The following is a 144,179-nucleotide window of genomic DNA, read 5'->3' as shown; positions in this document are numbered from 1 at the left end:
GTTGAGTGACTACTAGTGTACTTTACCCAAATAAATATTCGAATAACATATTTTCAAAATAATGTTTTCAAAACTGGACCGATGATCGAATCAGTCAAATAAATATTTTTCATTTCGACTTGTTTGTCTAGTTTGATTAAATAAATTATTTAATAATTTAAATAAATATAAAAATATTTTTTAAGAAATAAAGAAAACCATTTCAACTAGTCTCCATTGGTTCGTGGGTCAACCAATCTAACCCTTCAAATTATATTGGTATCCAGATCAATTTCCAAATCCAACCAATCCAATACGGTTCAAACAAAATCTAGATCATTGTGTAGTTCTTTTAGCACATATGTAACATGAATCAAGACAATAAAGGTAAATAATAGCAAATGACCAGTATCATTCCAAAAAAAAAGGACACAAGTACATTATAGTCGAAATTATGAGTAAAAAAATAGTTTTCAAATAAAATTTTATTTATTGAGATGCCAGGTTATCCCAGCCAGAGATAGTCAAATGAAACCAAATGGGATTCTAGCAGGTGGAAGAATATGAAACTCCACACAATTTAGCCATTTTCGCAATCTCAACTCTGTCAAAAACACGTTTGACATCTTCTATCTTCATGTACTCACAATAGCATGGTGCTTGTTCCTTCATTTTCTGGCAACAACCAGCTGATGGAGGTGGCTTCTTATACGCGTTCAAGCATGAGCTATACTCCAAGGGGTTATCACATTTTGGCGCTGGCGTTGTCTCTGCACCCGAAAATAACACCACCACTAAAGTCACCACGCACAAAACAATAAGGGAAAACCTCTTCATGTTTTTTTAAATAAAAAGTTTGCTAGCTAGGCGACTAATAATGGTAATTTGTGTTGATGTGTTTTTTCCAATGAAATTTGGCACAATTTATAGCAGTTGGATTATTAGTTGCCGAGAGTTTTGGACAATACGTGTAAATGTGTAAATTTGGTAAAAGGATGTTGTTAGGTTTACCATTTTTGAAAGAGAGATAATTTGTGGTAAAAAAATTGAAACAGGACTACAAAGCCAAGAAAATAGCTTAATCTTTAAACAATTTAAATTTAAAATTGAAATTAAAATATATGGTTTTTCTATAATATTAAAATTTAAATTTTAGTTGTTATGGTTTATTTTTAATGGTTTTAATTATTTAAAGAGTCACTAGAAAAGTAAAATAGAAAATGAAAATTACTAATAAAATCAATTAAAATGATGGTATGAGTAAAATTTTTTAGATCACTGTTTATAATTTATTATCCTCTTATTCATTTTCCTTCAGGTGAGTTTGTTTCACAGAAAATGACTTACTAGTCATCGAAAAATAAGCTAATTTTCTTGAAATTTTCTGAAGTAACAATCTACTTCGAAGTTTAAAATTGTTGATGTAGATTTTCTCAAGAAAATTAGCATAAGTCGAAACCTTAACCGTTAGGTATTTTGGGTTATAAAATTATCCACCCTTACTCCATTTTGGACATCCAACAAACATGCACAATTCTATCTGTGCTTCCAACTTTTTTGCATCTTTAGCCGACACATAGGTTGGGCATCCCCAATTCCTAAAATGATTTAGACCTGGCTTCATGTCGTGCCAAATTTCGTATGGATCCTAAGGTGCTACCTTAGTTTGTATGTAATTTAGAATATAGGAAGTCATTAGTAATGCTTACCCCCAGAATGATATCAATAGTTTTGAATAACTTAACGTTGAATAAATCATATCAAGCAAGGTTTTGTTCCATCTTTGTGCCACGCTATTCTATTGTGGAGTACCTTACACAGTTAATTGGGATAATATCTCATTCTCTATGAGGTATCCTATGAACTCATCTGATAAGTATTCCCCACGTCAGTCAAACAGAAGTGTCTTAATGGGTAAACCTAATTGTTTCTACACTTTCACACTAAACTCTTAAAATTTTTTAAAAGTTTCACTCTTGTGGTGCATTAGGTACATATACCAGTATCTGGAATAAATATCTAAAAAGTTTACATAATAATTGTAACCAAATCTCACACTAACGTTCATGGGACCACATACGTCGGTATGTACAAGTTTTAATGATTGAACAACCCTTGTACCTTTTGCATTAGAAGATTGCTTGGTCATTTTACCTTTGCAGCAAGATTCACATGGTGGAAGATGTATCTCTTTAAGTGAGCTTAAAGTTCCATCTTTAAAAAGTTTATTCATTCTTTATTGTTTAACGCGACTAAGTCTTAAATATCTTAAGTATTAGAGTGAGATGTTTTAAGTTTCTTATTCACAAGTTTGGTTTCAAGCAGTGAGTAGCTCTTTTGTGTAATAAAATAAATATTATTTTGCACTCATCCATTACGGATAAGAACATGATTTTTATGAATTGCAATCCTTTTATTAGAAGTCATAGAAAAACTTTCTTTAAATAAACATGCAACAAAAATTAAATTTCTCCTAAAACTATGTACATAAAAAATATCATTTAAAATAAATTTCCTAAAATTATCAAAATACAAATGTGCTTCTCCCACTAATTTTGCCGCTACATTTCTCCCATCCCCAATTCGCAACGGGAGATCCTTATCACGAAGGCTTCTCGTTTACTTGAACCCCAGCAATAAACACAAATATTATTAATGACTTCAGAATTAATGACCTAATACTAAATAAGTTTCATCAACTGAGTGTTTCATACCACATTAAAAATTCTTTAAAAAACGCTACCATAAATATGATAAATGTTTTATTGTATTAAATAAAAAAATTTATATTTTATATTTTTAGTTCTGACGAGAATAATATTCTATGACAAGCAATCCATTTATTTTCAAACCAACCCATTATCCATCTATTATTTAATTGACTAATCCTTTATATAGTAATGTGTGAAGGGTCAAATGTTTTGGTAATTCCTCATTGGTGGATGAATCAAGATAATTTTGAATCAGAGTTCTAGAATTTTGTTCATCCCTCGTTGAAATAATACCTCGAGGCTTACAATGATAACTTGGCATATCTACTGTAAGCCATTAACTAAAATATGTCTATGGTTAACTAATTGACGAGCTTTAGGAATAGCTGAAGCCAATTATTTAGTTGGCTAAGTTTTTTTTAGGTTTTGGGTAATGGGTTTAGTTATTATTGGGTTAGTAATTCAATATATATAAATATATAATTATTATTTAACATATATAATTAATATAATTATTTTTAAAACATAATATATTCGGGTCAGATTGTGCTCGGGTGAAAAATATTTGCACAGATCACGACTCATATAGAAAATAGGCCTTAACTTTTACCCAAGCCCATTTTTCGGCATCGTGTATTTGTCCAAACCCTTTCATTTTTCAAGCGGGCCGTCGGACTTGGGCAAGTAATCCGGCCAATTAACAAGTCTAGCTGCCACCATTAGCTAACTAGAGATCAAAAAATAGAAAATTGAATAGTTGGGTGATCATTTTGTAATTTTTCATAATTCGATGAGAAAAAAAGAAATTTACTAAAAGTTGAGTGACTACTAGTGTACTTTACCCAAATAAATATTCGAATAACATATATTTTTTATAATATAATAATTTGATTTACCCTACCCATTTTTTTTAAACTATAACAATGTTTTCAGAACTGGATCGATGGTCAAATCAATCAAATAACTATTTTTCATTTCGACCTACTCGTCTAGTTTAATTAAATAAATTATTTAATAATTTAAATAAATATAAAAATATTTTTAAAGAAATAGAGAAAATCGTTTCAACTAGCCTTTATTGGTTCGTGGGTCAATCAATCTAACCCCTCTAATTATATTGGTATCTAGATCAGTTTCCAATCAAACCAATCTAGTACGATTCAAACTAAATCTAGATCATTGTGTAGTTCTTTTAGCACATATGTAACATGAATCAAGATAATAAAGGTAAATGATAGCAAACCACCAGTATCATTCCCGAAAAAAAAAAGAACACAAGTACATTATAGTCGAAATTATGAGTAAAAAAATAGCTTTCAAATAAAATTATCATTTATTGAGATGCCAAGTTATCCTGGCCAGAAATAGTCTAATGAAACCAAATGGGATTCTAGCAGGTGAAAGAATATGAAACTCCACACAATTTAGCCATTCTGCAATCTCAAATCTATCAAAAACACGTTTGGCATCTTCTATCTTCATGTACTCACAATAGCATGGTGCTTGTTCCTTCATTTTTTGGCAACAATCGACTGATCAAGGTGGCTTCTTATACGCATTCAAAAATGAGCTATACTCCAAGGGGTTATCATGTAACACCCCTAACCCGTATTCGACGTCAAAACAGGGTTACGGAGCATTACCGAACTTATAACTCAAACAATTATACTTTTTATATTCATTTTTTTCATTCCAATCAAAAGCCATTCAAATTCTTTCATATAGTCCCTAATAAGAGCCCTCAAGGCCTTAAATAAACATTAAAAGTGGTTCAGGACTAAACCGAGTACTCAAGGAATTTTTAGGAAAACATTGAAATGTTCAATGTGCAGGGGACACATGCCCGTGTGGCTAAGCTGTGTGTCTCACACGGCCAAGAGACACGCCCGTGTGGGCATTCGAAATGGGATCACACGGTCGTGTCTCTGCCTGTGTCCAACCCCGTGTAACTCACTGACTTGGGTCACACAGTCAACCACACACCTGTGTGCCAAGCCGTGTACCATTCGAAATGACCTCACACGCCCGTGTGCCAAGCCGTGTGAAAACTGGAGAGTATACTGACTTGTGCCACACGGCCAAGCCACACGCCCGTGTGCTAGGCTGTGTGAAGCTACTGACTTGATTTGTATAGAAGTATCACGGGACACACGGTCGTGTCTCCTGACCGTGTGTCACAAACAGCTGAGACACACGCCCGTGTCTCTGCCCGTGTGGACAAAAATAAGCCATTTTCCAAGCCATATTCCTCACCCACATTGATACCAACCTATACACATCAATTTGTATAGAACCAAGGCATAAGTAGACACTTAAAACCAACCAATATCAAGTTTATAATATGTAATTTCACACATACAACGTGATATCCATAAACACATTCAAATGATCACTTTAAAACATACCAAATATACTTCCAAAGTATACCTAAATGGTCAACCTCACCTATGAGATCTAGTGCCTAAATTGAACATGATACCACATTTTAACTTCAACCATTTGGTACCCTAATACCAATTCACAAACAAAGCATTACATGACAACCGTATATCATATACAATAAGGCCATTTACATATTTACATAACAAAATATACCAAATTCAAGACAAATCAAATGGCTAAATACACAATAAAACATAAAGGCTACCATTAGCCAAAATGACCTATACATGCCATTTAACCCAAAATATAAAGTCAAAAGTACCAAAATAAAGTTTGATAGTGTAATGCGGTCTCTGACAACTTCCAATCCGAACGAGCTTTCGAATCTCTATAAAACATGAGAAAATAAATAGAGTAAGCAATTAAGCTTAGTAAGTTCGTATAATACAGAATTAAACTTACCATTTAACCACAAATTTAGGTAAATAACTCAAAGCATAACATAATTCAATTTGGCCAAAGCCTATCACATAACCATTAACCAAGTTAGCCATGTATTCATATAAAACCGAGAATCATGTATGAATTCAACAATTATTAAATTTAATGTACATGTACCATCTATACCGTGTATCCGTATATCATATATAACCCATTTTCATGTAAATACCTGTACTAGTTCGTATTAAACTTGTGTAATCTCGTAATATCACTATACCCGTTGAGCCACTTAGAATATCGTTAGATATGAGGGTAGCACGCGCGAGATGTACTAAACTGTAAATCCGTCAATTCTTGTAAATGTATGCTCATACAAGTGATAAACGGTAAGCTCCTCCGAGCTATGAATCGGTAAGCTCTCACGAGTTGAAATCGATAAGCTCATACGAGTTGTGGTGTGTCCGCAACACATGCATGACCACAACCAAATCGGTAACCCTAATGACATGTCATTTGTATCCTACGAATTCCTAAGGTTCAAACGGGACTCTATATTCTTCGTACTACCTCGGTTATAAGTTCGATAATTATACATCATGATTACACAATCCAAAAACATATATTTCAATTAAAGTATATAAATACACAATGCAATTACACGAACTTACCTTGAACTCGTACGATGAAAAATGATTGTTTAAACGATAACTTTATATTTCCCTCAATCTAATTCCGTACGTCGCTTTTCTTGATCTATATAATCAAATTTAACAAATTTAATCATTATTCTATTCAATTCAATCCAAATTTCAAGTTATGGCAAAATTACCATTTTGCCCCTAAATATTTAACTTCTTTACAAATTAGTCCTTCGTAAAATGAAATTTATGCAATTTTATCCCTATATAAGCCTAGTCGAATTTCATATGTGCATACAGCAGCTCAGAAAATTAACAATTTCACACATTTAACACACAATTTTCCCATTTCTTAATTTAGTCTCTATTTGACAATTTTATCAAAACTCACTGAACAAAAAGTGTTTATCTCACAACAATGATTAATTTTATTTCATTAAATTTCAAAATCCTAACATATTAATCAATGGTAAAACCCTAAACCTTCAACTATTTTGCAAATTAGTCCCCGGGCTAGCTAGGTTAAGCTACAACGATCCCGGAAACATAAAAACCAATAAAAACGAAACAAAAATCACTCACCATGCAAGGGAGAGCTTGTAACACCCGTTACCCGAGACCGTCGCCAAAATCGAGTACGAGATGTTATCCAATTTAACTTACCAATTCGGAGTATAAAAATTTGCTTTTAAAATTAAATTCACTGTTTACAACAAAACTGTCCACCTGCGCGACTGTCACTAATTTAATTATAACTTAAGTTAAAAAACTAAAAATTTAAATCCGTAAATTTTATCTGAAACTAGACTCATGTTCCTACTTATCATAAAATTTTCAGAATTTTTGACTTAGCCAATTAGTACAGTTTATTCATTAAAGTATCCCCTGTTTCACAGCTCAACAGATCTGACCTCTTGGCACTAAAAATCAATTATCTCTTTGTACAGAATTCATATAAGGTTATCGTTTGTTTCTTTTGAAAATAGACTCACTAAGAAATCTACACATATAAATTATGACCCATAATTCTTTCTGTACAATTTATAATTATTTTTCAAAGTCAGAATAGGGGACTTCAAAAACCATTCTGACCCTATCTCACTAAAATTCAAATATCTCAAAATACAGAATTCCTTTGCCTACACCGTTTATTTCATATAAAAATAGACTTGATAAGATTTAATTCCATATATAATTCACTCTCTAATTCCATTTCTACTATTTATGGTGATTTTTCACATTCACGCCACTGCTGCTGTCAAAGAAACTGCTTCTTTGAATTAGTTACCATTTTAACATACATAACACCAAAACATATTCTTTAATAGCTACTTCAATAGCTAATATTAGCCATATCATTTGAACATGCTCAAAATGATTAAGACCCTATACATGCCATAGTTTAAACATTTTGAAAATCACATAATACCGAGATGATTATGATAGTGTGATACGAGCTCCGACGATCCCCAATTCGATCAAGTTCAAATCACTATAAAACAAAGGAAAAGAAAGAAAGGTGTAAGCTATAAATAGCTTAGTAAGTTACATGTAAATAATAATTACTCATTTAATAATTAACACTTTTAACATATAACTAATCAAAACATTTCTTAGCAATTTCAATCACTTACACATGCACAATCTTACCAATTCACTTGCATATACATTTTCACACTTAACATTTATCACATATGCTCAATTCTTTCAATTGTTCCTGCATACACACTTCATTTCATATTCACTTTAACCCATCATTAATCCCGTTGAACACTGGAATATACACAGATCGTAGAGATTTAGCACATAAGTGCAACAACGATATGTAGCCGGCTACCATTGTTATGTAGCCGGTTACCATCTGAAATGTAGCCGAAACTACCATTTGTTATGTAGTGAAGCTACCATCAAACGTAGCCGAAGCTACCAGCGATCAATAACACTGAAATGTCCACGGGCCTGCTCACACAAGCTGTCAGGTGTCTGCAACACATGCTAGATCACCCAGCACCCGGGACTCACTGTAACACTGTAACACTGATCTCTAGTGACATGTCACTTGTATCCACTTCTATTCCTAAGTTCAACCGGAATTTACACTTAACACTTTATTTTAAACACTTTATCACTTGAATAATTCATGAACAATTTTCCTTCCACATTCAATATTGATTCACATATCAAATAAAATTCACAATTTATAAAATATATTACTATTATTTACACATAACTTACCTCGGATGCAAAACGACTATTTTTGTAATTTAGTCGATAACTTTCTCTTTCCCGATCACTTGCACTATTTCTTCTTTCTTGATCTATATTAACACAATTTAATACATTTTATCAACATTTCATTCAAATACAATTCATACACAACATTTTGGAAAATTTACATTTTCCCCAAAACTTTTCAAAATTCCACTTTTGTCCCTAAGCTCGTAAAAATAAAATTCACTAAATTCTTAAATTTCAAACTTCACTAAATCATATTTCATGCTCATAACAGCCCTCAATTTCACAAAATCACAACTTTATGCACACTTTACCATCTTTCACAATTTAGCCCTTTTCAACTTTTTCATTGAAATTCATCTAGTAAAACTTGTAATTAACACTTCAAACATTCATTATCTAACATCACTAATCAATTTACAATTATATCATGAATGGGTTAATTTTAAACTTCAATTTCATTTAAATTAAATGGTAGAAACATGAAATTCAAGCTTCAATAAGCATAAAAATACGAAAATAATTAAAAACGGGGCAAGAAATCACTTACAATTGAGCTTAGGAAGATCAAGAACCCTAGCTATGGTGACATGAATTTTTTTGGCAGCAAACGTCTGATTTTGAAGAAGATGGACACTTATTTTCACTTTATTTTGTCTTTTATTCAATTTGGACAAAAATACCCTTGACCCATTACTTAGATATTTTTCTAGAAATATCCTTTTGTGTCCATAACACTAATTAATGGTCTAATTTCCACATAAACACTTCCAATTTTATACAATAATTCAATTAAGTCATTTAATCACTAATTAGACACACTTTGCATTTTTCTCGATTTAGTCCTAAAAATTCAATTAGGCACTAAATCATTAAAATTTTCTATCCATATTTTTACACAATATTTCAATCAATCAGTAACTAATAAAAATTTATAAAATAAAACTATTTCACTTCGGATTTGTGGTTACGAAACCACTATTCCGATTAGGCCCTATTTCGGGCTATCACAGAGCTTAGCTGAATTTCAAAGCTTCAAAACCCCAATGTTTGATGAAATTTTTGGTAGGTTGAAGAAGAAAGATGATTACTATTTTGTTATATTAAATTTTTAACCTTTAATTTCCTAATTACCTATTCACTCTTACCAAACTTTAAAATTTTCAAAAATACCATGCCATGCACATCCAATAACTCAATTAGTAGTCTAGATATCATATAAGGACCTCCACTTTAAAGTTATATAGCTATTTAACACTTTTAGCTAATAGAACACAACTTTTACACTTTACGCGATTTAGTCCTTTTTCACAAATTAAGCATACAAACGATAAAATTTCTTAACGAAATTTTTATACTATCATATTATCTGCACTCGAAAACACCACCACCACTAGAGTCACCATGCACAAAACAATAAGGGAAAACCTTTTCATGTTTTTTCAAAAAAAAAAAAGCTAGTTGGCTGACTAATAATGGTAATTTGTGATGATGTGTTTTTTCCAATGAACTTTTGCACAATTTATAGCAATTGGATTTTTAGTTGTCGAGAGTTTTGGACAATACGTGTAAATGTGTAAATTTTGTAAAAGGATATTGTTAGGTTTACTATTTTTGTGAGGAGATAATTTGTGGTAAAAAAATTGAAACATGCTTACAAAGCCGAGAAAATAGCTTAATCTTTTAACAATTTAAATTTAAAATTTAAATTAAAATATATGGTTTTTTAGAATATTAAATTTTTAATTTTAGTTGTTATGGTTTTTTATTGGTCTCAATTATTTAAAGAGTCGCTAAAAAAGTAGAATAGAAAATAAAATCACTAATAAAATCAATCAAAATGATGGTATGAGTAAAATATTTTAGATCGTTGTTTATAAAATTATTATCCTCTTATTCATTTTCCTTTAGCTGCGTTTATTTCACGAAAAATGACTTACAAGTCATCAAAAAATAAGCTCATTTTCCTGAAATTTTTTGAAGTAACAATCTACTTCGAGGTTTAAAATTTTTAATGTAGATTTCCTCAAGGAAAGTAGCATAAGTCGAAACCTTAACCTTTTTGTCTTTTGGATTATAAATTTATCCACCCTTACTCCGTTTTGGACAACCAACAAGCATGCAAAATTCTATTCGTGCTTCCAACTTTTTTGCATCTTTAGCCAACACGTAAGTTGGGCATCCCCGATTCCTAAAATGATTTAGGCTTGGCTTCATGTCATGCCACATTTCGTATGGATTCTGAGGTGCTTCCTTGGTTTTTATGTAATTTAAAATATCTCAAGTTGGTAGTAATGTTTACTCCGAGAATGATATTGGAAGTTTTGAATAACTTAACATTGAATAAATCATATCAAGCAAGGTTTTGTTCCATCTCACTGTCATGACATTCTGTTGTGGAGTACCCTACACAGTTAATTGGGATAGTATCTCATTCTCTATGAGGTATCTTATGAACTCGTCCGATAAGTATTCCCCACGTCGGTCAAACCGAAGTGCCTTAATGGGTAAACCTAATTGTTTCTCCACTTTCACACTAAACTCTTGAAATTTTTTTAAAAGTTTCACTCTTGTGATGCATTAGGTACACATACTAGCTAGTATCTGGAATAAATATCTAAAAAGTTTACATAATAATTGTAGCCAAATCTTACACTAACGTTCATAGGACCACATACGTCGGTATGCAAAAGTTTGAATGATTGAACAATCCTTGTACCTTTTGCATTAGAAGATTGCTTGGTTATTTTACGTTTCAAGCAAGATTCACATTGTGGAAGATGTATCACTTTAAGTAAACCTAAAATCTCATCTTTAAAAATTTTATTCAATCTTTCTTGTTTAACACGGTTAAGTATTAAATATCATAAGAATCAGAGTGTGAAGTTTCAAGTTTTTTATTCACAAGTTTGGTTTCAAGCAGTGAGTAGCTCTTTTGTGTAAGAAAATAAATATTATTTTGCACCCATCCATTACGGATAAGAACATGATTTTATGAATTGCAATCCCTTTATTAAAAGCCACAGAAAAACTTTCTTTAAATAAACATGCAACAGAAATTAAATTTCTCCTAAAACTAGGTACATAAAAAATGCCATTTAAAATAATTTTCCTAAAATTATCAAAATACAAATGTACTTCTCCCACTACTTTTGTTGCTACATTTGTCCCATCTCCAATTCGCAATGAGAGATCCTTACCACGAAGGCTTCTCATTTACTTGAACCCTACAATAAACACAAATATGATTAATGGCTTCAGAATTAATGATTTAATAGTCTATTGAACCTAACAAGTTTCATCAACTAAGAGTTTAATACCACATTAAAAATTCATTAAAAAATACTAGCATAAATACAATGTATGTTTTATTGTATTAAATATAATTTTTAAAATTATATATTTTGAGTTCTGACGAGAATAATATTCTACGACAAACAATCCATTTATTTTCAAACCAACCCATTTCCTATCTATTATTTGATTGACTAATCACTTATATAGTAATGTGTGAAGGGTCAAATGTTTTGGTAATTCCTCATTGGTGGATGAATCAAGATAATTTTGAATCAGAGTTCTAGAATTTTGTTCATCCCTCACTAAAATAATATTGCCGGGCTTGCAACGATAACTTGGTAAATCTATTGTATGCCATTAACTAAAATATGTCTATGGTTAAATAATTGATGGGCTTTAGGTATAGTTGAAGCAAATGATTTACTTGGGTAAGTTTTTTTTTTTTAGGTTTTGGGTAATGGGTTTTGTTGTTATTGCATTAGTAATTTAATATAAATATAAAAAATATATAATTATTAGTTAACATATATAATTAATATAATTATTTGTTATAACATAATATATTCAGGTCGGATTGGGCTCGGGTCAAAAAAATTTATTACAGCTCCTGACCCATATAGAAAATAGGCATTAAATTTTACCCAAGCCCATTTTTTAGCATCATATATTTGTCCAAATCCTTCCATTTTTCGAGTAGACCATCGGGCCTAGGCAGGTAACTCGGCCAATTAATAAGTCTAGTTGTCACCATTAGCTATCTGGAGCTAAAAAAAGAAATTTACCAAAAGTTGAGTCACTACTAGTGTATTTTACCCAAATAAATATTCAAATAACATATATTTTTATAATATAATAATTTGATCTACACAACTCATTTCTCTTGTTTTTTTTTAACTATAACAATGTTTTCAGAACTGGACCGATAGCTAAATCAGCTAAATAACTATTTTTTATTTCGACCTGTTCATCTAGTTTGATTAAATAAATTACTTAAAGATTAAAATAAATATAAAAATATTTTTTAAGAAATAGAGAAAATCGATTCAAATACTCCCTATTGGTCTGTGGGTCAACCAATCTAACCCCTCTAATTATACCACTATCCAGATCAGTTTCCAATCCAACCAATCCAGTACGGTTCAAATAAAATCTAGATCATTCTGTAGTTCTTTTTGCACATATGTAACATGAATCAAGACAATAAAGGTAAATAATAGCAAACCACCAGTATCATTCTAAAAAAAAAAAAAGAACACAAGTACATTATAGTCGAAATTATGAGTAAAAAAATAGTTTTCAAATAAAATTTCATTTATTGAGATGCTAGGTTATCCCAGCCAGAGATAGTCAAATGAAACCAAACGGGATTCTAGCAGGTGGAAGAATATGAAACTCCACACAATTTAGCCATTTTCGCAATCTCAACTCTGTCAAAAACACGTTTGACATCTTCTATCTTCATGTACTCGCAATAGCATGGTGCTTGTTCCTTCATCTTCTGGCAACAACCGGCTGATGGAGGTGGCTTCTTGTACGCATTCAAGCATGAGCTATACTCCAAGGGGTTATCACATTTCGGCGTTGGAGCTGCCTCTGCACCTAAAAACAACACCACCACTAGAGTCACCACGCACAAAACAATAACGGAAAACCTCTTCATGTTTTTTTAAATAAAAATTTAGCTAGCTGGGTGGCTAATACTGGTAATTTGTGATGGTGTATTTTTTCCAATGAACTTTGGCACAATTTATAACAATTGGATTGGTAATTGTCGAGAGTGTTGGACAAAACGTGTAAATGTGTAAATTTGGTAAAAGGATGTTGTTAGGTTTACTATTTTTGAGAGAGATAATTTGTGGTAAAAAATTTTCAAACCTGCCTATTAAGCGGAGAAAATAGCTTAATCTTTGAACAATTTAATTTTAAAATTTAAATTAAAATATATGGTTTTTTATAATATTAAAATTTAAATTTTAGTTGTTATGGTTTATTTTAATGGTTTCAATTATTTAAAGAGTCGCTCAAAAAGTAAAATAGAAAATGAAAATCACTAATAAAATAAATCAAAATGATGGTATGAGTAAAATTTTTTGGATCACTGTTTATAAAATTATTACCCTCTTATTTATTTTCCTTCGGATGCGTTTGTTTCACGGAAAATGACTTACAAGTTATCAAAAATAAGCTCATTTTCCTGAAATTCTCTGAAGTTATAATCTACTTTGAGGTTTAAAATTTTTAATGTAGATTTCCCCAAGGAAAGTAGCATAATTCAAAACCGTAACCGTTTGGTCTTTTGGGTTATAAAATCACCCACCCTTAGTTCGTTTTGGACAACCAACAAACATGCATAATTCTATCTGTGCTTCCAACTTTTTTGCATCTTTAGCCAACACGTAAGTTGGGCATCCCCAATTCCTAAAATAATTTCGGCTTGGCTTCATGTCGTGCCACATTTTGTATGGATCCTAAGGTGCTGCCTTAGTTTGTATGTAATTTATAATGTAGCTAGTCATTAGTAATTCTTACCCCTAGAATGATATTGATAGTTGTGAATAACTTAACATTGAATAAACCATATCAAGCAAGGTTTTGTTCCATCTTTTTGTCATGCCATTTTGTTGTGGAGTACCTCGCACAGTTAATTGGAATTGTATCTCATTCTGTAACACCCCTTACCCGAGACCATTGCCGGAGTCGAGCATGAGGCGTTACTTGACTTAACTTAAAAGTTCCAGGCATAAAAATTTACTTTTAAAAGTTATTTCACTGTTAATAATAAGGCTGTCCACCTGCGCAGCAGTCACTAAATGAATCATAACTCAAGCTACAAAACTCAAAATTTAGATCTGTAAATTTTCCCTGAAACTAGACTTTTTACTATAAATATTTTAGAATTTTTTGTTTAGCCAATTAGTACAGTTTATTAGTTACAGTCTCCCCTATTTCACTGATTGACTATCCTGACCTCTCATTACTAAAATTCAATTATCTCATTGTACAGACTTCATATGGTGCTTCCACTTATTTCTACTTAAAATAGACTCATTAAGAAATCTATACATATGAATTATAACTCATAATTCCTTCTGTACAATTTTAATGAATTTCTAAAGTTAGAATAGGGACTTCAAAACCATTCTTACCATGTCTCACTAAAATTCAAATATCTAAAATATATAACTCTTTTGCTTACTCTATTTCTTTAATGTGAAATAGACTCATTCAGCTTTAATTTCATCTCTCACTCAGCTTCTAATTCAATTTACACTATTTTTGGTGATTTTTCAAATTTACATCAATCTTTGTTGTCCAAAAACTGTTCCATATCAATTTTATTTTATTTTATTTAAAAAATTCAATATAACCCTTTATAATTATCTAACCTTCCCTGCAAATTTCAATTCACAACCAATTTCAGTATTTCAACTGCTTCATTTAAATACTAATAAAGTTCAACCAATCAACCATTTCAAGCTAAAAACATGTATATTTCAATGTCTAACACAACCATCACATTCAGATTTACCTTGCCTACTTAGTCATTCATTCTGTTACTTTTTACTTCAATTCCCTATACATGCCATATAAATCAAAAAGTTGTTTAACAAAATCTACCGGAGTAAATCTGGATAGTGTGATCGTTGATGTAGATCCGATCCTCCGAACATATATATATCAATCTACAAGAAATAATAAACACACACAAGTAAGCTTGCAGAAAGCTTAGTAAGTTCATAGGCTCATAATAAAATCTTACCAAAATTTCACTAACAACATTAATAAACAAATAAAAATTCAACATTTCTTGCCAACCACAATCTCAAACAATGAATCTATCCAATCGAGCTCAATATCAGATGTTAACTTCAATTCCGACATTTAGCTTCAATTGCACTTACAAATACCTGTCAAATTAAGGATCGTCTTACTGATTTGAGTACATCGTTTGCCCGGTGCCACAATTTGCTTGAATATTTCACATTGCTATAACTCAATATGGTTTTCTTCACAGAAATACCATACCTACTTTTCACAACTCAGTATGGTTTTCTTCACTGAAACACCATACCTACTTTTCACAACTCAGTATGGTTTTCTTCACTGAAATACCATACCTACGTTTCACACTTTGCCATGGATCCACCATGGAATTATCCGTCAATTCATCACTGGTTACCGAACATATGTACTCAATCCTGCGTATCCCTTAATTTGAACTAACAATCTCATCTTATTCTCATTTTTACCATAATCATAATTTAACAACAATATACGAATTGATACATTATATCATTCCCACATTAACAATTAATTATAAAACTTCAGCCATATGAACTTACCTGGGCAATTCGTAGAAGTTGTAAAAGTTCAGAAACTAGTTTGATACTTTCTCTTTTCTGCGTTTATCTTCGAATTCACGATCTATAATATAAATTTTTCCATTTATTAGCATCTAATTCAATACTAATTTACTTCACAATTTATGCCTTTAAATTTTAGAAATTACACTTTTACCCCCAAAATTAACAATTTTTACAATTTGGTCCCTACTCAATTAACCCTTCAATTGATCTAATTTCTCAATTAACACCTTATACAACCATTTTAGACTACTAAACAGCCTTTGATATTCATAATTTCAGTACAAAACCCCAATTCCTAACTTTTTCACAATTAGGTCCTAAAATCATTTTCTACTAAAATCACTTAATAAGATCATAATATAATGAAATTAAAAATTCAAATCTATAATAATTCATCATAAAATTCCAGACCTTATTCATGGTAACTTACAAAATCACCCATGGAATCAAAAACTAATGAATTCAATAGTTGGACCTAGTTGTAAAAGTCACAAAACATAAAAATTTCAAGGAAAAAGAAAGAATTGAACTCACATGGTGTAAAAATATGAGAAGCCAGCTTGTTTCAGACCTCCTATGGCGTTTTTGCTGATAAATTATGAAGAGATCTCTAGATTTTTCACTTTTATCTTTGTTTTATATATTCAATTTGTAAAATTTCCAATTTTGCCCTTGTTTCTCCTTACTTTATTGCTGATTTTTCTTGCCCAACCGTCCAGCCCATATAATTTGGGCCTAATTGCCTTTTAAATCCCTTCTTATTAGTCACTTAAGCTATTTAATCACAATTTAACAAATTTTGCACTATTTTCAATTTAGTCTTTTTTAATTAATTGACTATCCAAACGTTAAAATTTTCTAACGAAACTTTTATACTAACTCAATGACACTCCATAAATATTTATAAAAATATTTATGGCTTGGTTTATGAACTCGAGGTCTCGATACCTCATTTTAGACCCAATTTACCTATTAAATTCTTTTTAAATCACAAAATTCAATAAATCACAAAATTCACTAATTCAAAAGTTCTTCTAACTTCACACTTGACCCATAATTCTTAGTTTATTAAATTTTAACTCATTGGTCAGATTTAGTGATCTCGAATCATTGTTTCCGACACCACTGAAAATTAGGCTGTTACACATTCTCTATGAGGTATCCTATAAACTCATCCTATAGGTATTCCCCACGTTGTCAAACTGGAGTTTCTTAATGGGTAAACGTAATTGTTTCTCCAATTTTACACTAAACTCTTGAGACTTTTTAAAAGTTTCACTCTTGTGGTGCATTAGGTACACATACCAATATCTGGAATAAATGTCTATAAAGTTTATATAATAATTGTAACCAAATCTCACACTAACGTTCATGGGATCACATACGTCAGTATGCACAAGTTTTAATGATTGAACAACCCTTGTGCCTTTTTCACGAGAAGATTGCTTTGTCATTTTACCTTTCAAGCAAGATTTACATTGTGGAAGATGTACCTTTTTAAGTGAGCTTAAAGTCCCATATTTAAAAAGTTTATTCATTTTTTCTTGTTTAACGCGACTAAGTCTTAAATATCATAAGTATTAGAGTGAGAAGTTTTAAGTTTATTATTCACAAGCTCGGTTTCAAGAAGTGAGCAGCTCTTTTGTTTAATAAAATAAATATTATTTTGCATCCATCCATTGCGGATAAGAACATGATTTTTATGAATTGCAATCCCTTTATTAAAAGTCAAAAAAAATTGTTTTGAAATAAACATGCAACAGAAATTAAATTTCTCCTAAAACTAGGTAGATAAAAAATGTTTTTTAAAATGATTTTCCTAAAATTATCAAAATACAAATGTACTTCTCCCACTACTTTTGCCTCTACATTTCGCCCATCTCTAGTTTGCAACGAGAGATCCTTCTCACGAAGGCTTCTCATTTACTTGAACCCCTGCAATAAACACAAATATGATTAATGGCTTCAGAATTAATGATCTAATAGGCTATTCAATCTACCACTAAACAAGTTTCATCAACTAAGAGTTTCATACCACATTAAAAAATACTACCATAAATATAATAAATGTTTTATTGTATTAAATATAATTTTTAAAATTTTATATTTTGAGTTCTGCCGAGAATAATATTCTACGACAAGCAATCCATTTATTTTCAAACCAACCCATTTCCTATTGATAAATGCCAAAAGTAACATGTTTTAGCCTTATTCTTAATGCATTTTTGGATCATTATTCGATTTAAAATGGTGAATTTTATGCCCCTAATCCTATATATTCATGTTTTTATACTTAGGAGAGCATTTGGAAGCAAAAGGAGGGAAAATCAAAAAATTGGAGGAATCTTTCGGAGCCACACAAGCTGGGCCATTCCACATTGGCTAGACACACGTCCTCTACCGTCGATCATGTCATTTCCTTTCCTTCCCGTGCTTCTCTTTTTCCATTTCCTTCCCCCACCGTCGATCATGCCATTTCCTCTATCGTCTGGTTTTTTCCCTCTGTTCTAACCCTCTTCACCTGTGCATTACCATCATCAGCCCTCTCCCACGTCCTCACTCGCTTCTACCACCGCGCCTCCATTCACCATTGCCACCAACCACCACCGTTACCACCGTTTGGCTCAACCCTATTCTTTCATTTCATTTTATTTAATTTTTATTATTTTTGTTTTTATTTATTTTCTTATTATTTTAATTATTATTACTCCTACTATTATTAATATGTTTATTTTGTTTAGTATTAGTATTATTGTTATTATTTTATTATTCTATTATTATTAGTTTTAGTTGGTTAGTTTAATTTTTTTTTGCCTCAATAGTATTAGTATTAGCTCTAGTTTTGTATTCGAAGTAGATTTTGGTTAGACTCGTTGTGATTTGACTTTCATCGTGAGGTAGTTCGCTTACCGATATGTTTTATTTCGTATGTTGATTTGTCTATTTGCTAGATTTATTTTTTGTGGTTTTGATTTTTGGTTATCTGATATTTGGTTATTATATTTTATTTCAGATACAAAATGCAAAACCCACGAGGAAAAAGTGGGGTCCCCACTCATTCTAATAAAAGAAAAGCCACATGGACCTCATCTTCATCCTCTCCGATAACAACCACTCGTTACCAATACCTCACCTTCGACCATCCACCCCATGTGGAGAGGTGCCAGAATCTTAAGGATAAAGCATTGGGCGTGGGTAGACGTGTAGATTGGGATGCCTTCCATATTGTGGACTTATTCACACCGATTCATTCTCTTTTAATCGCAACCCCGTGGGATCGATTCTTCACGATCGTGGAGTCGACATATGTTGAGCTTACATTCAAGTTTTTCTCCACATTCCTCCTACCGACTGTATTATTCTCGGGGGATGACCCACGAGCTATATCATTCTGTCTTGAGGGTATCACTCAACACTTTAGTATTGCAATTTTTGGTGTCACTCTCAGCCTATATTCTAAGGATTTCTTAGTAGTGACCGAGCTCTCATCCGTCCCACAACACATCCATTAATCGATCTTTCTATGTTCGTCAGAAATCTCTGAGGTTGTCATTCCGTGCAACCCGAGCCAGTCTAAGGCTAAGTGCCTCCCTCCAACCTTGTAATATATTCATGTCATTCTAGTTCATACTTTAACTAGACGAAAGAAGAGTACAAGCATTGAAACACCCCTAACTCGTCTCCGTCGCTAGATTAGGGTTACAGAGCATTACCTTTCAACCGAAAATCATTTAACACTATAATATAAAATAAATTAAATTTATTGTAAACCAATCATTCATATGCATTTTATCCCTAAATCGAGCCTTCGAGGCCCTAAAAATAGCTTAGAAACAATTCAAGACTGAATCAAAACAAAATAGAAGTTTTAAGAAAAAGATGCAAAAATATGAAAACGGGGGTCACACAGTCGTGTGGCCAAGCCGTGTAACATTCTAACAAAGGACACACGACGGTGTCCTAGCACGTTTCCTCACCCGTGTAACTCACTGAGAAGGGTCACATGGTCGTATAACTCTCTGAGTTGCCACACACGCCTGTGTGTCAGGCCGTGTAACTCACTAACTTGAATCACTAAAAAATTTGAAATGACACACGACCGTGTCGCCAGGCTGTGTGTGTCACACGGCCATGTGACAGCCCATGTCCCAGGCCATGTGAACCCAAAATTTAACCTAAAATCAAGCCATTTCAAGTCCAATTCATACCTAACCATTCAAACCATTTGGGCATACATTCAAGGAATTTAAACTTCATTCAAATACACAAAAACATGGCTTTTCAAACACCCTAATTCATCTAACCAATATGCCACTCAAAGGCACCACAAATATATCAAAACATCACTTACCAAAACAAGTCAATATTGTATATTCCCAAGCATAATAACCTAGTTCAATTAACTACCACATATGACCATTTTCAAGCCATCAAAACATACCAAAAGAACTTTATTTACAAGCACTTAAGTGACCAATATGACATAACTTGGTAAGATATCAAAGTGCACCAAACCAACATAACTGCAAAAGCTTAAACATACCAAAACTTACATTACAAAGATCTTATACATGTCATTATTAACCTTGGCCAAAATACACACACACAAAAAAACTACTGAAATGATTGTTGGATAGTGTGATAGGTCTTCGGTGAACTTCCAACCGATCGAGCTTTCAATAATCTATAAAACAAAGGAAAGTAACTATGTAAGCAACGAGTGCTTAGTAAGCTCGTAAAAACTTAGCATAACTTACCATTTCATTTATACAATTCATAGATTAAGCATAAATCATTACCAATGCCATAAGCTTAGTAAAAGCCTATACAACATCATCAAACTAACAAGTTAGTGCACTTGTTCATGATACAAATGAAATCAACCATAAGATATGTAGTTTACCATATATAAACACATCATTTAACTCATCAATGTCATTATAAAATCATGATTCATTCTATTTGCATACTTACCATTTCATTTCCTTTTCTTATCCATTGAACCATCTAAAATTACATCAGATACTCAAGAATGCTCACACGTAGTGTGCCTTTCCATATAACCATAACATTTCCTTTACATTAATGCTCACACGAGCTATGAAATAGGTCTGCTCACATGAGTTATGGGTCAGAATGTTAGCTACACGATGCTGCCCACACGAGCTATGAAGAATTCGCAACAAATGCAGGACCTCGGTCATCGATAGGACATTCAAAACCAACACCCGAAACATGAAATCCCTAATGACATGTCATTTGTATCCTAAGAATTCTTAAGGTTCAAACAAGACTCGTTATCCGTCAAATCATCATAACTTAGATACATTTATACATAGATTCATTTATATTAAAACAACACATCAAATAGTCAATTTAACTAACATTAAAACGATCATAGTTCATACGAACTTACCTCGATAACTAGGGCGTAAAAGTATAATCGAACACTAATCCGAAGCTTTAGCTTTTCTTCAATTTAAGTATGATTGTGGTTTATCTTGATCTAAATAAATAATTTCATTCAATTAAGTACTTCTAGAATTAAATTTAATCCATAATTAATATTTATGAAGAATTACAAAATTTACCCTAATACTTTGACTTTTCACAATTTTGTCCTCAAGCTCATAACTTAAACTCTAATCATTTTAACCTAAATCCAACTTAACCAATGTTCAAAGAGACCTTGAAACAACCCATTATTACCAACACTTCACAACAAAACCCATGGCTTTATACTTTTAACAATCTAATCCATATTTCTAAAATTCAATAAAAATCACTTAACAAACATGTTTATTTTACAACAAAGATAAATAATCAATCAAAAAATGTCAAAACACATTCAAAAATATCCATGACAAGTCTTTCAACCATTAATAGTTTTGCAAATTAACCCCCGGGCTAGCTAGATTAAGCTAAAATGAACTAAAAACACAAAAATTATTAAAAACAGAGCTTGAATTCGCTTACATACAAGTAGAAACTTGATCGAATTCTCAACCCTATCCTAATCATGTTTTTCTCTTCAAATTTTGGTGGAGATAGCCAAGGATAAAGATGATACCATTTTTAATTTCTTTTGTTTTTAAGTTAATTATTCAATTGTCATTTTAACCTTTAAAAACTATCAAAATTTCATTAAAACCTTGTCCATGCACATCCATTGACACTTTAAATGGTATATTTACCAATCAATCCTTTTATTTTTTGATTTCATAGTCATTGGACCACTTTAACTAATAGAACTCTCAACTTTTACACTTTTTACGGTTTAGTCCTTTTCACCTAATTAACCATTTAAACATCAAAATTTCTTAACAAAATTTTAATACGACCTTAATATAATCCGATAAACATTAAATAAATGATAAAATAATAATTCACTCGTCAGAATTGTGGTCCCAAAATCACTATTTCTAACACCACTGAAAACGGGTCGTTACAAGCGTCATGGGCACTTTAGATGCATATTTCTTATAGAGCATGCACGGACAACATCTGATTGATCTATCCCACTTCGTAGCTCAGTGTTGTTGTAATCAGAGTGAGCGGTCACGGAGAGGACCTCTTTGTATGGGTCTATATATCACACTCTTGACTAGTCTCTTCAGTCTCATCGAGACTCTCGAACAGATTAGTACTCTTACTTTGGTTGGGGACATGACACCACAAGGTTTAAATATTATGAAACACATGAGGATGATCGCTCGTTAGTCTGGGCCTTTCGGTGATCAGTATGTGTTGCTACGAGTGACTTAATAGCACAAGGATAATGAGCACCTTAACAATGATCTCCCCCCAGCACTGCGACCCATTCCCACTTCTCCGAGCCCTTCTACTACCGCACCTGCACATTCAGTCACACTCGACGATATTTCACATCGGCTAAATCACCTCGAGCGGTTACATTATGAGTACGTCGAGTAACCGTAAGCACTGTTCAACAAACATTTACGCGGCTTTGCATCGATTCACCAGCACCTCCATATCACTCATTCTGCTTATGTTCCGTACGATCCTGACGCCTCTCACGACGACGATCACTGATTTTTTCATTTTATTTGCTTTATTTATTTTATTTTCAATTGTGCTTTTATTTTTAATTGTTGTATTTTTTTGTGATACTAATTTATTTTATTTCTATTTTAAACTATGTTGTTATTTTTATTATTTTGATGGTTTTTTTGTTCGAGTTTATAATCTCTTTACCTTCTTATTTATTTTTGTTCATTTTCTTATTAGTTTGCTCAGAAACATGCATTTCATTTAAACTCGTTTACGATTCCAGTTTTCACTATTATGGTGAATTCATCCATATTCAGGGCAATTTCAGTTCTCCCTCTCTTTTGATATTATCTTATTCTGTGCTTACATCTATTTGTCCATTAAGGACAATGTACATCTTAAGTCTGAGAAGGTTATCCATTAGAGTGAATTTTTTATTTGAAATTTTTATTGATATTGTTTTGGATTAATTTGTGTGTCTTTAAGGCACGAGAGAGTCAAGCATGATAAGTTATTTTTTAAGAAATAAATATTTTAGGTTGCCTCCCTGAATTGAATTATTATCTTCAAACTCTGAAATTGCAAGTTTGACATCAAAACCTTAATTTTTTGTGAGCCTTTGAGCCTATAGAGCATATATTTATTCGTGATCATTTTATTTTTGGTTGAAAGTATGTCAACTTCATTTGTTATTCTAGAACTTTCTTATATTATACATATCTAGACCATATTATTGATTTAATATATTGACATTATAGAGACACTTAGGATTTAACCCATTTAACCACCTTAATTGTTGTGTTAACCCCCAGTAAACCTCATTGATCCTAACATTTTTTTAACCTATTAATGTTAACCCTTAACCCAAATCTATTTTGTAAATGTATCCTTTTTATTGACTCCTCTTTTTGTCAAGATTTGATTTGGTTAGTTGCCTAACTATTTCTCAAAAAAAAAAAAGAAATCGAAAAGAAAAAAAAGAACAAAAACATATTTTTTTTATTGAGCTTGAATAATTAGTTTCATATTCTGTCGAAAAGCTCGTTTCCATTTGTGATTATTCTTGTTGATGTAAGTTCTTTTAATTCAGCAACGCCTAGCCATTTGTGTCTGCTGCCTCTGGCAAGATTTTAGGTTTTTTGTTCTTCTGTCTTTCTTTTTGGCTTACGGCATTGTGTCCCTAAAAATTATGGAGAATGAATTAGCCCAATTATCGATCAACGAAGAGGAAGATGTTGTTATTAAAATTCAAAAAAAAATCTAGGTACGGAAAGAAGTGAGGAGTTTTTTCAATTAGTGGGGTGTTTTCTTACGAGTATAATTCACTTTCCAGCCATGAAAAGTACTATGTCAAATCTATGGCATCCTGTTCGAGGAGTTTGCATTCGGGATTTGGGGGGAAAAAGGTTTTTGTTCCAATTTTTTCATTCTATGGATATGGAGAGGGTTTTGAAAGGCTCCTCATGGACCTTCAATAATCATCTATTGATATTTTATAGACTGTGGTGGGGGGAGGATTCGTTGCAGGTCCCTTTAGTGCTAACCCCTTTCTGGGTTCAGATACATGAAGTGCCCATTGGTTTGTTTTCTAAAAATTTAGCAGTGAATCTAAGGAATTTTTTGGGGTATTTTATGGAATATGATGTGTCAAATTTATGGAAAGAAAATAGAAACTTTATGAGGGTTAGGGTCTAAGTTGATCGAATTCTGTGGGAGACGATCATATGTCTGTTTTAAATATGAAAGATTGACTCTTTTCTGCTTCTATTGTGGAAAACTAGGCCATAATGACTCGTTTTGTGAGGCAAAAACGATGACTGGAGTGGAAATAGCTGAAATGGGGTGGGATTTATCAATAAAAGCACAATCCCGAAGAGCTCTGACTATGAGTAGTGTCTGGCTACGAGAGGAAGGGGAGGGGAGTTCAGACGGGATTCAGGAGCCAAACATGAGATTTATGTAATACCCCCTACCCGTATTCGTCGCCGAAATAGAGTATGAGGCATTAACAGATTTTACCGAATTTTTTTTTAAGATAGATTTATCATATTCATAAGATAATTTCATCACATACCAAAACCAAAATTTGTTAGCCATACCAATGGCTAACCATACATTCATTCCACATTAACATCTACTTTCTTAGCTTATACATGCCATTGATTTCCAAAATAAAGTTTCTTTATGTACCGAGATCTTGAGATTGATAGTGTGATGCGTCTCCGACCAAATCCGACCTCCAAGCTCTCAACTCTACAAACAGGGGGAAAAAGAAACAGGGTAAGCACTTTGTGCTTAGTAAGCTCATGTAACAGGAATTATACTTACCTAATATTTTTAACACAATGCAATAAACATTCATACATCCATTCAATACATTATTCCCCTATCATACACAAACTCAACATTCAAGTTAGTCTAATAATTTCCATGTATCAATAATATATATATCGTGATTGATGAGCTCATCAATTCCATGATTTCCATTCCCATATTATATTTCCATATTTATCCCGTTGAACTACTTGGAATTTCGATGGATTTTCAGGGGTACACCTAAGTGCACAAATCCGGGTCCGTCAATTCATATTCATGTGCGCACATTTCCATTTCAGAGAGCACACTCCATGAACCTCATCCTTACAGTGGATTACCAGTCGAGCTAAATCACATAATATAAACTCACGAATATTGTCGGGATTACGGTCCGAGCTAAATCCTCAAACGACAATTACTCTAATGAGCTTGGATCGAATTACAGTCGAGGCTAAATTGAGACCTAATTCGGATTACCCGTCCGGCTAAATCCATTTTCCACATATTCTTGGAGGCTATATCAGATAGGATCACCCGTCCGGGCTAGATCCTGTTACAGTCAATTCCTTTTCGAGATCCATCGAATTTTCCTTTCATTCAACAGGATTTATTTCCTCTTTTCATCAAGAATATAATACTTCATCAGTTATCATACAATAAACATCCAAATCATATTCACATCAATAACAAACATTTCAAGCATTTAAGAATATAATTCAAGTTACACGAACTTACCTCGACACTTGTTCGTAAACAAAAATCTACTAATCCCGAACTTTTTCTTTTCCTCGATCTTGCTTCGTATTTGAATTTTCCGGATTTGGTGCAAAAATTATGAAAAACCAGCTTGAAGAAACCCGTAGGACATTTTTTGGCTGATGAGAGTGCAGAAAAATAAAGAGAAATCTAGATAATTCCACTTTAGTCCTAACTTTTAAAGCAAATTTTGTAATATTCCAATTTTACCCTTATTTCTTCAATTCTCCTGATTTTTCTCAACGTATGCCGCCCAAAATATCTCATTTTGGGGTTATTTGCAATTTATGTCCCTCCTCATTTCATAATTGAGCTATTTAATCCCTCTAGTAACTTTTACACCTTTTTCAATTTAGTCCTTTTTACTTAATTGACTACCCAAACATTAAAATTTTCTAACGAAATTTTAATACCATATTACTAACACTTCATAAATATTTATAAAAATATTTTTGACTCGGTTTTATGAGATCGAAGTCTCGATATCTTATTTTTACCTAATTTCTTCAATAATTTCTTTTTCTAACTAACCGCTTAATCAGTAAAATTTTTCTATCGATATTTTCATACAATTTTCCTATCATATCAATATTCATGCAAAAATATTAAAATAAATTTCTCTTTAAATCAGATTTGTGGTTACGAAACCACTATTCCGATAGAATTGAATTTGGGCCATTACAATTTATGAATGGACCACAGAGAATGGGGCACATGAAGAGTTTTGGGAAGGCTATTGAACCAGTTCTCAGCATTAATCTGGAAGGTGGCTTACTATTTGATTATGCAAAGCAGGTTAGCTCACTGACAGACAATGGTCAACATGCGATGGATCATGACTTGGAGGATGTAGCCTTAGTAGGAGAAGAAGGTAAAAAAAGATCTAGAAGGGAGAGTGACGACTTATCAAAGACTGGGGAGTTAAATTCCCCGGCAAGAAATAGGAGATTAATGGATCTTAATCATTTGTCATCGGCGGCTGCCAAGAGGCAAGCCGACCAGGCGTTATGAAAATAATAAGTTGGAATTTCCGTAGATTGGGGAGTCCACGGACAGTTAGAAGACTTCGGCACTCGCTGAAGACTTGTGATCCCCACATAGTCTTCTTTATGGAGACTAAACTTTACGGAAAACAGATGGAAAGAGTTTGACAGAGATGTGGTTTTGTGAATGGCATTGAGGTGGACGCAGAGGGAACTAGAGAAGGGCTATGTTTGGCATGGAAGAATGGCGTTAATATTTCTTTAAAAAATTTCTCTAAAAGGCATATTGACGCGATAGTCCATGACGATGAGAGGGAGGTTATGTGGCTTTTTACAGGTTTCTATGGTACCCCGTACGCACAAGATAAAGAAGATTCATGGGCTGTTCTCAAAAATCTCTCTAATGGAGATAATATACCATGGTTAGTATGTGGAGATTTCAATGAAGTCATGTATGGTTTTGAGAAGAAGGGAGGCTTGCCCCGTGATGAAAGACGGATGGAAATGTTTCGGAAAGCGCTGGAGTTTTGTCAATTGAATGATGTGGGTTATTCGGGCAAATGGTTCACATGGGAAAGAGGTAATCTCCCAAAAAAAATATACGAGAACGGTTGGATAGGGGGTGGCAAATAAGGAATGGATTTCATTATTTTCTTACGTTAAAGCTCAACATTTGGTTCATTCTTTTTCTGATCATTGTCCCATTTTAATTGATACTAAAAAAGAAACAAGACGACAAAATGGGAATATATTCAGAATTGAAAACTGGTGGTTTTTGGAGGACTCGTTTGTTGCTTAAGCTGAGCAGCTGTGGAAGATGACACCAGGTAATTTTTTGTAGAAAATGAAAATCCTAAATAAGGGGCTTGAAAATTGGGCTGGGAAAATACGAAACAAGAAAAATGAAAAAAAGAAATTTTTAACAACAAAGCTATCTGGGCTGCTCAATGCTGACAGGGACGACATTAACATGGCGGAGATGATCGATACGAAGATTCAACTAAATATGGAGTTTGAGAAGGAGGAAAGATATGAGGAGGAAAGGGCTCGATTGACTTGGTTAAAATTACGTGACAAAAATACAGCTTTTTTCCATAGCCAGGCAACCCAAAGACAGAGGAAAAACAAGATCAGGAGGTTACAAAATGCACATGGAAGGGATACGGGAGATCCCCAGGAAATGAAAGAAATAGCAAGGTCCTACTTCCAGAATTTATTTGCTTCAGAGAATCAAGAGAATCTCGACTATTTACTCTCGGGTATTGGTTGATGTATCTATAAAGAGGAAAATAAAAAGCTGACTGTGCAATATACATGAGAAGAAATCCGCGAGGCTTTGTTCGAGATGGCACCCACTAAGGCACCAGGCGAAGATGGATTCCCAGCTTTATTTTATCAGAAGTATTAGCATTTTATTGGAGATGATGTAGTTTCCTTCTGTCTACAACTCTTGAATGAAGATATGGAGGTTAGTTCAATTAATACAACTCATATTGTGCTCATTCAAAGAATTAATAACCCGGCTAATATGACACATTATAGGCCTTTTAGTTTATGCAATGTCATTTATAAAATAATGGCAAAAGTTATAGCGAACAGATTTAGAGGAGTGATTGATAAATGCATTGATAGTGCACAAAGTGCCTTTGTGCCAGGATGATTAATCTCGGATAATGTTTTGCTTGCTTACGAGATATTGCATTCCCTAAAATAGAAAAGAGTGGGGAAAAAAGGCTATATGGCTGTAAAATTGGACATGAGTAAAGCTTATGATAGAGTTGAATAGAATTTTATTAAAGAAATAATGTGTCGAATGGGTTTCGCTCGAAGTTGGATTGATACTATTATGAATTGCATGACTATTGTTTCTTACAAGGTTGTGGTAAATGGAAATGTCGGGGTGACATTCAGTCCATCGAGGGGACTTCGACAGGGTGATCCTTTGAGTCCATTTCTTTTCTTAATATGTGGGGAAGGCCTTTCCAGTCTTATGAGAAAAGCAACAAATGAAGGTTTTTTGAAGGGTGTCAAAGTAAGCAGAAGAGGACCACAGGTATCACATTTATTATTTGCAGATGATTGCATTCTTTTTGGGGAGGCAACATGTAGTGGGGATAATACAATCAAGGAAATCTTAAGTGAGGATAAAAGAGGTTCGGGACAGTGTGTGAATATGGACAAATCAACTATTTTTCCAGCAAAAATACGACGGCAGAAGAAAGAAGTCAGGTGGTAAACTTGCTGGGAATCCGAAGCTCAAATGAACCAGAATGTTATCTAGGTTTGCCGACCATGTAATGGCCCAAATTTAAGGTTATCGGAATAGTGGTTTCATAACCACAAATCCAATATAAAGGAAAATTATTATTAATTTTTATTATTTATCGAGTAATTAGATATAAGTACTAGAGTATTGATAAGAAATTTTATTGATTGCATGCCTAAATTGCCTATTTGGACTTAATTGCAAAAGTGGGTAAATATGAGTTTTAGATGATAAAGGATTTATTTGAAGTGCATAATCAAAGTAGAGGTCCTTAAATAGCAATTAGACCATAAAATTTCCATGGACAAAAATAGACATGCATAGATAAAAATAATTAAAGTTTTAATGAAGGGTATTTTAGTCATTGAATAATAAAAAGAATAAAAAGGGAAAAAGATGGCAAAAATATCATCTTCTCCAAAAAAGCTTGCTGCCAAAATTTGAAGGACACCATAGCTAGGGTTTTCACACTTTCTCAAGCTCATAGTAAGTGATTCCAAGCCCTGTTTTTAATGTTCTTTACATTTTTGCGATCCCGGTAGCTTAATTTAGTTTATTCTAGCAATAATTTAACCTAGGGTTTATATTTGGAAAAATACCCATAGGTGAAAAGTGTTTATTTTGATGTTTTAATATATAATATGAAGTTAGAAATTATGTTAAACAACTTTTGCTAGTCGATTTTAAGCAAAAACGAGTAAAACTCCATAATCGATAAAATACCTAATGTTCATAAGTAGATGTTAGAGTGAGAATTTGATGTTGTCATAGAAGAGAAAAATGTTCAGCATGTTGTAAAACATAAGAATAAGAGATGAAGTTTAATTTCCGAGCTTTGGGGAAAAAGTGTAATTATGTAAAAGTTTAGGGGAAAAATTGTAATTTTTCCAAAGTTAGAGTCGAGGGATGTTTTAATGAATGTGAGTATTAAATAATTTAAATTTTCTATTATAGATCAAAAAGAATGGAATTTGAGGTTAGATCAAGGAAAGAATAAGATTGAAGACTAAGTGGTAGATTTGGCTATATTTGGTACCGAGGTAAGTTTACGGTAAATAAATGCAATATTTTGATAATTATTATTAATATTGTTATTTTTCAGCAATTATGTATTTATTTCATGAAAATATCTAATGTTAACTCAAGTATGAGATGACAGAGAATCAGTGTTAAAAGGCCCCGTTGAAACATGAGGAACGTATTGGATGCAAATGTCATGACATTTGGGTAAAGAGATCCCATGTAAGACCATGTATATGACATGGCATTGGCATCCTTGAGATCATGAGAGGTCTCATGTAAGACCATGTCTGGGACATGGCGTTGGCACCAAGACGAGAGGTCCCATGTAATACCATGTCTGGGACATGGCGTTGGCACCGAGATGAGAGGTCCCCCGTAAGACCATGTCTGGGACATGGCGTTGGCACCGAGATGAGAGGTCCCCCGTAAGACCATGTCTGGGACATGGCATTGGTAGTACATGAAACATCCCATGTAAGACTATGTCTGGGACATGGCTTTGGCATGTTATTATCAGAAAGAGACCCAAGTATCATTATTGTTTCAATGTGGCTCAACAGGCTAGTAAATAACTTATGTTCATGAAAATTTAGTTAAAAGCATAAATGGCAAGTTCAAGTGAGTTATAAGAGTTAAGAGTATATTATGTTACCCATTGAGAATCAACGTTTCAGCAAGAGAAAAGTAAGTCATAATTATGAGCTAACTAAGTAAACAAGCAAGAGAACGAGTAAGGAAGTAAGTACAGAGGAAATTAAAGATTATGTCACTTGAGTATTATTAATTGTGTTAAATGTTGCTATTTATTTACTTGTAAACTTACTAAGCATTATTCTTACTTTGCTTATTTTCTTTTTATATAGCATTATTAATCAAAGTCGAGGATCCTAAAGACGTCGGAGATCGTCCACACTATCAACCACAACGACTCGGTATTTTATGATGAACTATGTTTGAACTATGGCATGTATATGGACTTACTTATTTTGAATGTTGTATTATGATTTTGCTAAATAATGATGTGTAAATATCTAAAGATGAATTGTTGTCAAAATGGTTAAGTATGAAGGTGTTTGTTGTTATACATGTCTATGTGATAAATTATGCATAGAAATCATGAAAGAGTAATAATTTGCAAAGAAACAGATTTCAAACAGTAGCAATGACGTGATTTTGAAAAATCACTTAGGATAGTATAAAATGAATTAGAGGGTGTATGATATATATACTGAAATTTTGTTGAGTCTATTTTCATGGAAAAATAACGGTTTAGCAAAAGGAATTTTATATTTTGAGATATGCGAATTTTGGTGAGACAGGGTCAGAACCGTTTTTGGAGTCCCCTGTTCAGAGTTTAGAAAATCACTAAAAATTGTAAAAAATGAGTTGTAATTTGTATGTCTAGATTCCTTATTGAGTCTATTTTTTGTAGAAACAAGTGAGAACACCATACGAAATTCCTAAAATGAGAAAACTTATTTTTAGTGGCAAGAGGCTAGGACAATTGAGTGGTGAAACAGGGGAGACTTTAACTAATAAACTGTACTAATTGGCTAAACCAAAAATTCTAAAAAATTAATGGTAAGAATATATATGAGTCTAGTTTCAAGGAAAATTTACGGATTTAAATTTCGAGTTCCGTAGCTCGAGTTATAAATGATTTAGTGACTGCTGCGCGAGTGGACAGCTTTATCATAGATAGTGAGATAAATTTTAAAAGCAAACTTTTATGCCCCGAACTAATAAGTTAAATAAAGTAATGCCTTGAGCTCGACTCCGGAAACGGTCTCGAGTAAGGGGTGTTACAGACCATGGTAGGATAAAAAAAAAAGGCTTCTTTTCAGGCTTTGAAAGATAGACTAAGGCAGCGTATTGACAACTGGAGCACTAGATTTTTATCGCAGGGCGGGAAAGAAGTTTTCATCAAAGCTGTATTACAGGCCCTCCCGACATATTCAATGGTTTGCTTCTTACTCCCAAAAACTTTATGCGAAGAAATGGAAGCAATTATCGCAAAATTTTGTGGGAAAAGGGTCATGGTACAAGGGGAATTCATTGGTGCTCTTAGAATAAACTTTGCAGTTTAAAAGAAAATGGAGGTTTGGGTTTTCGTAATCTCAGTCAGCTTAATATTGTGTTATTAGCCAAACAGGGGTGGTGTAATACCCCCTACACGTATTCACCGCCGAAATAGAGTATGAGGCATTACCAGATTTTACCGAATTTTTTTCTTTTTCAAGATAGATTTATCATATTCATAAGATAATTTCATCACATACCAAAACCAAAATTTGTTAGCCATACCAATGGCTAACCATACATTCATTTCACATTAACATCTAATTTACTAGCTTATACATGCCATTGATTTCCAAAATAAAGTTCCTTTATGTACCGAGATCTCGAGATTGATAGTGTGATGTGTCTCCGACCAAATCCGACCTCCGAACTCTTAACTCTACAAACAGGGGAAAAAGAAACAGGGTAAGCACTTTGTGCTTAGTAAGTTCATGCAACAGGAATTACACTTACCATACTTATACATCCATCATTTAATAACACAAGCACACATCCAATTCACGTAAACATATACCTATCACATACAAACTCAACCTCATACAAATTCATTACAAAGATAAATGATTGATGAGCTCATCAATTCCATGATTTCCATTTCCTTGTTATTTTTCCATATTTATCCCGTTGAACTACTTGGAATTTCGATGGATATTCAGGGGTACACCTAAGTGTACAAATCCGGGTCCGTCAATTCATATTCATGTGCGCACATTTCCATTTCAGAGAGCACACTCCCGCGAACCTCATCCTTACAATGGATTACCGTCCGAGCTAAATCCTATAATATAAACTCACGAGTATTGTCGGGATTACCGGTCGAGGCTAAATCCTGCAACGACAATTACTCTAATGAGCTTGGATCTGAATTACAGTCGAGGCTAAATTGAGACCCTAATTGATTACTCGTCCGGGCTAAATCCATTTTCCACATATTCTTGGAGGGCTATATCGAGATAGGATCACCGTCCAGGGCTAGATCCTTTTACCGTCAATTCCTTTTCGAGAGATCCATCGAATTTTCCTTTCATTCAACCGGATTTATTTCCTCTTTTCATCCGAATATCAATACTTCATCGGTTATCATACAATAAACATCCAAATCATATTCACATCAATAACAAACATTTCAAGCATTTATGAATATAATTCAAGTTACACGAACTTACCTCGACAATTGTTCGTAAACAAAAATCTACTAATCCCGAACTTTTTCTTTTCCTCGATCTTGCTTCGTATTTGAATTTTCTGGATCTAAATAAATAAATTTAATCATTAATCTAATACATTTCATGTTCATATGTAACTTTCTCTACAATTACATTATTATTTATAGTGCATTCAAAGCTGCCTCACTGAGTCACAGTCATTAAATTATTTATATCTTGAGCTACAGAACTCCAAATTAAGATCCGTTAATTTTACCTGAAACTAGACTCACATATATTCTTACCATAAAAATTTCAGAATTTTAGTTTAGCCAATAAGTACATTTTATTCTTTAAAGTTTCCCTGTTTCACTATATGACAGTTCTGACCCTCTTCACTAAAAATAAATTATCTCACTGTACAGAATTAGGATGATGCTTAACTTTATTTCTTCAGAAAATAGACTCATTAAGGATTCTAATAATATAAATTATAACTCATAATAATTTTTTTACAATTTTTAATGATTTTCCAAAGTCAGAACAGGGGAACCCGAATTCATTCTGACCTTGTCTCACAAAATCTATTATATCTCATGATTTAGAATTCCATTGCTTACATCGTTTCTTTTATAAGAAACTAGACTCAATAATCTTTAATTTCATATTTTATTCATCCTCTAATTCGATCTCTACAATTTTTGGTGATTTTTCAAAGTCAGAGTACTGCTGCTGTCCAAAACTGTTTTAGTGCATGGTGTTAATTACCATTTTTCCCTTAAACTTTCAACAATGATAATTTCGTCCCTGCTCAATTAACCTCTCAATTGAGCTGATTTTTCTCAATCAACACTTTATTATATCACTTTAAACTACCTTATAACCTTTGGAAATCATAATTTCAGCACTAAACTTTAATTCCAAACTTTTTCACAATTAGGTCCTACAAATCAATTTCTATTGGAATTACCTAATAAAATCATCTCATAAACAAATTAAAGCATCAATTTAATCCTATTTCCTCATAAAATTCCAGCACATATTCATATCAACTTTCAATATCATTCATAAAATCAAAAACTAATGAATTTAGTAATAGGACCTAGTTGTAAAAGTCTTAGAAACACAAAAATTACAAGAAAAAGGCAAGAATTAGCTCACTTGGTGCAAAAATTATGAAAAACCAGCTTGAAGAAACCCTTAGGACGTTTTTGGCTGATGAGAATGCAGAAAAATAAAGAGAAATCTAGATAATTCCACTTTAGTTCTAACTTTTAAAGCAAATTTTGTAATATTCCAATTTTACCCTTATTTCTTCAATTCTCCTGATTTTTCTCAGAGTATGCCGCCCAAAATATCTCCTTTTGGGGTTATTTGCAATTTATGTCTCTCCTCATTTCACAACTGAGCTATTTAATCCCTCTAGTAACTTTTACACCTTTTTTAATTTAGTCCTTTTTACTTAATTGACTACCCAAACATTAAAATTTTCTAACGAAATTTTAATACCATATTACTAACACTTCATAAATATTTATAAAAATATTTTTGACTCGGTTTCTGAGATCGAAGTCTCGATATCTTATTTTACCTAATTTCTTCAATAATTTCTTTTTCTAACTAACCGCTTAATCAAGTAAAATTTTCTATCGATATTTTCATACGATTTTTCCTATCATATCAATATTCATGCAAAAATATTAAAATAAATTTCTCTTTAAATTGGATTTGTGGTTACGAAACCACTATTCCGATAATTTTGAATTTGGGCCATTACAGGTGGCATCTTTTTAATTATCCAAATTCACTTTTAGCTAGAGTCCTTAAAGCAAAGTATTATCCACAATCTGATTTTTTAAGTGCAAAGTTAGGGAATTTACCTTCTCTTACCTGGAAGAGCATCTGGGCAACAAAGAGACTCCTCCTTCCAGGGCTAAGTTGGAGAGTTGGAGAGGAAACAATGTTTCCTTCTGGACAAATCGGTGGATTCCAAGGATTGAACCTAGTACATGGCAGAACGGAGATGAAAATAGGGAACTAAAAATAGTATCAGATTTAATTGATGGAACAAATAAGAAGTGGAAAACGGAGGTCATTATTAGTACCTTTCAATCAGATATAGCTCAAAAATTTTTGGAGATACCACTTGCAGAAACGAACAGTGAAGACTTACACGTTTGGAAAGGTGAACCGACCGGAGAGTTCTCTGTACGGAGTGCCTATAAACTATTACAAGAAGTTGATTCGATTTTTAATAACTTATTATAGACAGATTTTAAAGAATTCTACAGAAAGTTATGGGATTTACAACTTCCATCAAAAACTCTACTGTTTGTCTAGCGGATATCCTGGAATTATATTCCTACACTAGCCAACCTACGATACAAGCGAATAACCACAAACGTGAGATGCCCTCGTTGTGGCTCCGGGGAAGAGGACAGCTTCCATGTATTCCAGCAATGCCCTACAATTACTGAAGTTTGGCAGAATATTAACATGGATTGGGTTACATCATATTCAGATCAAAATACCAAAACATGGCTTACATGGGTATTTGCAAAAGGAACTAAGGAACAGTGTCAGATGTTTTGTTGCGCTTTATGGATCATATGGAGCTCACGAAATCAAATGGTACATGAGAAAAAACACATCAGGAAGGAACCTTACACAGAAAGTAGAGAGCTATATAGCAGAACTTGAAGGAGTGGGTAAGGAAAGACGTACCTTGAAGACTGCCAAAATACAGAGACGGAGGAGAAAATGGAGGACACAATACAATTTGATGCAGCTTTTGATGCAAACAGGTCCAGATCAGCGTCGGGGGTCATTGTACGAAACTGGAAGGGAGAGATAAGAGTCTTAAAAACAACCCTTCATTCCAATGTCTCATCCCCATTTCTTGCAGAGGCATTCGCTTGTTTACAAGCAATCAAGCTGGGTATTTCACTGGGCCTTCGATCAGTCACAATAAGGGGAGATTCGAAAACAGTCATTAAAAAATGTCAATCGACAGAGATGGATAAATCGATCATTGGAGTAGTTATCAAAGATATCAAGAGTCATAGTTCGCTATTTCAAGAAATAGATTTTCAGTTTATTCAAAAATCAGAGAACTTCCAAGCCCACAAAATAGCAAAAGAAACATTAGCAAATGGGGAAAAGAGGTACCTGGTTAGAGATGAGTCGATCTACAACGAAGAACCCATGGAAGAGGAATGGTCAAGAAACCCGGATTGAAGAAAATTTCAAAAAGAAAGAGAATTGAAAATGGTAACAGGATTGAAGAAAGAACGTTTTGGAAATTTTTTTCTGCCAAACAGATGTGATGATTCAGCATGAAAAAGAGAGATTTTAATGTGTCCAGGCTGTCTGATTTGACTGGGTAATAATGTTAGGTTTTGTGTTTTTTTTTCATTTTTTCGTTTCTATTTTGTTAGGCTAAAATTCTGATAGGTAAACTTTGTAGCCCACCTATTGCTTTAGGGTGTTTTCAGCAAACTCCAAACCTAATTATATTAGGTATTATTGTGTTTTGTTTCCCTTATTTATACTAGCCCAGTTATATCTTTTAAAAAAAAGTTCTTTTAATTCAGCAACTGATTATTTTTCTAGTTTGGTAACTTATCAATTCGATCTCGATTATAATCGACTTTTCTGACATTTTCCATACCCTTAACCTAAGGCCTATTACAACCTTGAAAATACCTCTTGATTGGTGTGTCATCTCATTCTATAGTGGTGAAGATTTTATTTTTAAGCAAGCTTATGGTAATGGCAGTTCTCGTTCGAATGTTGAGTGCGCAATATTTGAACCTTAAGATAATTGTTTAGATAATGTGAGATAACTTTATGGTAATGGCTTGGATTGCTTGAATCTTTAGTATCCTTTTGGTTGAATTTTCAATCCATGATTGTTTGCGAATTATCTTAAAACATTATTGATGAAAATGATAAATTGAGAACAATTAATTTGAATGCGGGTTGAGGATTTTGCTTGAGGACAAGCAAACGTTTAAGTGTGGGGATATTTGATAAATGCCAAAAGTAACATGTTTTAGCCTAATTCTTAAAGTGTTTTTTGGATGATTATTCGATTTAAAATGGTGAATTTTATGTTCATAATCCTTTAAATTCATGTTTTTACACTTAGGAGAGTATTTGGGAGCAAAAGGACTAAACAACGAGAGAAAATAGAAAAATAGGAACAAGTTTCAGGAGCCACACTGGCTGAGCGATTCCACATGAGCTAGACACACAGCCGTGTGAGCCATACGGGCGTGTGCCAGACTGTGTAGAAATCGTAAAATGCACTCCAGAAATGCAGAAAAACGTAATTTTTAGGTTTTTCGGGCATTCTAAAACCTATACATACCAAATATAAAGAGAAGGGAGTGAGCCATCATATAATACTCAAGAAAACAACTCAAAAAACACCATTGAAGCCGACTCTAAAGTAGATTTCCATCAATATTGAAAACCTTTATCGGTTTTCTTATTTCTTGTGGTTATACTGTCTTCTAGATACTTTTATTTGCGATTATGAACTAATTTTCTAAATACCTAGGGGAGATAAACCATATGATGAATTAGGTTGTTTAACTTCTATTTTACGCAATAAATACTTACATCTTGTTATCAATTATTTGTGCTTAATCCTTGGTTTAATATTTTTAAATTATCAATCCATGCTTGATGTGCTTAAATCAGATGAGGAAAAGTTTCTGTTTAAGAGTAGCTCTAGCATAATTGAGCATGCAATCCTAGAAATAAGACAATATAAATCTACTACATTAGAGTCAAATCTAATAGGGGGATCCATAGATCGAGTTAATGAGATATTAGGGGCTTTTATTGGAAAGAAATTTTAATTAATCAACCTAAAGTCAGTTGCTTTTACTGTCGAAATAAATATTAGCCTAATTTAGAGATTTCTACAAATCAAGATGCAAAGTGAAGAAATTGTTTAATTCAGATTGATAATGACAGATAAAATCTAGGTGGATTCTTTCCTGGATATTGTTTCGCTTCTTGGTTGTTAATCATTTGTCTTCCTGATTCGTTCTTTGTCGTGTTCTTTAGTTAATTAATTTAGTTAATTTTATTTTTAATCAATCTCTCCAATTTTTCGGTTAATAGAATCTTCATCCGTTTTACTTCTGAAGTCTTCATCACTATACTGCTTAATTATTTACACAAGAGTCGTCGAACTATTTCAGTCGGTTGAAGACTCAAAGTTACCACATGATGCTCGACAAGGGGTAGAAATTATAGAGCCTCCGAATTGGCTCACGTTATTTCTGTGAACTACTAACTCATTAAGTTGAAAGGAAATTTTGACTTCACTATTTGACATTTACAAAATCGATAAACTATAATTTACCTCTTATTTATAAGTTGGAATATTACCATTTACCTCATCAAGGTCAGTATGGTCAGATTTTATTAGCATTCATTAAATCTGTAAGAAAATATTCTTAACCTCATTTTCAGTCATTTGTGGAACTTGTATACTATGACTTGCACCAGAATCAGTAGTCAGAATGTTACTATTAACTTCATTAGTTTCGTCACGATCAGATTCAAATGACATCTTTATAATTTACAATAAAATAGGGGTTAGATCGGATCGATCCATATCACACTATCACCGATTTATATGGCATGTAATTTCTAGACTTCGAACACGTAACGGTCAATCCAAGAATCGACTAAACTGTGACTCTAATACCACTAAATGTAATACCCATAACCTGTTTTCGTCATCAGAATAGGGTTACAGAGTATTATCGTACAATTCGGAACATCTCATAACAATTAACATCTAATAATCATATCAATTTCACAAATACAAATATAATTCAGAATGAAATAAAAATATTTTACGGAGCCTAAATCGAGCCTACGAGACCTTAAAAATATATTAGGAACAATTAGGGACCAATTCGAATCAAATCAAGAAGTTTAGAGAAAAATTGAAAAATTTTCAAAACAAGGGTTACACGGCTATATGTCCAAGACGTGTGACAGAGTCCAGACCGTGTGCCTCCAGACATAGCCGTGTAGCTATCCCACAGGCCCGTGTGGCTACTCCACATGCTCGTGTTCTCACCGTGTGTCCACCCGTGTAACTCACTGACTTGGCTCACATGCCCGTGTCTCCGCCCATGTGCCAGCCCGTGTGAACCCTACACCTAACACACTCGGAGCACACACCCGTATGGGTTGCTCATGTGTGACACACGACCATGTGAAAGCCTGTGTCCCAGGCCGTGTGTGCCTAAAAATGACTCAAAACATGCACTTTTCACATCTAAATGATTAGGTACCTAAACCATTTTATAACACATGATCATAAGACTTCAAAACACATTCGAGAACATTCAAAACATGCTAAATCATTTAGCCAAGACCCTAATCCAATGTGTCAACAAAGACACCACAAGTCTAACCCTACGATCTCATTACCTTAGCAAATATACACAAACCACAAACACACTCAAATTCAGTCCCAACTTACCATATCTAATTCATGCCAACTTATCATTCCATGTTCATCCATTATGCTTAAGTTTAGAATTAAGGATGCATATCTAACAAAGTTATTCAAACCACAACCTTATATACACAACAACTATACAATGTAAGTAGTTAGGAGCCATTACAAAACATAATCAAATTCTCCTATTACATGCCATATAAGCCAAGTTGAATTCAAAATCTACCAAAGAGGTCCTCGAGTAGTGTGATTCTATGAGTTGATTCGATCTCCTGATTTCCACAAAACGTAATCTACAAAAAAAAAAGACAAGAAAACGAGTAAGCTTACATAAAGCTTAGTAAGTTCGTCGATTAAACAATAAAGCTTACTAAATTAAACATAATAATTAAAATAACAAGATAAATGAACAGAGTTCCTGTCAATAAGGTTATTATCAGAATTCTTGACAATCATAGCTCACAATAAGTGAGTAATGCTCAAACATTAGTTCAAATCAAATTTCCACATTTCAACAACATTCGCATTTCTTACTATCACAATGCATAATCTCTTGAACATATAATGATAATACAACATTTACCACATTTACACGTATATACTATTACGAACCACTTACCGTTTCGCATATCAAATCACATTTAGATCCTCATTTATTTCCATTCGATGAATATTGTAAAGACGATTGAAACCCCAGTACACGTTTCATATTGTGCCATCGTCCAAATATGGTCTTACATGTGCATTGTCATGGCCTTGCGTTCATAGTTCCATAACTCGGTTATGGTCTTATCATCAGAATGCCATAGCCCAGCTATGGTCTTACATATATACATTGCCATGGTCCAACCATGGTCTTTCGTATAAATAACTACCATAGCCTCGCTATGGTCTTACGTATACATTGCCATGGTCCAACCATGGTCTTATATCCGAACAACGGCCATAGTCTCACTATGGTCTTACGTTTATAATTTCCATAGCCTTGTTATGGTCTTACGTACGAATGCAGTCTGTCTCCATTGATATAAAAAAATACCATTTTCGTAACTTTTTACAGTTTCAGTTCTATCAATAAATCAATTTAAATGTTAGTAATTTTATATCATTTAAGCTCTAACATTCATAAACAATTAGAAATATAATTGAGTTCATATTAGATGAACTTGCCAGAGCTAAACTACAGAAATGACAAAAGTTCAATGACTATTCAGCAACTTTCTCTTTTCCTCAATTTTCAACTCGTTCACAATCTAAATAATAATTTTAGCCAATTATCAATTTCCAGAAACATAATTAACTATTTTGTGCAATTAAGTCATTTTTATATTTTTACAAAATTACCCCAACATTTTACTTTTATACAATTTAGTCTCTAAGCTTCAAACTTGTAATTTAACCAATTTTAACTAAATCAAAATTCAACCGAATTGTATCCTATTCCATTATAGCTCATACTTGCTATTATTTTACATCAGGTCCTTGTAATTTTATCACTTTAACATTTTGGTCCTTTAACATTAAAATTGCAAAAAAATTACTTTCTGAAATAGTATTATTTAACAACCAAGCTTAATAATCTATCATTGAACTTCAAGAACACACTAAAATCATCAATGGTATAATCCAAAACGTTTAACAGTTTTACAAATTAGACCCCGGGTTAGCTAGATCAAGCTAAAATGAACTTAAAAACATAAAAATTACTAAAAATGAGCAAGGTTTAGCTCTTAAATGGAAGAACCCTAGTTGGACGAACTTGTTTCTCCTCTAAAAATGGTGTTTTCGGTTTTCTTGAATGGATAAAGAAGATGATAGCTTTTTAAATTTTGTTATCTTTTATTTTTCATTAACCTATTTACTTATTTACAAAATTAACCTTTAAATTACACTTATAATATCTCTAACACATGTTCATAATTGTCCATCACATATATATATGGCATAATTACCATCTAGGTCCATTTAATTTACCTTTCCAATTAATAAAACTAAACTTTTTCATTCTTTACGATTTAGTCTTTTTAATACATTACTAAATGATAAGAATCTAATAGCAATTAATCACAAAACTAGAGAATTTCATATCCTTCCTACCGTTTGACCATTTAAGAAAAGTCCAATTACACAATTGGTCCTTCAATTATATTAAATCAAATCAAACAACTTTATTTCAATTTAACCTTAAACTAATTAGGACCTAATGAATAAATATCCCAAAGGTCAGTGGAAAGTCAAAATTACCGAACCAAACTTAAATTCACCTATAATAAGACTCCATATATATTTAATAAAAATATTTACGATCTTAAATTATGGAAATGAGGTCCCAACGTCTCATTTTCAATAACCACTTGACTTGGGATTGAACCACTTTTACTTATCTATTCGTTCAATTTATAAAAATTATTAATCACGAATTCAATATAATATTGAAACTGACTCATAAATATTAAATAATAAATATATAGACTTACTTATCGGATTTGTGGTTCTGAAACCATTGTTTCTGACACCACCGAAAAATGGGTTGTTACTTGCTTGGGAAGGTAACTCGGCCAATTAACAAGTCTAGCTACCATCATTAGCTAACAAGAGATCAAAAAAGAGAAAATTGAATAATTGAGTGATCATTTTGTAATTTTTCATAATTCAGTGCGCAAAAGAGAAATTTACTAATAGTTGAGTGACTACTAGTGTACTTTACCCAAATAAATATTCGAATAACATATATGTTTATAATTTAATAATTTGATCTACCCTACCCATTTCTTTTTTTTTTAACTATAACACTGTTTTCAGAATTGGACTGATGGTCGAATCAGTCAAATAACTATTTTTCATTTCGACCAACTCGTCTAGTTTTATTAAATAAATTATTTAAAAATTCAAATAAATATAAAAATATTTTTAAGAAATAGAGAAAATCGATTCAACTAGTCCCTATTGGTTCATGGGTCAACCAATCTAACCCCTGTAATTATACTAGTATCTAGACCAGTTTCCAATCCAACCAATCCAGTACGGTTCAATCAAAATCTAGATCATTGTGTAGTTCTTTTAGCACATATGTAACATGAATCAGGACAATAAAGGTAAATAATAGAAAATCACCAGTATCATTCCAAAAAAAAAAAAAAAGAACACAAGTATATTATAGTCGAAATTATGAGAAAATTAGTTTTCAAATAAAATTTTCATTTATTGAGATACCACATTATCCCAGCCAGAGATAGTCATATGAAACCAAACGGGATTCTAGCAGGTGGAAGAATATGAAACTCCACACAATTTAGCCATTTTCGCAATCTCAACTCTGTCAAAAACACGTTTGACATCTTCTATCTTCATGTACTCGCAATAGCATGATGCTTGTTCCTTCATCTTCTGGCAACAACTGGCTGATGGAGGTGGCTTCTTATACGCGTTCAAGCATGAGCTGTACTCCAAGGGGTTATCACATTTTGGCGCTGGCACTGCCTCTGAACCTGAAAACAACACCACCACTAGAGTCACCACGCACAAAACAATAAGGGAAAATCTCTTCATGTTTTTTTTAAATAAAAAGTTAGCTAGCTAGGCGACTAATACTGGTAATTTGTGATGGTGTATTTTTTCCAATGAACTTTGGCACAATTTATAACAGTTGGATTGGTAATTTCCGAGAGTGTTGGAGAAAACGTGTAAATTTGGTAAAAGGATGTTGTTAGGTTTACTATTTTTGAGAGAGAGATAATTTGTGGTAAAAAAAATTGAAACATGCCTACTAAGCCTGGAAAATGGATTAATTTTTTAGATTACTGCTTATAAAATTATTATCCTTTTATTAATTTTCCCTCGGCTGCACTTGTTTCATGGAAAATGACTTACAAGTCATTTTCCTAAAATTTTTTGAAGTAATAATCTACTTCGAGGTTTAAAATTGTTAATATAGATTTCCTCGAGGAAAGTAACATAAGTTGAAACCTTAACCGTTTGGTCTTTTGGGTTATGAAATTATCCACTCTTACTCCGTTTTGGACTGCCAACAAACATGCACAATTCTATCTATGCTTCCAACTTTTTTGCATCTTTAGCCAACACGTAGGTTGGGTATCCCCAATTCCTAAAATGATTTAGGCCTAGCTTCATGTCGTGCCACATTTTTTATGGATCCTAAGGTGCTTCCTTAGTTTGTAAGTAATTTAGAATATAGCAAGTCGTTAGTAATGCTTACCCCTAGAATGATATTGACAATTGTGAATAACTTAACATTGAATAAACTGTATCAAGTAAGGTTTTGTTCCATCTCTCTGCCAAGCCATTTGGTTGTATAGTATGTAACACCCCTAACTATCCGGTCATTACACGATGGATGTGGCTTGTATTCTGAAAGTGTCGATTGCTCAGTATAAACTGAACAAACTTATTTGGCATTTCAATAGGGATGGTGTGTATACGGTTCACTCCGGGTACCAGTTAGCGCTGTCCTTGAACACTGATATTGAATCTCTTTTTCTTGAGGGACCATGGTTGAAATTATGGGGATGTCGTGTACTGCCGATGGTGAAGCACTTTCTTTGGCGTTGTTTATGTCATTCCATTCCCACGAAAGAAAGGTTGCTTGAGAAAGGGGTTTCTATCGCTGTTGAGTGTGCCTTGCTGTTTGAGTGAATACTTGGATCATGTTTTACTTAACCGCAGTAGAGCACGAACGGCATGGCAGCTTGCAAGGTTTCAATCCGCACCTACAGTTGTGATTTTATTATTTTTCTTCTAAAATTGCCTCATGATCGGCTGCAACAGAGAGGTATCACAAGTTTATGGTCCTTGTGGTTTCATCGTAACCTTTTGTGCTAGAAGGGTGTGTAGGTACAACAGGTTGGTATTGTGGCTTTTGTAGACAGGTATTTTCCTCCTATTATTCGATTTCTCTTGGTTTTTCGGTTAATGAATTTGATTATGTTTTCCTTTAAAAAAACTATTAATTAAGGTTAAAAGATTTTTGTTAAATTCTAAATTATTTTTATAAGTAAACTTTTATACTTTCATAGTTATTAATGCGATAAAATAAAGTTATAACTTAAATAGAAGTTTAAGTGTATAAATAGAGATTAATTTTATCTTTTAATTATCATCTAATTAGTGTTAGAGTTATATTAATACCAGAGAAATGTAAGATTATTTTAATTGATAAGTTAAAATAATATTTTATTTTTTGAAGTTGTCTATATCGTGTAAAGCAAGTATTATTTTATACTTTTTATCTTATTATTTATGATATAATATTTCAATAATCATTTTTAATCATCATTATTAAATGCATTTATTAATTTAATGTAAATATCTTTTATATTTAACCAATTTAATGCAATTATTTTTGCACTTATCGATAATATTACTATGATTGATGCATGTTGTTTTGCCTATTTTATTTTAATTTAACATTATTATTTATTTTATAATATAGTTCTAAATTTTTATATTATTTTCAATAATTTTATGCATTAATTCAAAGATAATATTGAGAAGAAAAACTTAGACATAGTAAAAAAAAATCTTTTGATAGGTTTATTAATGTTGATAATAAATTTGAATGGTCGTTTACTTCTTATATTTAAGTTAAAAGAAACAAGTTCAACAATTTATAAAATGTTCTATTTTATGAGTTTTTTCTTTTTATGATTTGAAAGAGCACGTGAATAAATAATCCCGTATAATTTTATTATTAATTCTATATTTGGTATTAGTTGTTTTTCGTATTTTATTTATTATTAATTTAAAGTATGATAGTAAATTCTTTTATTCATAAAATATTATTTACATTAAATGTGTTATATTTTATATATTATTTTTTAATTTATAAAAGAATATGTCTATTACCTACAACTCATATGAGAAAGAAAATTAGTACATATAACAGCGTAAGTTTAGAAAAATTTTGCACTGGTGAATTTAGTTTTTATTGTTCATTATATTATCGAAATTGTTGTTTAAAATTTTTATTATTTATAAGATTTATTTTTTTAGTAAACTTATATATTAATCATCAACAAAGTAAGAATAATTATCTCCAATCCTATGTCTCTTCAACATACGGAAATCAAAAGCACTATGATTCGACTCTATAATAAAATAGATGATACAACCGGCATTGGACAAAGCTTTATCTAAGCAAGCTCATGAGCCACTTTGTTAGTAAATCGTCTAGCCCATTGGAAGGACAAAGGGTGCAACCATCAAGAATCATACCAAGCTCAGAAATGTTGAAAGAAGATTTAGTAAGAGCCATTGTCCCATCATTACAGTATATGATTTAATCCTAATTCCTCAAGCCATGAAGTTTTGCCATCCGCACACAAACAAACCATCATGATTTCGAATAAAGGAGGAACTTGATAAAAAAAATATAAGAAAGAAATTAAAGCTTTGATTGTTAGTTGATATAAAAAAAATCCCCCTGCCTTACCTTTATTATTTCCATAAAAAAAATCCTTTATTTTTACATATTCATTTTCAAAGTCATTATTCTTTAACTAATAACATAACAAAATACACATTTTGTTGGCACAACAACAAACTATCTTATTTCTTTTCTAAAGAAAAACAGTATTCAATGGATAAGGATTAAAGTTTCTATTAAACGACATAAGTCCCATTTCCAATTCCAAGCCTCGGTTTCCGTACAAAGTCCACCTGGATCTCTTCCACGGCTGCCACATTTCCATCTTCATTACCTCAACCCTCCTATCACCTCCTCTCCAACTTTCCATTTCTCCCTTCCTTAACTTACCCCATCCAAGCCTTTTCTCTCACTCTCCTCTGCACTGTAACTTTTCCAGGAAAAATCTTCATACAATATTTCTTTCACTTTCTTTCTTTGCTAGAGGAAAGATAAACAAACCTGCTACTATTCGTCATCACATCTGAGAAAGAAAAAAAGATGTCAGGAGGGGTTGGTACAACCTGCAATGATATAAGCCTACCAAATGAAGGAATTCAAGGCCATGAAAAATCATCCCACCCCAATCCTCTTAAACCGACTCGATTTCTCACCCTCAGGCAACTCAATTGTCTCGCCGTTATGATCATCGTGGCGGCGAGCGGCATGGTCAGCCTCGAAGACTTCGCCTTTGTGGTATTTTCTATCTTCTACATGTACTTGCTTCTCAAAGTTGCCTTCCCTCGGAAAATCTCTCCACAAAATTCCTTGGTTTTCGATCCAAGGAACAAGATCCTTGGGTTGTACGTGACGGTGGGTGCCATTATTGGGCTTTATCTCCCGGTGGCGTACATCTTTCACGGCATCCTGGAGGGCGATAAACAAGGGATAAAGGCAGCGGCGCCGCATGTATTTCTGTTGGCAAGTCAAGTTTTCATGGAAGGAGTGGCGTTTTCAGACAGGTTTTCGATTCCGGTTCGGGTTTATGTTCCGGTATTTTACAATACGAGGAGGATTTTCAGCCTGGTAGACTGGTTGAGGTGTGAGTTTACAAAGTTGGATAACGAGTATGCGGGATCTGGTAAGAGAGTGTACGTAGGAAGAGTGCTGGCTTTGGCTAATATGGGGTTTTGGTGCTTCAATCTGTTTGGGTTCTTGTTGCCTGTTTATCTACCTAAAGCTTTTAAGATGTATTACTCTGAAACTAAGGTCAAAGACTGAATACAATAGTAGAGTAGTTGAAATGAAATGTTCTCATTTCATATCTTCCCACTAAAGTTAAAGTGGTGTGGTTTGGTTTATGTAATTTTAATCCTTCTATATAATGTGTCTCTGTAATTTTGATCTTATGGTTGAGGTTTCTAACATTTATGCATACATGTGCAATCTAACATTTGAAGCCACTCCATGTCCCAAGGTGTTAAACTCTAGTCCAACAGATGGTAGAATGAGTGATGCCCTTGTCACGATTCTTGGATGGATCATATTCCCTAGCCTGCCCTAAGTAGTGAGTTAGAAGTAGGTTGGGTCCATTCTGTCTACTCTACGTTCTTGCATCATTTCGGCCTAATCCACTCATGCTAACAGCATCAAACTCCTAATTAACAGTGACAGAAGGGCAGATATTAACCCACCATCTCTCTCTCTTTGATAATAAAACTATAATCAAGACACTGTGTTCGGCTGTTTGGACAGAAGTTCGAGTCTAAAAAATCTATATTTAGATAAGATTTTGGGTCGGTTTGAGAATATACTTATTATATTTTATTTAAATTTATAGTTATATTTGTAAATTAATAAATAAAACTCTTAATTTAAAAATCAACCTAGCACCGTGAACAACAGAAGAATAAGCAAATGCTACATGGTAAGCCCAAATCTCACTTACAAACCATTAACTCAAAAAGTCTAAAACCAAAAATAAAAATGCACGTAGATGGTGTACAAGGGAGCTCGAGTTAAAAATCATATGGATGCAAATACAATCGCTATGGGCGTTGTTTTTTTAGTATTTGAATTTTACAAAGTAAATATTATTTCATATGGTAATAATTAACATGTAACAGCATCAAGTACATCATGATTATGCATACTCTCGTACTGTCAATTACGTAACACTACAAGACAAGGAATGATCCCTTATATATACTGTAAAGTATGAAAAATTAAAGATCTCCTTTTCTCTCTTTGTTTTTTCTTCTCCCACTTTTACCACTTGAACTCCGACTCTTCACTTGTTATGGTGAACCGGCACTCTTATTTTCACCACCTTCTTCTCCTTGTTGAAATTCATGATTATGAGAGCATCCAGTGGTATTGACACTGAAACACACGAGTTCTAGCTCTGCGTGGTGTTCATGTAATAATGGGGGTCAGAAACATTGTTGCCGCTAGAGATATCAAAGAAGCAATTGTCAAGGAAATTCCCCATAGCTAAAGTTGATGCAATGGAGCTGGACCTTAGTTCAATGGCATCCGTGAGAAAATTTGAATCAGATTTTAGCTACTCGGATCCTCCACTAAATCTCCTTATGTAAGCAAACTAAAATAGCGGGAAAAATAATAATCATAATTTGCCAGCCGAAGTGGTGAATGATAAGTGTAATAGTAATCTCTGTGCATGGATGTGTTACTTGTGTTACCAATCTCCAACTCCTTGTCTGTTTTTCATATAGCTTATTTTCGGGCATGCTAACAAGGGAATCAGACAACAAGAGGATGATTTTGTGTTCGTGCTTTCGTCAGCAATAATGCAAGAATTATAGGGATTCCTTTCACCCTTTCAAAGGACAAAATAGAACTACTATTTGCCACCAACCACATAGGTATGTTGGCAGAAAAGTGATCTGAATGGTATTTTAGTTACAGTATTTACATTGAAGCATCAGCACACAACTCTAGAATGGAAAACGGATGATCTCTGACTGTAATGCATTTGAGTAATGCCCTTACTACACTTTCTTCATGCTAATGAACTCGCAAGACAGCTAAAGGTGTGCAATCACTTTCAGTAGCGAGGAAATTATTTTAATCAGTGGTAAAAGTTTCTGGTGATTACACACCATTAATCAATGATAAACATTAGAATGACTTCCTTTTATTTCAATTGCAAAATTTAGTCAATATCATATCTTGGCTTTAAATGAATTTGTACCCATTACTTGCAATGTCGTTCTTTTGAAAGCCAATCTTTTGCACTAAATGGGTGAAGTTGTAGTGCCTGGCTCTATGTAAATCAAAGTGCTTTATCGGGTATGTGTCTTGGGAGCACCTAACTTCCAAGTTCCACGAGGGCAATGTGGAGGGCGAAGTTGAAACTCGGACATCGCCTGTCACCCAAGTCTTAGTTGTAATTATTCAGGTGTATGACTATAATTTATTGATTAAATATGGACTTAAACATCTAAGATTCGCCAATGCAAGCACGCATGCATTTTACATATAGTTTTTGCCCTTAATGGTAGGGTTGCATTTTAAAATGTCCAGCAGGTAAACATCTTTTCTAACTGCATATCCTGTTACTTATATCATCATCGCCCCCATTTTTTTTTCCATAAAATACAAGAATATGCCCGTCGCGGAAAACCATACTCTATATTAATGTTCAAAAGTCTGTCAAATATGATTATTTTCTAATACATATATATGAAAAGTTCGAGTTATATAGAACATTAGAACATATTTTCTCATTATATATTTCTTCTTTTATCTGATTACAGGGAGCTGCCACGATGCATCCAGAAGTGAAGGGTAAAAGTGGTCAATATTTCAAGAACAGTAGTATAGACCAAGCAAGTGACATGGAAGGGATGTTAAATTGCCCAAGAAATTATGGGATTTCAGCATTAAGATTGTTGAATGAGCAAAACAGCCGATACCTACCGTCCCTGAATCAAATATATATATATTCATCTCAAGTACTAAGTTGATCTTCCTATCAAACTTTTTAGAAAAAAGAGAGTATTTAATCGAGGAACAATATTATATATATTTGTTGTTTTGTGCTTACATTGTTGATAACGAACTGCTTCGGGTGCAAGCTATTTCGTTAATTCTGGATTCAGAGGTTAAAATTCCTTCTTTTGCTGCAACTTGAGACTAACTCAACCCATTATACACGCCTCAGCAAGGTTAATAACATAGCACAAGTTTCTGAATGCGGCTGGAAAAAGAAATCCGAAAGAATAAGAATGAACTAGCAAATCTCTTAAAAGAAAATGAAAGAATGAACGAACGAACTAGCAAACTGAAATGTATGACCAAATGTTGTTGAAAGGGTGCTGAAGCATTGTAGTTACCTAAAAAGACCAAGAAACTAACCGTAAATATATCATCAAATGAACTGAAGACTGCTACCATGAAGAAAAAAAGTATCCTTACTGTCACAACTCTAAAGAAATAATAGCAATAAAACACAATACCATGTATGTGAATACTGTTCAATTTTTTGTTGTAACATCAGGTAAGGAAGTATTAAAAGAATGCTCTATCAGTAGCCATACTGTTGATGCCTTGGAACTTTTCATTGGATAATCTTTCAGGCCATTGGGAATAAAGGTTCTCTGAACTCTGAAACCTGGTCTTCACTCCACCATCTAAATTAAGAAAACAACCGAATGGCATAGTTTATGCATCCAAGTGAAACTAAGTTCACATGGTTTCAATATCAGCTCACCTATGACTGCAACATAGGAAAGAAAGACCAGTTGTTACCAGGCTTAACTTCCTTTCCGGCAACTTTTTCATTGGCCCACCACTCGGACCTGATGCTAGGATTATCAGAAGCTTCTCCTTTTGCACTGTCAAAATTGAACTCTTTAATTGACCCAAGTGTAACAGAACGATGCTTTTGATAACAATGCTCCTCTTCAGATTCTCCTGAAGCTTTTTCAACTGTTTCATTGGAAGTTTCCCTGCTAAACAACTTACAAGAACTTTCTAGATCTTTTGTCATTCCATCTCTATATATCCTGCCCCCTGCAACCAAGTCCTTCGGACATTCTGACATGGTTCTATTTGATATAAATGACTTGCTGTCAAGATAGCGTGCAACATCTTCACCACTCAACTCAAAAGAGACCCTGTGGTCAACTATAGTTTCATCATTTTTAGGTCCATTCTCTGTATTCGAAAACAACGCTACCTCAGAAATCTGACTCTCCAAAACAAAACCGTCTCGTGAGGAAGGAGGCAAACCATCAGGTGTCCATGATCCTGAATCCAACCCCATACCATCTGGAGTCATACATCCAGAACCCAGTGTTGGACTTTGCCCCAGTCCATCTGGAGTTAATGATCCAGAGCCGAGCCTTGAACCCCATTTGCTAGTAGTAAAATGTTCAAAGCCTAAGATTTTAGGAGCCTCCGCTTTGCGCAACTCAAGGATGGGACGTCTATCAGGAAATGGAGAGGATGTGCCAGAATTAGAGATTACAGACCCAGGTGATATGAGATTACCACCAGGTGACACAGGGCATATTTGATGAGACTGAAATTCGTAATGGGATAACCCAAATTTCTGATTGATCCCACTATTTCTCTGAGCACGCTCCAATGAAGATGTCAGCAATTTAGCAAATGGTACTTCAGGGGATGAAGGTGTGGTCACTTGAACTGATTCGGGAGGGGGTGTAAAAGGAGCAGTAGATGGTTCAGTTGCCAAGGCAGAGAATACAGGTGGCGTGACTAACTGGGTTTCATGTGCATAAGGGCCAATGGCAAAAATAGATGCAGGTCCACGGGGGGAGTAGGCATTAACTGAAAGCGATGCTAGGGATAGCAATCCAGCAGGCGACTGGGTGGCAGAAGAAGGATCTGATTGGAGAAATGATGCAGGAGACGAGGGAGGGGCAATAAAGGGCAATAGAATGCCAGTTGGATTACTTGCATTTTGAGCAGCTACAACTGCAACTCCAGGTACCACTGCTTCGGGGACAAGAACAGCATGACCTATTCGCTTACTGCTTCTGTGAGATCCAAAACACCAGTAAAAACTCCAGCAGCTTCCCCATCTTTTCTTCTGTAGTTAAACAATAGTGTGTGAATCAGTACTACATAGGGGAATTAAGTTTTTCATCCTCAAGAACCTATATAAGGAGCAATAAACTGCTAAAATAAGATGGGAGCAAAGGATCAAATGAAGAGCCAGATGGATATAATCTTCAGTCTCTACGCCTCATCTCCCTCAAGGAACGTATTACAACAATCATGAATTGTAAATTTAAACCACCCAATGTTTAAGTATCAATTCTCATGCTGCTGTGGGGAGACAATTTGGAGAATACCGTGATCCACACTATATCAACAATATCAATTTTCAAGTCTAGAAAGAAATAAACCTATAGGTTAAAAGGGAAAATAAAAAATAAAAAAGAGTATACTTCAGATCCAATAGCATCTACCAGACTCTAAAATAGAAATTTTCCTTTTATTTCCTTGAAAACTTTAAAAAAATAACACCTAACTTTCTAAAAAATCAAGTCTCGCTTTAAAAGCACATATAATCAGATTTCCAATATTAAGGGGGTCTTTTTTCTTAGTATGAAAAACCACAAAGAGAAATGGACCTTGACAGAGCCTAGTCCAGCAAACTGAATTGCCTGCTAAGACAAAAACATAGTAAAATCACTTTTCCCTCAATTTCTCAGCAACCAAAAAGAGAAGAAAGAAATAAAAGCAACAAAGTTCAATAATGAGAATAAGTCACGAAAAAGAATTTCAGACATTTCAACATCAATAGAGCAAGCAAAGAGCAACACCAACAAAATTTGCAAAACTCCACTTTTCTGTTCACTCTCCCCTACAGAAAACTCAATCCAAAGAGACCTCCAGGAACCTCAAAATCCCGAATTTTTCCAGTGATTTTTTAGGTACCAGGAAACAAGCACAAAACAAACAAGGCAGCGTTTAGAAATAGCAAAAACAACTTAAAAAAACTATTAGTGACAAAAGTGAAGGTTAAGATTCATATATTTAAAACAATATACATTCATAAACATGTGACCTGAACGGTTGAAGGCTGGACTCTGGAGTCGGCGGAGACGATGGCTGTGGCAGCGGCGTTGACGGTCTGGACGCTGTCGCTTACGCTTCTCATCTTCGATTTCTAACGTTAACAACGTCAGCTTCATGTAACTCTGAATCTCTCGAAATTCAAATCTCAAAAACGATTTGAAGAAGACGGGAGTGGGAATAAAAGAAATTAAAATTTGGAGATTTTCTTATTATTTTTGTTTAAATCAATTCATATTTTCATATAAGAAAACAGATTCATAGATCAGCTCTCTCTCCCTATTGGCCTTGCTCTTACGGTTCAGTTGCCCTCCAGTCGTTATCTTCCAGTATTCATCCATTTTGCACCGAGTTATCGCCACGTCATCTTAGAGGAAGATTGGGACCCACGAGCTTAGTTTTTCTTTTAATTGTTTTTCTCTGTTTTATGGGCAATGTGTCTATGATTCATCCAATCATTTTTCAATTTAATCTCTTTAAACTTCAATTACTCTCTTTATTTAAAAAAAATTCGGAGGAAATTAACTAAAAATATCAAACATGAAATCATTATAAAATAATCTAATACAACACTTATATTTAAACATTTTACTAAATTCAATCATAATGGCACTTTTATATTGCAAATTACAAATCCAATGACTAAACAAGTGTTCACTAATATTGTAATACAAGTCATTTACATTCATTATAAAACTTAGTTTTATATTTAAGCATTTTATTGAATTGGTGTCACTCTTAGTCGATCACAAATTCAGTTATAAAATTACAAAAATACCCCTACTTTTAAATTATAATTGATATTATTATGATTATGAAAGAATTAAAAGTTCGAACATGTATTTAATAGTATTAAAATATAAATTCATTATCATTTTACCTATATATATATATATATATATATATTATTAAATAAAAAATATAAAAATCAAACATATTAAAATAATACTAAATTTATCCAAACTCATACAAATAAAGATTAATATAAAAGTTAGATAAATAGGAAAGGAAAATGGGAATAGAGAGAAGGGCGTGAGAAACTCGTGATTGTAATGAAGTCAGCAGCCCATCATCTCATGCATGCAAGAGTCTCGTGACTGCAATGCATTCACCTGGTTCTCGTGGGCCATCCCATTAACCAAAACATCACTTTGATTTTCAGATTATTTCTCTAACCAATAAGTTAAACATCACTAGCATACTTAAAAGGTGCTCCACCAATTCAATGTATTTCTAAACATATAAAATAATTCCACGTGCAAAAGGCACCAAGTTCCACTATTTTCCTTTTCCATTTCATTTTTTATTACTTCCGAACAAGACAAGGGAAACTCGTGTTTGTCAAAGCTGCGCACCTCTGCTTACAACTTGTTCCAAATATGGGTCCCTTCATCTTTTGGTTCTTTCATTCCGCCTTTTCCCCTTCATTTACTTCTTTCTTCCTTTCTTTGGTTATGTAGTTTTATGAAAAAAATTATTTTAGTTATTTATTTAATTTTTCGTCTATTTTAACTCTTAAATTTATGTTATTTATTAAATCACCCTAAAATAAATAGAAAATTTAACAATTGTTAACTTTACTGATATGGTATATACGTAGCAACCCATGTGTATATCATGTTAGCAATTAACTTATTTTTTAATGCTCAAAAATTATGAAATTTATTTTTAAAAATTAAAATTATTTTAAAAAATATAAAATATTTTTGTTTTTTGGAAAATTAATTAATTGCTAACTTGACATACATGTGAACTGTTACATGAATGTTATGTCAACAGACTTAACATACGTTAATTTTTCCATTTATTTTGGTGTAATTTGACAAATAGCGCAAGTTTAAAGGCTAAAAGAGACAAAAAAATTCAAATGAAGGCCTAAAACGACTTTTTTTATAAAGTTAGAAGGTCAAATAAGGTCATTATGCATTTATTTTTTTATTTGTTGAGAATTATAAATTCTAAACATAAACCACAAAATGGACATTTGGAATATCAAGAAAATAAAAAAATTGCTTGATTTTCACACTCCTTTTGTTAGCTTTATTTTTGTCCTAGTTTACATACCTTTGCAATGCACGAGTTTAATTAGTTGTATGTATTAATTAAAATATTTTTTATAAAATAATAAAATCACTTATAAATTGGTAAAATAAATTTACCATATTTTTCAATAGATGATCTTGTGTTACTATTTATTTTTGAAAAGTTAATTTTTAATTGAAAATATTATTTTATAAAATGAGCAAACTATAAAAATAGTCACTTTTGTTTGCCTCATATTACATTTTAGTCATTTATGTTTGAAATGTTACGTTTTAGTCACTTACGTTATCGTTTTATTATGAAGTGGTCACTCTATTGTTAAACTCCGTTTCTTCCCTGATGGCGGTCCTAATGGCATCTTAAATGTCCTACATGGCAATCCAAATTAAATTTATTTAATTAAAAACATATTTTTATCCCAACAATTGGACATCCAAGTTGGCATTTAAAACCAATTTGGATTGCCACGTAGGACTGCCGTTAGAGTGACAACTTCGTAACAAAACAAAAATGGCTATTTTTATAGTTTACCCTTATGAAATAGTAAGAAAAGGTTTATAGGGTAGATTATTAATGAAAGATAAATTATTAACGATTAATTAAGAATAAAAAGTACAGATGAGCAATGGTTGAGGAAGTAGTTTGATAGTTAGAAAAACTGATGATAATTTTGTTTTTGTAAATAAGATGAAAGTGATGGGAAAAAAGTTGGAATGTGATAGGCAAATGAGTCTTATATCCTTTCAATCTTGGGAAAGCCTACTTTTTAAAAACAACCAAAAAAAAATTGGTTTACCTTTATTCTTTCTCTTTTAGTAATGGTTTAGAAAGTTACAATTTATGCATGGTAGATTCACCACTCGTCTAGTCCATTCAAAACATTGGTACTTCTATATTCCTAATATTTTAGGGTAATGCTGAGTTCATACAATTTTACTCATCATTTGTCTAAACTAAACTAGCTCAGTTAAATTGATTAAGACTTGTCTATTTATTTAATCAAATATTCCAATGTTACTGCTGGTTTGATTACTCGGAACAAGGGAATGGAGAAATATACTTGGATTTATAACCATATATGTATCTGTAATTCACTGAAAAATGAAGAGCACATTTATATAAGTCAATTTGCATCCGATAGAGCCACATCCATCGTTGTAGCAGTGAAGTGCGGATGGATCCCTCCGCACGCCTATCATTTATTTATTTTGCATTCCACATATTCCGGTCAACTTGGAAGAATTCAATCGCACAACTTTTGTTAATGTTCGGGTGAAACCCAATTGGATATTTTTTAGGAATGCGGTGGCTGAGTGTAGTTATGGTCCTACAAGCCCAAAGCCGAACAGGCACACCACATGTTGAAGCTATCAAAGTAGGTGGGGGCGGTTGGCTTTATCCAATATCAATTTTAAACTTCATAAATGATAAAGAATTCTATACTACAAAAATTCCTCTACGCATATGTATATCTATATGCACATTATTTTGTGTGTGTATAACATCATTCTTTTTCTTCTTTCAGAAAATAAATGTTAGCAACCCCACACCATATCATCCTATTCTTCATCCCTCGGCATATATAACTTGCTTCCTTAAAAATATATAATTTGTTCATCCTTTTTCAATATATTTGACAACATTCCTTAACAAAATTCCTAACTTAAAATGTTTTTTTTTAATATTTGTAAAAATTAAAACCAATTAAGAGATATCAACTAATATGATGGATGGATTAATTTATTTATTTATTTAAGTAATGGTAAGATAAGATCAGATGGAATCAGAATATCAGGTCGTAAGTGGATCCGGATTCAGAATTTCTTTCACAACAAGGTTTCTAGCCCTATGTATGGTCATGAAACACAAATACAAATGCTCCTCTAATTCATCAAGTTGTTGAGTAAAGTTAGCATCGTTCTTCTTCAGCTGGCGCGCCACTTCTCCACTGGCTTGTAGTCGATCTTCTCCACCCGCAAGCCAAAACTTAACCATTGCACACATGTCCTCAAGTTCATCATTTAGCCGAGCCACTAGCCGACTAATTGTGTCCAGGTCTCTATTCAATATATAAGTTCCCTTAGCAGCTGCGTCCAACTGAGCCGACTCCCTTGCAAGTCTTCTCATGGAAGCCAGCTTAAGCGAAATAGCTACAAGACTCGGCGCAGCCACAAGCAATGCTAGAGCATGGGATGCAACTATTATAGTGAGTGAAGTCGTTAACGCCACTAGAAATAGGCCCGACCCGTGTTGTAAACTGCTCATTATTTGGAGCTTAGATCGAACCTTGTCTCGGCTAGACTCAAGCCGTTTTAGCAATTCACAACAACCGGCTTGAATCATGCTAACTTTACTCGAAGATGGAGCAGTTGGTTGAAAGGGGTTGGTTGAATTAGAGAATTCAAGTAAACAGGTGAGGATACCCGAAATTTCATTCCCAATCTCGAGGGCTTGAAAGGCGGCCCTAAAAGAACAGTATTTGACACGCGTACGGTCGATATCTTTTAGTAGGAGGCCACATAAGAGAGAAGCATTGGCTGTTTGGGAAAAATAGTCGGATAAAAGAGTGCGGGTTTTGGGTCGGTTCTGGGTCAAAGTAAGGATCCGAGTAACGGAGGGTTGGTCCGGATCCAATAGATGCTCAGCGAAGAGTCGATAAGAAGGAAGACGAGCTGCAGTGGTTGAATCCATGGGGCTAATACACGTGGCAAAATCCAAGTGGGATACTGAAAGAACACGTGCCCAAAACTCGTTGTATGATTCCGTCCGGAAGGCATTCGCGTATTCTTCACGAACATCAATGCTATTCGGGATAATTGTAGAGTTGCCACTGGATGCTGGGGAAAAAAATATGACTTTCTATTTACAAATTTTTAAGATGGAGATTTATATAATTTTTGAATTTCTTTGGTTATACTTGCAATTCTGTTAAAAAACTAAATATTTCAGTCACATTTTGAATTAAAATTAAATAATAATATATTTTAATTAAAATCTAATTGTAAAATTTTAAATATTATTTTATTTTAACCATAATATCAAATTTAGTTTTTAAAGTTTACATCTTTTATTAATTTAGCTGTTATTCCTTTTTAAATTAAATTTGACTCTTAACATTTTAAAAGATTCAAATTATTTTTTTAACAAAAATATTGACTAAAATATTAAAATTTTAAGCATGACAGGATACATGTCGATCCTTGTGTACTTCATGCTAATTTTTATGAACTTTTCTTTTATAATTTTGATTTTTATTTTAAAAATTCTTTTAATTTTAAAATCATTTATTGACTTAGCATATAAAAAATAGTGTCATTTCAACATGAAGTATATGTGGATTGCCACATCAACATCGTTAAGAAATTAATGTTTTAACCAATATTTCCGTTAAAAAAAGTAATTAGACTCTTTTAAAATATTAATGGCCAAATTTAGCACAAAAAATAATGGTAAGATAAACAAAATTGTAAACATTGAGGGCTAAATTTAACATTATACTAAAATAGATTTACTAGTTAGGCTAAACTTGACTGTATCTTTAAGCGCATTTTCCTCCAATTTATATTAGAGAAGGATTTATAAGTAAAGTAGATAGAAAAGAAAATGTAAAAAAAAAACACAAGTTTAATAACCCTAAATCATTCTTACAAGTAAAGTAAAAGTAAGATCAAGTCTGGTTGAGTTAAAGTGTTATGTAGAGAAAAATGTTTGAACCCCGAATGGTCTCAAAATTCAAAAATGAAAAATACTTCATCCCACCCGGAATGATTATTATGAAAATGGAAATGGGGGGTTTGGTTTGGTGTACGTACCAGTACATGGAAGAAGAAACTTGGTGATCCTTGCCCTAATTCTTTTCTTCATAATTTTGCCTCCCTCAACACTTATCAAATTTCAGAGACATCTTATTATATCAAATTTACTTCATATAGAAGAAGTAAATGAAAGGATATATTGATGTGGTGAGAATGAGGAAGAAGGCAGTTTATAATACAAGTTCCATTGGTGTTGTTTTGGTTATGCTTATAATGTAAGAAAATGGATGAATATAAAAGACTCTTCCTTTAATTTGGAAGTGAAGAATGGTCCCAAAAACTCTTATACTTGGAAGGCAAATAAGTAAGTTGCTTATTGCTTCTATTCTTAGACAAACCAAATTATTTTAAATTTGTGTCACATAAATACTCTTTTAAATTAAAATAGGTTGGGTTGGGCTTCAAATAAATTAACAGCCCATGAATCGATGCCTATGTACTTTCAGCTTTCACCCAGAACTGTGGTCTGTGGTTGGGTTAAGGACAGACCAAGAGTCCATCATACTATATAAGATGTTTTAAATATAAATATAAATATTCCATCCATCTAAACATGTGGTCCTTTCCGACCATTTACTTACTGTATGACATGAACCTTTACCACCCAAGGCTTTCAATTCGTTTGATATATCTTTATTCCTTCCCTCCAATCAAGATCCATCCAAAATGTGAGAAGATTTGACCCGACTCGAATTTTTTAACTTGAGATTTTTTAACCTTATTCTCAAACTCCCAACCCTTCCTCATCCTAATCCTTAATTCCCTTTTTCAATCCCTAATCCCAATCTCTAGTTCGTAAAAAGAAAACCCCTAAGTGCCGCTCACCACCTCCACCAATGACCTCCAATGCCACTACCCATCCCGCTCCAGCTTATCAACATTGCGACTTGCATCGTCCATCTTCCTGTTGCTTCCTTTGTCGTTGATGTTCACCACTGTTGCTTCCTCTATCGCCTTCTCCGCTCCAACCTTAAGTTGTCGCCGTGGCCGTCCCACTGATAATTTGCTTGGTATATATGCACCATACTTCCATTGCTTCCACACTCCATAGTTCATATATTTTGTTCTTTTCTTATTCTTATTATTGTTTTCCAAACCAAATTTGGTTTGCTTCAATATATTTGTTTTCCAAAAGTGGTAAAATGAAGATATCAATATTATAAAAAGATCGTTTTGCTTTTGTTCTTGTAGGTTTTGGTGCCAATGTGAATGTTGCTAAACCCAAAAAGGGTCAATCTGTTGCGATTTTCGAACTAGGCGTTGTTTGTCTTGCTGTGAGTTATTCTTGTCGCTTTGGTGCTATATTTTCATTTTCTTGGCGACTAGAAAGAGTGTAGGACTCATTTATCTTTAAGTCTCTGTTTTGCAATTGAGGCTGCCGAAGGAGCAAGAGTATTTGTTGCTTCAAGGATCATACTATATTTTTTTAATCCCCGGCTCTGCATTTTGATTTACTATAATAATACAAGTGAGGCCCGAGTCTAGCATATATAAAACGAGTCGGGCTTGAACAAAAGTTTAAGGTCATCTTTTGGGTTGGGCTTGGGCCTACAAAACAGGCCTAAGTTTTGGTCGAAACCAACTTGACCCATAAGCACTTCTATTTTAAACCAATTTAAGATGTTAAAATATATCTCACATAAAATTTGATGTTAAGTTGAATGATCTAAAATCGAATATTCCTTTTTTTTCCTTTTAACATTTTAGTTGTTTTTTTTTCCTATCAATTTATACCGCGTAATTTTTATTATCGATTTTATAAACAAAATATTTTTAGGCGAAATTAATGAAGGCTTCAAAATGTATATCAATGTCATTTTCTTTAAGGTTTTATTTGCCTCACCTATATTTTGATGTGAAAAAGAGTTATTGGTAAATAAACCTCGAGGATACAGTGAAACCCAATGGCTATCAACGCTTTGCACTGATAAAAATAATCTACTGAGCATTGAGTGGAGCATAACAAGAATATTAATTTCTATAAAGAACTTTTGTAATAATTATTCAATAATTATGACTATTTATTAATAATCAAGTGGCATAACATATGAGTTCAAGAACTAAAAATAGTAACAAATTTTAGGTAATAATCAAATGGCATAATTTTTTTTGTTATTTATAACTTTTATTTACAATTATCAAAACACTATTTTAACAGATTTGGTAATAAGTTACTTATTCATTTTGAATCAATTTTTTGGTATGAAAATTACTTAACAGAGTCCAGCGGTGCTATTTGATGAAATGAATCTTTCAACATTGCCTCCGATTCTTTACTGTTTTATATTATTTTGTAATTTTATAGTTTTTAAAATTTCTTTTGTAATGATCATAATTTAAATAAAATCTATAACTTTTACATTTTTTTTGCAATTTTATCTAATTTTTAAAAATAATTTATTTTTGTAGTTTTTATGCTTGTTTATAATATTTTAGAACATTTTAAAGTTGTTTTATAATATTTATCAAATCAACATTAATTTCATGTAGATTACATGTGTGGTATGAGATATAAAATTATACAAATTAATTTCAACGCCAGAGAGATTTTAAAACTGTTATAAAAAGAAATGAAGAAAGTGAAAAAGGTGAAAAGCGAATTAAAGATGATTCCCAAAATTTCATTTTCATACCAACCTTAACTTGATGACAATAACCACTCTCTGAAGTGATTAGCTGCAATTCAAGTATTCAATTACAGGAACACAATTCCCCATCTCCCTAATTAAACTCAACCCAACAGGGACCCACTTTCACCATAAACCTAAATATTCTATATTTTAATCTAATCCATAGGGCGATGCCGCTGATTCTAATTTTGATATTCATGCTTGATTTATATGCAAGCTTACATTTATTTTATATAATTTTAATTTGTCCTACTTATCCCAATATTATATAATAAAAACAATTATTGTCCTAAAATTAGATATTAACCAATTAACTCAACACTCGTCATTTCCTCAACTGAAGTAATATTATTTAATAATTAAAATTGAGTGTAATTACACAATTGTGACATATTTGAATAATTATTATAATTCATGTTGATATTCTGTTATAGCTGTTAGTTTGTTAGTCAATCTGTTATGCAGTAGGATCAAGAACAATTGCTATGTATCAGTATAAAAACATACGTAGTTATCAATCAGAGGATGGGAAAAGAATTATTATGTTGTTCATCATTCTTAGTTTTCTAATAATATTCTGTTCTCTAAATACCTTCTTTACTGAGTACTTTACATGGTATCAGTCACCCTCGGATGCAGTGTCAAATCTGCAGCCGCTATGGTCATGTGGCTCAACGTTGTTTCTATAGGTTTGACCGAGATTATGACGGTCCAAGCGGGTTCTCTTTGGCGCGGTGTACGTCTGGTCGTGGACGTTTTGGCCAATTTCGAGAGGAGTCGTCCTGGGCACCGTTGCGATCTGGTTATGGGGTTTCCTATTCGAACCCTAATTTTGGTGATGAAAGGGAATAGTCTGAAGCTGGGCTGCATATTGGATACGGTCCGTATGACCACCGACAGGTTAGGCGTGATGCTGGGCACGGTTTGGGTCGTGGTTTTGGGCGCAATATGGAGTGCAGTTTTGGGCCACAATTTGGACGTGTTGCACAGCCTGGTTTTGAGCGCCAGATTGGGCGTGGCTATCATGTGGGCCAACAGCAGTTTCAGCCTACTGCTGAGGTACACAGGACACCTGTTTTGAGCCACAAATTTGGGCCTAATAATAGTAATGGACTGCATAATGCCCAAGCTAATGTTGACCATGGGTTTGCACAAAATTCATCTGAGCCTAGTGCTCATGTTGTTAATCATGTTGGTGTTGATAGATCTAGCCAACCTATTGATCCCGGAGTTGCGTGGCAGACTAAGCCTCGTGCTCGAGTTTTTTATTATGATTCTGCTCAAGGTGTTGGCTTGCCCCAAATTTCAGATTTTCGTGTATCTGATTTTTCGTCGCCTACACAGTATGATTCAAATTTTGAAAATACTGACTTGTATATTCTTGTGCCATTAGGGTCCTCCTCTTAGTATCCCGATTCAGGGGCAACTCATCATGTTTGTCAGAACGCTTCCGGGTTAAATACAACGACTCCATATTCAGGTAATTCTTCTCTGGTTATGGGGGATGGTACCCCTGCTAAAATTTCATCTGTTGGTAATACAGTTTTGCCTACGACGAAGAGGTTATTACATTTGTCCAATGTTTTATATGTACCCAACATACGGAAGAATCTTTTGTTTGTCTCTCAATTTGCTACTGACAATAATGTTTTCTTTGAATTTCATCCGTCTTATTGTGTTGTTAAGGACATACAAACTTGAGAAATCCTATTGCGGGGCCAAGTATGTAATGGTCTATATCAGTTTTCGGTCACTTCGACAGCTCCATCTGGGTCCAGTTCTATGGCTCACAATGTCGAGGCTCAAAATTGTTCTTCTGCTACTGATGTTTTTACTTTGTGGCATAACAGACTTGGTCATCCGTCTGCTACATTTGTTAAAAATGTGTTTGATAAGTGTCAAATTGTTTTCAATAAAAAATGCCTTGATAATGTGTGTACTGCTTGTCAAAAAGGAAAAGCACACAAATTACGGTTTTTAACTTCTACTACTGAATATGTGAAATTGTTTGAATTGAGGGGCCTGCTCCTGTTGCTTGTGGGGAAAATCTTTATTATGTTTCGTTTGTCCACATGTGTAGTAGGTTTACCTGGATTTATCTAATAAAATGAAAGTTTCAAGCACTTGACTATTTTCTTCAGTTTTAAAAAATGGTTGATACCCAGTTTGGAAAGAAAATTAAAAAATTTCAAAGTGACTGGGGTGGTGAATTTCGTGCTTTCACAGTAGCTTTTGCGAGTCATGGGATTCTTCATCGGGTTTCTTGTCCACACACTTCAGAACAAAATGGGGTTGCAGAGCGTAAACATAGTCATATTGTGGAAACTGGTCTTACGTTTTTGGCTCAAGCTCATTTACCTATGGAATATTGGCGTTATGTTTTTTTGCAGTGCTGTTCATCTTATTAATAGCCTACCTACCCCGGTACTGAAAGTTCAGTCTCCGTATCAGATTCTGTATGGTCATGAGCCTACCTATGATCACTTGAGAGTGTTTGGTTGTTGCTATTTTCTGTACTTACGGTATTTTACGACACACAAAATGGAGTTTCGTTCTCATCCGTGTACGTTTCTAGGGTATAGCTCTCAGCATAAGGGCTATCAATGTCTCACACTGGAGGAAAAGATTATTGTTTCTTGACATGTCGTGTTTGATTAACGTCAAATTCTGTTTCAGTCGCCTGCTCAATCTGTTTCTCAATCATCTCCCAGTTTTCCTACCTATGTTCTTGTTGTTCGAACTTCTTCTCATCACAATATTGCAGAATCCAACACTAATCATGTCTTGCCACCAATGGCTACTCTTCTGTCCTCTACTTCAAACAGTCACTCTGATCGTTCTATTGCAGTTGAGTTACCAGATGTGGGTTCTTCAAGTCAGTCCATCTCTGTTGATTCACAGGCTGAATCAGGGTCTTTGAATTCTTCCACAAGCATCAGTCCGGTTCCTCAGTCTCAATTGTCTCCAGATGTTTCTTCTCTTCCTGTAGGCAACACTCATACTATGATTACTCGGTCGAAGGTAGGCATTTTTAAGCCAAATATTTTGTCAATCGATGTTACAGAATTTAAACCTCGCTCAGTGGAAGAAGCTCTTGTTCATCCGGAGTGGAAAAATACTGTTCAAGCTGAGTTTGATGCTTTGATAGCCAACGCTACCTGGGAACTGGTTTCACTACCCCCTGGTCAGAAAGCAATAGGGTGCAAATGGCTTTCCAAAATCAAGAAGAATTCAAATGGATCAGTTAATCGTAGAAAAGCAAGGTTGGTAGCAAAGGGGTGCTCTCAGGTTCCTAAGTGTGATTTCAAAGAAACATTTAGTCCAGTAGTCAAACCTGCTACGATTAGAACCATTCTATTTGTTGCTGTATCTAGCGGCTGGAGTCTTCGTCAAGTTGATGTCAACAATACTTTCTTAAATAGAGATTTGACTGATGAAGTTTTCATGCAGCAACCTCCAAGATATGTTCAATCTGGCCCAAATGGTGAGAATCTGGTTTGTTGTCTGACGAAAACTTTGTATAGTTTACGACAAGCTCCTTGTGCATGGTTTGAAAAGTTGAAACAGTTTCTTATATCTGCTGGTTTTGTCATGTCTAAAGCTAATGCATCCTTGTTTGTTAAAGTTTCCAACAAGTCTGCTATTTATATCCTGGTTTATGTGGATGATATTATTATTACTGAAAGTTTGACTGATGAAATTAATTGATTTATTCAACAACTTCATAGTAAGTTCTCTCTAAAGGATATGGGGGAGTTTTATTATTTTTTGGGTATTGAGGTTAGCAGGTCCTCATCTGGCAGTCTACACTTGAGTCGGCACAAATACATTCGAGATCTTCTAGACAAAAGTTCTCTCTCCAATGCTATGGTTAGTTCATTAACTCTGTTTAAAGATGACGGTGATCGACTTGCAGATCCTACTGAGTACAGAAGTTTAGCTGGTGCTCTTCAATATGTGGTTTTAACTCGACCAGATATTGCCTATGCTGTGAATCGTGTGTGTTAGTTTATGCATGCACCTACTACAGTTCATTTGACGGCTTTGAAAAGTATCTTGCGGTATTTAAGTGGTACCATTACGCATGGGTTGGTTTTTCATATGTCTGATAGACTGTCGTTAGTTAGGTATGTTGACACCAACTGGGGTCTTGATTTTGATGATCGTCGTTCTACTACGGGATTCTGTGTATATTTTGGTCATACACCTGTTTCACGGTGTTCCAAGAAACAACAAGTTGTGTCCCGGTCTACAGCAGAAGCTGAATATCGAAGTTTAGCTGCAGCATATAGTGATGTTACGTAGTTAGTGTCTCTGCTGACAGGGTTACAAATTCGTTCGGTTAATTCTCCAACGATTTGGTGTGACAATTCTAATGCAATCGTTGTTACAGCTAATCCAGTTTTACACTCTCAATTCAAACATGTTGAATTAGATCTATTTTTTATTCATGAGAAAGTGGCTGACGGGTCTCTTGTTGTCGGGAAGTTCCAGCTTGTGATCAAGTTACTGACATTTTCATTAAGCCTTTGTCTCTATCGTTGTTTACTCGATTTCGAAGTTTGCTTCGGGTGTTGCCTCTCGAGAAGCTGGGTGAATGTTAATATTATGTTATAGCTGCTAGTTTGTTAGTCAATCTGTTATGCAGTTGGATCAAGAACAGTTGCTATGTATCAGTATAAAAACATACGTAGTTATCAATCAGAGGATGGGAGAAGAATTATTCTGTTGTTCATCATTCTTAGTTTTCTAATAATATTCTGTAAATACCTTCTTTACTGAGTACTTTACAATTCATATATCTTACTGAATTTGGTGTACTTGGAACACCTCCATTACACATTTCAATTCTTAAGGGGAGGGTGAATCTTGGAGTAATTACACTTAAATCTAATATTAAAAAATTATTTTATACAAATTATAAAATTATATTATAAGCATAAACACATATCAATGCTTAGCGGGTTATGGTAACAAAATATATATTCTAAATCCTAAAAACTATATTATAAAAATAAATTTGTGTTTTTATAATGTTATAATAAAATTATAGTATTTAAATTCTAAAAAATTCAAAATTATGACAAAAAGTTTATTATAAAAACACATGTTATAAAAATATTATTATTTATTTATTTATTTATAAAAAAGTTATGGTCAATAAGTATGACCATAACTTATTTATGTGTCCATGTTATATATTATAAAAAATAATTTACTTATTCATATAGTTTTTTTATCATGAATTATTTATAAAAATAAATTTATAAAATTTTAGGAAAAAAGTGTATTATTTAGAAAAAGTATTATAAAAGTTTTGGACAATTTATAAAACCATTTTTAATAAATGTTATATTTTTTATTTTTTACTTGATTTAAATATTATAAAACTAATATAACCTAACATAATTATTTCTTCAATTTAAGTTTATATAAGTTTCTATAATCAAAGCTACAAACTGTTTTGACCATAAACTCAAATATATAAGGTCGATACTAATTATGCAAATTGAAAAGGTTTCCTTGAACTATATCGTGGGATATGGTAAAATTAGAGAGAATGGTGCCAGACAGAAATACCATAGATAACTTACAAACTTTTTAATTTGAGACATTCAAGGCTTCGAAATGTGGTTGAGAATATATTTATTGTTCTAAAAGAAGTTCTCATTTCGTATAGCATAAAAAATAATGTCGGATCCTACTAGTATGTTACATGTTCTATAACTTCAATCATAGGTGGAAATGAGATAACCCATATTTCAAAGAGTACATGGAATATGGAGATCTTAATAATCTTAATTATGTACATTCAAATGACAATGAACTTGGTCAATAACCAATAAATGATAAAACGAGCATATGTTAAATATTAAATAGAGAATAATTAAAAAATATGTACTAAAATAATTAAATGTGTATATATTAGTTATAAAAAAGGAACAATTCAATAAATAAATAACGATAATCAAGTATTAAAAGATTAATTACAACTAAAATAAATCTTCACGTTTACATGTGCATAAATGATTCTATGAAAATTTCATCCACAAATTCGTCCAAGTACAAAAATATTCGACCCAAAAAAGGAAAAACTACAAAAACCAAAAATATTATCTGATCTAGAAATCTAGTCTAAAGGACCGATCTACCCTCCTTATATGTTAGCTGTTTATAGGTTAGTGTGGTCACTGTCCCGTGGTGGGCATTGTAATGAATGGACCCACGTTGTATAGGTATAAATTCAAAAGATTTAATGTAAAAAAAATACATTTATGAATAATTAATATAAAATAAATAATTTTTATATTAAAATACTAGATGGTGATGGAATTGATGACAGCTGCAGTTTGCTAAAAAGGAAATAAGATGAAAAAAGAGAATATAATATTTAAAAAAGAAAATTAAGTAAGCACAGCAAGGTAACATTTTGTAATGACTAGAAAATGTTAATGGGGTGTTAGTAAGTTTCAAAAATTAAACAAAATTAAGTTTTACTCTAAAATTAAATATCCATATGTTGTTTTTGTATTTTATATGTCCATTTGAACTTTATAAAAGATAATTTAATTCAAAATAAAATTAATAAAGAATGAGATTTACACCATAATAATTATTCTTTGGTATCACCAAAGGAGGACTATTCCATGCAACATTGAATAAAAATTTAAATTTTTAAAACTTGGACTTAAAAATATAAAAATAAAATATTTGAAATAATTTAATAAGAATAAAAGAATCATCTACCTAACAAAAATTCTACTAAGAATGCTTTGGTCATTTCAGCTTTTTCATTCAACCAAACACAGAATCTTATTATGGTTTTATTCTATTCCATTAAATCAAACAGTTGAATCACTTATTATAGTTCTATTACATTACAATTCTAGTCTATTACAACAACCAAAACATAGTGTTAAATTTATAATATTAATATGCTCCTCCTGCCAAAAAACATCCTCATAACCTCAAATGTGTGTATTTTGTCAAAAAATAATAATTAATAAAAGATATGAATGGTGGGTACTTATAAATGCTTATTAAGGATTTTTTGTTTAATTATTATTTTTGAAATTGTGATTGTATAAAGTAAAGCTTTAATTATACTGTTCATTTTATAGAGTGATTTTAATAAATGGAGTAGCATTTCCCTATAATGAACTCAATTTTTGTCCTCTAACACCCAAAATAAGTTTTGGTTCAATTGGTTTGGAACTAGCTTACAGTGCATGGCCTAAACTTTCTTTTAATTGGAATAAAGATAGGGTTGTTGTTTAAACATCAAGTGATTTATTTTTATTTTGCATTTACATATATATAGACTAAAAGCGATCGATCTTTAAATTTTTTTAAATTTTACCATTTAAAACATTTTTCATTATTATATCATTTTTTTTAACATTTGGGGAACATAACAAATATATGTGTTATTTATTACATTCATTAAACATGTTTGAATTTCAGAAATAAAAGTTGGGTGTTGATGGATGGGTTTGGAATTGGGTGGGAAGCAGCTAATTTACTTTTATAATGTCTGGTCTTTTAATGCTTGAATAATGCAAAGAAAGGAGAAACAGACATTTTATACTTAAATATGACAGGTCGGTCATTTTCAAACCATTACTTCTCCTTTTTTAAGTTTGTGCAACATTTTAGTTGAATTTTCATCTTTAATTTTTTTATTGACTTAAATCATGAAGTCCAAGTTTTGAAAATTTAAAATTTTTAAGTATATTAAATTTTACCATGTACATGGCAGGGGTTAGATTGTAGTATTTTATATTTGTTTTATTGAAAATTAAAACAAAAATTGAACATTTAATATTTTAAAAATTTTAGTTAAAATATCTATTTATATATAAGATTTAGTTAAATTTATTTGATTTAAACTTATTCAATTTGCACATTAAAAGGGTTACATTAGAATTTTAAAAGATTTTACAAAAAATATTATTAATTATTGTATTTTCAAATATAAGATGATAATAGAAAAAGTCAACCCCATAAGATATATAATTCTTTAAATAGTTTGTCCAAGATACTTCTATTTGTACATTTATTTATTTTACTTAAAATTAGTGTCCGACTGCTAGTTGGGGACTTGGGTATGAGGACTAAAACACAATCTTTAGCATTTTGACAACTTAATCAAAATCTTATTATGCTTGTGGTGTATGATAAGATGTCAAGTGCTATGAGGGATTTATATGCTTAAATTGTATATTGGTTTGATTGCATTTGAAGTTTTGTCTGTAGGGGACATAAATGTTAAAATTGTGAAATTGACAAATTATCTCTCAAATTTCAAACCACACGATTCTCGAAATTTATACGGACTGACCACATGGACCTGTGACAGACACAGGCTAATCAGTAATCACACAGCCATGTGAATATCATCAACACGGAAAATGAAAGAAAATTAGATAAGAAAAAAAAAAAACAAAAACTTGTGCTACAAAGAGCAAATAGAAATCAAATTAATACGTACTACAGAGAGGAAACAAAGATGGTACTGTAAAGAAGGTTTCTAATTCAACTATAAAAATTAGAGTGATTTTCATCTTATTTTAGAAAAATTCGATACACCAAGGCTTTCCAATTTATATATAAAATCAATAAAACCCAAAGACGTGTGAGATTTAAACCTACAATACTATGGTATTTACACTTTCAAATTTACCCTTTTAACCAGGACTTTATTTTATTTTTATATAAAATTTTAATTAATATATTTTACATATTTTTTCACCAAAATAGTGAATGTGTTATAATATAAAATTTAAATTCTTAATTAAAATGGTATCATTAGTTAACCAAGCATTAATATATTGGAAAATGCAAATAAGCGAAAACTATAAAAACAAAAGTAATGTAGTGGGTTTATATGGATAATATTTTTAATTAAAATGAAGAATCATTTTCAAGAAGGTAAAAGTATCATGAAAACTCTTATATTAAGAGTGATATTATATTTTGCCCCTTTCACTCAAATAATGAATAAATTAGTCATTGTACGTTTGATTTAAACATTATAAGCACTCAAATTTTCAAAATAAGATTGTTTATATTTTAATTCTTTATTAATAATTATTATTTTTACAAATAATTTTATTTCATCCAATGTAACGCACGAAATATTTAATTTAACTTTTCATCTCGATCTCATTGTAGAAATTTGTTTAATTTTATGTTTGATGAATAATATTAAATTTGTAATAGATGAGATAAACCTTATTAAAAATAAAAACGTAATTAATATGATATTAAAAAAAAGAATAATAGTTGCTTTTTATAATAGAATTGAAGAATTTCGGAATAAAGCAATAAAAGGAAGGAGATATTATTGGGGGAAAGGAAAGGGTAAACTATTAAAACAATCATTTTTGTTAACCTCAACTTATATTTTAGTCACTTATGTTTGAAATGTTATGTTTTAACCACTTAGTTACCGTGTTGTAACATATTAGTCACTGAGTCGTTAATTTATGTTAATAGTGTAATGGTAAGCTGACGTGGCATGTTAAATCATTATTTTAAAAAAATTAGGTTAATTTATATAATCGATTCTCATATTTTTTGTTTAGAGCAATTTATTTTTTTCCTTTTATGTTTTTTTAAATTTTTTTCTATTCTTTTCTGTTTTCCTCCCTTCTGCATTTCTTTTAACGTACTTTTTCTATGTTTCCCATTTATTAAATTACTTTTTTGAACAATTTAATTTTTTCGAGTGATGCGAGCTTGTGAACTAATTTTAACAAATGAAAAACATAAAAAAAACTTCGTTAAAAGAAAAGAAGAAGGGAGAGAAACAGAGGAAGAAACAAAAAAGAATGGAAAAAAAGGAAAGTAAAAGAACATAAAATAAAAAATTAAATTGTTCAAAATGAAAAAAAAATAGGGACCAATTGTAAAATTTAACTTAAAATTTTCATTTGAAATGATGATTTAATATGCCACATCAGCTTACCGTTACACCGTTAACAGAAATTAATGAATCAGTGACTAAAATGTTACAATACGATAATATAAATGACTAAAATATAACATTTCAAACATAAATGACTAAAATATAATTTGAAATAAACAAAAATGACTATTTTTTAGTTTAGTTAAAAAAAAAAGCACATAAATTCTTACCTCTATAACGCGTCATGATATCAACACCTTTTTCCTTCCATAAAAACGTGATCTTTGGATATTTTCAAGCACTTTTAATTTTTCCCCTAATCGCCGTTATATTAACTCTCTCTCATTAGTTTCTTAAAAAGCTAATTGCTTTTAACTCTTTCTTTCATTATATTTTTTATTCGTCTCTCTCAAGAGACAAAGGACGGGGGGAAATGGCATCCGGGCACTCCACCGGCGGCCCAGATTTTTACGCCGGAATAGAAGGCAGATCCGTGGCCAGCAACCAAACGACTGCACCTTATAGGACCCGAATCCCTGGAATCTTCATGGACCCGGCGTCTCAGATCGTAAACCGAGCCGTACCCAACCTCGTCGGCAAGCGAACGCTGGCGGACTTCCAAAAGCAACAACTCCACTACAATCATCCAGTCCGCAATGATCTACTTTATCTCCGTTCTGTTAAGCCCAGGACTACTTACCAGCACAGTTCTACCATTTCTCCCATGGATTTCTCCTCCAACTTGTCGCCGGACGTTATGGGTAATTTCTCGTCTCCTTCTTCTTGCATATCCCAGCGGTATTACGGACTACCGCTTTTACAACATCCAAGGCCGCAGCAGGCCATGAACCCTGGGTTTTCAAGCGTTCAGCAAATGAGCCCAATTCAGATGCGGGTGGTCCATCCTCAAGACCCGGAGAAGAAGATGATGAATCGGCTTCAAGAGCTGGAGAAACAACTGTTGGACGACGAGAACGACGACGAAGGAGATGCGGTCTCGGTGATTAGCAATACAAACAGCGAGTGGTCGGAAACCATACAAAACTTGATCAGTTCCGGCAGCCCTATCCAGCCGGTTGCCCCATCTTCAACTTCTTCAACTACTTCATCGTCTTCGTCCACGACATCGGTGGTTTCTCCAGCTCCGACTTCTTCAAAACAGACAATAATGGAGGCTGCATCAGCTATTGCCGAGGGAAAAACTGACGTCGCTAATGAGATCCTGACCCGATTAGCTCAAGACAGCAACGCTAAAGGGAATTCAGAGCAGAGGTTCGTGGCTTGCATGTTGTTGGCTCTTAAATCGCGGATAAACTCAGTAGAAAATCCGCCGCCGGTGGCTGAGTTGTTCAGCAAGGAACACGCTGCCGCCACTCAGTTGCTTTATGACCTGTCTCCTTGTTTTAAGCTTGGTTTCTTGGCTGCTAATCTGGCTATCCTGGATGCCACTCGGGATCAACCAAGCTGTAATAAGCTACATATTATAGATTTTGATATTGGGAAAGGAAGGCAGTACATTAATCTTCTCCACGCGCTATCGGAGCGCGGGAGCGGGAAGCCAGCGCTGGTGAAAATAACAGCTATTGCAGATAATGGTGGGGATGAGAGGGTGAAGATGGTTGAGGATAAGTTGAGTGAAATCGCTGAGCGATTTGGAGTTTGTATGAAATTTAACGTGGTAGCGAGTCCTAAACTCATCGATCTAAGTCGGGAGTCCCTGGGTTGCGAACCAGACGAGCCATTGGCTATTAATTTTGCGTTCAATCTTTACCGAATGCCCGACGAGAGCGTGTCGGTGGAGAATCAGAGAGACGAGCTTCTCCGTCGCGTGAAAGGATTGACACCGAGCGTGGTGACATTGGTGGAACATGAAATGAACACCAACACGGCGCCGTTCACGTCGCGGGTGGGAGAAGCGTCCGCATATTACGGGGCGTTATTTGACTCGATTGAGTCGAGCGTGCCGAGGGAGAAGTCAGAACGAGTGATGGTGGAGGAAGGGTTGTGCCGCAAGATTGCCAACTCAGTGTCGTGTGAGGGGAGAGAGCGCGTGGAAAGATGCGAGGTTTTTGGGAAGTGGAGGGCCCGGATGAGCATGGCGGGGTTCGAGTTAAAGCCACTGAGTGAGAGCGTGGCAGAGTCGATGCGTGCTAGACTGAATTCGGGTAACCGGGTTAACCCGGGATTCACCGTGAAAGAAGAAAATGGAGGGGTTTGCTTTGGTTGGATGGGCCGAACTCTTACCGTCGCATCTGCTTGGCGTTAACGTCATTTTATTTTATATTGTTAACGTTTTCCTTTGAAAAAAACTATTATGACCAAAATTAAGCCTCACTATTTCATACATAATTTTTTAAAATTTTGATTGTAGACTTAAAAGCTTTATTACTAAAATGAATAAAAGTGTAATTAATTCAAAATCACATTCTTGGTTTAATGAATAATGATTTCTATGACTATTTATGTGGTTTTTCATATAAAATGTTTTGTGTGTCATAATGAAAAGGACAGGTAAAAGCTGTCACTCGTTTATTTGTAACCAGATATTCATGCACATCAAATCAGGTCATACTCTAAACTATTCAAATACTATCTTTCATTTCAAATATTATATTTTTGTGTTATCATATTTTAGTCGCAGGGCTTAACTGTTGACGTGACACGTTAAATCATCATTTCAAATAAATATTTTAAGTTAAATTATACAATTGATCCCTATATTTTTTCATTTTGAGCAATTTAATTTTTTCTTTTAACTTTTTTATTTATTTTCCATTCTCTTTTCCTTTCCCTCTATTTTTTAACGTAGTTTTATATGTTTTCTATTTGTTAAAACTAGTCCTTACACTTTTATTTTTTGAACAATTTAGTTTTTCCTTCTTATTTATTTATTTTCCTTTTCTTTTCCCTTTATTTTCTTTCTCATATTCTTCATTACGAAACATAATCTTTGCCAACCAAATAAACCAAGTCCTTATTTTTTCACATGATTCTTAAATTAAATTTCACTCAAAATCGAATATCAATCATTCTTAATCAAATCTCGATTTGAATATAATCTAATTTTGAAACTAAAATTGGATCTAACTAATCAATATAAAAACCATATTCTTAATCAAATCTAATCATAAATTGAAATCTTTATATTCAAAACAAAACTTTCCGTTTCCAACCTTTTTTAGAATCATGTAGATTATTCCTTTCATTTTTTTATTTTCTGATGAATAAAATTAAGCAAACGATAAAATTGATCTAAACTTTTTTAGATATTCCCAAGCAAGCTTGATTGGAAGTCGAGCATGGATGAACCGAAGAGAGAAAGGGAGCATGGAACCAAACTGGTTTGGCTAAAGCTGAGGGTAAGTTTCGTATGATGATCGTTTTAGTCATTGAGAATGTAGAACTCATTTGAAGAATCCATGAAACAACATAGTTTCAGGAGTGCGAGAATGTTGTAGGTAAGATAGATAAGGTGGTTGTGGGGGTTGGTTAAGAGGTTAAGGGAATGGGCTCGGAAACTTTGTTGAGGGTGGACTACCATAAGTCACGACTGGCGAGGACTTCAAGTGAGGCGAGCTTGTCGACTAGGTCATTGAGAACTCTAAATTGGTTCATTAAAGAGATGATGGATGATGATGGTTTGTAATTGTGGGGTGAGAATATGCGAAATAAGTTTTATTTTTGTTTCATCTTTCGCATTTTCTTTTTTCATAAACATAAATAAAGTTTTAACAAATGAAAAATATAGAAAAACTACATTAAGAGATATGGAGAAGGGAGGAAAATAGAGGGAGAAGCAGAAGAGAATGAAAAATAAAGAAAAAGATTAAATTGCTCAAAATGAAAAAAATATGAGAACTAATTGTATAATTTAACTTAAAATTTTTGTTTGAAATGATGATTTAACGTGCCACGTCAGCTTATCGTTACACCATTAACGGCTCAGTGACTAAAATGTTATAACAGGTTAACTTAAGTAACTAAGATATAACATTTCAAACATAAGTGACTAAAATATAACTCGAGATAAACAAAAGTGACTATTTTTATAGTTTAATGTATGTAACAGAAAACAAAAGTAAAATAATTTTTGATCAATACCTAAAATATCCTTCCATTAGTGTTTTTATGATTAGTTGTTGATGGGTGGGAGTTTTACATTGCTAATTTGGATTTATTAACACCTAAAAACTTATTAAAAACTAAATTTGTCATCTATTTCATTGGAATTTTAGGAAATTACATGACACATAAAATAATATTAAATTTAAAAGTTCAAAATAAATTAAATATTTTAAATATGAATTATTAAAAAATATAGTTCAAAATATTGCAAAGAAAAATAGTTAAAACTTTTGTTAAACACTTATTTCACATTAATTTAAACCCTATCATCTTGATCTCCACTTAATATGGCATAAAATAAAAAAATACAAAGAAAAATAAGAGGATGTGAGTGCGATCATGCTAAAGAGTGGTCATCCTCTTATTTAAATATTACAAAAGGCATATAGGTAATTTTAAGTATTGTATAAAATAATTTTATAAAAATAAGGGATTACTTTGTCTGAACGAGATAATATCAAGTAAAACTTTAAATTTTGTCACACTGGTGGACTTAAATAATCTTTTAAGATATAAATATTAGTATGCTATGATTATCATGTATTGCAACAAAATTTGTAACATGTATGTATTTATAGTAAATCAATTTTGTGGGTGCTTTTTCTTCTAAAATTGTAAAATAAGTATATATATTTTTATTTATAGAGTAGATAATATAGAAAAGAATTGGATTTTTACTAAAATATTATAAAAAAATAAAAAAATACCAAAATATTATAAACTTTTTTTATTTACCAAAATAATACAAAAAAAAAACAGAACAGTGGAAAATTGGATGCCAGAGGCGACACCAAAGGTGCCTTTCCTAGAGGCGGCACCACTCGTGTTATAAACCCGGGATCCGTCCAGCTGAAGGATAAAAATAAGAAGAAGAAGAAGAAGAAGAAGAGAAAGGGGAGGTGCTGCCAGAAAAAAGAGAGAAAGATGAGAGAAAAAAAGGTTTTTTTAAAAAAATAATTGATTATCTTGTTGTTATGTTTTTTTGTATAATTTTTATTATTTTTTTTTGTTAGTTTAGTTATTATTGTTAGTTATTAAGATTAATAAAAACTCAAATTAATAATTTTAGTTAGTATTATTATTAGTTTTTAGGGTTTAGATGTTACTTAGATTTTTTTTTTGAGATTTTGTTTATTTTTGGACAGATTGAATATTGAAGATGGATGATAAGTTTTTTTGTGTACATTTATTTTGATGGAGTCATCTTGACAACAAGTGTTGGATGTATATTTGAATGTCGGCAACAAATAGCAATGAGATTTAATAGAAATGTCTCGTTGGATGAAATAAAGACAATGATTAATGCAAAAATTCTTAGACATTGTGGGAGAAGGATATCAAAAATTTTCTACAAGTTTTCAATTTCGACAAATCCGGTCAAATTCAGCGAAATGGAACTTGTAGATGACGAAGACGTGGAGACAATAGTCGCTCTTTACTGTGGGAATGGGAGTGACAAGAATGCACCGATTCACTTATTTGCTGAATTAGTCGGTATGGAGCAAATTGAAGATGTCAATGCATCTGGTGAAAAACATGGAGCTTAAGAACCATGGATGGTGGCTCCAATATCATACGTTGATAGTGAATCGACTATGGGTGGGATTGGTATCGATCTGAATATTACACCCGATATTGATATGGTTGGTGGTGAAGAAGAAGGTGGTAGTGATCATTGGGATGAAGATGTCGATAGTGACGGTGATCCCAATGTGGATGATGTACCTAATGATATCGACGATGAAATAGTCAACAACGATGGAAACATTAACGCTTCTTCGGTCGGGGACCAGATGCGACGTATTTTGATGCACAATAGTCTTGAGTCACACATGTCACTCATAGACCTCGATGCAGCATATGTAGCTGAGTTCTCGGAGTACCCTGAAATAGTTCATTCTCACCGGCTGGCCGTAAATTCTGATAATGAGGAGTTATTTATAGGCCAGAGATTCGAAAGTAAAGAAGTGTGCGTATTTGCTATTAAACGGTATAGCATGAACATATCAGTTGTGATAGCCCGAAATAGGGCCTAATCGGAATAGTGGTTTCGTAACCACAAATCCGAAGTGAAATAGTTTAATTTTATAAATTTTTATTAGTTACTGATTGATTGAAATATTGTGTGAAAATATGGATAGAAAATTTTAATGCTTTAGTGCTTAATTGAATTTTTAGGACTAAATTGAGAAAAATGCAAAGTGTGTCTAATTAGTGATTAAATGACTTAATTGAATTATTGCATGAAATTGGAAGTGTTTATGTGGCAATTAGACCATGAATTAGTGTTATGGACACAAAAGGGTATTTCTAGAAAAATATCTAAGTAATGGGTCAAGGGCATTTTTGTCCAAATTGAATAAAAGACAAAATAAAGATGAAAACAAATGTTCATCTTCTTAAAATCAGACGTTTGCTGCCAAAAAAATTCATGTCACCATAGCTAGGGTTCTTGAACTTCCTAAGCTCAATTGTAAGTGATTTTTGCCCGTTTTAATTATTTTCGTATTTTTATGCTTATTGAAGCTTGAATTTCATGTTTCTACTATTTAATTTAAATGAAATTAAAGTTTGAAAATTTACCCATTCATGATATAATTGTAAATTGATTAGTGATGTTAGATAATGAATGTTTGAAGTGTTAATTACAAGTTTTACTAGATGAATTTTGATGAAAATGTTGAAAAAGGGCTAAATTGTGAAAGATGGTAAAGTGTGCATAAAGTTGTGATTTTGTGAAATTGAGGGCTGTTATGAGCATGAAATATGATTTAGTGAAGTTTGAAATTTAAAATTTAGTGAATTTTATTTTTACGAGCTTAGGGACAAAAGTGGAATTTTGAAAAGTTTCGGGAAAAATGTAAATTTGCCAAAATGTTGTGTATGAATTGTATTTGAATGAAATGTTGATAAAATGTATTAAATTGTGTTAATATAGATCAAGAAAGAAGAAATAGTGGAAGTGATCGGGAAAGAGAAAGTTATCGACTAAATTACAAAAATAGTCGTTTTGCATCCGAGGTAAGTTATATGTAAATAATAGTTATATTTGTATAAATTGTGAATTATATTTGATATGTGAATTAATATTGAATGTGGAAGGAAAATTGTTCATGAATTATTCAAGTAATAAAGTGTTAAGTGTAAATTCCGGTTGAACTTAGGAATAGAATTGGATACAAGTGACATGTGACTAGAGACCGGTGTTACAAGTGTTACGATGTGTTACAGTGAGTCCCGGTCTGGGTGATCTAGCATGTGTTGCGAGACACTGACGACTTGTGTGAGCGAGCCGTGGACATTCCAGTGTTATTGATCGATGGTAGCTTGGCTACATTTCAGTGGTAGCCGGCTACATATCGCTGGTAACTTGGCTACATATCGATTAATGGTACTTATGTGCTAAATCTCTACGTATCCGTGTATATTCCAACTGTTCAACGGGATTAATAATGAATTAAAGTGAATATGAAATGTTAAGTGTGAAAATGTATATGCAAGTGAATTGGTAAGATTGTGCATGTGTAAGTGATTGAAATTGCTAAGAAATGTTTTGATTAGTTATATGTTAAAAGTGTTAATTATTAAATGAGTAATTATTGTTTACATGTAACTTACTAAGCTATTTATAGCTTACACATCTCTTTCTTTCCTTTGTTTTATAGTGATTTGAACTTGATCGAATAGTGGACCGTCGGAGTCGTATCACACTATCATAGCCATCTCGGTATTATGTGCTTTTCAAAATGTTTGAACTATGGCATGTATAGAGTCTTAATCATTTTGAGCATGTTCAAATGATATGGCTAAGATTAGCTATTGAAATGGTTAGTAAAGATTATGTTTTGGTATTATGTATGTGTAAATGGTAACTAATTCAAAGAAGCAGTTTCTTTGACAGCAGCAGTGACGTGAATGTAAAATTCACCATAAATAGTAGAAATGGAATTAGAGAGTGAATTATATATGGAATTAAATCTTATCAAGTCTATTTTTATATGAAAGAAACGATGTAGGAAAAGGAATTCTGTATTTTGAGATATTTGAATTTTAGTGAGACAGGGTCAGAATGGTTTTGAAGTCCCTGTTCTGACTTTAGAAAATCATTATAAATTGTACAGAAAGAATTATGGGTCATAATTTATATGTGTAGATTTCTTAGTGAGTCTATTTTCAAAATAAACAAACGATAACCTTATATGTATTCTGTACAAAGAGATAATTGATTTTAGTGCCGAGAGGTCAGATCTGTCGAGCTGTGAAACAGGGATACTTTAATGAATAAACTGTACTAATTGGCCAAGTCAAAATTCTGAAAATTTTATGGTAAGTAGTAATATGAGTCTAGTTTCAGGGAAAATTTACGGATTTAAATTTTGAGTTCTGTAACTCGAGTTATAATTAAATTAGTGAAAGTCACGCAGGTAGACAGTTTTGTTGTGAACAGTGAATTTAATTTTAAAGGCAAATTTTTATGCTCCGAATCGGTAAGTTAAATTGGATAACATCTCGTACTCGATTCCGGCGACGGTCTCGGGTAAGGGGTGTTACATCAGTGGATTATAAAGTCGTAGTGTCTACTCCGACAATATATATTGGGGAGTGTTAGAAGGCAGCGGAAGGCTACAATTGGCGGGTACGAGCTGCATTCATTAAAAGTTCGCAGATGTGGGAGATACGAAAATTTGTTGGTCCTCATACATGCACATCAACACGTATGACATAAGATCATGGAAAACTCGATTCGAAAACTATCTGTACGTGTATCATGCCAATGGTGAAGGACATGTCGACCATTAAAGTTTCGTTACTGATTGCCGAAATGCAAACACGATTCCAGTATCGAGTATCATATCGAAAGGCATGGATAGCTAAACAGATGGCAATGAGGCAATTGTATGGGGATTACGATTCGTCATATAATGAGCTACAATGATGGATAGCTGTTATGTGGGAGTACGTACCAGGGACTGTGATTGAGTTACAGACAATGCCTTATTACGGCTCGGACGACCAGTTATAGCCGGCAAAAAGGATTTTCTATCGAATGTTCTGGATGTTTGATCCATATGTGCGGGCATTTCCCTACTGCAAGCCATTTGTGTAGGTGGATGGGACCTAGCTATAGGGAAAATATACACATATCCTACTTCTTGCGGTTGCTGAAGACGACAATAGAAACGTGCTCCCGATAGCATTTGCCATCGTAGATAAAGAGAACTTCGAGTCTTGAGAATTCTTCCTCACTAACCTGCGGAGGTATGTTATTAGCAACGATAACATTTGCATCATCTCCGATAGAGGGAAAGGTTTAATTGAATCAATTAGGCGTTCCGGTGTGCCATGGAGATCCGTTTACTGCATCCGTCACATTGCGACTAACTTCCATAAAGATTATAAGAATGCAGACTGGAAGAGACAAGTCGTGGCAATGGGTAAATGATAACCTTATATTTTCAATATAAGTTGTAATGTTTTATGTTATCGAGTTACTAGAACTTATTTTTTCTTAATACGTATGCAGCGTACGAGTTAGAGCCACATATTTTCCGCCAAAGAATGATTCGACTTGAGAGTGACATGGAGGGGCAAACAAACACATCTTTTCGACAATGGTTGGGCACAATGGAGCTGTGGCAATGGGCTCAAAGTTTTGACAAGGGCTTTTGTTATGGCCAAATGACTACAAACTTAGTGGAGGGGATCAATGCTGTGTTGTTGAAAACACGTCATCTTCCGATTGCACCTGTCTTTTCTGCTACATTCTACAGGTTGGCTACCTTGATGCCAAGAATGGGTCAGCAACAAGTCGACCAGATAGAGGCGGGACACGTGTTTGTCGAACATGTCAAGGATGCAATGGTTGTAAACCGTCGGATGGCGAGGTCAATGAATGTAGAAATATATTCACGACGACTGGAAACGTTTTGAGTTACTGAGACCATCAGTCGTCGAACTGGTATACCAACTAGGTCCTATGGAGTTGATCTTTGGAATAGACGGTGCGAGTGCAGGAGGTTCGAAACACTTCATTATCCATGTGCACATGTCGTGGCAGCGTGTGCTAAAGTGAACCTTAATGTTGAACAATATGTCGATGATGTGTACACGCTCGAGCGCACATTGCGTGTCTGGGAAAATGAGTTCCCTTTCCTGCCTGACCTATCTACGTGGGAAGTGCCTTCGACGACTTTCGAGCTTCTCCCAGACAAAGGGCTACGCAGGAATCCAAGAGTTCGTCTACAATCAAGCAGAATCCGTAATGAAATGGACATTACGGAGAAATCCGACGGTAAGCATTGTGGATTATGCATGATAAGTGGTAATAGTCGGAATAAGTGCCCTCAGCAAAACTTTCATGTTGGACAGTCGTCCGGATCGGGTCGGAATTGACCTAATGCTGTCAAATTGTTATGTGTAATGTTATAAAAAGTATAATTCATTTGAAATAATTAAAAGTATTCAGCTTATGCTTATGCTTAAATTGTGTCCAAATTAAGTTATAAAATAGTTTATGGCATTTAGAATTATTAAAATTATATCGAAAATGGAGCCATTTAACCTTAAATTTAGCTTTAATATAATGCAAAATTAGAATAATTAAATCTATACAAAAAAGTTCCGTAGTAAGCATACCTAAAATTAGAATAATTAAATTTATACAAAAAGTACAAACTTTGTAATGTATAAAAAAGTGCAATAAACCCCTAAAATTGATGGTTCGATGGTGTGGTCATAGGGGTATACCTTTTCGGAGGTCGACAGTCACGTTCTAGATGTTCGATGGTGTGGTCATAGGGGTATACCTATTCGGAGGTCGACAGTCACGTTCTAGATGTTCGCAACTAGAGGTGCTCATGGGTCGGGCGGCCCGGCCCGGCCCGACGGCCCGCCCGAAATATGGGAGGGTTTGGATAAAAATATAGGCCTGAAATATAGGCTTGGGCAAAAAAAAGAGGCCCGTTTAGAAAACGGCCCGATATAATAAATATATTAATTTTTTTAATTTTAAAATATTTTTTACATACTTTTTTAATTTTTTTAATTTTAAAATATTTTTAAAATACTTTTTTTAAATTTTAAAATATTTTAAAAATATTTTAAAAATACTTTTTTTAATTTTTTAAAATTTTTAAAATAAAAATGGGCCGAGCCCGGGCTTATGATTTTTTTCCCGGGCCGGGCCTGGGCAAAATCTTACGCCCATATTTCGGGCCGGGACGAAATTTTTTTATGGGCCCGGCCCGGCTCGGCCCATGAGCACCTCTATTCGCAACGACCAACATCATCATTTGGCGCAGCTGGGGGTGTAGTAAACATAGAGAAAAAATCATTTGCCGCAGGTGGCTCGTTCGGCATCGATGAACTTGATGCTGCAGAGGGAGTCCCATGATGCTGCGGATACGGGCCGGGCGTGCCATACTACGGCGGGTAGGATCCAAAGAGTTCAAACTTGTATGCATATTCGCCCTCGGAGAAGCTTGGAATATAATCACTGCCCCCAAATCCGGATGATAGCTATGTGAATCAACATGTGAATGTAATTGTTCGGGATCTGGCTGGGGCTCTGGCTCGGGACTTGTGCCGGATCATGATATGCCACAGGCTCCGCCTTCATCGGGCCCACTGGGTACAGTCCCCCAGGTCGCTGCATGTGCGGGGGGACTACTGTTGACTGGCCTCCAAGTATATATGGCTTTCCGCAACTATAGTACCATTGTATGTACTCCAATGATGGTTGCAAATCAGAAGCCATAACCATCTGAGGTCTTCGACGCATCCGATCGTTTCACAACGCAACAAATTTCCGGTGCTTAACCCCCTAATCCAACTGTGATTTTCCTCTCTTATTCATTCCGTGAATCGCCCCACCTCGCATGGCGGATCCGGGATATATTGGATGCCCCCACTCGACTACATTGAAATTTATAATTGGTGCGTTAATGCACCATATGTCAGAATGAACGTATGTAGACGAGGGTACCACATCTGTAATTTCTGGCCTACGGTATGGCATCCATATAAACGGCATGATTAATAACATGGTTATAATTAGCAATAACGTATGAGTAAGATATAAAAAGTAAGATGTCACGAATTTTATAATAGCTTACCCCTTTCCCGGCATGCTGTTCGATCATGAGTCGGTATATTGGGACAGTGTGCGACCTCCCGATACCCGGATAAAGACTCCACCTACAAAAACAAATATATATGGTTTAGGGTTGGTAACATCAGTCAATATACCATGACTACAAATAATGACAAGTTATATTTTATCACCTGTTCACTAGTGGATAAACATACGATTGGTGAGTAACCGATGCCAAAAATGGCATCCGATAGAGCGTCCAGGATTGCAGCAATGTCAGGCATCCGTCCATGTCTACAACAGAAGGCTCTGTCGTCAGACAAAGCTCCCGATATAACACTGCTAGAACTGCGAAGCCCCAGCTATACGAGTGGACATTGGACAAATCAGCTAATAGGGGCAAGTACATCATATGCACCTTGTTGTTGTTTGCATCGGGCATCAGTACTCCCCCTAGGATATGCATGATGTACGCTCGAGCAGCGCACATCAACTCGCCTTCAGTGGCATTCGCTGATAACTGTCCAAATTTGGCTTTCAGCCATGTAAATTTCAAGCTCGTAAAATTTGACTCTTCGTCCTCTGGCGAATCTCCTAGAAGCTGATAACAAAGTGCAGCCGGATCAGTAAATGAAGATACTCCCGTTACGTGACTCCCGTGGGTTGGGAGCCCAAGCTGCATCGCAACATCCTCTAAGGTGACCGTGCACTCCCCACATGGAAAATGAAAGTGTGGGCCTTTGGGCGCCACCGCTCCACTAGCGCAGACAATAAATCATACCGTAAGTCGAACGTCCGGATCAATGCTGTTGACCCAAATCCGGCTTGCTCCAAGTACAACATCAATCGTGAATCCGAAGCTTTCTTTAAACCATTCACCCGACCCCTTATTACTCGGTACGTGTCCTGATAGTGTTAACAGAAAAAAATTAGGATAACATGATTTATTTCTATATATTACGTATATCCTTTTTAAATAGAACTCACGATTAACAAATAATAAATCATACCGCATTATTAGCCGCATCAGATATGTGTGTACCGAGATTAATCAATGAAGCAATTTTAATGCCTGCAAGTTCAAAAAAAATTAATAAAAAACCCTTATTTCGTCCATTTATTCGTACTATTTTCCCGAATTTTATTACTTTCAATAAAAATATTATATTTTCTAATTTTATTAGTTTACATTATTTCAAGACATTATGTTTGAAATTTATTAATTTAGTGTGTTTTTAAATAAATTTAAAAAAAAACCTTATTTCGCCCTTTGCTCGTATTATTTTTTTGAATTTTATTACTTTCGATAAAAATATATTATTTTCGTATTTTATTATTTTATATTATTTCAGTACATTTTGTTTGAAATATTTGTATTAATTATTTCTGAATTTTTAAAAATTTAGTAAAAACTCTTACTTGCCCTTTGCTCGTATTTTTTCTCCGCATTTTATTACTTTAAAAATATCATATTTTCTAATTTTATTATTTTATATTATTTTAGAACATTATGTTTGAAATTTATTAATTTAGTGTGTTTTTAAATATACCATTTTTTCGGATTTTATTACTTTCGTGAATATACAATTTCGTTTTTTTTTCTTTCGTATTTTATGTTTTCTTAAACATATTTTTTATCATTTTATTTTTAATGCTATTTTCCTAAAAAACTAATTACAACACGCTAAATAAATTTCATAAAAAAATTCTAATCAACATAGAATGTACATAACATGGATTTTATCATGCTAAATAAATTTCATAAAATATATATGCTAAATAAAATAATAAAACACATATAATGTACATAACATAATTTTTTACACAAATATTACAAAAAAATTAAATTAATACAAAAAAGATCACCTTTTTTTCTTTCTTTTTTTTTCTTCTCCTTCCTTTTCTTTCCTTCTTTTTCTTTCTTTCCTCTCCTTTCCTTTCCTTTTCTTTCTTTTTCTTTCTTTCTTTCTTCTCCTTTCCCTCTCCTTCTCTTCCCCCCACCCACCAGCCGAATGGTCCCATTATAGGGGCAGTGCCGCCTGTGGCAGGGGCACCATCGGTGCCGCCTCTGCCACTGGCACAACTGGTGCCGCCTATGGCAGCCCCTCCATCAGTGTGCTGTCATGTCGTCGTAGCTTTTTTTTTCTGTTTTATTTTTTGTATTATTTTGGTAAATAAAAAAATTTTATAATATTTTGGTATTTTTTATTTTTATTTATAATATTTTGATAAAAATCCCAAAGAATTCCAACTTTAAACATCGTACACATCATCTTTGGTTTAATAATTATTTTCTATTTTAGGTGCCAAAAAAAGTATCCTCAAATAGCATATAGGAGCCACAATTCACAGATGACGGCAACTTAAATTTCAGGCTTTGAAAATGGGTTTTTAAAATACCATGCTAATATTATATTTATGATTGTTTGAATTTTTTAAGAAATTTGTTAATTTCAAACTCAACTAATTTACTTATATATATCTATTTCGTTTTTACAATTTATATAATAAATTAAATTTAAATTTATATTCTCAAAAAATAGCATAAAGAAATCTTTATTGAAGTATGAATTGAAGAGAGTTTAGAGGTGCAAAAGGGCATTGCCCCTTAAGTTTTCAAAACTCAAAAAAGAGAACTCAGTCATAGTAAGATTTAAGCCAAAATAAATATGAAGGTACAACTCACATGGGAATCAAATTTGAGCAATTAGAAGGATAGAATCTCAACGTTTGCCAACAATAAGGTGAAAAGGGAGGGTCAACTAGTGCCCTAACCTCCAAAAAAAGAAAATTTATTGCTTTAGTCTCCCAAAATTTATAAAACCTTAAGTTAATATATAGTAAAATTATAATTTATCCCTAAAAATGTTAAAATTTCAATTTAATCCTCTTGAGAGCTATCAAGATATAAAGTAATACAAAATTATATTTTAACTTAATTTTAATGGTGCCTAAATTCTTTTTCTAAAATCACCCATGCGAACAATGTGAATGTCTCGTTTGAGTTTTATTACCCCTAAGATTAATTTCCAAATATAATAAAATATATAAGTCTTTTGAAAAAAAATTATTGATTCTAAATCTTTATATATCTATGGCGGCTCCCTAAAATCATTTCTCACTTCACTCTTGGTCGGATGCCTTATTACTTGCTCTTTTATTTGAACATTAAATGTATAGAAAATGAGTGTTGATATGATATAAAAATATTTATTTAAAAAAAATTCATATAAAAAAGATGATTTTTTAAATTCATGTTTTCTATTTATATATATTTAAAAAAAAGTACAAAGAACAAAGACCACGTAAATGATACGCAAATGGAAGGAAAAGAAATACATAGAAGAGAAGGGATACGAATTCCTTTGGATAAGTAAGGTTTAAGATTGTGTGTAACCCTTCTCCTAATGTAATTCGACTATACCCTTAGGAAAGGAAAAGAAAAGGAAAAACAAAAAAAGGAAAAGGAAAAGCCTAAAGGGGTTTAACAATGAGAGGAAGTCCGAATTTAGGCCTTAGGGAAAGCATAATAGAAGGTGAATGGCGATAATTAGGAGAGATTGAAAAGGAAAACCTCCTAAGCATAAGGGTTAATACAACTTTGTACTCCATCATTGTTAAATTCCTCCCAACACACATTCTCCCTCCAAATCCGAATGGCAAAAACCCCATCTTATGCTTGCATCCTCCGTATAGACTATCGTCCTTAAACCTCTCTGGTCGGAACTCATTCACGTCGCCTCCCCATATTGTAGGATCATGGTGCAAGGCAACTACGTCGATCCAGATGTTGGTTCCATTAGGGATAACAAGCTCATCCACCTTTATATCTTCTCTTGCTTGCCTTTGTGCATTTGGTGCTGGTGAGTAGAGTCTTAGCACCTCTTTCATCACCCACTCCATCTGCAAATACAAGCCACACAAATGGTATCAATATCTATGCAAGCATTGACCCACGTGAAATTCGTTTCATACATACAAAAAGGCTATGCATATGAGGTTTTTGAAGTGTCAATTTAACTTTCTCGTTTGGTTTCTTCTTTGTTTTTGGTTTAGGGTGACGTCAAAATAATGAGTTGTTACTTTGGAGAGCATCAAAAGAGTTAGATCACATTGGTATATAAAATAAATCAACAAGGTACCTTCTTTAAGTGGGCAAATCGGGTAAAGTCGATCTCCTCATCTCCAATCACTTGTTTAATTTCCTCCCTCAATTGGTGTTGCCACTGGGGATGCAAGGACAAAAGCAGCAGGGTCCAAGTGAGAGCCAATGCAGTGGTTTCATGGCCACCGAAGAAGAAAGTCTTGCACTCATCAACAAGCTCCCTAGCGGTTAAGCTCTTCCCGGACCGGCCGTCGAGGTGGCTGCCTTCCATCAATAAACCCAGCAAGTCCTTCTGAGGGGATCCATCCCAAGACTGCTTACGAGCGTGGATGATGGATAAAAGGAGTTGGTCTATTTCGTGGCCAAGTTTTGTGGCTTCCAGGTTTTTCTTAGGGCAAATCCACTTGCTGAAAGGAACACCCACATAGCGGTTGGAGTTGAAAAGTGTGGTTTGCGCGGCTCTCAATTTCTCAAACACTTTATTGCCGTTTTGGTGGCTCAACCCGAAGCTTGTCCTTGCAATGATCTCCCCTGCCGTTGTTGTGATTTCTCTTTCAACATCGATTTCAGCTTTACCACAACTTATTAAGGTAGTCCACCTGTTTAGCATATTAGTGGCCGGTTCCACCATCAAGCTTGCCATGGCCTACATTATCATCAAGCATAAAATGAAGTTGAGTTAAGTGGATGGTACACCCAATAACCCTGGCTTTAGTCCAGTTGGAATGTTTGTTTGAAAGCCAAGAATAGCGTATTGGATTAGAGTAATAGTATGAGAGTGGTAAAAGGAGAGAGACCTTCAAGTTAGCTGGGGAGAATGCAGGAGTAATAACATGGCGATGACGAACCCAATCCTCTCCTTCAACCATCACCAATCCGCTTCTTCCGAACATAGCCTTTCTATCACGCCTAAACACACTGGGTTTGCCCCAGTTCTTACCCAGCACTCCCGATGACATTTTCTTAAGGAACTCTGGCTCAGCAATGTATAAAAATGGCTCAGTCCCCAGCCAGTAGATGAACACTTTTCCTGCAACCCAACCAGATATCAATATATAAAATCATTTAACAAACTAAGGGTATTCATTTTGTTTATATATATGAAAGATAGCGAAGATTGACCATGAGTCTTTTGCCACCGAGCAAAGTAAGGAAACACAGTGGAGTGTAGATCATGGGAAATAGCTGCAGAGGATCTAAGTGAGGAATCATTAACATAATTCTTAGTATTTTTCATGTCTGTAATATTTCCCAGAGGAAAACTAGGAGTTGGACCTTCAAACCCATTCTTCTTGATCTTGCGATAAGCTCGAATGGGAAGAATCCAGCAAGAGAACAACAATCTCAACAGCAAATAAACAAGAAAAGCCACCATGGCCATGCTCATAAAAGCTTGGGATAGCTTCAAAATCCCCATTTTTTTTTTTTTGGTTACAAAAGATCTCTATCGATCTCTAGCAGGCTAGCTCAACTTAAGAATAAACGTATGATTTTGATGTTCAACGAAGCGAATGAAGTGGGTATTTATAGAAGAAAACGGAGTTCCAGAATGTCGGAGTTTTGACTATTTGCTCCACCCCTTGGTCAGTTTGTATGCTTTCAAAGTCTTGGATCTTTTTCAAGCTTTTCTTTAAAAAAAAAAAAGAAGCTATTTTGTATCTATCCTGTCTTTTCCTGCAAATGAATAATATACCTAATATATTTATAAAAAATAGAATTGTTCTTATTCCAACTCTAAACTTAATACAAAGATAATAAATTGTTATTAAGTTGTAAAAATATGTATTCAATACAAATTGGTTTCGCCGACCAGCGTGATTAATTGTCTTTGTCAAATATAGGTGTTTTCGCCCTTATGCGGTTTAAACATACACGGTCCGATATATTCAGATTCTGCCCAATCACTTCCCTCCACCCAGGGTCCTTTGACTCATCTGCATCTGCCTTCCACACTGTTGTTGACTTTTACATATGCCATTAACTTCATTTTAACTCTTAAAATTCAAATTCTTCATAGTAACATTTAATATAAATAAAATAAAAATAAGGTCTAATTGTTCAATGAGTGATGTGAGCATGAATCGTGGAGCGTTAGTATCCACCATTGGATTAAAATATATTATATACCCTTTCTTATTACAAAGTCTGGACAGTGGACAAGTGGAGCTTCTCTTTTGGATGCTTTAATGAATTTTATAATACTGCGATTTTATTCATGATTTACATTTGATGTTTAAGCCTTTGACCGACGAGGGTTTCCACGAATGAGAAAAGTCAAAGCCCTGTGATGAAATTGAAAACATAAAATATATTTATTTATGGATAATTGGGAAATAAATGTCACTTTATTATAAGTATTTATGTGCAAATTAAAAGATGACATAAAAATAACATAAAAAGCAAATATGCTCATGGAATTTACTAATAAAATATAAATATTTATTTATTTACAACAACCTCGTATAGATAATTATATATATTCAAATTTTATAGAATTACTTCATCACACTTTAATGAAATTCTAAAAATTTCAGAAACCATATTAGGAAATTAGTGACTAAATATTACTTTATTCATAAAAACTATAAAGCATGATATATTAATATTTTATATGATTATAACATTTAAACACAAATATTTCTAATTATTAAATAATAATTAAGCATGAGTTAAGAAAACTTTCTTTTGTATTAGTGTTTAATACGAAATATTTTTGTACTTATAATTTCAATCGTTCGTTTTTCGTCGGTTGACGGCGACTACTTACTCCATTTAGTACAACTTTGATAATTGACACTTGTATTACGTGGCTGATTTGGCCAGTACACACAGGCATAGATATTTGCCACAAACTTTAAAAAGAAGTTGATCTTCTTTTCTTCCCATACCACCTCCTCTTTCAAAATCGCAGACCAGACTGTGAATGAGAGGAAAATAGAGGAGCCGGATTTTTAGCAGGTTTCAAAACAATGATTTCAGAATTAGGGGATTCGAACAATGGCTTTGCTTACATTTTCCGATAGGGTTTCAACTCCAGTTTTTGCATTTCTACTATATTAATCGCTCCTTCTTTGGTCCCACGAGTTGTAATTTAATTAGGAAATATTTTTCAAGAGAATAACAAATTTTTTTATAAAAATGATTTTATATTTTTATACAAATAATTTAAGAAAAAATATTTGGTATATTATCAATGGAGTTTTTAAACTCCGTTAAGGGGTTGACAAATATCCTATAGAGATCAGATATTTAAAGAAAAGAGATGCATGTCAAATTTTTAAGTTGTTTGTGGAATTAAAAAAAATACTCTACCACCATTGTACCAAAATTTTACAGATGACGTGACTTGAACTTAAGTTGCAAAAGTTTTTAAAAATATAACGTTTATACAAAATATATATAAAAATAAAATTGATTAAGTTGAAAGTTATAATGTTTAGGTTAAAATCCGATTATGAATATTTATTTTTAAATTTTTTATAAAAATATAAAATGGTAAAAATACTCTCATATAAATATTTATTATTTTATAAAAATATAAATTTTGATAAATTTACTTTATAAAATACCAATTCAACTAAATAAAACTAATTACATTTATAATGATTTAAAAATTTTAGAATAGTTGAACAGCAAAGAAAAATGCCCTTTCTCTTTACAAAATAACATATACATGTCATAATGCTGCATGTTGTCACGTACAATATCCACATTTATAACATAGATGATCTCTTTTAATTGAATTGAACTTTCTTTTATGATTTTAAAATTTCATGGTCTTACTTATGATAAATAAATGAGTAATTGTATACAAATTTAATAATCAAAATAAAAGAGATGCCAAACTAGAATATGTAACATAATTTTGTATATTTCTTAATTTTTTTAATGTGATTGTTATGTTCCATGTTTTTTTCCTCAACGTTATGTTTGAAGTTTTATTCTTGTAAATTTTGCAAGTCAAAATTGGAAAAAAATGTCTAATTACTTATTTGATGTAAAAAGTTTGTACAATTAAAATTTATTATAAAAGATAACATCCTTGATTTAATCAAAATATGAATATCAAATCAATTCATTTAATAAAAAAATTCAAAAATTCATGTTATTATAACCATTGCCTTTTAAAATATCATTATACATAAAATTATGGAATATGCAAAAATTATGTGTGTAAATTAAAATAAAGTTTTGATTAAGATTTTTTAGATGTAATTGGTATGGTTCAAATTTTATCATATGCATATTTTCTATTGGCTTTGAAGTTAAAAAAACTAAAACACTCTCAAATATGAAAGGATATTTTTGTATTTTTCTAACCCAATTAATGCAGACATCAAATAGAATATATTATTATATTTTGTTTAGAGAAAGAGAGAACAAATTGAAAAAAAGAGTTTTGTTGGAGTCAAATATGAAAATATTGAATTATTAGAAGTCAAAAGAAGAATAAAAGGAAAATACAAATGCCCCTCAAATGTGGCTAAGTTCCAAAATGAGGGAGAGCAAAACGGTAGGTTTAGTAATATTTTTAGTGAGAAAGTAGAAAGATTGGAATTATAGAAGAGGAGCTAGGCGCAGCTCCAGTGCATCACCTTAATGACTCCCTCCAGTATTCATACAAGCAATGCTCAGCATCTGTACGTGGATATATACGAAAGTTTAGGAGGCTTAACCAACATAATTTTGGTTTACTGCGCTGTTAGTTAAACAGTTGAACTAACTCTTGAGTTTGAAAACCTCTTATTTTGTAGTTTTAAACATAAAGATTTCAAAGTTTTCGTCTAAGTTCCTCAAGTCTTGAAATTCATACCAACATGGCTTTCCCTTTTCTTTTTCTTGATATAAACGTGTTTGGGGGATGTTGTCAAACAAATTCCCATATCTTAATACAAAACCTGCTTCACTTACATTCAAAGGTTTTAAGAAGACATACCAATATGTTTTTCCACTTATCTTCATCTGTCTATTTAATTAAACCTTTAAAAAACAAACTAAATCTCTTCAAACTAATTTGTAATTTTTTAAAATTAAATTATCAAAATATAAATTTTCTAATAATTTAATGACCTTGAGTATATTTAATCCTTTATTATGTCAAACGACTCGCATCAAATTGTACTACTTGATTGTGAATCCCATTATTTTGAAGGTATTTATGTCTTTTTATTTTTATTTTTTGATAAATCTAAAAATTCCATGCATATAAATGAAAATCGTAACATTTGACTAACAAATGGTTGGGTGCAATGATAAGATACATTGCACTCTTAAGGAAAGGACTCAATTTCAATCCTTGAAGATAATATTGTTGGGAGGGCCGGGCAACTACGAACCCTGTATGTAGATTGTAAAATGGAAATGAAGTATATTTTATATTAATGTTATGAAATAATATTTGGTACATTTTATATTAAGTCGAGCTGGTATAGTGAAATATTACAAAAATAAATATTTTAAAAAAAGGGACACATGACAATTGTATAAAAAAATACTACTAACATACCAAGCACTAACCCATTATATTTAAAAAAACTTTTAAGTATTAAATAAAACTACGTTACTTCACTTTTTAATAATGGAATACATTTCCAAAGATAAAAAAAAGAGTATTAAATAAAACTACGTTACTTCACTTTTTTAATAATAAAATACATTTCCAAACATAAAAAAACATTGTAGGTATTAAATAAAATTACGTTACTCCACCATTTTTTATTAATGTGATTAATAATAGAATACATTTCCAAACATAAAAAAAAAAAACTTTTAGGTATTAAATAAAATTACGTTACTTTACCTTTTTTTCTTAACAGTGTCATTAATAATAGAATACATTTCCAAACATACAAAAACTTTTTAGTTATTAAATAAAACTACGTTACTTCACTTTTTTAATAGTGTCATTAATAATAAAATACGTTTCCAAACATAAAAAAACTTGTTAGGTATTAAATAAAACTACTTTACCTCTTTTTAATAGTGCTATAAATAATGAAAAAAAAGTCTTTATTTTAATACATTCAAAATTCGTATGTTGGTGGAATTGTTAAAAGTTTAATTTTTTTAATCCATTTTACGGTCTTGGCATTCGTGTGTTGCATCTAAAATTTAAACCTGTGTTTGAGTTAAAAACAAGTGAGGTTATTAATAATGAAAAGATGGAAGTCGGGAGACGAGTATGTAGTTTGGTTCGACCACTAAAACCTGCCAGAAAATGTTGCAAAGCCGACTCCGGAAGCCATGGCTTTTGAAGCAATAAAAATACTAGCTCTCCATTGTATAGTTATTGCAGCAAGCCTAACCTAACTACAAATGAAGGGATTGTTAGTGCATTTCACCTACTCAGACAATTGCGGCATTCCACATCTATGTTATGATGCCTTTTCACTTAATTTCGCGTTACAAAATCGGGTGGTGGTGATGGTCAACTAATGCAACTGCAACTAACTGCAACCATGCTATCAAATCCTTGCTTTCAACATTTATCTTATTTTAAAACCCAACTATTCCGGTGGCCGGTGGCGCCAACTTCCTGGGATCTTTTTTTTTTACTTGTTTTGGTTCAATGAATAAACGCTGTAGAAGTGTGAAAGACATCAGTGACTTTCCCTCTCCCTTACGCGGCTCCCTTCCCATATCCCATGTCCATGTTTTATTGCAAGAAAGCACCACGTGTTTTTCTAGGGATGCAATTGGTCCCACCCCAGCTCAAACTAAACAACATTAGGAATCCATGTTTTACTAAATTTAATTTAGTTTAGTTTGAAGTAAATTTGTTTAGTAAAACATAAGCCATATTTCAGTCTCCATCTTGAATGATGAAATTTTGTGACATTGATTCGTAGAATATGCGGAACACACTAATGTTGTTCATCGTAGCTTCATTGTTTTATGAATTTCTTAATTTTAACCTAAACACGAATCATTCAATTTTCCCTTGCAATCGTATTGCTGATATGAAATTGATGTACCGTTAAGCACCGAAATGGGCTTTCCATTTTTAAGATTTTGTTTACTTCCTCTTTTTATAAATTACCCAAAATATTCTCTTTTTTTTAAAATATCAAATTTTCTTATCATGGTTGGAATCAATACAAATTTTTATTATTTTATTTCTTATGTTTCTATGATAACCCAACAAATTTTTAATTTTATTTATTATATAGGTTTTTCAATTTAAAAAAGAAAGAAAGCTAATTTACGTTGTAAGTGATTTTTGTTAGAAGATAAAGAGTAGTTAATTTACGTTGCAAGTGATTTTTGTTAAAAAAAGATAAAAAGGAAGGTTAAGGAAAGAGTCAAAGTCCTTAAAAGATTTGGTTGGAGTCCACATTTACCCTTCATTTTATACCTCCCACCAGATTAAACTAAGAATGGTTCATGTACAGTACAGGGCAATTATTGTTGAACCCAACATATATAACTTTAGCCGCATTTTATATGATATTTAAAGTTCATCAATATTTAAATGGAAGGATAACGCGTTTTTGTTTCAACGCATTTGAACTCACGTCTTCTTACACTAACAATAATACTAAGACTCAATTGATATCTTAGCCAATTATCTTAAATGTTCAATAATATAAATATTATTCTAGCATGTTAATCACATTTTTTTTAATATAATTTTATCAACTTTATCCTAAAGAATACCAATCACATTTTTTCAGCAATAAAAAGAATCACAAATCATGGAAATATCCAAAACAACATCTTTTCCCTCCGACCATTATCCTAAAGCTTTTATATATGTGGCATTACCATCTATCGATACAATACTTATTTATCCATGTATATCTCATTCATACAAAATTTAAGATGATTTTAGCTTCATCAATTTTATTATTCATATTTTTAATCAGTACTAAAAAATACTTTTCCGCTTTCGAGATGCTTTTATTTACCATTTATAACATCATTAAATTTAATTACATATATCACCATAGGAGTATATTTGAATTTTATATCCAAATTAAATATTATTATATTTCAGTAATTGAATAAAAAATTAATTTTCAATTATTTTCTCTAGATATCCAACTCGGCAAGAGTTCACTAAAAGTCGCATTTTGTAATAAAAGGATTCAGATATCGAATCCGCATTCAATAATAAATATATATTTGTATCCTTGAATATTATTTAAAAGTTGTAATATTCAAATTTGAAAAAATAAAAGAAAACCGAATATTCACAAACATCCCAATATACAATAGGTGCCTTTTTATTTATATTTAAAAAGAAGAAATGGAGATATAGATGACGAGTATTTAGTCCACGTTTTTCATTTCCCTTAGATGTACCAAAGTGGTATGAATTTGGAGGTGATATAGAGTGCATCTATGTAGCTATAATCCTCATGTGATGCCCCATACCTAACAATAATGATTATCACCCCTTCCTCAGTCTTCATCTTGCATCCTGAAGTTGAAAAAAAAATAACTTTCAATAAGTTACGTCTAATGTATAAGATTGGGAATTGTAAAATGTAGATTTTATGAATTGGTATAAAATGTTGGGACTTTAACTTACAGACTTCACTTGGGATAACAAATTTTGAGAAATAATTGCAGTGAGTTTTGGTTAATCTGATATTAGAAAGATTTACTTGATCTTGAGCCTCCTTTTTACTTGGTACCAAAAGTTGTAATTTCGAAGCTAATAAGATTGGAAATTTTATTGCCAATTGACAGAATAATTGTTTTAATCTTTTTTAGCAGAAAATTTACAAATTTAGAAAAAGAAAGTAGTTTGTTTGAAACAGGACTAAGTAAAGCGGGTCTTCACAATGTATTTATAATTAATTTGACCTCCCTTAACAACAAGGGTCTATAGCTCAGTGGTAGAGCATTTGACTGCAGATCAAGAGGTCACCGGTTCGAACCCGGTTGGGCCCTTACAAGTAATGTTGGGTAACTTTTGAAAATTACAAAAGACTCTACTTCTGTTGAGTTACTATAACAGCGTTCTTCCTGTTATTATTAAAATTTAATTCCTAATCTTGCAATGTCTTTTTAAGTTTCATTTTAATCGCATATCTCCATTATGTTTTGGTTTGTTTTCATCAAAAACCAGAGTGTATTAATATTTTTATTAATAATAAAATAATGTTATTTAACCTAATTAATTCTTTTAAAATTTCTATTTACATATATACATTTTATACTTATGTAATTAAAGTATATTTGCATGTTATTAAAAACTAGAATTAGATTATAAATATATGTATTTTGTGTATATATAAAATTTAAAAATATTAATATTGATATGTATGAATATAAAAAAAACTGAGTATATTTATCAATATAATATTGATAATCATAAGTCCAAGTCTTACGTTGGTAATTAAACTAAGTCAATGCTGGTTTTTTGTGAATTGCATGACTGATAAGACAAAATTGAAATTGAGAAATGGATAGAGATTTAGTGACTAATTTGTATTTGTAGGTTAAAAAACAGTAACAATGAATTTAAACCTCAAGCTTACGATGTTGCTAAAGAGCATATCAACTCCACTTTGAAGCTCAATTTGACTAGAGAACATATATATAAAAGAGAGAGGAGTCATCATGCTACTGAAATTCATCTTCATCAAAATGAAAGAAATGACAATAGTAGTTATCATAGCAGATAATTTTCATTTTTGGAATGATTACTTCAAGATGTGTTATTACTGTATTTATTTTATATGTCTACATTTACATATTCTCTAAATTTTGTTTTCATAAAGTTTATTAAGCTATATTATGATATGGTGTTTTATCTTTCTTCAAAAATTCTTGTGGTATTTTCTTGTTTGACATTTTAGATTAATCTTAAGGAATCAATAAGGTGATTGAAAATATGAGATGATATTATGATCTTTTGTGGTAGAGATAGAAGAACAAGTAAAGGTGCTATTAAATGTATAGGAGGAGAAATTGAAATGAAGTAAACTCACCCATTGAGTTTAGAATTATAAATGATGAACAATAATCAATACTGCATATACAATTAGCTACCGTCAAGAATTTAACGATTAAGTAACTAAAATAATAAATTATTGTAACGATAATCATCAAATTACAATTTTTTTTATCTAGATGACTACAATAAAAGCAGTAAAAAAATTGAGTGTAATTAGTCTTTGGAAGCTAGTGAAAAGTAATAGTAATGGGTTCACTTCACTTCTCATTGAGATGCTGCACCCCAATTACGGGTAAAAAATTCAGACCGTATGCCCAACTTCTGGTTTTGAAAGCACAGCGTGATGAGTGATGGGGGCATTTCCGCGCCACTAATCGACTCCTTCACATGCAAAGCAAGGTCACCCTTGGTCGGTTCCCACCAATAACCACCATTTCTTCATGTCCTGTGTATCAAAAGTAGGGCTACTCTTCGTTTCTAATTTGAAGTTGTAAATGTTTCTGTTCTTTCTCATAAATAAATTATTTTATTATCACTACCGGACCTAGCCCGCGAGGTAGGGGTCTTATTATGAAAACATAAGTTAAAATTGCCATAAATCTTTCAAAAAAATTTCACCTTTAAATATATTTCTAGAAATTTCAGCTCACATCATTACAAAATTTATGAATTTAGGCCAACATAGTCCAATTCAACCTAAATGTAACACATTTTTTTATTTAAATTTATTTATAAAATAAAACATATTAATAGTCAAATCAATCTGAGCTGAGTCTGTGGAAAGAAACAAAACTAAAGTCTACTTATATTTTTTGTAGTGTGCGCAGAATTATGAGTTTATTGAAAACATTATGTTGTGACTTGTGATACTATACAGAATCCTTTCCTTCCCCATCACGCTCCATATCGAAACCCAACAATTCTTTCTTTCTTTTGGTCTTCTCTCCATTCGAAAACCATGGCTTCCAACTTTAGCTTCAAGGCCTTACCAGTCCTTGCTCTTGCACTGTTTGCCGCCTTCTGTCAAGCCACCCTAGGTTCTCAAATCAAGCACTTTAAATTAAAAACATGCAAAGTTGTAATATCAAGATGGCAGCACTTTGACGAAACTGTATAATTTTGGTTGCAAGGGAAATAACATGTGAACAACTTGACGAAGACACCTGCACCTACCCGGTATCATCGGCCGGCAAACGCTGCGTGCTAGAGAAGCACGTCAAGAGGAGCGGCGAGGATGAATTCACATGCCGGACATCGGAGATCGAAGACGATAAGATCAACAACTGGATTGAGATCGACAAGTGTGTCAAAGCATGCAGGCTTGGCAGAAAATCCTTCGGCATCTTATCCGATTCCCTCCTTAAGTCTCGCTTCACCGAAATGCTTTGCTCCCCTCAGTGCTACAATAGCTGCCCCAACGTCGCCGACCTTTACTTCAACCTCGCCGCGGGAGAAAGTAACTTCTTTTAGCAGTACTAGAAGAGCATGCAAGAGCAATAATTAAATTAAATTTAAAAACTAATGCTTGTTATCTTGGCAGGTGTTTTCCTTCCGAAATTGTGTGAGGCACAAGGAGCAAATACACAAAGAGGACTGGCTGAGATCCGAAGCTCTGGTATTGTTGCACCAGGACCCGCCAGTGGTGTGAAGTTCTTGGGCGTTGCCCCAGCAATGCCGCCACTCTAAATTTTGGTTGACTGGTGAGTTTACAATAATAAAGAAAGTTCCATTGGGTAGGGGCTAGGTTCTAGAAACCGGGCTCAAGTGCATGAACCATCTTATTAAAATTTTGGAATGAGCCATGACCCATGAGCTTGGACCTCGGTTTTGGTGTGTGCAATCTATATATGATAAACTGCAACTTTTGCTAGAGATATGTATGGTATGAAGATGTGTGGTTTACCATACCCCACTTATTTATATGCTTAATGGGTATGAAAAATGAAACAATGTGAAATACAAATATTGACAGTTTCAACTATTTCTAAATTTTGATGTTAGGTAAATTAAAATTTAAAAGATAAGATTATAGGATTTTAATGTGGGCGTTGGATTCAATAATTGGATTTATTAATTCCTTTTTGACGCTTTTCTTTTTCTTTTTATTATGTGTAAGCTGAGATTGAACAATTTATATATGAAAAACTATTAGTATAATATAGTTATCAAATAATGGAATAAATAAATATAGTTTAATTGCTTTGGAAGTAAATAACATTAATTACCTTAAATTAACCGCTTGATATAAGATCTATCAATTTACTCGGTCCTTGAGACATCTAAATAAACTATTAATATTTATCTTTCAAACCCTTAAAAAAGGGATTTTATTTATCTCATTAAACTGGTATTAAATAACCCTTGCACATTGTGAGTGATTAATTCTTACTGTGATTTATTAGTGATCTTAATCAAGGCTGAAACGTGAAATGCAAGGCCGAAGTATACAAATTTGTGTGATGAAATCTGATAACAAGGGATAAAATGTCAAAACAAGTTTTACTCAAAATAGGCAACAAAACTCCTGGCCATGCAACCAGAAATGAACGTGCGTTTTCCTGAAAATCAACGCGTAAAGAACACCTATTGTTGTGGACATGGTTAGCCTTTAAAGCTTGGAGAGTTGTTTACCATTGTTTTGCCCTCAAATTTCTCTTCACCACCGTATTCCTCTCGCCTCATAATATCTCCCCTCAACTAAGGATCTCTTCCCACTTTATCCCCTTCTTCATTTCTCTCTGTCTTCTTCTTCTTTTCCTTCTTCTTCCTCTCCTCCTCCTCCTCCTTACATAACTCAATTAATCCTTTGGACGAAAAAATGGTGAGTTCTTCTTCCATGTCATGTTAGAAATGTTGTTTAATTTAGAATTTAGAGATGCTGGTCGGAAATCTTTCATTGATTCATATATTTCTTGGTTTTTCTTGGTCATATGTCGGATTAGGCGAACGCGGCATCTGGAATGGCTGTTGATGATGAATGTAAGCTGAAATTCTTGGAGCTAAAAGCGAAGAGAAACTATAGGTTCATTGTTTTCAAGATTCAAGAGCAGCAGGTGGTGGTTGAGAAAGTTGGAAGCCCTCAAGAAACCTATGAAGATTTCACTGCGGCTCTACCTGCCGATGAATGTCGCTATGCCGTCTTTGATTTCGACTTCACCACTGATGAGAACTGTCAGAAAAGCAAAATTTTCTTCATTGCATGGTATATATGCCAACCCCAAATCAGTCTACCTTTGTTTCATTCATTTAACATATATTCCAAGGAAAACTCTCCAAATTCCTTCATTTTTCTTTTTAACAGGTCACCGGATACATCAAGGGTGAGAAGTAAGATGGTGTATGCAAGCTCAAAAGATAGATTCAAGAGAGAATTGGATGGCATTCAAGTTGAGTTGCAGGCAACAGACCCTAGTGAAATGAGCTTTGACATTATAAAAGCCCGGGCAATCTGAATACGCAAAGCTATTCTTGCGTTTTACTTTCTTCTCCAACATTCACCCTCTCTTTATGCATATTACTACCATTTGTAAGCATTGCTTAATTGCATTTATGCTAAATTTATACTTTTTCGATCATTTCTATTTATACTTTTTCTTCTTTTGTCAAACTTTTTTTTTTTTTTTGAAGTGTGGGTTTTACAATGGACTCTTGTAGTTTTAATGTAATATTATCCATACATTTATGCTAAATTTATACTTTTCGATCATTTCTATTTGGTCCTAGGCATATTAATTTCTTTGAAATATATGATGTTTATATGATTATTATAAAATAATGTTAGTTGTTTATAAAAGATAGAATCAAATTTAAATATTATGTATAAAATTAAAGTTAAAATATATAATATTATTTTCTCAAAAATATAAAATTTTGTAGTTAGTAGAGAGTGGAGTAGTATTCATGGGGATCAATAATAATTTTATCTCTTCAATAAAAACAAATAAAATAAAAAGTAAACGGAATAATTTGCAATTAAAATTAAAATTACCAAAAGAAAATATGAAAAATGAAAATGTTTTAGTTTTGATTCACAATTAATTTAATCGTGAATGTAATTTTTTTTCATATACTCTTGATAAATCAATTCTAGCTCGTACCACTTAAATCTCTACTTTTCTTCTCAATAACTAAGATGAAACTTGATGGTTATTTCCTCATTAACCAACAACATTATTTCTAATTAACATGACAATATCAATTATGAATTCATAAACTCTTATTTAACAAATTTGAAAATTTCGTAATTAAAGCAAAAGATACTTAAATATCAAATAATATAATAGATATGAACAAAAATTAATTACAACTCATAAACTAGTAAAACCAAATCCTAAAAATTCTTTTGATTAGAAAGAAGGGTTTAGAAATTAGATATGTTAATTTAAGCCAAGTCAATGCATGATATTAGAAAACTTTATATTTGTCAAGCCTATTATTCTTAAATTTTTAGAAAATACTATTGATATGATCTTTGTTTTATTAAATGTTAAACATAAACAAATTAACATATTATTTAATTTTACATTATAATATTATATATTTAATGTAAATTACATCATATATATTATAAAGCATAAAATAGACTAGGTTGGAGTCCAAATCTAACCTTAACCCTGAGTTTAACAAACCGAAATTTTCTGGCCAAATAAAATTTTCAAGCCTTATACTTTTGTTTAAACCCTCCCATACATACAATTTTATTCTTTTAAAAATAAATAAATTTGGTTGATGTATCAAACTTAACATAAGAAATGTAAGGAAGTGAGTAGGGTATTGGGATGGCATTTATATTATGAACATAGTGTCAAATTTCAGATCAAATACCTGGTATGTAGAGAAAAGAGTAAAAGATTCAAATCTGTTGTTAGAAAAAAAAAAATTAAGTATTAGTGACATACAACTAACGATTAAAATAAAATAAAACATATATGTAACAAATAAATTGTGGGTCAGAAAAAGTTGTAAAAAATGAACAAGAATTGCACTCAACTGGCTCACGGTAAACTGCAGACTTTGAAAATGCCATAAAGCCCTAAAAATGAAAAGGCCAACAACGTTATATATCGAATGGCTATTTTAGACGGACTGCTGAATGGGAAAGTGTATGATAATTGAAAATTGGGAATTAAGAGAATTAATTTTGGAAGCGTTGAAAATTATGTACGGAATTTTAAAGGTAATTGGTAAAAAAAAAAAGATTACGCTGAAATATGGGAAAAAATACACGTCACTTATAGGTTATCACAAACGGCAAAACAACTATAGATTATGGTTAAGAATGTTGAAATATAAGTTTTTAAACAAAAATACACCAAACGAACTGTAGTGAGTTTAGAATTTAAGTTTTGGAATTTTATGTAAATCTATAATCTAGAATATTTGGTGTGACAAAATAGAAGCAATTGCTGTTTGACAAGAGATGCTACTCTATTTCCTTTTTACAGCAACTGAAGACAGTGAAGGGTTTGATGGTCGGGATTCTGGTTTCTAACGTTTCCACCTGTTTGATTCAATGTTACACTGTATATTATATTGGAATTAATTGTTATAAGCCCTGAATATGGACGCCACTGGGAACTTGGCTATTGCATATATATACACACCCACACTACCTCTCCTTTAAAATTCCATTATTGAAGCTTTTCTTTTGAGAATACAGCAATGGCGGGGCAAAGCTACGAACAGAGAAAGACAGGAACGGAGTCAGCTGCAGAGGCATCCGAGGAGCTGAAGCGAAAGAAACGCATGAAATTGGTGGTATACGCAGCAGCTTTCGCCATTTTCCAGACAATTGTCATCTTGGTTTTTTCACTTACAGTGATGCGTATCAGAAACCCCAAGTTCAGGCTCACCTCTGTCACCGTCGAGGATCTCACGGCAGCCCCTAGCCCTGTTTCCTTCAACATGAAACTCAGCGCCCAAGTTTCCGTCAAGAACTCAAACTTCGGCCACTTCAAATTCGACAACACCACCATTTGGTTCGATTACGGGGGAGTTGGAGTTGGGGAGGCATTTGTTGCAAAAGGAAGAAGCAAGGCAAGATCCACCAAGAACATGAATGTGACCGTGGAGTTGAACTCAAACAATATACCCAATAATTCAAGCTTGGAAAGTGAGATTAAAGCAGGGTTTATGGCACTGACAGGCCATTCCAAATTGAGTGGGAAAGTGCAGTTGATGAAATTGATCAAGAAAAAGAAATCTGCAGAAATGAACTGCGCCATGCTAGTCAACTTGGTGACCAGAGCTGTCCAAGATATCAACTGCCGTTGAAGTCGAGCTTTGCAATATCTTTAGTTAACTACAGTACTTTTACAGCGTTTTGGCTCATTTATATATCATACTATATAAATAAACTTGTTATTCTTTACTTTTTTTCTTTTATCTGTATCCATCTGTGGATTTATTGAATACTTATATTTATAAGATTGTTTTAGTATATGTGGATGTCTATAATGTTGATTAGTGTCATAGCTTGCGTCCTTGACTGTTAGTAATTGTTTTATTGTGAATAACACAGAACAAATGAGGAAACTGAAAATACTGAAATATTGCTTAGTTAGTATATCTTCTACTTGTATATGCCTAACTGCTGCTAACCATATTAGTAATAGACGCTAACACACTCTATACTCTTAACATTCAGTGTAATAGTCCCATTCTCAGTGATGTCGGAAATTGTGGTTCGAGACCACCAAATCCGGAAAATAAGCTCGTAAATTTTTATTATTTAATATTTACGAGCCAAATATGGTTTTTAAAACATTTTTGAATTAGTAATTTGTGTTTTATAAGGCTTTATTAGGTTAAGTGATTTAGAAAAGAGGTATCGAGGTCTCGGTCCTATAAACCAAGCCGTAAATATTTTTATAAATATTTACGGAGTATCATTAAGGTAGTATTAAATTTCGTTAGAAAATTTTAACGTTTTGGTAGTTAATTAATTAAAAAGGACTAAATTAAAAAAGTACAAAACTTACTAATTAAAGAAATAGTGATTAAATAGTCTAAATAGTAAACAAATGAGGACTAAAAGGGAATTGGACCCACATGGGATGGCTGAGGCGACATAAGCATAGAAAAATCAAGGAATTGATGTGAAATAAGGGCAAAATTGTAAATTTTGCCAAATTTAAGTGAAATAAAAGGGAAATTGAAATGCCGTTCTAAAACAGCCACTGAATAGGTTTTAAGCTGGTTTTTCAATATTTGTTTCATGTAAGTTTAATTCTTGCTTTTTCCTTAAAATTTTTATGTTTTGGGACTTTTACAATTAGTTCCAACTAACCATTTCATTAGTTTTTGATTTTGCTGAAAGTTTTGGAAGATACCATTGATAAGTTTACATTATTTTAGTTATTAGATGATGAAATTGAGATGTTGATGGATATGTAAAGGTATTTTATTAAAAGATTTTGGATGAAATCATGATTTAGGGATTATTATGAAAAATTCTGATATTTCATAGAATTCATGGGCTGATATATATGAAAATATCTAGGCTTGAGATAAAGATTAAATTGCATTAATTTAATTTTCCGAGCCTATTTCTTGTAATTAAATATATAATATAAAACAGAAATATTAGTAAAAAGACATGGCTCAATAGTAGAGCTCCATTCATTTCATTATATATATTTTTTCAAAAGTGGTAACAAAGTTTAACCACCACCAAACAAGAGAAGATGGAAGGTTTTGTGGGGGTGCAATGTGCAAATGCCAAACACTCTGGGAATTCAACATCTATTTCTCATGAATGTCACCCGCGTTTTTCACCAACATTAAGAAACATCACTTGCGACGTGCCTCCCCAAAATGGATATTGTTTATAGGGCGACTTCTTCAGATTATTTTTTAAATAATCAAAAAATTATTTAATGAAGACTTTGACATATTTACAATTATCACCAAAATATAACAATTATTGTGAGATTTAGTATTTTGAATTAAATGGTATTTATAGTTTAAAGTTTCATATTTAATGTTTGTATTTTTGGTTAAAATTCATATTTGCATTTATATATGGTTATCAATGAAAAATAAAATTATTGGGCTGACTCTGGTTTTTATGGCAAAAAAAAATCAATTTTAGTTTTTATTTAAATTTTATTATTGAAAAATTTATTATATTACTACATTTTGTATGAGAGTAGTTTTAAATATATATTTATACAATTTAAATTTTAAAAATTAACCCAAAAATAACCGGAAAAAAGTTTTCAACTTGAACGTTTCAATTGAAAATGTGTTGGAATTGATTGGCATTCCAAATTTCCTCTCTTTGTCTGAAGATTTAAAACCGGCTTCCTAACAATGTTTCATGGGACTTTTCAATTGTTTTTGTAATATATATATATCTAACACAGATTTAAACATGAATATTAGCATCCTTCAAATATATAAATAAAAATAACAACACAAACAGTACCAATATATGCACACCCCAAATTCTGATAACAAAGGTTTCATGTCAAATGCTCCAGCAAAATCAACATTTAGATATGTTTTTTTTTTCTTTTACAAAATTAAATATGTCAAATGCTGTAGCATATTCGACATCTAGATGCGTTTGGTTTTAGGAAAAAACGTACTAATTCGGAGGGTTATGTGGTTAAATTCACTAACTATTTAATCTTTGTGCAGATCGGCTTCATTGTCTTGGGAGGTATGTAATCCAACACACCTATATTCAGCGATAGGAAAAAGAAAATCTTGAAACCCATCCCATTTTCCTTTCAAATTATTAAATAAAAGGTTAAAATATGTCTAAATTTTTGGACTCTTCGTAAATTAGAAATTTATTTCTAAGAATTTGATTTTTTTACTTTTTCAAGATTTTAAAATTGAGGTCCAACTATTAAAATTATTTTATTAATTTTAGATTCATTACAATAGTATTTTTAGTCACATAACCACAGTATTTTTTTTTATTTTAAAATGTCACACCAATAAATTTAACAAAAAAATCACAGTATCAATAATTAGATCTAGATTTTGAAATTTAAAAAAGTACATGGATTAAATCCAAATTTTTTAAAAAAATTATAGACTTATGGGCTATTTTAACCTAAATAAAATTAGGGGTGAGACAATTGGGGTATACATACACGGGGCAATCTATATTCCATAATTCAGATAGCTTGTTTCCCAATTTTGTTTTCTGTGAGATAGAATGATGTGAAGAACATTAGAATTTGAGAAATGCAGCCATTATGAGCTACAAGTCATTGCCTCTGTGGAAGAAGTCAAGAAAGTAGTACATCTTGTGCTTCATGTCATTGCACTGATTCTGGGTATTATTGGGATCTATGCGGCATTCAAGTATCATAATGAGAGTTCAATAGCTAATCTCTACAGCTTGCATTCTTGGCTTGGGATTGGAATCATTGTCCTCTATGGCATTCAGGTATTATATCAACTTTCTTTAATTATCTCCATTTTGTCAGACATAAAACAGGGGATGGTAATCAATACTAACTTGCTTAACCAAGTTCCCCACGCTTCATATTTACCAGCAGCAATCTTTATAGTTGAAATTTAAAGTGATTGATCCTTTTAAACCTAGTGTCCTTAAGCATGCTTACCGTCATTTTTTGACAGTGGATATATGGTTTTGTGGTATTCTTCTACCCTGAGGAGCGGCCGGATTAAGAAGAGAATCGCTTCCTTGGCACGTCGTGGTGGGGCTTTTTGTATACATCTTGGCTGTCGCCAACGCCGCCATTGGGTTCCTGGAAAAGCTTACGTTCCTTGAGAGCTCTGGCCTTGCTAAATATGGTGCCGAAGCCTACCTTGTTAACTTCACTGCTATCGTCACAATTTTATATGGAGCCTTAGTTATATTTATTGTTTTCTCCAAGGCTCCTCAAGATGACGACTTCAGCTATTCAGCTATATAATTTTATGTTATATCTATAATATATCTTTGTATTTGATGAATATTGGATATATTTATTAATATGTATTTCTAGACATAATATTGTACTCTGCCACTTTATTGGACAGATGCTATCATTTTTATCTTAATTGGTTATCGCATCAAAAAAAAAAAAAATCTTATATGAATATGATAAATGATATTGTATTGATATTGGTCATATCGGTGGATATGTACCATTTCAATCCTCAATCAGTATCAAGTAGTTCATATTCTGTTCCGGTCAAGATTTTGGTACATTTCAACCATTTGACGTGTTTCAGTCCATTTTGATCAATATTGACTTGTATCGATATATACCAACATGTACCAATTGTACAAAAAAAATTAATATTTTAAAGTTATATTTTATTTATTTATTTTCTTAAACTTTTATTTTTAATAATTATATTTAAAATTAAAATATAATTATTAAATTAAACTATTTAACCTAATTAATAATTTTATAACACATATCTCGCACATAAACATATTTAAATAGATGTAATTGAAATATATTTTCATGTATATATAGTATAAAATTTATTAATAAACTAAAAGTTAACCTATAGATACATTAACGTGTAAAATATTTAATAGCATCGATTAACCTAAGATAGTACATTAAAATACATTGGTACCTATGTGTATTGGTACCAGGACAAAAACAATATGGTCACTAGTACAGTTCTAACTACCTTGGTCACAATATCTTATACCAACTTAATTGGGTAATGACTAAAATATAATTACTTTACAAAGTAAATTATATCATTTTGAGAGTATTTTATCATTTTATATATTTATATAAAAATAGAAAATTACACGCACATAATTAGATTTGAACTTAACACTTTTAACATTCTACTTAGGGTGTACAATTTGATCGGATTTTTTGTAGTTTTCAAACTGTTGAAGTTTGGTTCAATTTAGTTTTCGATTTTTCATATTAATTTTGTCTTTGAAATTTTACACTTATTTTGACAAATTATAGCGTATGAAATTATTTGGTAAAGTTTTAAAATCTTGTTCATAAATATTTCTTAAAAACAATATTAATTCAAGTAAATATTTTTTGAAAAATATTTTATACAAAATAATTTAAGTTTTTTACTATTTTAAATATAAAATATTTATTTTTACATCATAAAAAAAATTAAAATTAATTATAAATCAAATAAAAAAAAGAATTTAATTTAGTTGGGATAACTATAGTTTTTAACTAAAATTTTCCATCTCACCACCAAAAAGAGAGAGCTGCCAATATAATCCCATTTCTAAATGCTAGGTTGATAACCCTCTAGCTATCAAGCATGTTTTCATAAACTTCTGTGTTAACCTCTGTAGGGCTTTACCCGTTTCAATAGAGACTCAATGACTTGAAAATGCTCTCTCTCTTTCAGAATGACTTAACCTCATTCTTTAAACCCTTCGTTGCTTTTAAGGTAAAAAAAGTTATTTTTCAAATTGGAGCCCTTAAAGCCACTAGCATTAATGGCAAGATTTTTTTTTTTTTAATCAAAGGTATTGGAATATAATTGGTGAAGATATCACAACCTTCATCCTTTTTTTTTTCTCAACTCTGGCCATCTGCTAAGGGAACTCAACAAAACCCTTATATAACTCGCATCCCGAAAGGTATTTCTCAATTCCAACCCTCTGGTTACTGTCCAATCAGACTCTATAATGTGGCTTACAAGATCTTTTCAAAGGTTGTTGTTAACCGACTCAAAGAGGCGTTTCCATCGCTCATCTCACCTTACCAAAATGCTTTCGTTCCTGGGCGAATCATCAGTAATAATATTATCTTGGCTTCTGAATTTCTCCACACTATCAAAAGGAAAACTAAGGGTAGAGCCTCCCTTGCTGCTTTCGAAATCAATATGAGTAAAGCTTTTGACAAAATTAGTTGGGATTTCCTCCTCACGGTTTTGGAAGCAGTTGGTTTCAATTAGCACTGGATTAATATACTAGGATAATGTATTTCCACTGTGTCTTATCAAGTGCTAGTTACTGGCTCACCTTCCAAAAGTTTCTCACCCAATAGAGGTCAGCGACAAGGTGACCCCTTTTCTCCTTATTTGTTTGTCATATGTATGAATGTCCTTTATCATCTCCTCAAAGAAGCTGAAAATGATGGATATATCAGAGGCATCGAAATCTCTAGAAATGCTCCTCCCATGAATCATCTCCTTTTTGTTGATGATTGTTGCATTTTCTTCGATGTCAGTGTGCATTCATGTAAAAAGCTAAAATCTTTTCTTATAAATTTTTGCTCTCTTTCTAGATTACAAATCAACTTTGAGAAGTCAAAACTTTTTCTCAGCCCCACCACAAAAGTCCATGCAAGAAAATGGTTCAGCGACATTCTGAATGCTAAAAAAGTGGGTAGTCCAAGAAAATATTAGGGTCTAAAAATGGGGAAAATCCTCAAGAAAAGGGAATTCTTTGGCAACCTACTTGAAAAACTCAACTCGAAACTTGCCTTTTGGAAATCTAAACTCCTCTCATTCGGTGGAAGAATGACTTTAATCAAATCCATTCTATCCTCTATCCCTCTTTACCCTCACTCCGTGTTTAAATCTCCCCTTTCTATTTGTGATGATATGGACAAAAGAATTAGGTCCTTTTGGTGGGGCCATGACACGGGAGAGAGAAAACTTCATACTTGTAATTAGGACACTCTATGTGCTCCCATTTCTCATTGAGGCTTGGGAATTTGTAAAAGGAATCTCTTCAATGAAGCACTCTTAGCAAAAGTCGCTTGGTGTATCCTTACTGACAAACATTGCCTTCTAACCAGAGTCCTCACCGCAAAATATTGTAGCAAATACCCTTTTGAACTAGTGAAACCTAAACCATCTGATTCCTAGGTGTGGAAAAGCATTCTCACCAATAAGGACATTTGTAACAAGGGTAAATATATTCAACTATGGAGTGGTCAAAATAGTTGGATCTTAGCAGACCCATTCAAACCGCTGATTAACATAGTTGCGCACCAAGGATCTGACCCACAGGCAAACTGCTTTATTAACCCCTGCAAATTCAGTGTCGATCAATCTAAAGCTTTACAACTTCCCGACTCTAATAAAGTTGATCTAATCACTATCCAAGGTGGGCAAGATAAAATCGTTTGGAAAAACGACTTCAAAGGCCTCTTTTTAGTCAAAAGCCATTATTCTCAAATTTACAAGGAACACTACGGTGCTACTCCTGAAAGTGAACATCAATCTGCATGGAAAAATCTCTGGCGTTTAAAAAAAATCCCCTTTTAAGATCATCATTTTCGTGTGAAAAATTTGCACGAAGAACCTTCCTACAAAAAACATTCTGAACAAAAGATTCTCGACTAATGATCCCACTTGCTCTCTTTGCAAAGCTGACAGGGAAACTATGGATCATCTCTTTCACTTTTGCCCCTTTGCAAGAGTGGTTTGGTTTGGATCCCCCTTGGCCATCCAAACGAACTCCTTTAATGGCATTCCCATCTCTTGATGGATTCATAATTGGCTACAAGTAAATGATATATCAGCAGAATCCTCAAGGAAAATTTACACCGCAATGGAAAGCACCCTTTGGACCATTTGGGAAACAAAAAATAATCTTATTTTTAAGAACTCCAACCCATCACCTATGGTGACAATCAAAATTATCTCTGCGATGACTTAACCAATCCTTAGCTCATTCTCAAGGAGTACTACACCTATTCAAAATAAAAGAATATTACCTTCAACTCAAGTGATCCCTTCCACTACAACACAATGGCTTCTCTCATTATGCGTCATCAACAAATAGAACAACGTAATTGGAGGAGCTGCCATGGCCTAGGACTCTAACGGTTTTCAACTGACGACAGTTCATAGCTTTAGAATTAATAACAAAGCCCTTGTGCGAATTCTCACCCTAAGAACTACTCTCTTACTCCTTAGACCCTTTGGTGTGAATCATTGCAGGTTTCTTAATGTAAGCAAGAAATGGAGGAATATTATGATAGGACATTTCAATTTTGGATAGAAACTTCATTCGACAGTTGATGATATCAAATTCCTCCTCTAGGAAATCAACATTGGATGACAACATTCAGTTTTAGACCACTTGACGAGAGAAACCTCTCGTTGGGATAAAGTGACTTCAAAAGTCTATCAATTTCACATGGCCATAAATTATTCTATGTGGCCTCATTTATTTTTTTTATATAAATATATTTATTACATAATTTTATTTTTCACTTGTAGATATAATAATAATGAAAGTTTTATTGTGCTCGAGAGATAATAAAATTTCTTAAACTTAGCAACGAATAAGTTCTAATACGTAATTTATAGTCAAATAAAAATATTTTTTCAATTTTAGACTAAATCATCTTCATGTGAACACAATCTAGTCACTTTTTTTTGGGTACAAAATGATAGAATATTATAAGCTAAATTCACACAGTCTCATGACTACTCATGCTCACCTGAAAAAATGAAGTTAGGCCCCTTTTGGATAGGCATGGTTGTGGTGTAATATAATTTTTTATGTAACTAATCTCCCATCACTACTATTTTTAATATTACCAAAAGTAAACAACTTTCAAGTTTTAGGCGGGCAAGATTTATCATATGATTAGCACAACTATTCGTTATAAAAATATAAATCGAAGCTAATAAATTTTTTTTTGGACAGGATAAGAATTTTAAATCAAGATATTTTATATGGTTTATTATATCATTTTCCATTTCTATAAAAACCAAAAAGCCATATAAAAATTTAGATTTTCTGAATCATTTTATTCTCAGATATTCCCTCTTGCTCTCCAACCAAATCATTAGAAAATATATCTCATTCTTATGTCATTTTGTGGAAGATGTCTCCTTGGGGGATGATTGGCGTGCATTTTAGAAACGATTTATGCATTGCGGGTTAAGATTCTCGCCAAAAGTTCGTCTTCATCATATAACAAACCTTAATTTTGAATGTAACAAGCAGCAATGGGTGGTAATTTAAATTTTTAGTTTACCTTTATTAACACTCTTTTTATATTCACTTTTTCACCAAAAATATAATTTATTTTTTCTTCAAAATATAACCCCTTTTAATTAATACCTCTATGGGCCACTGCTAGGCTTACCTACCACAATGCAAAAATTAAATGTGAGCTAGCTAGATAATTAGTTATTAATTCTAATTAAAAAATTTCAATCTCTGCGTTTATGTTATTATTACTTTTCCTTAAGATAAATTTAACTTTCAATATTTATATATTTTATCAATCTGATCGTTTTTAAATGGAAATGCCAGCTAAGATATTAATTTTTTTAAAAATATTGATATGTCAATTTACATGTACTTTAAATACCACGCAAATCAATAATTTAAAATTTATAAAACTATAGATGAAAAAGTATGAAATACACATGTTAAAAGAATTAATGTTTTAGTTTGTGTTTTTATTAAGAAAAATGAATTTGATTCTTAATGGTTAAATTTAATTTTTTGTTAAAAAATTTGATGGCGACAGTAAAAGCGAAAATGGAAAAGAATATATAAATATGAAATACTTAATAGAGAAAAGGTCATGAATGTAGAAGCGATTCCTCTAAAATAAATCACCGTAAGTGCACATTAAGACAGCAAGGGAAATCAAAGGACATGGAAATAAACCTAATGTTGGCATCACTGGGTGGGGGTTCTTAGACCTAAATCATATATTAATAAATGTTAAGGCTTCGTCATTTATAGCAAAACCATTCTTCAAACCATCAAATCTGAGGAATATAGAGTTTTACCCAACCCCTGTATTACGCCTAATCCTAACGTATTTCAAACAAGAGAGAAAGAGAGAGATCTCTCATCCATGCTTTGCTCCATAAAAATAATAGAGTATTAGCAAATGATGATTGCAGGATTGAGCCTAATCTCCTTTGAATTCAATTATTTTAGCTCAAATCGATTGATTATGACACTTCCCACTGCACCTTAAATCAGGATGAGAATTTGCACTCCCATTGGCATGATGTTGGTTCATTCTGCACTAATTCAAAACTTACGGCTCAAGTCACGAGCTTTTAACCCCACCCATCTTTGAAATATAAACCCAACAGCGAAAGGATTGTCAAAAAAATTTAACCTTCCAATCAATCATTCATTCAAATGAACAGACAATACCACAGAAATCAAAAAGATTTTCGTTTTTTAATTGTATTTGGTGATGATAACTTGGGTGTTTAGAAAAGGTTAGGCAGGTTGAATATCAAGTTCTCACTCAAAGCTTTTGCCCGACTGAGTCACTCTCAGCCAACGCACTATAAACCACTTGTACCTACCATTGCAGATCAGCTCTGTCAATCAAACCAGCAAATACAACATCCTTTCCCTTCTCTTTTAATCTTTCTTGTCTTCTCTTTCACCTCGCTTTGTTGTCCATCAGTTGAGGATTCTTGTCAGCAAATAACGCATGGCAGAGGAAGAACCCAAGAAGGTTGAAACCGTAACCCCCTCGGAGCAACCACCTCCCGAAGCCCCCAAAGACGTTGCGGAGGAAAAATCGGTAATCCCACCTCCTACCTCTGAAGAAAAACCTGCTGAGTCCGCCGCACTCCAAAGTATATACCTTTTTTGTTTTTTTCCTTGTTTAGTTTAATATTAAGATAGGATTACTATTGTTGTTATCTTTTTCCGTTTAAATTTAATTTTGGTGTTTGTGGCAGAGGCGGTGGAACCGACTGAGGAAAAGAGCACGGAGAGTACTGTGGACCGAGGTAATTTCTCCATATCTTAAGGTTTATTAATACTTGATTCATTATGAAGGTTTAAATGTAATTACTATGATCCAGATGCTGTGCTTGCTAGAGTTGCGACAGAGAAGCGAATTTCGCTGATCAAAGCTTGGGAAGAGAGTGAAAGAAGCAAAGCTGAAAACAAGTATGAACTGTTCTTCACTTTGTTTTTTTTTTCTTTGAATTCATTGAGGAAACTTGATGGTATGAATTTTTGCATAACATAATATGCCAAGTGCCAACAAAATTATACTTTTTAACTGCTTTTGGTTTAGATTTTCTGGCTTTTATGTTACTCAAACTCTTGAGTTTATTGAAAATGTTGGGCAGAGCTCATAAAAAACTTTCCTCTATCGAGGCATGGGAAAACAGCAAGAAAGCTGCTCTGGAAGCTGAGCTGAAAAAGATTGAGGTACTAATTCCATTCCTAATCTTTCCTTAACCCCAACCCAAACAACACTTGGTGCTTAAATCCTCTGAAATACCTCCGCCAACCCTGGATTATATTACTGTTCAGCCTTAATCCACAAGGAAGCAGAAGAGAAGAAAGCTAATACTCTTAAATGTTATGCAGGAAAAACTAGAGAAGCAGAAAGCTGAGTATGTGGAGAAAATGAAAAACAAAATAGCCTTAATCCACAAGGAAGCAGAAGAGAAGAAAGCTATGGTTGAAGCCAAGCGTGGGGAAGATCTTCTCAAGGCTGAGGAGATAGCTGCCAAGTACCGTGCCACCGGAACTACTCCGAACAAGGTCCTTGGTTGTTTTTGAGGGTCAAATTCCTCTGGTTTAGGAAATGGGATCTTTTGTATATTTGCTTTTAGGATGTCTTTGGTTTGGTTTTATGTAGTGAAGCATTGGCCATTGTTCATTATTCTGTGTGTGTATATAGATATAGTATTATACCATTTGGAACAAATTACTTATTGATTTGTAAGTAACAAGTTTGATGTAATAATGTTCGACTCATGTAGATTATAGATTGAAGTACATTATTTATGTTTTAATATTTACAATCCAGCTTTTCAGTATGGTTTTAGCTTAGTTGCTCTATCTCTAAGGCAACTCCTAGTTTGTGACATGAATGCTGCAATCGATTAGGTTCATGCAATCTTCAAATGAAGGTTTTATTGACTAATTTAATGATGATTGAAAAGCACAATCTCCTATGATTTTCATCTCCATCCATTCCTATCCCGTGCAACAGTTGTTTAGTTTCCAGAGCTTGACACCCATAATCCTTCATGCTGCTCCATTAACCTTCAAACCATCAATAGTTCTCTGCAGTTGACTCTACAACATAATGTTTGTCGAATCTGATACTGTAAGGGGCAATAACATTGGATAGATGGGTCATCAGTGAGGTTAAAAGAATAGACATTCCCTCTCCAATCAACTGCATAAAACACATCTTCAAAGTCTTCGGGTAATGCCTATAATTGGTCTAAAAAACGTTAATCTACCAGAGTCACCAAGTATAGCCATTACCATGTAATCATCAGGGCTTGATTCTGGGTTAGCAGAAAATACAAGCTTTTTTCTTAGGCTAAATTCAAATACTGCAACGTTGTAATGATGCAATGATCAATCATTGGAGCCTAGCCCTAATGACTAAACGAGAATGGAGGTATTACAAGAGTAAAAGTAATGCAAACAGATACGTTGTCCAGCGGATTGAATAAAATGAAGAGCGAATGATTCCAAATACCTTGGACATCTCTAAGGACAAGAAGCATTGGAAGACATGGGTAGGGAGAAGGAGCATTGAAAGTTGTGGAGGCAGAAGTTGTTGATTCTGTCCATTGCAACACTGTGCCACGTTTTGCATACCGCTCCAAATCGCAAATAATCAGACACCGAAATCAGTTTTGCTAATATCAAATCAACCAGGTCCCTGGATAACCCTGCCCAATCTGTAAAAACACAAGACCAAGATCATACAAGTTATACAACACTAAACATACATTTAAGACACAAATTACTGCAACTCACCTGAATCCATGTTCTAGCTAAACAGAATTTGGTTCTGTGTTGGCAGCTCAGATTGTTATTTTATATCAGTCGAAACACTAGTGTTATGAGATCCAATACGTTTAGAACTCGGAAACCCTCTTGTATATATATACATATATAAAGATTGAGACAACTATAGTTCTGAGATCCTTCGAGACTCTACTGGGTTAAGGCCTCTCGGAAACCCCAATACGTTAGCATTTGATGGGAAAGATGAAATATTGTAAACTACTACTGCCTTGTAAAGTGATTAAAAAAAAAAGAGAGACGCTATTAAAACAGGCAGGGCAGGCGTTTTTCTGAGGGATTTCTTAGCAAATACATGTCGAATAATGGTTAGAGCAAACCAGGGAAAAGCCTAATAAATGTAAATTAATAAGCCAGCTTTTGTTCAAAATCAAGAATTAATAGCTAAGAGACCTTGGCACTATTAATAAAGGCTGAAGTTTTAGACCTCGATGGCCCAAATTTAAATTTAATTGCAACATGTGAATTTTGTTAAATTCTCTTCAGAGTAATCTAGTTTATGTCCGGTTCTTTATTCACTATACATTATGTTGATTGATCCAGATTTTGTCCAGTTCTTCATTCACTATGCGTTATGTTGATTGAATTCTATATTGTAATTGGCCAGAGTTGTAAATGATCTATTTATTAGTGAAACTTTTAAAAAAAAAAAAAACAATATTAGCAAGGTGGTTTATATCTCAATCGGGTACAATTTCAATCACATTGTCCAATTAATATTTTTCTTTTAAAGTTTGGATTAGAGCGTTTTGAAAAACCTAAAATGAAAGTTCTGCTCACATTTAGCATCATGCTTGCAGGGCATACATAACTAATTACAATGGAAGCAAAGCAAAGCAGTTCTGTATGAAAACATTCACACATCCATGACCAAGATACATGACATTAAACCTCAAAACAATGGCATCTTAACCGTTCTGATAGCGTATAAAACCGTTAATTTAAACCATCCAAGTAGGGAGACTAATGTGGTTACGGACCCAGACATGATAGGCTGTGACTAGTAATGCCAAATGGTTCGTAACCAAATTAAAGTACTAGAGTTTGCCATACATCAAATTTTCGGTCAATCAAATTAGGAAACGTAAATAACACAAGTCTCTCATTATATACCGTTGCGTACAGGCAACAGCTCTTGGAACCAAAGCGACACTCTCATGATGTAGCTGTCAGAAAGCGAGCAGAAAGATTCACAATCTTGGCATCCCATGCCAAAGTCATATACTGATCATGTTGAACTGGAATCTAGAAAGCTGCTGAGGAATGGTTGATATGACTGGCCCATATCTCTGTTCAACATTTAAATGTGGTTTGTTACAAAGAACCAGAAGAGCAATAAAGCAATCATTTTATCCTTTAAAGAAAAAAGAAACAGTATGGCATATCTAAGCAGCAAACCTACTATTTACCATTTCATTAAAACAGTAGAAATACAGAGGAAAGGAAAAAGAGACCTAAAAAAAGACTTTGTGGTAATAACGTTATACAGCAGACATAAGATAAGAAACATATGATTTGATAACAGTAATTTGCCACAAACACACAGTTCATTCTCCATTTACGCTTTCCCAAGCTTTTAAAATCTTCTATAACTCAAATAAGAAACAGAAGAGAGGTGCAAAACTCAAATTATAAATCAAATTGAAAAATGGATTGGGAAGTAGGTATACTCCTAACCTGCACATTATCGTAGAGCTCAAACAATGGTACAGCAAGAAGTTTCAGATTCTTCGGTACTGCAAAATACTCTTTCTCAGACAAGTGGACGAGGAAAAGCTTCTTGCACTCCTGCAATATTAATGACAGAGGAAGTTGAGAAAAGATAGCATAGTTCATAAGCAGTAACATGAAGCTGCTAATACCTTGGGTTTTGTAATGTGGGGAGGGCAATATGGATACATCATTGTCTCAAAATTGGGCCTCCACCAGATGGCCACAGACTCACCAATCTACAACAATGTAACAAGGAACAGAGTTTAGCATTAAAAGAAATTGTTTCCAAATTACATCATTGCAAAGTTCAAAGGACACAGAGAGGGAAACCTGCCCTCCTCACCCTAGTGAGATAAATACTACAAATCTATACCTGCCAATCTGGCACAAGAGCAGGTGAATTAGCTCCAAGCTTGCTGGTCAGCTTCCTCTTCAGACCCTCGATCTCTGAAGCCAAAAGAAAGAAGATCATAAGTGTTACAACCAACATATAGTTTCCAAAATAACACAGCTGAAAAGATGTATGGAGAGAAGGTGACAGAATGTAGCAGAAGTAAAAGGATGGTATAAGATGATACCATTTTCTCCAGGCTTCAGGCGTCCACCAGGAAGTTTGCAGAATGTGTTCCCAATTTGCAGAAGAAGAATGTGAGGATGATTATGTTCTTGGACCTGCATGAGAAAATAGAATAAGCAATCAAAGAACAAACATTAAAATGGTCATCTTAGAACCCTAATTATTAAGCCACAGAATGATAATAGTATTGGTAAGTTACAGGTAAAGAAGGATGTAGCAAAAGTACAACACAAACTCATAATGGCAAAAAGGAATGCTAATTCTTTTATAGATATTACCATAGTCAATTTAAAACATACAAAAGATTTGTGCCTCTAGAAAGGAATCCATTATGTATTAGGATGTCATTCCTCTTTTCTTGACGCATAATCTCCTCTTTACATATGCAAGACATAGTTGTAAATTTCTGCCAGGTTGACTATTGTGATCATATATATACACCTGTACAAGCTATAGACCTCTGAGATATAGACCTCTGAGATGCAAAAACCTCCCATTCTATGACAAAAAATGAACAACTGCCCTAATATACTGACAGCAGATGCTTAAGCATGAACCAACTGAAATATCAGAGCAGCAGAATTGATAAAAACAAAAAGCTGATATACAATTACAAACCTTTTCCTCCTTCGCTAAATGACTAATATACAACCTTACTGACGAATAAAATAATGGCCTTGAAATGTAAGAATCAGAGACTTTATAACACTCTTGAATCATCTTTTTCTTTCTGAATGGAATCATTTAACCAAATATTGAACATGTCAACTTTAAAAAGCTTACATCTCCAAATACAGTAGTTCCAAATCTCTAAAGGCCATAATGTTAGTGTTACTATCTCACAATTACGGTGTATTATAATTTTTCCTCTTCATTAAAATGATGAAGCACCCAATCCCCAATAAAATGCATTTATCATCCCACAATAAAGATAACTATTGTTATGACAAAGTTAAATACAACAAAGAGCATAGTGTTTCAAAAGTTTCAGTGCAATGAATATAACTAGTCAAATCTACATAAAACAGGCAACCGAGGATAATCATATTAATAATTCAAAATAAAAGCAATAAAACATGACTGCATGACTACCATGTGGAGAAATCAAGGAGTGAAAAATATTACCATAAATTTTCACAAAAGATAATGAATCATAAACATTACAAAGTAAATTCTAACAGAGCATGTTATGACATTATGGCAAACCAGAAGCACATTAACATACCAGTAAAATCGCTTCAACACTTGTTCTCATGCCCTCTTTCATATAACTGCAATTCACAATCCAAAGAAGCAATTACAAACTTGAGCTTGTATAAACTAAAGTTTCAACATGCCAGTCTTCACAGTAAACTTGTCCAACCATAACTATTCCTTCAATGGGAACTTTTACTTTAGAGCCTGAATTTGCTTTATTGGATTTTGCTTAGGGATTTTGGAAATGAGCGATATGAAGGTGCATTCTTTTTCCACTTTCTTTATAGGAAGCGGTTTTTTTTTTAAAATGAGGCACCATTTTCCTTTAAGAGAGAGAGAGAGAGAGAGAAACCCTTCCCACAAACAGGGAAAAAGAAAAGTAGACAACTTTCCCAAACCTCAGTTCAAATTTAATTTTTATCAGTAATTTCGTTTTTGATTCATAAATTCCTCCGTTCCAAACGAATCTCCTTTTGATTAAATATGATAGATCAAACACAAACGAGTCTTAATCGCAAATTAAAACATAAAAATAAAACATCATTATAAAAAAATAGAACATTAGCTTAGCAATCAGGGAAACGGAAAGGATCATTGGGGGTTTATCTAGGGTTTTTGAAAAATCCAGCAAATGTATTTGAAAAACGAAAATAGAAAAGGAGAAAGTGGTAAAAAAACTACTTGACTTTCATGCGAGCAAGGCGATCGGCAACGGACGTGTCCTTCTCCATCTTCGGCTCTTTGGTGCCGAAGGTGTAGCTGGACAGTGGATACGTGTTCACGACCGGTGACGATACCATCTTTCTCCTCTCCCAGGATTTTCCTAAATCGTAACTCTCTATAAAATTATCGAAACCTTTCTCTTTCCGGCGGTAAAACTAAAACGGTTTCTTAATAATTATATTTGGTACAGAAAAAAGGAGGAGGAAATACGGAGCGAGGCAAAAGGAAAGACAAATAGGCTATTGTCGTATTTATATTTTGGTTAAAATCCACCATAAGTCACTATATTCTTTGCAAATTTAGAATTTAATCTTTATACTTTTATTTCTAGTAATTTAATCTTTCTATCTTTTAGATTTTAAAATTTGGTCCTATTGTTGGCACAGTTAAAAAAAATTTTTGGGTTAAATTTGTTAATGTGGTATTGATTTCAACCAGTCAACAAAGAAGAATCGTTCATACAATTATTATTGATATGTAGCCCTTTCAACATTATCAATATAAAAGAAGCAAACAAAACCATATCTCTTGTTGCTTCTGTTTCTCTTTTGTGTGATGAAAACATCCACAACCTTTCCCTTTCCATAGGTTATGAAAATCCTTCCCAATTCCCGCCAATGCAATCTAGTCAGAATGTTATTAACAAAAACTGTAACACCACACTCCCAACCCGATTGTCGGGTCTAAGATATGAGACACCACATTCTTTACCAAAGTAACTACACTTTCATTTCAAAATCTAGTAAGACAATTCATACAAGATAGCCAATATTTAATATTTCTAAAAACATCATTTATTCAAATCCAACTTTTTGCCACATATCAACTTCATACCATATCAAATAAACCTATGCACAAGAGAATAATAAAGCTTATGATAACAAAAAGGATTTGATCAACGATATATAACAAATAACTAGGCATTTTCTAACTTCATCATAACAAGATCAATCTTAACACTTATTTGCATGAGTTTAACCATTACTTATAAAAGACACCCTATGTACATGTCACGACATTATATAAAAAAAATAAGCATACTCTTATCATCTTATAGATATGTGGTATATATACCAAGTAGGCTTTGAGAATTCCAATAGCTGAAGATCTACACGTAAAAAAGCAATGGCAAGTAAGCATTTAATGCTCAGTTCAAAATGCCAAGTGAACTAAGCACAAATTTAGCTAAACAAGGCACATAGCATTACAATGCAAGGTAAAGCATATATATACACATATTCAAGTGTCAAATATCATAATTACAACCAAAACCATGTCATTTCTTATATGATTATATAACTCCCAATTCCTTCCAATAAGTTCCTCATCCATACCATGCCAATTATATCTAGAGTGATTCATAACATGTTATATCATGTTCATTTTTAATTACTCAAAATCATATTTAATTTAACGTTTCATCTAATGCAACCGTAGTAAAAATGAATGTGGATACATAAGTGAACTACACTACACCAAGATAGCTCAAAAGAGAAATAACTACACCACACTAAAACGCGTAAGTGCTAGGCTCAAAGGCATCAAAGACACACACACATAAACACACAAATACATCCCTCCACCACACCAAGGTCTCCTTAGAGACAATTCATATCCAATAATCCGCAACAAATGTTAAATCCTCCAATGAGATAAATAGTCTTCATATCACTACCGAAACCCATACAAAAATGTACATATGACTCTATTGGCATGCCAACTGTATCATATCCTTTCTACCAAGTTTACATAGGCATATATCATTAATGATCATACATTTACTTTCAATAATTACATTTCAATTTTCATAATTCATAAGTCGTAGCTTTATACGAAACATATACTTATCATATAACATACTAAAGATCATTAGCCTGTAACACCCTTAGCCCTTATCCGTTACCGGAATAGGGTTACAGAGTATTATCGAACTTTACGAATTAAATACGAATATTTCCCAACCTTTGTTACGCATACTAAGAATCAATCATATAACATTCATATTGTCTCTTAGATGGACCCTCGATGCCCAATATTCACCTTAGAAGTGAATCGGGATTAAACCGGGTACTTAGGAAATTTTTCCCAAAATCTCAAAAATTTTCTTAGAAGCGATGGACACACGCCTGTGTGGCCAGCCATGTGGCTCACATGGAAAGAAGACACGTCCGTGTCTTAGACCGTGTGGGCATTTGATATGAGGCACACAGCCGTATCCCAGCCCGTGTCCTTACCCGTGTAACTCTCTGACTTGGGTTACACGGCCAAGCAATACGCCCGTGTGCCAGGCCGTGTGGGTAATTAATTTATGAAATTAAGGTGCAGGGGTCACATGGCAAGACTACACGCCCATGTGTCAGGCCGTGTGTCACATACGGCTGAGACATACGCTTGTGTCTATGCCCGTGTGGACGAAAATAGGTCATTTTAAGGCCACTTTTCTCACCCATTTTGACATTAACCTGCACTCAACATTCACATACACCAATATATCCCAACCAAGCAATTAATACAAACTAAAACATGTTCTCAACATGACATAACATCACAAATATTTCATTTACTTATACCTACCTATTTAACTCATTTCATTAATTTATCAAATTCTACTACTAATTACATAAACATACATACAATATATATATATATATATATATATATATATATATATATCAATCATTCACAACCACATTTCAAATTATATCATTGCCAATTCAACCCTATACATGCCATATAAACCAAAATTTACATTGCAAAAACTACCAGATTAAACTGGATAGTGTAGCTTGATGTGTTTATCCAATCTTCCGACTACACATTAATTTACAAGAACATTAAACAACACGAGTAAGCTTAATGAAGCTTAGTAAGTTCAATAGGTTAAACATTGATCTTACCGAACTTAATATAATAAAATAAATTAAATTGTAAATAAATCATACATTTTTCCCTATTAAATACAATATAATCAATAAACACACTGTAACACCCCTTACCCGTATTCGACGCCGGAATAGGGCATGAGGCATTACTAGAACACATACACTTGTAAACGTATTTAACCGAGTTATAAAATTTCATCTAAATTAAAAATTTCAAATTTTTTTAACATGCTTTTATAATTCTTCACTAATATCCTTAAAATATTATATTCATAATAAGTAGGGCCTACGAGACCCAATACATACCCATGCGATTCAATGCTTCATTTCTATTTCATTCAGTTTACAATTTCTCATGCTCACAATTCAAATCATATCACTAGCAATTTCCATTTAATTACCATGTATTTCAATTAAAACACAATAATTAATAATAATTAGATTTGAATTACAGTAGCACAAACTTACTAGGCTAAATTGCAGAAATACCATGATACAGGGGCATTTTGGAAATTTTCCATTTCCCTCGACTTTCCACGCGATCTTGATCTAAATTAATAATTTCATTCAATTTATTAATTTAGAAAATAAAACTATTCAATTCTTGAAATTTCGTCATTTTTTCCATTTTTACAAAATTATCCTAATAATTTTACTTTTATTCAATTTAGTTCCTGAACCTAAAACATGTAAATTAGCTATTTTTAAAATAAACTCATATTATCAGAATATTCACATATATTTTTCCTCCTCCTCCACTCCATTCCGCATCCTTAATGTACTTAACACTATTAGAAATAACATTTCTAAAGTTTCATTATTCACCCTTAAGTATATTCAAAGCTGTCTATCCGAGTCAGTATCACTAAATTATTTTTATCTGCAGCTACAGAACTCCAAATTATGCACCGTTAAATTTCCCTGAAACTATACTTGTATGTATTTTTACCATAAAATTTTAATAATTTTTAGTTTAACCAATTGGTACAGTTTATTCTTTAAATTTTCCCCTGTTTCACTGCCTGCCGTTTCTGACCTCTCTTCACTAAAAATCAAATATCTCTTAGTAAAAAATTGTAATGGTAGTGTCGTTTATTTATCTTGAAACTAGACTCATTAAATAATTTAATCATATAAATTAAAAATTACAATTATTTTTGTACAATTTATAATTATTTATCAAATTTAGAACAAGGGATTCCAAAATCAATCCGACCCTACCTCACTAAAATTAAAATATCTCAAAATATATAAATCTTTTACTTGCTCTGTCTCTTTTATGTAAAATAGACTCATTAAAATTTCATTTCATATCTTATTCACTCTCTAATTCAATTTTCACAATTTATGGTGTTTTTTCAAAGTTAACCTACTGCAGCTGTCCAAAACTGTTTTAGTGCAAGATGTTGATAATCAAATTTATAACACCCTCCTTTCCTTTCTCTACAATATTTTCTATCAATTCCTCTTTTTTCCCTTCACTAACATATCAAGATCATAGAACCTTATATAATAAATCCCTACATTAACATCAATTCCCTACTTTTTCAATAATATCAAACTCAAAAATATATTGAAATCTTAATGTTCTTACCTTGCTCTATTGATTTCAATCTTTAACTTGATTTTCTCTCCTCCAGCCTTTATTTCTTGAATCTAACTTGATATTCTAGCTCCCAATAGTCTCCTTATCAATTTTCTCTCTTGGTGGCTATGGAAATTCTTTTGATTTCTAGATGAAAATGGTGAATTTTTGGTGGAAGGACCAAATTGTAAAGAAAGTAAAACTTTCTTTCTTTCTCTATTTTTCTCACGTTGGTGCATGGAAAAATGGTGGGTTGCATGCTTCTTCATCTTCCTTTTCTTATATATATACTAAATAAAATAATAAAAAATCATTTAAAAATCAAATTAAAATACTAATAAACTAATATTTATTTATTTAATTAATATAAAATATCTCCAACATCATCATTATCTTCTATAATTCTCTCTCTTCTAATTGACCATTTTACCCTTTATGATCTTTTAAAATTCCATCCTTGAGTCATCACTTAATTTGGTAAAATTGCGATTTAGTCCCTCAAAATTTTTCACCTTTTTTAATTTGGTCCTAATCCATCCATTTTCCTTAGTTTCTAATCATTCCACCCTTAAAATATTTACACCACCGGTCCTTCAACTTTTTCATATTTACCTTTAACCCTTCAATTTTTTAGTATTTACTCTTGGGCAACAAAAATTTTCTCACTTTTGCGATTTAATCCTTTCTTGAACTAATATGTCATAATATACTTCCCAATGTTGACATAACTCCAAAATTTCCTCTTTTGTCGCTTTATTTCCTTATTTTATTATATTAAAGATAATATTTTACTATAAAAATTTTTGGGTATTACATTTCTCTCCCTTAAAATAAATTTCGTCCTCGAAATTTCCTTGTTTTATTTTGATCATGAACTTATTCTTTCATTTCAAAATTTATTTTTAATTCAATATTTCAAACATGAATCAAAGATAAACCTTTACCTTGTAATGAAAATTATTTACCTTTTTACCATAGGCCCAGTAGATTAAATAGAACACTTAGGATATACGGAACTGATACAGAGGTGCATTATTATGCATTATTAAACAGAAAGCACAAAAGTATTATACAGAAAACATAAATGTGCTAATAATCGAAGAGCACTAGCGTGCTATTAATTAGAGAGTGTGCTAGGGTCCCTTAATGATATACCACTAATATCCTAGTAGTTCTAATCTAATCTACTTGGGCAAATTATCTCATGCATGCATATCAATTTTACACTTTTCACATAATGGTACATCCTTTACAAAATCCTTATATTAATAATTTGTAAATTTATATCTTCTCCACCTTTAATACATGTATTATATTTCAAAATTCATTATTCATCCGTAATTTGCTAATAATTCATATCATGTACTTCACATATCACGTTTACATGTTTTGCAATTTAGTCATCAGCACAAGATTTCTTGTAGCAAAACAATACACTTTCTAAATATGCATGCAAAACATAACAATAACCGATCATAAATCGGCCAGACCAATAGGGCTTTCGTCTAACATCATAATTAGCTAACGTTATCACAACATAAGAAGTCTATCAGAACTGAACAATTACACATACATATCTCTGAGGATAAAAGAATATATATAATATCCAGAAAAGATCATCATGTTCATTTCGACTATAACCTTCACACACAGACATTTTTACTATTTAATTATCCTTTCTCTGACTAATTTTGTTATCACGAACCTCACTTTATTCCATTCACTAAAAAAAAACTTCCAGTTAATACATACATTCTTTAGGTATCATACCTGAATATTTTGTCTTATCAAATTTAACTTTCAAAATTTTTTAACATGCTTTTATAACTCGGTTAAATACGTTTACAAGTGTATGTGTTATAGTAATGCCTCATGCCCTATTCCGGCGTCGAATATGGGTAAGGGGTGTTACACACACTTCTTTTAGATCAATAATAATCTATAAATCTTTCAGTTCAATCACATAAGTCTCTTACAATTTCTTATTGAATCTAAGAACGGCTTACGGATATGCGTACATCGTTCTTTTGTGCCATAGTCCAACTATGGTCTTACACATGCATTGCCATGGCCCACCATGGTCTTACATTTGTAGTGCCATAACCTAGTTATGGTCTTATTGTAATGGCCTGAATTTTCAGTGGTGTCAGAACGGTGATTCGAGATCACTAAATCCGACAAGTGAGTAGAAAATATTATTAATTTAGTGAGTATAAGTTAAATGTGAAGTTAGGAAGATTTTTGAAATAGTGAATAGTGTACTAGAAATAAATATTAAAATAATTAGAATAAAAAATGAGGTATCGAGACCTCAGAGATTTTTAATTGAGCCATAAATATTTTTATAAATATTTATGGAGTGTTAATAAGTTAGTATTAAAGTTTCGTCAAGAAATTTTAAAGTTTCGATTGTTAATTGAACAAAAATGACTAAATTGTAACAAATACAAAATTATGGGAAATGATTAAATAGCTTAAATGATAAAAGAAAGAGGGCTTAAATGCCAAATAGACCCAAGGTCTATTTGGGCTGGACGGCAAGGGCATGAAATCAGCAAGAAAATAAGGAGAATTAAGGGTAAATTTGGAATATTGCAAAATTTGTTAGGATTAAAGTGGAATTATCTAGATTTCTCTTTATTTTTCTGCATTCTCATCAGAAAAAACACCATAGAAGGTTTCCTTAAGCTGGTTTTTCATATTTTTACTGCAAGTAAGTTCAATTATTGATTATTTCTTGAAATTTTTGTGACTTTTACAACTAGGTCCACTTGTTGAATTCATTAGTTTTAGATTTTATGAATGAAATTGAAAGTTTCTATGAATATGTGCTGGAAGTATATGATGATTTAGCATGGAATTAGAGCTTTAAATTGTTTATATGCTGATTTTATTGAAAGAATTGAATAGAAAGTGAATGTTTGAGACCTAATTGTAAAAGAGTTTGAAGTTAGGGTTTTATGTGGAAATTCTGAATTTCAATAGTTGTGAAATAACTTATAATTTCTAGGTAAAGTATAAATTGAGAAAAAATAGCTTAATTGAGGGGTTAATTGAGTAATGACTGAATTGTATGAACTGTGAAATTTGGGGTAAAATGGAAATCAACACTTGGCACTAAAACAGTTTTGGACAGCAGCAGTAGTTTGATTTTGAAAAATCACCAAAAATTGTAGAAATCGAATTAGAGGATGAATAAAATATTAAATTAAATATTATTGAGTCTAGTTTCTTATAGAAGAAACGGTGTAAGCAATGGAATTGTAAATCATAAGATATAATAGGTTTTCTGAGACAAGGTCAGAATGATTTCGGGTTCCTCTGTTCTGACTTTGGAAAATCATCAAAAATTGGAGAAAAATAATTAGGGGCTTAAATTTATATGTTTAAAATCCTTAATTAGTATTTTTTAAAAGAAACAAACGAGAACATCATCCAAATCCTGTATGAGGAGATTACTAATTTTTAGTGAAGAAGGGTCAAAACTTACTTATTGGCTAAACCAAAAATTCTGAAAATTTTAAGGTAAGAAGATATGTGAGTCTAGTTCGGGGAAAATTAGCAGATCTTAATTTGGAGTTCCGTAGCTCAAGATATAAATAATTTAGTGACTATGGCTCAAGGAGACAACTTTGAATGAATTATAAATAATAATGGAATTATAGAGAATGTTACATATGAACATGAAATGTATTAAATTAATTATTAAATTTATTTATTTAAATCTAGAAAATTCAAATACGAAGCTAAATCGAGGAAAAGAAAAAGTTCTGGATTAGTAGATTTTTGCATACGAACAATAATCGAGGTAAGTTCATGTAACTTGAATTATATTCTTAAATGCTTGAATTATATTTTTCTTGATGTGAATATGATATGGATGTTTATTGTATGATAATTGATGAAGTATTGATATTCTTGATGAAAAGAGAAAATAAATCCCGGTTGAATCTGAAAAAGAATTGACGGTAAAAAGGATCTAGCCCAGACGGGTGATCTTATCCTGATATAGTCCTCCCGAAGAATATGTGGAAAATGGATTTAGCCCGGACAGGTAATCCGAATTAGGATTTGAATTTAGCCTGGACTGGTAATTCAAATCCAAGCTCATTAGAGTAATTGTCATTGCAGGGGATTTAGCCTGGACTGATAATCCCGACAATACTCTATGAGTTTATATTACGAGGATTTAGCTCGGACGGTAATCCTATTGTAAGGATGAGGTTCATGAGTGTGCTCTCTGAAATAGAAATGTGCACACATGAATATGAATTGACGAACCCGGATCTGTACACTAAACTGTACCCCTGAAAATCCATCGAAATTTCGAGAAATTCAATGGGAAAAATATGGAAAAATAACAAGGGAATAGAAATCATGGTATTGATGAGCTCATCAAATCATGGTATATATATTATTGATACATGAAAATTATTGAACTAACTTGAATGTTAAGTTTGTGCATGTTAGGGGAATAATGCATTGAATGGATGTATGAATGTTTATTGCATTGTATTGAAAATATTAGGTAAGTATAATTCTTGTTACATGAGCTTACTAAGCACAAAGTGCTTACCTTGTTTCCTTTTCCCTTGTTTTGTAGTGTTAAGAGCTCGGAGGCTGGATCTGGTCAGAAACGCATCACAATATCAACCTCAAGATTTCAGTATATAAAGAAACTTTAATTTAGAAATCAATGGCATGCATAAGCTAATAAAGTAAATGTTAATGTGAAATGAATGTAAGGTTAGCCATTGGTATGGCTAACAAATCTTGGTTTTGGTATGTGATGAGGTTATCTTATGGATATGTTTGAATCTATCTTGAAAATATGTTGAAATGGATTGGTTGGTTTAGATTAATCTTGGTTTAAAATTGCAAGGAAGGTTAGAAATTTATAAATGGATTATATTGAGTTCATAAAAAAAATTCTTATGGTTTCAATTTAATCTTGGTTTAGTCCCGATGTGTGTTTTGGGCTTCGGAGGCCTATCCAAGGGACGTCATGACATGTTTCGATAAATGAATAGTATTTAACTCGTAATAACAGAAAATTAATTCGGTAAAATCTGGTAATGCCTCGTACCCTATTCCAGCGACGAATATGGGTAGGGGGTATTACACTTATCATCAGAATGCCATAGCCCAGCTATGGTCTTACACATGTATATATATACTGCCATGGTCCAACCATGGTCTTATGTTCAAGGTGTCATAACCCATTTATGGTCTTTTCATTAAAATGACATAGCCCAGCTATGGTCTTACATTTAAACACTGCCATGGTCCAACCATGGTCTTATCCGTCAATTTATTCTTTGCCATGGAACGATCATACTCAATCCTACGTTCTACTCATTTTAAACATTCAATTCAATTTTCATACTTTTACAATAATCTTAATTTCAACAACAAAATATGAATAAATATATTATATCATTCCTAAATTAACAAATAATCATGAAATTTTAACCATATGAACTTACCTGGGTTGGATTGTAAAATTGGTAATAGTTCAAATACTACTCGGCTAATTTCTCTTTTTCTCGTTGATCTACGAGCTCTTGGTCTAGAATGTAAAATTTTTCATTCATTAGCATATATTTCAATTTCAGTCCACTTCACAATTTATACCCTTCAAAATTTGAAATTACACAATTACCCTAACTTTTACAATTTTTGCAATTTAGTCCCTTACCAATTAACTCATCAAATGAGCTAATTTTTCTCAATTAACATTTTATCTAAATATTATAAGCTCTTACACAGCCTTTGATAAATATAATTTAATGTAAAACCCTAAGATTTAATCTTCTTCACAATTAGGTCCTAAAATTAATTTCTATTGAAATTTCTTGATAAAATCATCATATAAAAAATTAAAGCTTCAAATCCATGTTAATTCATTATAAAAATCCAGCACTCATCAATGATAACTTTCAAAATTACCCATAATATCAAAAACTAATGAAATAGATAGTTGGACCTAATTGTAAAAGTCTCAAAACATAAAAATTTAAGAGAAAAGCAAGAATTAAACTTACATGAAGTAAAAATATAAAAACAAACTTAATAAGCTCTCTAATGGCTATTTTTTGGCTGAGAATTGAAGAATAATTGCCTAGAAATCTTTAGATTTCTTTTTATTTAAGCTTAATTTCACAAAATTTACAATTTTGCCCTTAAATCACCTAATTCCAAGATTTTTTTCTGCTTATGCCACCTCAGCCATTCTTTGGGCGTCTAATTGCCCTTTTAGTACCATTTATGCTATTTAATCACTTTAGCAAGTTTTGCATCTTTTTCAATTTAGTCATTTTTAATTAATTAACTAACGAAATGATAAAATTTTCTAACGAAACTTTAATACTACCTTAATGACACTCCGTAAATATTTATAAAAATATTTAAGGCTCGGTTTATAAAATTGAGGTCTCGATACCCCATTTTCAAAACCAATTAACCTAATAATTCCTTCTAAACTCAAATCACTATTTCACAAATCTTTCTAAAATCACATTTAACTCGTAAATACTAAATAATAAAATTCACGAGCTTACTCATAGGAATTGGTGACTTCAAATCACCGTTTTCGTTACCACTGAAAGTTCAGGCTGTTACATAGCCCTTCTCTTGGCCATATCTCATCAAGCCTATTATTATGCATATAGACATACTTACATTCCATATTTAACATAGTATCCATTTCATCTCATTCATAATTCATTAATGCTTCCTTGCCAAGCATGTCTAGTTCATCCATTTTTAGCGTGTTTGTAACACCCCAACCCGTATCCCTCGCTGGAACTGAGTTATGGAGCATTACTGGAGTTTACCGATCAAACAAACAAAAATTTCAAACATTTCGTATCATATAATATTCATGTCAAAAACCAATCAAACACATTCAAATCATATCAAAATAATCATCCTAGGTGCCTAACCAATGTACCCTCATTTGTACCACATTTATATCACCAAGTTATATTATTAAAACATCATTCAAATTCAAATTATAAACATGCCAAAATTCATCAATTTTGCCTATCTCATATATATACTTAAAACATTGACTTAAATTCACAAGCACATACCAAGCTTTTATTCCATTTACCATACTATACTATAGCTTCAAACACAAGCACATGTTATATATATATATATATTCTAAGCCAACATTATACTTATAACCTCATATACATTTCATCCACAAAATAACTAACATTTAGACACCCTAGGTACATGCCGACACAAAAGGATAAACATCACTACGTTTGAGATCGGGATCAGTGTTGGATGTTGAATCGGCGATCAAAAGTTAAGTACCTAACCTGCGCACGAAAAACAAAATCGTACGCTGAGTAAAACTCAGTGGTATTTCTATAACCTGAATATTTAAAGACAAAACAATATAATATGCACATAATAATTATAGGCACAATTGAATATTTAAAATCACATTTATTCATACAATGACATTAACCATGCATTACTCAATTCATGAATACATCATTATATACCATACTCAATTTTCATCACTTGCTATATATAATAACTTTCCATAATTTGTTCACATATCATTTAAACAATGGCACTATCCATTCCACATTCAATTCAAGAGTATATAACTCATATATTCCATGAATTTACAACATATTTCACATTCTATTTTCAGTTCACTATCTCAATTCCATTTCTCATACCATGCCATTTCAATATCAATTATAAAACTTTAATTATATGTTTACCCCTATTAACACGACTTGGACTCGGACGGGTACACAGATCCAACCAACACACCAATTTGGCACCCAGTGCCTCATTGGATAATTCGAAGTAGTAAATTAACACCCAGTGTCTCATCGAATAAATCCGAAGTAGTAAATTGGCACCCAGTGCCTCATCGACTTGAAGTTGAATAAATCCTTGAACTCTTCCAATCCTATAGCATGCCATTTATATCCGACTCAGCCCGATATAGTTAATAGAGTTTCAATTCACTTTTCAAATGCAACAAATATCCAATATCCAATATTCAAATTTCACACTAATATTCATTTCAATTCAAATAATCAATATATTCCGAGCTATTCCCCGTGACTTTATCTTTCCCCTTTTTAGTCGAGGATTCCGGTACGACATTAGCTATAGAATTAAAACAATTAAAATTCATCAATACAACACAATTCAATTTCATATTTAATATTTCAATTTTTACTCAATATTTGTCTAAATTCCAATTTAGTTCCTAAATCGAGACTAATTTTATTTCTTTACAATTAATTCTATATTTTCACACAAATTTCACTTTAAACTAAATTTAACTCCTATTTTCACTTAGGGTCTGTTTGATTACCAAGAAAATGTTTTCCGTAAAATGATTTCGGAAAATGTTTTACTTTTCGTAAAATAATTTACTAGAAAATATTTTCTGCATTGTTTGCGATTTCAAAATATTTTCCTAAAAGTTATTTTACATATATTAATATATATTAATAAATTTTATATTTTAAATTATTTTTACATATATTGCAATGATTTATTTATAATAATACTCAATTATTAAGCTACAATATTAATCGTTATAAATTGAAAAAAACTAATATCAAATAAATTATCTGTAATTGTGTTAAAAAAATAAGTATTGAATAATTAAAAAAACAAGTTACTGGAAAATCGATAAATAGAAGCAATTTTCTACCGGAAATGAAGGAAGGAATGAAAGAGGCGATAGAGAGGAGAGCACGGAAAATGTCTTACGGAAATTGAAAGGGTAAGACATTTTCCTTAAATTGTAACCCATTTTCCCTTATTTTGGAGTTCATTTTCCAAATGGAAAATGTTTTCCGCCAATCAAACGCTGGAAAACTTGGAAATGATTTTCCGGAAAATCAATTCCGTCAATCAAACAGACCCTTAAATTCCTAAATTTCAAATTTTTCACAATTTAGTCCCTATTACTCAAAATTTACAATTTATTCTACAATTCAATCCTTTTTCATTTCTAACTTAAAAATCTATCAATTTAATCCCTAATACTAAAATTATTCAACATTAACACTTAAAAACTCAATAGTTTATAAAATTTCGGCATGGGTTGGGTAGTATTTAACACCGAGATTCTAAAAACATAAAAATTACAAGAAAATGGACTAAATTGACTAACCAATTGAACTTGGAAACTTTGAACCATAGCCTTGTCTTTCTTCTTTCTTTATTTCCCTTTTTTCTTTTCTTTCCTTTCTGTTTCATTTTAGCTTCTTTCTTTCTCTTTTTCTTATTTGTTTTATTATAATTTTATAATATACATACTTAATTCTTAAGGTTTTATATTATAATATATATTTTAACTTAAATTTTATAACAATATTACACCTTGTGCCGCCTCATTTAAAGGAAAATGGCATAATTGCTTCTTCAGTGCCCTTTAATATTTTTATTTAATCTATAATTCAACTTTCACCCTTTATGCAATTTAGTCCTTATATCTAACAAAAGAATTCACACAAACATACAAAAAAATAAGGAAAGATAGTAAGTTCCATGAGAATTTACCTTTCAAAACACAAAATGAGTAAGTTTTTCTCAAGGTTTAATCAACAATTTTAATTTTTCCTTTGCTTGCTTCACTTCTTTCCAATTCTTTGTCTATATAAGTATATAGACACAAAATCAATGGCATGGTTAGCCATTCAATGGCTCACTAATAATAACGTCATGAGATGTACGACCCTATTTAACCTTTTTGAATCCTAATGTCTGAAATACTCGTATCTCACAATCTACCTGATCGAATTTAAATCTAGTCTTGTAAAAATACTACAGGGACCTTATTCTAACATTATTCACTAACAAACCTCAAAATTCTTATCCTTTACATTTAGGTCCTTAATAATAATTAATTAATCATAAAATCAAAACTTACTTGAAGCTTGAATTTATTGTATCCACTTCAAATCTAACATGTATTACAAGAATTCCTAATTCAACACTTAATATTAGATGTCATTTAACTCAATTTCTCAAAGTTTCCTCTTATGGTAAATTGAACTAAATCTTTTAATCTTAATAATTAATTAATGGGTTAGTTGAATTAAGCTTATTAAGGATCTAGTAAAATTCACTTAAAAAAAACTTAATAATTAAAGTGTTGTTGATGTTTAAGTAACGAAAGTATTGATGAGAGGATTGAACATGACTTGTTAAGCTTGTCTGACATGTTTCTAGCATGTTTTGAATCAAATGAAGTTAATGCTTGATGCATATTTTGAATGATTGTTTGCAGCAATTGAAATAGGTATCAAAATGGTTCATTTTTACCAAAAACAGGGTTGATGCCCCGATGACCTATCTACCTTGCCACAACATCGACCGGCAGTATGTGACGTTGCGATGGTTGACACTTGATTTGCATGTGTGAATGATCATTACTACGTATTTAACTGTAGTTGCTATGACAACGGATGCAACATTTCGCAGCTCAGACTTGACGATCGGGTTAGGTAAGGGGTGTTACATATAAACTGTCGATTCTGGATTAATAAATTGATTGCTACCAATAATTGCATGCTAGGGGAAAATAGTTATTCTGGCTCTTCAATTCATTGTTATTAATTTTTGTTACTATCTGTAATTTGCTTTGCATATTTATTTGAATCTCAAAATTGTCATCTGTCAATTTTACAATTTTGTTTTAAAATCAATTATTGTAGAGACGATAACTCTAATATTTACTACTACTAAATACATTTGCAGATCATAAAAAATTTGCAACAATTATTTACCATTCACTTACATCTATTACATATTATTATTAGCTCACACACCACAAACATGATTGATCTCATGATTTGATATTAACATCCAATATCGCTTAATCAAAAGTTGAAATTCGACCTAATATTAATTATCAAACTGATAAATATTTATTACTTGCATGTTACGTATAAACTAATCATCTGACAAGGCGTAAACTTGAGGCTTTAATTTATTGATTTGGACTTAGCATATATTCATTCAATACCAGATCATATTTTCTTAGGTTGGTACGATACTTATAATTACTGTTTGTTGTGATGAAATGGGTTAAAAGGGAATTCTCCAATCTCATCGTCAATTTTGGATTTTCCTTCATTTTCATTTTGCGCTTTTCGTATATCGTATCAAGCTTTTTAAATACTGAAACATTGCAAATGAATTAGAACAAGACTTCTTTTTGGGTTTTCGTTTACAGTGGAGTTAGGATGATTGCTTTGGTTGATGCCCATTATGCTTATCATCTTTTACCCAAATAATAACTAATGAAATATAGAAACTTTAGAAGTTAAATTATTGGAATGGGATGCCAACTTATATGGGTCCCATTTATAGAATCCTTTTTAGTGTTGTGATTCTATTTAACTTTATATAACATAAAAAAGAGTAAGGTTATAATTTAATTTTTATAATTTCAGTCTTAGCCAAATTATATTTCTTAAATTAATTTATCTAAGTTTTGCATTTTGGACTAATAACAAAAATTTAACCAAAACTAATAAACTGTCCTAGTTGTAGGGTAGTAAGTGGCGAAGTTTAGTTTTCTAAGTGATGGTTACAGCTGAAACACTTATAATGGTTGTAGGATTTGTCTGAGGCATGGTCAATCATATAAGTGCAAGCATTACGCATTAAATGAATCAGAAAGTTCTAAGCTGTCAACCTGAATTTCATCTTTTTTTGCAGTATGTTTTATGGACCTTATGCCTTTTTTTTTTGGAGTAAACTAAAGGAAGCTAGCAGAGCCCATGCAAAGATATTTTTTGAAGAAAACAAAAGAATTAAAATAGTGGCATCTCAGACCTTGGTCCATTCCAATTGGAGGCGGAGTATAAGGCCAAGACCAAGTATGTTAAGGTTGGAAGCATCAAGAATAGAGTTCCAGATTTCCACCAACTTAAGGGGATGGAAATGGTCAAAGCCTTAGGAGCTACCGAAGTTGATGCATTCCCTGCTGAAGATAGTCATCGTATAGACGAATATGTCAAAATAGGAGTGCAGACACACTGAGAAAATAAGTGCTCCTACTCATCGGGATCCGACTTGTTTGTCTTAGACACCAAAAAGAGGGGGGGGGGGGAACTGGTGCTATAAAAGCTCCTGTTAATGAGGTCCCTGAAGCCAAGGAAGGAACAGGTTAGGTACAATGGAAGGGTAAAGGTGAAAGGACTGGTGATTTAAGTTAAAACAATTTCACTTTATGAGGCTGGCAGTTGAGATGAATATTGAGAGCCATTGACATATCCAATCAAACGTACAATTTATTCAATGCTTTGGTCCCTTAAAACACGACTAACCTCTGCTTGAAAATGACAGGAGACACGTTTAATCAATTTTTGCTAAGAAAGAACCTTATTTGCCTTCCAGCATATTACAACAAAATTATCACAGAAAACTAGTTATGAAATCTTGCTGGATTTCATTAACATACATATGCCGACTTAAAAAACCTTATCTGTAGCTCAAACTTCATATCTGATATTAAACCCCTACCAAATTCTTGGCTCTGTTTAGACTTAATCCCAATTGGAGCTAATAATGATTAGAATATGGGCATTCATGTCATTCTAACTGGTTGCCTGCTACCATTATATATAGACCTTGAAATCTAGAAATCCAACTCAGAAGAAGATCTTGTTTTCCCAACACTGGCAGTCCTTTCAGAGCATGAGAACTCCCAGTCCTTTTCTTCCACTTCTGATTCTCGCAGTTATGTTAGCAACAGTCCATCTCTCTAGTTGTCGGCAACTCACCTGGGCTTCCTACCAGCAAACAAAGTTTTCATTTGCACACCATTTTACTTCAAGTTATTATGCTTCTGTTTCTGGGAACAACAACAAATACACGGCGGCTCACGATGTCTCGCACAAAGTTGTCCCTGGAGGACCAAACCCACTGCACAACTGATCTCAATTCTGTTTATGTTGTTCCATATGCTAAGCTTTTTTTTTTTTTGCAGGAATGTATTGGTTCTGCGAAAGAAAGAACATAAAAAAGAAAAAAAAAAGTAAGGGTTGCATGTCAAATTCCCCCACTTAGATCTGGAAGCAGATTCTTTCTTTCCTGGAACCAAAACTATGATATTTAAAATAAAATAAAAATCAGTTTAATGTATTGAAAAAGCATGTTTAAATGTTCATGAAATGTAATAAGCATGCATAGGTGGATTTTTAGCATGTTTAAATGTTCACTATGTCAGGTGTATAAAGTCATTTGTGCCTATGCATTATCAGTAACAGTTTCTTTTGTCTATAGCTGCTTTTCAGCTGGAATAATAATAATATATTTGAAGACATTTTATCCAGTATTCATGACATGAATTTCGTTATCCTTGTAAATCATGCCAAGCAATATGATCTTTTAATTGCATCCGCAAGAATAACGTAATAGTTGAATATGTTGAGCTTAAATATCATGTATATTAAAAAAAAAAAAACTTTACTTGAATTAACTCAATTAAATCTGAATTCGTTGAGAAAAATATTATATTGTAGGAAGGGACAATAAGCAAAAGATGTAAAAAACAAAAAACCCAAACAACAGGAGAGCAGAAAGAAGTACAGGTCTTAGAACAACCTGATGTTCAGTTCATAGGAACTCCAGGCTTCCATTGCATATGCGTTAACACTTTTTCTCAGTCTCCCCAAGAGCAGTAATGTTGACTCGAGAGTGAAAATGAAAAACTCAAGTTTCTAATTATTTCTGATCTCCCCAGGCCATAAATAAATATAACCAAATTGTGTCTTTATTTACATACATGATGAGTAGAATCATGTCATTCTTCCCATGCATTTTGTTGAATTAAACAATTGTTAATACTTGGAATGTTGAATGAAAATGTTTGATTGTTTGCACAAATTAGGCAGTAAACACAATTCTATTGTGATTAGTGCATTGACTATTGAGAGGGATGAAGCTCGAATGTTACCTTTCTCTAGCTAGATAGATGAGATTAGTGCTTTACAAATTAAAACCTATACAACTCTTTTAATATTAGGAAGTTTTCAAGACTTACTAATATATACTATCACTATCCAATCCCTATTAAACAATAAATCTAAAATAGTAAAATACAATATATTGATAAATAAGTTTTCAGCTTCAACTATTTAAATCACCAAAACACCAACAAAAAAAAGAGTCAGAAATTCAAAAAATGGTAAACTTCAATGGTTGAAATTTTTTAAAAATATGGATGAATAAATGACGAAAATGTAGGAAAATATAAAGCTCAATTTCACATTAAGCTTGCTAACAAAGAAAAAAACATAGATGATTAAGTTTTTCAAATTTGGTCTGAAATTAAACAACAGTGATGAAAAATAGAGAAAAATGAAATGCCAAATTAAAGGAAATGAATTCTGAAAAATCTATTGATCTTCTTTTACCCATCAGAGTTGATTGTTAAGCCATCGAATGAAAAGGTATAATGCAAATTAGAGGCGATGAATTTGTTTTAATTTTTAAAAAGGTGAATTAAAAGGGAAAAGATAGATGTAGACAGGAAAGGGGTAGAGGAATTTTGTTGATCCCGCGGTGTACTAAACATTTTAAGTTAAAAAATATTTATTTTGTTTTTCTGTATCATGATTTAATAATAAGTTGATTTGAGGTGGCAAGATGTACGAGAGCTGACGTGAAAGTAAAAGTGAAATAGACCGAAGGTGGCGGTAACGCCATTGCATCCGAATTTAACTAAAAGTTACAAATAATAAAAGCCTCAAAATAACATTTTCATACAACTACAATAGCCAAGAGGATCAATCCAAAGGTACAATTTTCTCTCGCCAATTTCTTTTTCATTTCCTCTACTTCAATTTCATTCAATAAAACCAACAACAGTGTTTTTTTCTTTTTTTTGGGATTGATAATTTGATCGTATCAAACTTTTCTTGTAAATTGTATTTCTCCATGCATTCTCCTTCTATACATTTCATTCAATAGATTATTGGGTACTTTTTCCTATTTCTGGTTTCACCCTGCTTCCTTCTACTTATGGTTCTTGGTTGAATTACTTGCATATAATTGTAATTATTATTTCGTTTAGAATAGTTAATTGGATCATGAATTTTTTATTTTGAATGTAGATATATTATGCCTCTCCTTGTTTTATTTTAAGAACAGTAAACCTCAAATGCATTAACCTGGTATACAATCGAGAAATGAGAGTCCTTGCAACTCAACAAAGCTAGTTCAAGTTGTCTATGTATATAGCCTTGTAGCCTTGGGATAATGAGATTCCCGCCTACAATTCTAATGTTGTTGGGGATTCTGCTTTTAGTTTTTTTTGGGATGATTCCCTGTAATTTCTTCCTCTCATAGATGCTATTAGCATTTCTTTATTAGGTTTGACATGGTTTTCCCTTGGAGTTGATCTAGTTATGCTTTTGAGAGAATTTGGTGTTATATCCTCTACTTTTCCATAATACCTAATTTCTCAATTTGTATTTTTATCAAGTCCAGACATTGTTTTCCTTTCAGTTTGTTTCTTTACATGAATAACAGCTACGACAAGCTCATGGATAAATCTATCACTTTGTATTTGATATTTTTATAATAGTTTACATGATTCATTTTTCATACATTGAGGTTTTGATAAGTGATTCTTATAATGTTTCAGTGGATCAGGTTCATTTGAAGCTTGCTTTTGGCACTCAAGAAATTTCCGGATGAAGTAATTGTAATATCTTCCCATATTCTTTCCTTTCCATTTCCTTTTTCTTCTAGAAGGAGATGGATGGGATGTAGAGTTGATTGGTGGCTAACTTGAAATTGTTTTTATCATTGTTCTTGATACCGTGTAATGCGAAGTTATTGCTGTATTTGATGCATTTTCTTTCATTGCTCAATAATCTCAATGTCTTTAGCTGCAGTTGGTCGCTTGTGTTTTCCCTCTTTAGGGTTCACCTTAGCAGCTTTAGATGTTGGTTTATTTAGCATGTTGATCGTGCAGATTGTTTGATTTAACAAAGAATGGATTTTCAAATTACTTAATATATTCGTATGGTATCTCTATTTTAGAAAGGCTCCTAAATGTATCAGTTAATGGTTTGATGCAACAGTATGAGACTATTACTCTATAATAAAAAAGGGGTAACTGAAAATGTACCCATTATATATACATATATGTGTGTGTGTTGTCGAGTGACAATGCATTATGGGGATATGACGCTTTAATGTGGAAGGATATGGTCAACTCATCTAAATATTGGCATCTTATCACAGCCTTGATTAGGCTATGGCTGGAGTTTGAGTTTCTTGACTCAAATGGTTAAATATTAGCTATTTTCGTACAAAATTCCCATTTTGCATAATCTTTTTTCATTTTCCTACTTACACATTCATTTTAATACAGGTTTTTTGCTGAAGAAAGATATATGCTTTTCTATAGTTTCTAGTTGTGCCTTGGATCTAATAATTCTTTTCAGGGGTAGCATTAGGCGTGTAAGATGGAATGAGGAAAAACTTAAGGAAATTGAAGCAAATAAACCTGTAAGGCAGAAAATAACTGAACCCAAGACGCCGTACCACCCTATGATTGATGATGATGATGGTATACTCATAAACCCTTCTGAAGAAATCTATTATTTTAAGTTTAAATACATGTTGGATATTAGAGAAAGTTGCTCTAGTTTTGTTTTCACGTTACGTCTACATTTGTTGAGTGCTTTTAAAAAAAAAAAAAGATTGGATTGCTTTTCTCACGATAAAATCTGATATCGGTTTGTAGTGTCTTTGTCTCCTGTAAGACATGTTTTCAATGATTGTCTCGATGATATGGATGCAAAAAAATTATGCCCTGCTTTGAAGGATGTGGCTTCCCCTAGTACAAAAACAACTGGGTGCTCAGCTGGCTGGACATCTTCGGGTGATGACGCTAATGCTGTGGCTCACGAAGAAGGTTTTCTTACTATCTGTGCTTTTAAGTTGTCCTTTTTTTCATAGCATATTGAGAAATGTTTCACTTTCCTTTAAGTTGGTTAACATATTTGATGACAACTTCATCTTTCAAAAGATCAAAAGTGATTGTTTTCAGTCTAAATGATATGAGGCTTGCTCTAGCAGACAACCTTGTGATGGGTAAAGCCCTTGTTTTTCCTAGTGGAATTTATCATCTCATGAACCTTTTTCATCTTTTTGGAGGAATGGTGGGATGTGTCTGGAAAGATTCATGATGTGGAACATTATCATTTCAAGGGTTATAGCTTCTAAACTTTTGCTTTCACTTATAGCTTGGAAGTTTCATTATTTTCTTGTGCCATTTTCTCTTGGCTCGAGTCATCCGTATGATTCTCATGGTATTCTCTAATGCTTATTCACTTACTGAGAAAGTAAACAGAACTAGATGACTTTTCTACGATACACAGAGGTCCAAAAAAGGTTATGAAGATACGAACACCTTTCACTACTCCACCATCCAATCTTAAGTCTTCCAGGTCATCACTAGCTTACGATTTATTGTCTTGTGTTCAATCTTTGGTTGATGGTTTTTAGTATGTTCTACTTTTTTCAGATTCTGAAACAGATCAAAGTGGTAGGAACTTTAAGGAGCAACGAAAATCACACTATGATGAATTTTTCAAGATAAAGGAATTGCGACGGAAGGGCTCTTTCCTTGAGGACGAACATGATAGGGTGGAGGATGATCTATCTTCATCTTTAAGCTCTGGTGTGAAAGACATTGGTGTAGAGGAAGGTACTGCCACTTTGCCCTGAAAGTCTTCTGCACGGCCAACAGAGCGAGACCTAAAGCTGACTCTTTTGACATCCTTTATGGTATTTGATGGTATATTGGTGCCATGCATACAAAGGGAAAAAAAAATCTATATATTTTTTTCTTATTTAGTTCACTTGTACATAGTTCCGCCTAATTCACCATGTTCATGTGAAGTTCTGCACACTCAAACTTTTGTTGTTTGGCAAATAAAGAAAAAAGCAACAATTTTATATACTTTATTGCTACTAAACACCTTGTCCGTTGTATTTTATGAAAGATAATATAAATAACTAAATGAGAAGAGGGCCAAGCAGCAACATACCATTGGCGAAAGTTCCCCAACTCTTAAATCAATAATTTCAAAGAAACTGCCGCCATGGATGACTGCAACGTATAGAATCCCAAAAAGGTTTCATCTTTCTACATGGAGTAGGCTAAAAAGGTTTACCATACCTCACTCAAAGAAACTAGTCACTTTTTCATCGACGCAATCTCATAGCTAGCCTTAGTCTTTGCTGATGCTGTATACTCAGTGGCAAATCCCACGGTTATAGGGTGGTGCCAGGGGCGGTACCAGGAGCTCTGGCCCTCTATAATGAAAAGTTTTACTTTCGGCACCTTAAAATGTATATAAGTTAGTACATGGTAAAATTACATTTTAACCTTTAAAATGATAATTTTATTTTAGTTATTTAAAAATTATAAAGATGTAAAGTAATAAAATGATAAAATTGTATTTTAACTCTTACAAAAATACATAATTTAATTTCAATCTCCAAAAATTTCGCTCCTAGTGCTAATGACTACCCAACTTGATATGAGATGGAATATGAATGGACCTATTCATGGGT

The 144,179-nt window shown here is 32.7% G+C and overlaps 12 protein-coding genes, 2 long non-coding RNA genes, 1 other non-coding gene and 1 pseudogene across 22 annotated transcripts; 9 read left to right on the top strand and 7 right to left on the bottom strand.

Annotated features, from left to right (window-relative positions):
• Positions 1-12,926: 12,926 nt before the first annotated feature.
• Positions 12,927-13,392, bottom strand: LOC105800128 (non-specific lipid-transfer protein 2). The gene has a single exon (XM_012631055.2). The coding sequence runs from the start codon at positions 13,341-13,343 to the stop codon at positions 13,053-13,055; it is 291 nt and encodes a 96-aa protein (XP_012486509.1). The 5' UTR covers positions 13,344-13,392; the 3' UTR covers positions 12,927-13,052.
• Positions 13,393-35,659: 22,267 nt separating this feature from the next.
• On the bottom strand, positions 35,660-36,937 carry LOC128032480 (uncharacterized). Its single transcript, XR_008188685.1, has 3 exons — positions 36,798-36,937; positions 36,176-36,575; positions 35,660-36,102 (listed from the first exon to the last, which is right to left on the bottom strand). It is a non-coding gene; the product is annotated as an uncharacterized LOC128032480 (long non-coding RNA).
• Positions 36,938-46,763: 9,826 nt separating this feature from the next.
• On the top strand, positions 46,764-47,893 carry LOC105800125 (uncharacterized). The gene has a single exon (XM_012631053.2). It carries the CDS (start codon positions 47,048-47,050, stop codon positions 47,765-47,767), a length of 720 nt encoding a protein of 239 aa, XP_012486507.1. The 5' UTR covers positions 46,764-47,047; the 3' UTR covers positions 47,768-47,893.
• Positions 47,894-50,121: 2,228 nt separating this feature from the next.
• Positions 50,122-53,877, bottom strand: LOC105800123 (uncharacterized). 8 transcript variants are annotated; one of them, XR_008188803.1, is made up of 5 exons: positions 53,533-53,877; positions 51,260-52,565; positions 51,049-51,141; positions 50,556-50,844; positions 50,122-50,433 (listed from the first exon to the last, which is right to left on the bottom strand). XR_008188803.1 is itself a non-coding variant. In XM_052621014.1 (4 exons), the coding sequence occupies exons 1-4, from the start codon at positions 53,674-53,676 to the stop codon at positions 50,678-50,680; spliced, it is 1,710 nt and encodes a 569-aa protein (XP_052476974.1). In that variant the 5' UTR covers positions 53,677-53,877; the 3' UTR covers positions 50,478-50,677. The 8 variants fall into 8 exon arrangements, 3 of the variants coding, with proteins under 3 accessions (XP_052476974.1, XP_052476975.1, XP_012486505.1); XR_008188805.1 differs by having other exon boundaries at positions 50,556-50,708; positions 53,533-53,876; XR_008188804.1 differs by having other exon boundaries at positions 53,550-53,876.
• Positions 53,878-57,331: 3,454 nt separating this feature from the next.
• Positions 57,332-59,558, bottom strand: LOC105800124 (UPF0496 protein At3g49070). The gene is made up of 2 exons (XM_012631052.2): positions 59,413-59,558; positions 57,332-58,437 (listed from the first exon to the last, which is right to left on the bottom strand). The coding sequence occupies exons 1-2, from the start codon at positions 59,462-59,464 to the stop codon at positions 57,392-57,394; spliced, it is 1,098 nt and encodes a 365-aa protein (XP_012486506.1). The 5' UTR covers positions 59,465-59,558; the 3' UTR covers positions 57,332-57,391.
• Positions 59,559-72,261: 12,703 nt separating this feature from the next.
• On the top strand, positions 72,262-74,414 carry LOC105800122 (scarecrow-like protein 8). Its single transcript, XM_012631050.2, has one exon. It carries the CDS (start codon positions 72,389-72,391, stop codon positions 74,219-74,221), a length of 1,833 nt encoding a protein of 610 aa, XP_012486504.1. The 5' UTR covers positions 72,262-72,388; the 3' UTR covers positions 74,222-74,414.
• Positions 74,415-87,369: 12,955 nt separating this feature from the next.
• Positions 87,370-89,801, bottom strand: LOC105797968 (cytokinin hydroxylase). The gene is made up of 4 exons (XM_012627830.2): positions 89,400-89,801; positions 89,075-89,307; positions 88,315-88,923; positions 87,370-88,075 (listed from the first exon to the last, which is right to left on the bottom strand). The coding sequence occupies exons 1-4, from the start codon at positions 89,692-89,694 to the stop codon at positions 87,647-87,649; spliced, it is 1,566 nt and encodes a 521-aa protein (XP_012483284.1). The 5' UTR covers positions 89,695-89,801; the 3' UTR covers positions 87,370-87,646.
• Positions 89,802-97,103: 7,302 nt separating this feature from the next.
• Positions 97,104-97,175, top strand: TRNAC-GCA (transfer RNA cysteine (anticodon GCA)). The gene has a single exon. It is a non-coding gene; the product is annotated as a tRNA-Cys (tRNA).
• A 2,113-nt stretch (positions 97,176-99,288) lies between these two features.
• LOC105797967 (uncharacterized) lies at positions 99,289-100,164 on the top strand (the record flags this gene model as incomplete). The annotated part of the gene is made up of 2 exons (XM_012627829.2): positions 99,289-99,640; positions 99,725-100,164. Coding segments are annotated over 2 exons (498 nt in total), but the record flags the coding sequence as incomplete, so codon positions are not given.
• A 450-nt stretch (positions 100,165-100,614) lies between these two features.
• Positions 100,615-101,786, top strand: LOC105800121 (actin-depolymerizing factor 7). The gene is made up of 2 exons (XM_052621397.1): positions 100,615-101,386; positions 101,486-101,786. The coding sequence occupies exons 1-2, from the start codon at positions 101,145-101,147 to the stop codon at positions 101,634-101,636; spliced, it is 393 nt and encodes a 130-aa protein (XP_052477357.1). The 5' UTR covers positions 100,615-101,144; the 3' UTR covers positions 101,637-101,786.
• A 1,932-nt stretch (positions 101,787-103,718) lies between these two features.
• LOC105800117 (late embryogenesis abundant protein At1g64065) lies at positions 103,719-104,457 on the top strand. Its single transcript, XM_012631045.2, has one exon. The coding sequence runs from the start codon at positions 103,846-103,848 to the stop codon at positions 104,455-104,457; it is 612 nt and encodes a 203-aa protein (XP_012486499.1). The 5' UTR covers positions 103,719-103,845.
• A 2,258-nt stretch (positions 104,458-106,715) lies between these two features.
• Positions 106,716-108,083, top strand: LOC105800120 (transmembrane ascorbate ferrireductase 1-like; annotated as a pseudogene).
• Positions 108,084-114,239: 6,156 nt separating this feature from the next.
• Positions 114,240-115,875, top strand: LOC105800118 (remorin). Its single transcript, XM_012631046.2, has 5 exons — positions 114,240-114,687; positions 114,793-114,843; positions 114,919-115,006; positions 115,192-115,273; positions 115,436-115,875. The coding sequence occupies exons 1-5, from the start codon at positions 114,540-114,542 to the stop codon at positions 115,628-115,630; spliced, it is 564 nt and encodes a 187-aa protein (XP_012486500.1). The 5' UTR covers positions 114,240-114,539; the 3' UTR covers positions 115,631-115,875.
• Positions 115,876-115,915: 40 nt separating this feature from the next.
• Positions 115,916-117,216, bottom strand: LOC128032422 (uncharacterized). Its single transcript, XR_008188545.1, has 3 exons — positions 116,852-117,216; positions 116,568-116,772; positions 115,916-116,181 (listed from the first exon to the last, which is right to left on the bottom strand). It is a non-coding gene; the product is annotated as an uncharacterized LOC128032422 (long non-coding RNA).
• Positions 117,217-117,766: 550 nt separating this feature from the next.
• Positions 117,767-121,335, bottom strand: LOC105800119 (pre-mRNA cleavage factor Im 25 kDa subunit 2). Its single transcript, XM_012631048.2, has 7 exons — positions 121,068-121,335; positions 120,415-120,460; positions 119,191-119,284; positions 118,986-119,059; positions 118,762-118,848; positions 118,577-118,687; positions 117,767-118,188 (listed from the first exon to the last, which is right to left on the bottom strand). The coding sequence occupies exons 1-7, from the start codon at positions 121,184-121,186 to the stop codon at positions 118,117-118,119; spliced, it is 603 nt and encodes a 200-aa protein (XP_012486502.1). The 5' UTR covers positions 121,187-121,335; the 3' UTR covers positions 117,767-118,116.
• A 20,133-nt stretch (positions 121,336-141,468) lies between these two features.
• Positions 141,469-143,503, top strand: LOC105800115 (protein phosphatase inhibitor 2). The gene is made up of 4 exons (XM_052621287.1): positions 141,469-141,567; positions 141,894-142,164; positions 142,342-142,512; positions 143,137-143,503. Exons 1-4 carry the CDS (start codon positions 141,469-141,471, stop codon positions 143,325-143,327), a joined length of 732 nt encoding a protein of 243 aa, XP_052477247.1. The 3' UTR covers positions 143,328-143,503.
• The last annotated feature ends 676 nt before the right edge of the window (positions 143,504-144,179 follow it).

This window comes from Gossypium raimondii, chromosome 9 (assembly GCF_025698545.1).
Source record: "Gossypium raimondii isolate GPD5lz chromosome 9, ASM2569854v1, whole genome shotgun sequence".
NCBI classification, from domain to species: Eukaryota; Viridiplantae; Streptophyta; class Magnoliopsida; order Malvales; family Malvaceae; genus Gossypium; species Gossypium raimondii.
This window is presented reverse-complemented; position numbering and strand designations above follow the sequence as displayed.

What these genes read in the sequence shown, in the direction of transcription:
- LOC105800115 (XM_052621287.1), top strand. Translation starts at nt 141,469, where the DNA reads ATGTCTTTAGCTGCAGTTGGTCGCTTGTGTTTTCCCTCTTTAGGGTTC. An exon ending in GCATGTTGATCGTGCAGATT is followed by an intron (nt 141,568 to 141,893) that starts GTTTGATTTAAC and finishes GTTAAATATTAG; the next exon opens with CTATTTTCGTACAAAATTCC. An exon ending in TATGATTGATGATGATGATG is followed by an intron (nt 142,165 to 142,341) that starts GTATACTCATAA and finishes ATCGGTTTGTAG; the next exon opens with TGTCTTTGTCTCCTGTAAGA.
- LOC105800118 (XM_012631046.2), top strand. Translation starts at nt 114,540, where the DNA reads ATGGCAGAGGAAGAACCCAAGAAGGTTGAAACCGTAACCCCCTCGGAG. An exon ending in AGAAGCAAAGCTGAAAACAA is followed by an intron (nt 115,007 to 115,191) that starts GTATGAACTGTT and finishes AATGTTGGGCAG; the next exon opens with AGCTCATAAAAAACTTTCCT. An exon ending in CTGAGCTGAAAAAGATTGAG is followed by an intron (nt 115,274 to 115,435) that starts GTACTAATTCCA and finishes AATGTTATGCAG; the next exon opens with GAAAAACTAGAGAAGCAGAA.
- LOC105800119 (XM_012631048.2), bottom strand. Translation starts at nt 121,186, where the DNA reads ATGGTATCGTCACCGGTCGTGAACACGTATCCACTGTCCAGCTACACC. An exon ending in GTGTTGAAGCGATTTTACTG is followed by an intron (nt 119,285 to 120,414) that starts GTATGTTAATGT and finishes TTTCTCATGCAG; the next exon opens with GTCCAAGAACATAATCATCC. An exon ending in CTCTTGTGCCAGATTGGCAG is followed by an intron (nt 118,849 to 118,985) that starts GTATAGATTTGT and finishes ACATTGTTGTAG; the next exon opens with ATTGGTGAGTCTGTGGCCAT.
- LOC105800124 (XM_012631052.2), bottom strand. Translation starts at nt 59,464, where the DNA reads ATGAAGAAAAGAATTAGGGCAAGGATCACCAAGTTTCTTCTTCCATGT. An exon ending in GTTTCTTCTTCCATGTACTG is followed by an intron (nt 58,438 to 59,412) that starts GTACGTACACCA and finishes TTTTTTCCCCAG; the next exon opens with CATCCAGTGGCAACTCTACA.
- LOC105800128 (XM_012631055.2), bottom strand. Translation starts at nt 13,343, where the DNA reads ATGAAGAGGTTTTCCGTTATTGTTTTGTGCGTGGTGACTCTAGTGGTG.
- LOC105800121 (XM_052621397.1), top strand. Translation starts at nt 101,145, where the DNA reads ATGGCTGTTGATGATGAATGTAAGCTGAAATTCTTGGAGCTAAAAGCG. An exon ending in AAAATTTTCTTCATTGCATG is followed by an intron (nt 101,387 to 101,485) that starts GTATATATGCCA and finishes TCTTTTTAACAG; the next exon opens with GTCACCGGATACATCAAGGG.
- LOC105797968 (XM_012627830.2), bottom strand. Translation starts at nt 89,694, where the DNA reads ATGGGGATTTTGAAGCTATCCCAAGCTTTTATGAGCATGGCCATGGTG. An exon ending in TCGGTGGCAAAAGACTCATG is followed by an intron (nt 89,308 to 89,399) that starts GTCAATCTTCGC and finishes GTTGGGTTGCAG; the next exon opens with GAAAAGTGTTCATCTACTGG. An exon ending in TCTCCCCAGCTAACTTGAAG is followed by an intron (nt 88,924 to 89,074) that starts GTCTCTCTCCTT and finishes ATGATAATGTAG; the next exon opens with GCCATGGCAAGCTTGATGGT.
- LOC105800117 (XM_012631045.2), top strand. Translation starts at nt 103,846, where the DNA reads ATGGCGGGGCAAAGCTACGAACAGAGAAAGACAGGAACGGAGTCAGCT.
- LOC105800125 (XM_012631053.2), top strand. Translation starts at nt 47,048, where the DNA reads ATGTCAGGAGGGGTTGGTACAACCTGCAATGATATAAGCCTACCAAAT.
- LOC105800122 (XM_012631050.2), top strand. Translation starts at nt 72,389, where the DNA reads ATGGCATCCGGGCACTCCACCGGCGGCCCAGATTTTTACGCCGGAATA.
- LOC105800123 (XM_052621014.1), bottom strand. Translation starts at nt 53,676, where the DNA reads ATGAAGCTGACGTTGTTAACGTTAGAAATCGAAGATGAGAAGCGTAAG. An exon ending in CGGAAAGGAAGTTAAGCCTG is followed by an intron (nt 51,142 to 51,259) that starts GTAACAACTGGT and finishes TTCTTAATTTAG; the next exon opens with ATGGTGGAGTGAAGACCAGG. An exon ending in AAAGTTCCAAGGCATCAACA is followed by an intron (nt 50,845 to 51,048) that starts GTATGGCTACTG and finishes TGGTCTTTTTAG; the next exon opens with GTAACTACAATGCTTCAGCA.